At 40.2% G+C, this 144179-nt stretch overlaps 6 protein-coding genes, 2 long non-coding RNA genes and 1 other non-coding gene across 13 annotated transcripts; 8 read left to right on the top strand and 1 right to left on the bottom strand.

The window, feature by feature from the left end:
- Positions 1 to 38673: 38673 nt before the first annotated feature.
- On the bottom strand, positions 38674 to 39337 carry LOC149649097 (uncharacterized). The gene is made up of 2 exons (XM_089849436.1): positions 39157 to 39337; positions 38674 to 39101 (listed from the first exon to the last, which is right to left on the bottom strand). Exons 1-2 carry the CDS (start codon positions 39335 to 39337, stop codon positions 38674 to 38676), a joined length of 609 nt encoding a protein of 202 aa, XP_089705562.1.
- A 4959-nt stretch (positions 39338 to 44296) lies between these two features.
- Positions 44297 to 54537, top strand: LOC149649095 (uncharacterized). Of its 4 annotated transcripts, XM_089849520.1 has the most exons (7): positions 44297 to 44635; positions 47309 to 47528; positions 49576 to 49671; positions 49731 to 49796; positions 50321 to 50379; positions 50528 to 50737; positions 50799 to 51983. In XM_089849520.1, exons 2-7 carry the CDS (start codon positions 47514 to 47516, stop codon positions 50875 to 50877), a joined length of 525 nt encoding a protein of 174 aa, XP_089705646.1. In that variant the 5' UTR covers positions 44297 to 44635; positions 47309 to 47513; the 3' UTR covers positions 50878 to 51983. The 4 variants fall into 4 exon arrangements, with proteins under 4 accessions (XP_089705646.1, XP_089705645.1, XP_089705644.1 ...); XM_089849519.1 differs by lacking the exons at positions 47309 to 47528; positions 50799 to 51983 and adding an exon at positions 54341 to 54537; XM_089849518.1 differs by lacking the exon at positions 47309 to 47528.
- Positions 47925 to 47997, top strand: TRNAV-UAC (transfer RNA valine (anticodon UAC)). The gene has a single exon. It is a non-coding gene; the product is annotated as a tRNA-Val (tRNA).
- Positions 54538 to 54671: 134 nt separating the features above from the next.
- On the top strand, positions 54672 to 55891 carry LOC149649094 (uncharacterized). Its single transcript, XM_089849395.1, has 2 exons — positions 54672 to 54837; positions 54898 to 55891. Exons 1-2 carry the CDS (start codon positions 54744 to 54746, stop codon positions 55254 to 55256), a joined length of 453 nt encoding a protein of 150 aa, XP_089705521.1. The 5' UTR covers positions 54672 to 54743; the 3' UTR covers positions 55257 to 55891.
- A 163-nt stretch (positions 55892 to 56054) lies between these two features.
- On the top strand, positions 56055 to 57908 carry LOC149649093 (uncharacterized). The gene is made up of 2 exons (XM_089849435.1): positions 56055 to 57508; positions 57579 to 57908. Exons 1-2 carry the CDS (start codon positions 57251 to 57253, stop codon positions 57906 to 57908), a joined length of 588 nt encoding a protein of 195 aa, XP_089705561.1. The 5' UTR covers positions 56055 to 57250.
- An 8148-nt stretch (positions 57909 to 66056) lies between these two features.
- Positions 66057 to 88217, top strand: LOC149649091 (uncharacterized). Its single transcript, XM_089849434.1, has 6 exons — positions 66057 to 66625; positions 85947 to 86045; positions 86937 to 87122; positions 87164 to 87175; positions 87258 to 87399; positions 87997 to 88217. Exons 1-6 carry the CDS (start codon positions 66431 to 66433, stop codon positions 88215 to 88217), a joined length of 855 nt encoding a protein of 284 aa, XP_089705560.1. The 5' UTR covers positions 66057 to 66430.
- Positions 71166 to 74032, top strand: LOC149649092 (uncharacterized). Its single transcript, XR_016371669.1, has 2 exons — positions 71166 to 72364; positions 72444 to 74032. It is a non-coding gene; the product is annotated as an uncharacterized LOC149649092 (long non-coding RNA).
- On the top strand, positions 88212 to 90108 carry LOC149649090 (uncharacterized). The gene is made up of 2 exons (XM_089849393.1): positions 88212 to 88729; positions 88798 to 90108. The coding sequence occupies exons 1-2, from the start codon at positions 88593 to 88595 to the stop codon at positions 89039 to 89041; spliced, it is 381 nt and encodes a 126-aa protein (XP_089705519.1). The 5' UTR covers positions 88212 to 88592; the 3' UTR covers positions 89042 to 90108.
- Positions 90109 to 93873: 3765 nt separating this feature from the next.
- LOC149649089 (uncharacterized) lies at positions 93874 to 94443 on the top strand. 2 transcript variants are annotated; one of them, XR_016371667.1, is made up of 3 exons: positions 93874 to 93964; positions 94027 to 94235; positions 94420 to 94443. It is a non-coding gene; the product is annotated as an uncharacterized LOC149649089 (long non-coding RNA). The 2 variants fall into 2 exon arrangements; XR_016371668.1 differs by lacking the exon at positions 94420 to 94443 and adding an exon at positions 94298 to 94392.
- Positions 94444 to 144179: the final 49736 nt, after the last annotated feature.

Raw genomic sequence — 144179 nt, 5'->3', positions numbered from 1 at the left:
ACCTCATTTTTCATTTTACTGTTTTTAAACGTGACAATACCGACTAGCGGGAAGAAGTTGGTAATCAATTGGCAAAAATGGGTTACATGTTTAGGACGGTAGACAAGACTACTTCAAACCACCACAGTTCCAACTGTCGGATAAATGTCGGTTACTAAACGGCCTAAGAATAACTTTGCTTTTAAATTTACTCTTCTTAAACGTCACAATACCGACTAGCGCGAGGGAGTTGGTAATCAATTGGCAATAAATGTGTTGGAGATTTCAAGACGGTAGGCAAGCCTACTTTAAACCATCTCAGTTCCAACTGTCGGATAAATGTCGGTTACTAAACGGCCTAAGCATAACTTTGCTTTTAATTTTACTCTTCTTAAACGTCACAATACCGACTAGTGCGAGAGAGTCGGTAATCAATTGGCAAAAAATAAGTTGGAATTTTCTAGACGGTAGGCAAGCCTACATTAAACCATCTCAATTCCAACTGTCAGATAGATGTCGGCATTGCCAACTAAAAGAAGTAGTCGGCTTCATGAGTCGGAAAAGTGTCGGAATAAGCATGGTACAGCCGACTGGACCGTAAACCGACTATTCGACCTTTAGCCGACTGTTATGCGGAAGGCTTGTGCTACTGGGGAAGTACCTGCAAACACCCACAAGTACCCACAAGCACCAACAAGTCCCCACAAGCACGCAAAAGCACCCACAAGCACCCACAAGTACCCACAAGCACCAACAAGTACCCACAAATACCCACAATGACCTACAAGTGCCTACAAGCACCCACAAGTACCTATAAGTACCCACATATACCTACAAGCACCCACAAGTACCTACAAGCACCCACAAGTACCTATAAGTACCCACATATACCCACAAGCACCCACAAGTACCTACAAGCACCCACAAGTACATACAAGCACCCACAAGTACCCAAAAGTACCTACAAGCACCCACAAGTACCTACAAGCACCCACAAGTACCTATAAGTACCCACATATACCCACAAGCACCCACAAGTACCTACAAGCACCCACAAGTACCTACAAGCACCCACAAGTACCTACAAGCACCCACAAGTACCCAAAAGTACCTACAATCACCCACAAGTACTTATAAGTACCCACATATACCTACAAGCACCCACAAGTACCTACAAGCACCCACAAGTACCTACAAGTACCCACAAATACCCACAAGCACCCACAAGTACCTACAAGCACTCACAAGCACCCACAAGTACCCACAAGTACCTACAAGCACCCACAAGTACCCACAAGCACCCACAAGTACCCACAAGCACCCACAAGAACCTACAAGCACCCACAAGTACCTACAAGCACCCACAAATACCTACAAACACCCAGAAGTACCTACAAGCACCCAGAAGTACCTACAAGCACCCACAAGTACCTACAAGCACCCACAAGTACCTACAAGCACCCAGAACTACCTACAAGCACCCAGAAGTACCTACAAGCACCCAGAAGTACCTACAAGCACCCACAAGTACCTACAAGCACCCACAAGTACCTACAAACACCCACAAGAACCTACAAACACTCACAAGTACCTACAAGCACCCACAAGTACCTACAAACACCCACAAATACCTACAAACACCCACAAGAACCTACAAGCACCCACAAGAACCTACAAACACTCAAAAGTACCTGCAAACACCCACAAGTACCCACAAGCACCCACAAGTACCCACAAGCACCAACAAGTACCCACAAATACCCACAATGACCTACAAGTGCCTACAAGCACCCACAAGTACCCAAAAGTACCTACAAGTACCTACAAGCACCCACAAGTACCTACAAGCACCCACAAGTACCCAAAAGTACCTACAATCACCCACAAGTACCTACAAGCACCCACAAGTACCTACAAGCACCCACAAGTACCTACAAGTACCCACAAATACCCACAAGCACCCACAAGTACCCACAAGCACCAACAAGTACCCACAAGTACCCACAATGACCTACAAGTGCCTACAAGCACCCACAAGTACCCAAAAGTACCTACGAGTACCTACAAGCACCCACAAGTACCTACAAGCACCCACAAGTACCTATAAGTACCCACATATACCCACAAGCACCCACAAGTACCTACAAGCACCCACAAGTACCTACAAGCACCCACAAGTACCTACAAACACCCACAAATACCTACAAACACCCACAAGAACCTACAAACACCCACAAGAACCTACAAACACTCACAAGTACCTGCAAACACCCACAAGCACCTACAAGTCCCCACAAGCACGCAAAAGCACCCACAAGCACCCACAAGCACCCACAAGTACCCACAAGCACCAACAAGTACCCACAAATACCCACAATGACCTACAAGTGCCTACAAGCACCCACAAGTACCCAAAAGTACCTACAAGTACCTACAAGCACCCACAAGTACCTACAAGCACCCACAAGTACCTATAAGTACCCACATATACCCACAAGCACCCACAAGTACCTACAAGCACCCACAAGTACCTACAAGTACCCACAAATACCCACAAGCACCCACAAGTACCTACAAGCACTCACAAGCACCCACAAGTACCCACAAGTACCTACAAGCACCCACAAGTACCCACAAGCACCCACAAGTACCCACAAGCACCCACAAGAACCTACAAGCACCCACAAGTACCTACAAGCACCCAGAACTACCTACAAGCACCCAGAAGTACCTACAAGCACCCAGAAGTACCTACAAGCACCCACAAGTACCTACAAGCACCCACAAGTACCTACAAACACCCACAAGAACCTACAAACACTCACAAGTACCTACAAGCACCCACAAGTACCTACAAACACCCACAAATACCTACAAACACCCACAAGAACCTACAAGCACCCACAAGAACCTACAAACACTCACAAGTACCTGCAAACACCCACAAGTACCCACAAGCACCCACAAGTACCCACAAGCACCAACAAGTACCCACAAATACCCACAATGACCTACAAGTGCCTACAAGCACCCACAAGTACCCAAAAGTACCTACAAGTACCTACAAGCACCCACAAGTACCTACAAGCACCCACAAGTACCCAAAAGTACCTACAATCACCCACAAGTACCTACAAGCACCCACAAGTACCTACAAGCACCCACAAGTACCTACAAGTACCCACAAATACCCACAAGCACCCACAAGTACCCACAAGCACCAACAAGTACCCACAAGTACCCACAATGACCTACAAGTGCCTACAAGCACCCACAAGTACCCAAAAGTACCTACGAGTACCTACAAGCACCCACAAGTACCTACAAGCACCCACAAGTACCTATAAGTACCCACATATACCCACAAGCACCCACAAGTACCTACAAGCACCCACAAGTACCTACAAGCACCCACAAGTACCTACAAACACCCACAAATACCTACAAACACCCACAAGAACCTACAAACACCCACAAGAACCTACAAACACTCACAAGTACCTGCAAACACCCACAAGCACCTACAAGTCCCCACAAGCACGCAAAAGCACCCACAAGCACCCACAAGTACCCACAAGCACCAACAAGTACCCACAAATACCCACAATGACCTACAAGTGCCTACAAGCACCCACAAGTACCCAAAAGTACCTACAAGTACCTACAAGCACCCACAAGTACCTACAAGCACCCACAAGTACCTATAAGTACCCACATATACCCACAAGCACCCACAAGTACCTACAAGCACCCACAAGTACCTACAAGTACCCACAAATACCCACAAGCACCCACAAGTACCTACAAGCACTCACAAGCACCCACAAGTACCCACAAGTACCTACAAGCACCCACAAGTACCCACAAGCACCCACAAATACCCACAAGCACCCACTAGAACCTACAAGCACCCACAAGTACCTACAAGCACCCACAAATACCTACAAACACCCAGAAGTACCTACAAGCACCCAGAAGTACCTACAAGCACCCACAAGTACCTACAAGCACCCACAAGTACCTACAAGCACCCTTAAGTACCTACAAGCACCCAGAAGTACCTACAAGCACCCACAAGTACCTACAAGCACCCACAAGTACCTACAAACACCCACAAGAACCTACAAACACTCACAAGTACCTACAAACACCCACAAGAACCAACAAACACCCACAAGAACCTACAAACACTCACAAGTACCTGCAAACACCCACAAGTACCCACAAGCACCTACAAGTCCCCACAAGCACTTAAAAGCACCCACAAGCACCCACAAGCACCAACAAGTACCCACAAGCACCAACAAGTACCCACAAATACCCACAATGACCTACAAGTGCCTACAAGCACCCACAAGTACCTATAAGTACCCACATATACCCACAAGCACCCACAAGTACCTACAAGCACCCACAAGTACCTATAAGTACCCACATATACCCACAAGCACCCACAAGTACCTACAAGCACCCACAAGTACCTACAAGCACCCACAAGTACCCAAAAGTACCTACAAGCACACACAAGTACCTACAAGCACCCACAAGTACCTATAAGTACCCACATATACCCACAAGCACCCACAAGTACCTACAAGCACCCACAAGTACCTACAAGCACCCACAAGTACCCAAAAGTACCTACAATCACCCACAAGTACTTATAAGTACCCACATATACCTACAAGCACCCACAAGTACCTACAAGCACCCACAAGTACCTACAAGTACCCACAAATACCCACAAGCACCCACAAGTACCTACAAGCACTCACAAGCACCCACAAGTACCCACAAGTACCTACAAGCACCCACAAGTACCCACAAGCACCCACAAGTACCCACAAGCACCCACAAGAACCTACAAGCACCCACAAGTACCTACAAGCACCCACAAATACCTACAAACACCCAGAAGTACCTACAAGCACCCAGAAGTACCTACAAGCACCCACAAGTACCTACAAGCACCCACAAGTACCTACAAGCACCCAGAACTACCTACAAGCACCCAGAAGTACCTACAAGCACCCAGAAGTACCTACAAGCACCCACAAGTACCTACAAGCACCCACAAGTACCTACAAACACCCACAAGAACCTACAAACACTCACAAGTACCTACAAGCACCCACAAGTACCTACAAACACCCACAAATACCTACAAACACCCACAAGAACCTACAAGCACCCACAAGAACCTACAAACACTCAAAAGTACCTGCAAACACCCACAAGTACCCACAAGCACCCACAAGTACCCACAAGCACCAACAAGTACCCACAAATACCCACAATGACCTACAAGTGCCTACAAGCACCCACAAGTACCCAAAAGTACCTACAAGTACCTACAAGCACCCACAAGTACCTACAAGCACCCACAAGTACCCAAAAGTACCTACAATCACCCACAAGTACCTACAAGCACCCACAAGTACCTACAAGCACCCACAAGTACCTACAAGTACCCACAAATACCCACAAGCACCCACAAGTACCCACAAGCACCAACAAGTACCCACAAGTACCCACAATGACCTACAAGTGCCTACAAGCACCCACAAGTACCCAAAAGTACCTACGAGTACCTACAAGCACCCACAAGTACCTACAAGCACCCACAAGTACCTATAAGTACCCACATATACCCACAAGCACCCACAAGTACCTACAAGCACCCACAAGTACCTACAAGCACCCACAAGTACCTACAAACACCCACAAATACCTACAAACACCCACAAGAACCTACAAACACCCACAAGAACCTACAAACACTCACAAGTACCTGCAAACACCCACAAGCACCTACAAGTCCCCACAAGCACGCAAAAGCACCCACAAGCACCCACAAGCACCCACAAGTACCCACAAGCACCAACAAGTACCCACAAATACCCACAATGACCTACAAGTGCCTACAAGCACCCACAAGTACCCAAAAGTACCTACAAGTACCTACAAGCACCCACAAGTACCTACAAGCACCCACAAGTACCTATAAGTACCCACATATACCCACAAGCACCCACAAGTACCTACAAGCACCCACAAGTACCTACAAGTACCCACAAATACCCACAAGCACCCACAAGTACCTACAAGCACTCACAAGCACCCACAAGTACCCACAAGTACCTACAAGCACCCACAAGTACCCACAAGCACCCACAAGTACCCACAAGCACCCACAAGAACCTACAAGCACCCACAAGTACCTACAAGCACCCAGAACTACCTACAAGCACCCAGAAGTACCTACAAGCACCCAGAAGTACCTACAAGCACCCACAAGTACCTACAAGCACCCACAAGTACCTACAAACACCCACAAGAACCTACAAACACTCACAAGTACCTACAAGCACCCACAAGTACCTACAAACACCCACAAATACCTACAAACACCCACAAGAACCTACAAGCACCCACAAGAACCTACAAACACTCACAAGTACCTGCAAACACCCACAAGTACCCACAAGCACCCACAAGTACCCACAAGCACCAACAAGTACCCACAAATACCCACAATGACCTACAAGTGCCTACAAGCACCCACAAGTACCCAAAAGTACCTACAAGTACCTACAAGCACCCACAAGTACCTACAAGCACCCACAAGTACCCAAAAGTACCTACAATCACCCACAAGTACCTACAAGCACCCACAAGTACCTACAAGCACCCACAAGTACCTACAAGTACCCACAAATACCCACAAGCACCCACAAGTACCCACAAGCACCAACAAGTACCCACAAGTACCCACAATGACCTACAAGTGCCTACAAGCACCCACAAGTACCCAAAAGTACCTACGAGTACCTACAAGCACCCACAAGTACCTACAAGCACCCACAAGTACCTATAAGTACCCACATATACCCACAAGCACCCACAAGTACCTACAAGCACCCACAAGTACCTACAAGCACCCACAAGTACCTACAAACACCCACAAATACCTACAAACACCCACAAGAACCTACAAACACCCACAAGAACCTACAAACACTCACAAGTACCTGCAAACACCCACAAGCACCTACAAGTCCCCACAAGCACGCAAAAGCACCCACAAGCACCCACAAGTACCCACAAGCACCAACAAGTACCCACAAATACCCACAATGACCTACAAGTGCCTACAAGCACCCACAAGTACCCAAAAGTACCTACAAGTACCTACAAGCACCCACAAGTACCTACAAGCACCCACAAGTACCTATAAGTACCCACATATACCCACAAGCACCCACAAGTACCTACAAGCACCCACAAGTACCTACAAGTACCCACAAATACCCACAAGCACCCACAAGTACCTACAAGCACTCACAAGCACCCACAAGTACCCACAAGTACCTACAAGCACCCACAAGTACCCACAAGCACCCACAAATACCCACAAGCACCCACTAGAACCTACAAGCACCCACAAGTACCTACAAGCACCCACAAATACCTACAAACACCCAGAAGTACCTACAAGCACCCAGAAGTACCTACAAGCACCCACAAGTACCTACAAGCACCCACAAGTACCTACAAGCACCCTTAAGTACCTACAAGCACCCAGAAGTACCTACAAGCACCCACAAGTACCTACAAGCACCCACAAGTACCTACAAACACCCACAAGAACCTACAAACACTCACAAGTACCTACAAACACCCACAAGAACCAACAAACACCCACAAGAACCTACAAACACTCACAAGTACCTGCAAACACCCACAAGTACCCACAAGCACCTACAAGTCCCCACAAGCACTTAAAAGCACCCACAAGCACCCACAAGCACCAACAAGTACCCACAAGCACCAACAAGTACCCACAAATACCCACAATGACCTACAAGTGCCTACAAGCACCCACAAGTACCTATAAGTACCCACATATACCCACAAGCACCCACAAGTACCTACAAGCACCCACAAGTACCTATAAGTACCCACATATACCCACAAGCACCCACAAGTACCTACAAGCACCCACAAGTACCTACAAGCACCCACAAGTACCCAAAAGTACCTACAAGCACACACAAGTACCTACAAGCACCCACAAGTACCTATAAGTACCCACATATACCCACAAGCACCCACAAGTACCTACAAGCACCCACAAGTACCTACAAGCACCCACAAGTACCCAAAAGTACCTACAATCACCCACAAGTACCTATAAGTACCCACATATACCTACAAGCACCCACAAGTACCTACAAGCACTCACAAGCACCCACAAGTACCCACAAGTACCTACAAGCACCGACAAGTACCCACAAGCACCCACAAGTACCCACAAGCACCTACAAGAACCTACAAGCACCCACAAGTACCTACAAGCACCCACAAATACCTACAAAGACCCAGAAGTACCTACAAGCACCCAGAAGTACCTACAAGCACCCACAAGTACCTACAAGCACCCACAAGTACCTACAAGCACCCACAAGTACCTATAAGTACCCACATATACCCACAAGCACCCACAAGTACCTACAAGCACCCACAAGTACCTACAAGCACCCACAAGTACCCAAAAGTACCTACAAGCACCCACAAGTACCTACAAGCACCCACAAGTACCTATAAGTACCCACATATACCCACAAGCACCCACAAGTACCTACAAGCACCCACAAGTACCTACAAGCACCCACAAGTACCTACAAGCACCCACAAGTACCCAAAAGTACCTACAATCACCCACAAGTACCTATAAGTACCCACATATATCTACAAGCACCCACAAGTACCTACAAGCACCCACAAGTACCTACAAGCACCCACAAGTACCTACAAGCACCCACAAGTACCCAAAAGTACCTACAATCACCCACAAGTACCTATAAGTACCCACATATACCTACAAGCACCCACAAGTACCTACAAGCACCCACAAGTACCTACAAGTACCCACAAATACCCACAAGCACCCACAAGTACCTACAAGCACTCACAAGCAACCACAAGTACCCACAAGTACCCACAAGTACCTACAAGCACCCACAAGTACCCACAAGCACCCACAAGCACCCACAAGAACCTACAAGCACCCACAAGTACCTACAAGCACCCACAAATACCTACAAACACCCAGAAGTACCTACAAGCACCCAGAAGTACCTACAAGCACCCACAAGTACCTACAAGCACCCACAAGTACCTACAAGCACCCACAAGTACCTACAAGCACCCACAAGTACCCACAAGCACCAACAAGTACCCACAAATACCCACAATGACCTACAAGTGCCTACAAGCACCCACAAGTACCCAAAAGTACCTACAAGTACCTACAAGCACCCACAAGTACCTACAAGCACCCACAAGTACCTATAAGTACCCACATATACCCACAAGCACCCACAAGTACCTACAAGCACCCACAAGTACCTACAAGTACCCACAAATACCCACAAGCACCCACAAGTACCTACAAGCACTCACAAGCACCCACAAGTACCCACAAGTACCTACAAGCACCCACAAGTACCCACAAGCACCCACAAATACCCACAAGCACCCACTAGAACCTACAAGCACCCACAAGTACCTACAAGCACCCACAAATACCTACAAACACCCAGAAGTACCTACAAGCACCCAGAAGTACCTACAAGCACCCACAAGTACCTACAAGCACCCACAAGTACCTACAAGCACCCTTAAGTACCTACAAGCACCCAGAAGTACCTACAAGCACCCACAAGTACCTACAAGCACCCACAAGTACCTACAAACACCCACAAGAACCTACAAACACTCACAAGTACCTACAAGCACCCACAAGTACCTACAAACACCCACAAATACCTACAAACACCCACAAGAACCAACAAACACCCACAAGAACCTACAAACACTCACAAGTACCTGCAAACACCCACAAGTACCCACAAGCACCTACAAGTCCCCACAAGCACTTAAAAGCACCCACAAGCACCCACAAGCACCCACAAGCACCAACAAGTACCCACAAGCACCAACAAGTACCCACAAATACCCACAATGACCTACAAGTGCCTACAAGCACCCACAAGTACCTATAAGTACCCACATATACCCACAAGCACCCACAAGTACCTACAAGCACCCACAAGTACCTATAAGTACCCACATATACCCACAAGCACCCACAAGTACCTACAAGCACCCACAAGTACCTACAAGCACCCACAAGTACCCAAAAGTACCTACAATCACCCACAAGTACCTATAAGTACCCACATATACCTACAAGCACCCACAAGTACCTACAAGCACCCACAAGTACCTACAAGTACCCACAAATACCCACAAGCACCCACAAGTACCTACAAGCACTCACAAGCACCCACAAGTACCCACAAGTACCTACAAGCACCCACAAGTACCTACAAGCACCCACAAGTACCTATAAGTACCCACATATACCCACAAGCACCCACAAGTACCTACAAGCACCCACAAGTACCTACAAGCACCCACAAGTACCCAAAAGTACCTACAAGCACCCACAAGTACCTACAAGCACCCACAAGTACCTATAAGTACCCACATATACCCACAAGCACCCACAAGTACCTACAAGCACCCACAAGTACCTACAAGCACCCACAAGTACCTACAAGCACCCACAAGTACCCAAAAGTACCTACAATCACCCACAAGTACCTATAAGTACCCACATATACCTACAAGCACCCACAAGTACCTACAAGCACCCACAAGTACCTACAAGCACCCACAAGTACCTACAAGCACCCACAAGTACCCAAAAGTACCTACAATCACCCACAAGTACCTATAAGTACCCACATATACCTACAAGCACCCACAAGTACCTACAAGCACCCACAAGTACCTACAAGTACCCACAAATACCCACAAGCACCCACAAGTACCTACAAGCACTCACAAGCACCCACAAGTACCCACAAGTACCCACAAGTACCTACAAGCACCCACAAGTACCCACAAGCACCCACAAGTACCCACAAGCACCCACAAGAACCTACAAGCACCCACAAGTACCTACAAGCACCCACAAATACCTACAAACACCCAGAAGTACCTACAAGCACCCAGAAGTACCTACAAGCACCCACAAGTACCTACAAGCAACCACAAGTACCTACAAGCACCCACAAGTACCTACAAGCACCCACAAGTACCTACAAGCACCCAGAAGTACCTACAAGCACCCACAAGTACCTACAAGCACCCACAAGTACCTACAAACACCCACAAGTACCTACAAGCACCCACAAGTACCTACAAACACCCACAAATACCTACAAACACCCACAAGAACCTACAAACACCCACAAGAACCTACAAACACTCACAAGTACCTGCAAACACCCACAAGTACCCACAAGCACCTACAAGTCCCCACAAGCACGCAAAAGCACCCACAAGCACCCACAAGCACCAACAAGTACCCACAAATACCCACAATGACCTACAAGTGCCTACAAGCACCCACAAGTACCCAAAAGTACCTACAAGTACCTACAAGCACCCACAAGTACCTACAAGCACCCACAAGTACCTACAAGCACCCACAAGTACCCAAAAGTACCTACAATCACCCACAAGTACCTACAAGCACCCACAAGTACCTACAAGCACCCACAAGTACCTACAAGTACCCACAAATACCCACAAGCACCCACAAGTACCCACAAGCACCAACAAGTACCCACAAGTACCCACAATGACCTACAAGTGCCTACAAGCACCCACAAGTACCCAAAAGTACCTACGAGTACCTACAAGCACCGACAAGTACCTACAAGCACCCACAAGTACCTATAAGTACCCACATATACCCAAGAGCACCCACAAGTACCTACAAGCACCCACAAGTACCTACAAGCACCCACAAGTACCTACAAACACCCACAAATACCTACAAACACCCACAAGAACCTACAAACACCCACAAGAACCTACAAACACTCACAAGTACCTGCAAACACCCACAGGTACCCACAAGCACCTACAAGTCCCCACAAGCACGCAAAAGCACCCACAAGCACCCACAAGTACCCACAAGCACCAACAAGTACCCACAAATACCCACAATGACCTACAAGTACCTACAAGCACCCACAAGTACCTACAAGCACCCACAAGTACCCAAAAGTACCTACAAGCACCCACAAGTACCTACAAGCACCCACAAGTACCTATAAGTACCCACATATACCCACAAGCACCCACAAGTACCTACAAGCACCCACAAGTACCCACAAGTACCTACAAGCACCCACAAGTACCCACAAGCACCCACAAGCACCCACAAGAACCTACAAGCACCCACAAGTACCTACAAGCACCCACAAATACCTACAAACACCCAGAAGTACCTACAAGCACCCACAAGTACCTACAAGCACCCACAAGTACCTACAAGCACCCACAAGTACCTACAAGCACCCACAAGTACCTACAAGCACCCAGAAGTACCTACAAGCACCCAGAAGTACCTACAAGCACCCACAAGTACCTACAAGCACCCACAAGTACCTACAAACACCCACAAGAACCTACAAACACTCACAAGTACCTACAAGCACCCACAAGTACCTACAAACACCCACAAATACCTACAAACACCCACAAGAACCTACAAACACCCACAAGAACCTACAAACACCCACAAGTACCCACAAGCACCTACAAGTCCCCACAAGAACGCAAAAGCACCCACAAGCACCCACAAGCACCAACAAGTACCCACAAATACCCACAATGACCTACAAGTGCCTACAAGCACCCACAAGTACCCAAAAGTACTCACAAGTACCTACAAGCACCCACAAGTACCTACAAACACCCACAAATACCTACAAACACCCACAAGAACCTACAAACACCCACAAGAACCTACAAACACTCACAAGTACCTGCAAACACCCACAAGTACCCACAAGCACCTACAAGTCCCCACAAGCACGCAAAAGCACCCACAAGCACCCACAAGTACCCATAAGCACCAACAAGTACCCACAAATACCCACAATGACCTACAAGTGCCTACAAGCACCCACAAGTACCCAAAAGTACCTACAAGTACCTACAAGCACCCACAAGTACCTACAAGCACCCACAAGTACCTACAAGCACCCACAAGTACCCAAAAGTACCTACAATCACCCACAAGTACCTACAAGCACCCACAAGTACCTACAAGCACCCAAAAGTACCTACAAGTACCCACAAATACCCACAAGCACCCACAAGTACCCACAAGCACCAACAAGTACCCACAAGTACCCACAATGACCTACAAGTGCCTACAAGCACCCACAAGTACCCAAAAGTACCTACGAGTACCTACAAGCACCCACAAGTACCTACAAGCACCCACAAGTACCTATAAGTACCCACATATACCCACAAGCACCCACAAGTACCTACAAGCACCCACAAGTACCTACAAACACCCACAAGAACCTACAAACACCCACAAGAACCTACAAACACTCACAAGTACCTGCAAACACCCACAAGTACCCACAAGCACCTACAAGTCCCCACAAGCACGCAAAAGCACCCACAAGCACCCACAAGTACCCACAAGCACCAACAAGTACCCACAAATACCCACAATGACCTACAAGTGCCTACAAGCACCCACAAGTACCCAAAAGTACCTACAAGTACCTACAAGCACCCACAAGTACCTACAAGCACCCACAAGTACCTATAAGTACCCACATATACCCACAAGCACCCACAAGTACCTACAAGCACCCACAAGTACCCACAAATACCCACAAGCACCCACAAGTACCTACAAGCACTCACAAGCACCCACAAGTACCCACAAGTACCTACAAGCACCCACAAGTACCCACAAGCACCCACAAGTACCCACAAGCACCCACAAGAACCTACAAGCACCCACAAGTACCTACAAGCACCCACAAATACCTACAAACACCCAGAAGTACCTACAAGCACCCAGAAGTACCTACAAGCACCCACAAGTACCTACAAGCACCCACAAGTACCTACAAGCACCCACAAGTACCTACAAGCACCCTGAAGTACCTACAAGCACCCACAAGTACCTACAAGCACCCACAAGTACCTACAAGCACCCACAAGTACCTACAAACACCCACAAGAACCTACAAACACTCACAAGTACCTACAAGCACCCACAAGTACCTACAAACACCCACAAATACCTACAAACACCCACAAGAACCAACAAACACCCACAAGAACCTACAAACACTCACAAGTACCTGCAAACACCCACAAGTACCCACAAGCACCTACAAGTCCCCACAAGCACTTAAAAGCACCCACAAGCACCCACAAGCACCCACAAGTACCCACAAGCACCAACAAGTACCCACAAATACCCACAATGACCTACAAGTGCCTACAAGCACCCACAAGTACCCAAAAGTACCTACAAGTACCTACAAGCACCCACAAGTACCTACAAGCACCCACAAGTACCTATAAGTACCCACATATACCCACAAGCACCCACAAGTACCTACAAGCACCCACAAGTACCTACAAGCACCCACAAGTACCCAAAAGTACCTACAAGCACAGACAAGTACCTACAAGCACCCACAAGTACCTATAAGTACTCACATATACCCACAAGCACCCACAAGTACCTACAAGCACCCACAAGTACCTACAAGCACCCACAAGTACCCAAAAGTACCTACAATCACCCACAAGTACCTACAAGCACCCAGAAGTACCTACAAGCACCCAGAAGTACCTACAAGCACCCACAAGTACCTACAAGCACCCACAAGTACCTACAAACACCCACAAGAACCTACAAACACTCACAAGTACCTACAAGCACCCACAAGTACCTACAAACACCCACAAATACCTACAAACACCCACAAGAACCTACAAACACCCACAAGAACCTACAAACACTCACAAGTACCTGCAAACACCCACAAGTACCCACAAGCACCCACAAGCACCCACAAGTACCCACAAGCACCAACAAGTACCCACAAATACCCACAATGACCTACAAGTGCCTACAAGCACCCACAAGTACCCAAAAGTACCTACAAGTACCTACAAGCACCCACAAGTACCCACAAGCACCCACAAGTACCTATAAGTACCCACATATACCCACAAGTACCTACAAGCACCCACAAGTACCTACAAGCACCCACAAGTACCCAAAAGTACCTACAATCACCCACAAGTACCTACAAGCACCCACAAGTACCTACAAGCACCCACAAGTACCTACAAGTACCCACAAATACCCACAAGCACCCACAAGTACCCACAAGCACCAACAAGTACCCACAAGTACCCACAAAGACCTACAAGTGCCTACAAGCACCCACAAGTACCCAAAAGTACCTACGAGTACCTACAAGCACGCACAAGTACCTACAAGCACCCACAAGTACCTATAAGTACTCACATATACCCACAAGCACCCACAAGTACCTACAAGCACCCACAAGTACCTACAAGCACCCACAAGTACCTATAAGTACCCACATATACTCACAAGCACCCAAAAGTACCTACAAGCACCCACAAGTACCCAAAAGTACCTACAATCACCCACAAGTACCTATAAGTACCCACATATACCTACAAGCACCCACAAGTACCTACAAGCACCCACAAGTACCTACAAGTACCCACAAATACCCACAAGCACCCACAAGTACCTACAAGCACTCACAAGCACCCACAAGTACCCACAAGTACCCACAAGTACCTACAAGCACCCACAAGTACCCACAAGCACCCACAAGTACCCACAAGCACCCACAAGAACCTACAAGCACCCACAAGTACCTACAAGCACCCACAAATACCTACAAACACCCAGAAGTACCTACAAGCACCCAGAAGTACCTACAAGCACCCACAAGTACCTACAAGCACCCACAAGTACCCACAATGACCTACAAGTGCCTACAAGCACCCACAAGTACCCAAAAGTACCTACGAGTACCTACAAGCACCGACAAGTACCTACAAGCACCCACAAGTACCTATAAGTACCCACATATACCCAAGAGCACCCACAAGTACCTACAAGCACCCACAAGTACCTACAAGCACCCACAAGTACCTACAAACACCCACAAATACCTACAAACACCCACAAGAACCTACAAACACCCACAAGAACCTACAAACACTCACAAGTACCTGCAAACACCCACAGGTACCCACAAGCACCTACAAGTCCCCACAAGCACGCAAAAGCACCCACAAGCACCCACAAGCACCCACAAGTACCCACAAGCACCAACAAGTACCCACAAATACCCACAATGACCTACAAGTACCTACAAGCACCCACAAGTACCTACAAGCACCCACAAGTACCCAAAAGTACCTACAAGCACCCACAAGTACCTACAAGCACCCACAAGTACCTATAAGTACCCACATATACCCACAAGCACCCACAAGTACCTACAAGCACCCACAAGTACCCACAAGTACCTACAAGCACCCACAAGTACCCACAAGCACCCACAAGCACCCACAAGAACCTACAAGCACCCACAAGTACCTACAAGCACCCACAAATACCTACAAACACCCAGAAGTACCTACAAGCACCCAGAAGTACCTACAAGCACCCACAAGTACCTACAAGCACCCACAAGTACCTACAAGCACCCACAAGTACCTACAAGCACCCAGAAGTACCTACAAGCACCCAGAAGTACCTACAAGCACCCACAAGTACCTACAAGCACCCACAAGTACCTACAAACACCCACAAGAACCTACAAACACTCACAAGTACCTACAAGCACCCACAAGTACCTACAAACACCCACAAATACCTACAAACACCCACAAGAACCTACAAACACCCACAAGAACCTACAAACACCCACAAGTACCCACAAGCACCTACAAGTCCCCACAAGAACGCAAAAGCACCCACAAGCACCCACAAGCACCAACAAGTACCCACAAATACCCACAATGACCTACAAGTGCCTACAAGCACCCACAAGTACCCAAAAGTACTCACAAGTACCTACAAGCACCCACAAGTACCTACAAACACCCACAAATACCTACAAACACCCACAAGAACCTACAAACACCCACAAGAACCTACAAACACTCACAAGTACCTGCAAACACCCACAAGTACCCACAAGCACCTACAAGTCCCCACAAGCACGCAAAAGCACCCACAAGCACCCACAAATACCCATAAGCACCAACAAGTACCCACAAATACCCACAATGACCTACAAGTGCCTACAAGCACCCACAAGTACCCAAAAGTACCTACAAGCACCCACAAGTACCTACAAGCACCCACAAGTACCTACAAGCACCCACAAGTACCCAAAAGTACCTACAATCACCCACAAGTACCTACAAGCACCCACAAGTACCTACAAGCACCCAAAAGTACCTACAAGTACCCACAAATACCCACAAGCACCCACAAGTACCCACAAGCACCAACAAGTACCCACAAGTACCCACAATGACCTACAAGTGCCTACAAGCACCCACAAGTACCCAAAAGTACCTACGAGTACCTACAAGCACCCACAAGTACCTACAAGCACCCACAAGTACCTATAAGTACCCACATATACCCACAAGCACCCACAAGTACCTACAAGCACCCACAAGTACCTACAAACACCCACAAGAACCTACAAACACCCACAAGAACCTACAAACACTCACAAGTACCTGCAAACACCCACAAGTACCCACAAGCACCTACAAGTCCCCACAAGCACGCAAAAGCACCCACAAGCACCCACAAGTACCCACAAGCACCAACAAGTACCCACAAATACCCACAATGACCTACAAGTGCCTACAAGCACCCACAAGTACCCAAAAGTACCTACAAGTACCTACAAGCACCCACAAGTACCTACAAGCACCCACAAGTACCTATAAGTACCCACATATACCCACAAGCACCCACAAGTACCTACAAGCACCCACAAGTACCCACAAATACCCACAAGCACCCACAAGTACCTACAAGCACTCACAAGCACCCACAAGTACCCACAAGTACCTACAAGCACCCACAAGTACCCACAAGCACCCACAAGTACCCACAAGCACCCACAAGAACCTACAAGCACCCACAAGTACCTACAAGCACCCACAAATACCTACAAACACCCAGAAGTACCTACAAGCACCCAAAAGTACCTACAAGCACCCACAAGTACCTACAAGCACCCACAAGTACCTACAAGCACTTACAAGTACCTACAAGCACCCTGAAGTACCTACAAGCACCCACAAGTACCTACAAGCACCCACAAGTACCTACAAGCACCCACAAGTACCTACAAACACCCACAAGAACCTACAAACACTCACAAGTACCTACAAGCACCCACAAGTACCTACAAACACCCACAAATACCTACAAACACCCACAAGAACCAACAAACACCCACAAGAACCTACAAACACTCACAAGTACCTGCAAACACCCACAAGTACCCACAAGCACCTACAAGTCCCCACAAGCACTTAAAAGCACCCACAAGCACCCACAAGCACCCACAAGTACCCACAAGCACCAACAAGTACCCACAAATACCCACAATGACCTACAAGTGCCTACAAGCACCCACAAGTACCCAAAAGTACCTACAAGTACCTACAAGCACCCACAAGTACCTACAAGCACCCACAAGTACCTATAAGTACCCACATATACCCACAAGCACCCACAAGTACCTACAAGCACCCACAAGTACCTACAAGCACCCACAAGTACCCAAAAGTACCTACAAGCACAGACAAGTACCTACAAGCACCCACAAGTACCTATAAGTACTCACATATACCCACAAGCACCCACAAGTACCTACAAGCACCCACAAGTACCTACAAGCACCCACAAGTACCCAAAAGTACCTACAATCACCCACAAGTACCTACAAGCACCCAGAAGTACCTACAAGCACCCAGAAGTACCTACAAGCACCCACAAGTACCTACAAGCACCCACAAGTACCTACAAACACCCACAAGAACCTACAAACACTCACAAGTACCTACAAGCACCCACAAGTACCTACAAACACCCACAAATACCTACAAACACCCACAAGAACCTACAAACACCCACAAGAACCTACAAACACTCACAAGTACCTGCAAACACCCACAAGTACCCACAAGCACCCACAAGCACCCACAAGTACCCACAAGCACCAACAAGTACCCACAAATACCCACAATGACCTACAAGTGCCTACAAGCACCCACAAGTACCCAAAAGTACCTACAAGTACCTACAAGCACCCACAAGTACCCACAAGCACCCACAAGTACCTATAAGTACCCACATATACCCACAAGTACCTACAAGCACCCACAAGTACCTACAAGCACCCACAAGTACCCAAAAGTACCTACAATCACCCACAAGTACCTACAAGCACCCACAAGTACCTACAAGCACCCACAAGTACCTACAAGTACCCACAAATACCCACAAGCACCCACAAGTACCCACAAGCACCAACAAGTACCCACAAGTACCCACAAAGACCTACAAGTGCCTACAAGCACCCACAAGTACCCAAAAGTACCTACGAGTACCTACAAGCACGCACAAGTACCTACAAGCACCCACAAGTACCTATAAGTACCCACATATACCCACAAGCACCCACAAGTACCTACAAGCACCCACAAGTACCTACAAGCACCCACAAGTACCTATAAGTACCCACATATACTCACAAGCACCCAAAAGTACCTACAAGCACCCACAAGTACCCAAAAGTACCTACAATCACCCACAAGTACCTGTAAGTACCCACATATACCTACAAGCACCCACAAGTACCTACAAGCACCCACAAGTACCTACAAGTACCCACAAATACCCACAAGCACCCACAAGTACCTACAAGCACTCACAAGCACCCACAAGTACCCACAAGTACCCACAAGTACCTACAAGCACCCACAAGTACCCACAAGCACCCACAAGTACCCACAAGCACCCACAAGAACCTACAAGCACCCACAAGTACCTACAAGCACCCACAAATACCTACAAACACCCAGAAGTACCTACAAGCACCCAGAAGTACCTACAAGCACCCACAAGTACCTACAAGCACCCACAAGTACCCACAAGCACCCACAAGTACCTACAAGCACCCACAAGTACCTATAAGTACCCACATATACCCACAAGCACCCACAAGTACCTACAAGCACCCACAAGTACCCAAAAGTACCTACAATCACCCACAAGTACCTACAAGCACCCACAAGTACCTACAAGCACCCACAAGTACCTACAAGTACCCACAAATACCCACAAGCACCCACAAGTACCCACAAGCACCAACAAGTACCCACAAGTACCCACAAAGACCTACAAGTGCCTACAAGCACCCACAAGTACCCAAAAGTACCTACGAGTACCTACAAGCACCCACAAGTACCTACAAGCACCCACAAGTACCTATAAGTACCCACATATACCCACAAGCACCCACAAGTACCTACAAGCACCCACAAGTACCTACAAGCACCCACAAGTACCTATAAGTACCCACATATACTCACAAGCACCCAAAAGTACCTACAAGCACCCACAAGTACCCAAAAGTACCTACAATCACCCACAAGTACCTATAAGTACCCACATATACCTACAAGCACCCACAAGTACCTACAAGCACCCACAAGTACCTACAAGTACCCACAAATACCCACGAGCACCCACAAGTACCTACAAGCACCCACAAGTACCTACAAGTACCCACAAATACCCACAAGCACCCACAAGTACCTACAAGCACTCACAAGCACCCACAAGTACCCAAAAGTACCCACAAGTACCTACAAGCACCCACAAGTACCCACAAGCACCCACAAGAACCTACAAGCACCCACAAATACCTACAAACACCCAGAAGTACCTACAAGCACCCAGAAGTACCTACAAGCACCCACAAGTACCTACAAGCACCCACAAGTACCCACAAGCACCCACAAGTACCTACAAGCACCCACAAGTACCTATAAGTACCCACATATACCCACAAGCACCCACAAGTACCTACAAGCACCCACAAGTACCCAAAAGTACCTACAATCACCCACAAGTACCTACAAGCACCCACAAGTCTCTACAAGCACCCACAAGTACCTACAAGTACCCACAAATACCCACAAGCACCCACAAGTACCCACAAGCACCAACAAGTACCCACAAGTACCCACAAAGACCTACAAGTGCCTACAAGCACCCACAAGTACCCAAAAGTACCTACGAGTACCTACAAGCACCCACAAGTACCTACAAGCACCCACAAGTACCTATATGTACCCACATATACCCACAAGCACCCACAAGTACCTACAAGCACCCACAAGTACCTATAAGTACCCACATATACTCACAAGCACCCAAAAGTACCTACAAGCACCCACAAGTACCGAAAAGTACCTACAATCACCCACAAGTACCTATAAGTACCCACATATACCTACAAGCACCCACAAGTACCTACAAGCACCCACAAGTACCTACAAGTACCCACAAATACCCACAAGCACCCACAAGTACCCACAAGCACCAACAAGTACCCACAAGTACCCACAAAGACCTACAAGTGCCTACAAGCACCCACAAGTACCCAAAAGTACCTACGAGTACCTACAAGCACCCACAAGTACCTACAAGCACCCACAAGTACCTATAAGTACCCACATATACCCACAAGCACCCACAAGTACCTACAAGCACCCACAAGTACCTACAAGCACCCACAAGTACCTATAAGTACCCACATATACTCACAAGCACCCAAAAGTACATACAAGCACCCACAAGTACCCAAAAGTACCTACAATCACCCACAAGTACCTATAAGTACCCACATATACCTACAAGCACCCACAAGTACCTACAAGCACCCACAAGTACCTACAAGTACCCACAAATACCCACAAGCACCCACAAGTACCTACAAGCACCCACAAGTACCTACAAGTACCCACAAATACCCACAAGCACCCACAAGTACCTACAAGCACTCACAAGCACCCACAAGTACCCAAAAGTACCCACAAGTACCTACAAGCACCCACAAGTACCCACAAGCACCCACAAGTACCCACAAGCACCCACAAGAACCTACAAGCACCCACAAGTACCTACAAGCACCCACAAATACCTACAAACACCCAGAAGTACCTACAAGCACCCAGAAGTACCTACAAGCACCCACAAGTACCTACAAGCACCCACAAGTACCCACAAGCACCCACAAGTACCTACAAGCACCCACAAGTACCTATAAGTACCCACATATACCCACAAGCACCCACAAGTACCTACAAGCACCCACAAGTACCCAAAAGTACCTACAATCACCCACAAGTACCTACAAACACCCACAAGTACCTACAAGCACCCACAAGTACCTACAAGTACCCACAAATACCCACAAGCACCCACAAGTACCCACAAGCACCAACAAGCACCCACAAGTACCTACAAGTACCCTCAAATACCCACAAGCACCCACAAGTACCTACAAGCACTCACAAGCACCCACAAGTACCCAAAAGTACCCACAACTACCTACAAGCACCCACAAGTACCCACAAGCACCCACAAGAACCTACAAGCACCCACAAATACCTACAAACACCCAGAAGTACCTACAAGCACCCAGAAGTACCTACAAGCACCCACAAGTACCTACAAGCACCCACAAGTACCCACAAGCACCCACAAGTACCTACAAGCACCCACAAGTACCTATAAGTACCCACATATACCCACAAGCACCCACAAGTACCTACAAGCACCCACAAGTACCCAAAAGTACCTACAATCACCCACAAGTACCTACAAGCACCCACAAGTCTCTACAAGCACCCACAAGTACCTACAAGTACCCACAAATACCCACAAGCACCCACAAGTACCCACAAGCACCAACAAGTACCCACAAGTACCCACAAAGACCTACAAGTGCCTACAAGCACCCACAAGTACCCAAAAGTACCTACGAGTACCTACAAGCACCCACAAGTACCTACAAGCACCCACAAGTACCTATATGTACCCACATATACCCACAAGCACCCACAAGTACCTACAAGCACCCACAAGTACCTACAAGCACCCACAAGTACCTATAAGTACCCACATATACTCACAAGCACCCAAAAGTACCTACAAGCACCCACAAGTACCGAAAAGTACCTACAATCACCCACAAGTACCTATAAGTACCCACATATACCTACAAGCACCCACAAGTACCTACAAGCACCCACAAGTACCTACAAGTACCCACAAATACCCACAAGCACCCACAAGTACCCACAAGCACCAACAAGTACCCACAAGTACCCACAAAGACCTACAAGTGCCTACAAGCACCCACAAGTACCCAAAAGTACCTACGAGTACCTACAAGCACCCACAAGTACCTACAAGCACCCACAAGTACCTATAAGTACCCACATATACCCACAAGCACCCACAAGTACCTACAAGCACCCACAAGTACCTACAAGCACCCACAAGTACCTATAAGTACCCACATATACTCACAAGCACCCAAAAGTACCTACAAGCACCCACAAGTACCCAAAAGTACCTACAATCACCCACAAGTACCTATAAGTACCCACATATACCTACAAGCACCCACAAGTACCTACAAGCACCCACAAGTACCTACAAGTACCCACAAATACCCACAAGCACCCACAAGTACCTACAAGCACCCACAAGTACCTACAAGTACCCACAAATACCCACAAGCACCCACAAGTACCTACAAGCACTCACAAGCACCCACAAGTACCCAAAAGTACCCACAAGTACCTACAAGCACCCACAAGTACCCACAAGCACCCACAAGTACCCACAAGCACCCACAAGAACCTACAAGCACCCACAAGTACCTACAAGCACCCACAAATACCTACAAACACCCAGAAGTACCTACAAGCACCCAGAAGTACCTACAAGCACCCACAAGTACCTACAAGCACCCACAAGTACCCACAAGCACCCACAAGTACCTACAAGCACCCACAAGTACCTATAAGTACCCACATATACCCACAAGCACCCACAAGTACCTACAAGCACCCACAAGTACCCAAAAGTACCTACAATCACCCACAAGTACCTACAAGCACCCACAAGTACCTACAAGCACCCACAAGTACCTACAAGTACCCACAAATACCCACGAGCACCCACAAGTACCTACAAGCACCCACAAGTACCTACAAGTACCCACAAATACCCACAAGCACCCACAAGTACCTACAAGCACTCACAAGCACCCACAAGTACCCAAAAGTACCCACAAGTACCTACAAGCACCCACAAGTACCCACAAGCACCCACAAGAACCTACAAGCACCCACAAATACCTACAAACACCCAGAAGTACCTACAAGCACCCAGAAGTACCTACAAGCACCCACAAGTACCTACAAGCACCCACAAGTACCCACAAGCACCCACAAGTACCTACAAGCACCCACAAGTACCTATAAGTACCCACATATACCCACAAGCACCCACAAGTACCTACAAGCACCCACAAGTACCCAAAAGTACCTACAATCACCCACAAGTACCTACAAGCACCCACAAGTCTCTACAAGCACCCACAAGTACCTACAAGTACCCACAAATACCCACAAGCACCCACAAGTACCCACAAGCACCAACAAGTACCCACAAGTACCCACAAAGACCTACAAGTGCCTACAAGCACCCACAAGTACCCAAAAGTACCTACGAGTACCTACAAGCACCCACAAGTACCTACAAGCACCCACAAGTACCTATATGTACCCACATATACCCACAAGCACCCACAAGTACCTACAAGCACCCACAAGTACCTATAAGTACCCACATATACTCACAAGCACCCAAAAGTACCTACAAGCACCCACAAGTACCGAAAAGTACCTACAATCACCCACAAGTACCTATAAGTACCCACATATACCTACAAGCACCCACAAGTACCTACAAGCACCCACAAGTACCTACAAGTACCCACAAATACCCACAAGCACCCACAAGTACCCACAAGCACCAACAAGTACCCACAAGTACCCACAAGTACCCACAAAGACCTACAAGTGCCTACAAGCACCCACAAGTACCCAAAAGTACCTACGAGTACCTACAAGCACCCACAAGTACCTACAAGCACCCACAAGTACCTATAAGTACCCACATATACTCACAAGCACCCAAAAGTACATACAAGCACCCACAAGTACCCAAAAGTACCTACAATCACCCACAAGTACCTATAAGTACCCACATATACCTACAAGCACCCACAAGTACCTACAAGCACCCACAAGTACCTACAAGTACCCACAAATACCCACAAGCACCCACAAGTACCTACAAGCACCCACAAGTACCTACAAGTACCCACAAGTACCTATAAGTACCCACATATACTCACAAGCACCCAAAAGTACATACAAGCACCCACAAGTACCCAAAAGTACCTACAATCACCCACAAGTACCTATAAGTACCCACATATACCTACAAGCACCCACAAGTACCTACAAGCACCCACAAGTACCTACAAGTACCCACAAATACCCACAAGCACCCACAAGTACCTACAAGCACCCACAAGTACCTACAAGTACCCACAAATACCCACAAGCACCCACAAGTACCTACAAGCACTCACAAGCACCCACAAGTACCCAAAAGTACCCACAAGTACCTACAAGCACCCACAAGTACCCACAAGCACCCACAAGTACCCACAAGCACCCACAAGAACCTACAAGCACCCACAAGTACCTACAAGCACCCACAAATACCTACAAACACCCAGAAGTACCTACAAGCACCCAGAAGTACCTACAAGCACCCACAAGTACCTACAAGCACCCACAAGTACCCACAAGCACCCACAAGTACCTACAAGCACCCACAAGTACCTATAAGTACCCACATATACCCACAAGCACCCACAAGTACCTACAAGCACCCACAAGTACCCAAAAGTACCTACAATCACCCACAAGTACCTACAAACACCCACAAGTACCTACAAGCACCCACAAGTACCTACAAGTACCCACAAATACCCACAAGCACCCACAAGTACCCACAAGCACCAACAAGCACCCACAAGTACCTACAAGTACCCACAAATACCCACAAGCACCCACAAGTACCTACAAGCACTCACAAGCACCCACAAGTACCCAAAAGTACCCACAACTACCTACAAGCACCCACAAGTACCCACAAGCACCCACAAGAACCTACAAGCACCCACAAATACCTACAAACACCCAGAAGTACCTACAAGCACCCAGAAGTACCTACAAGCACCCACAAGTACCTACAAGCACCCACAAGTACCCACAAGCACCCACAAGTACCTACAAGCACCCACAAGTACCTATAAGTACCCACATATACCCACAAGCACCCACAAGTACCTACAAGCACCCACAAGTACCCAAAAGTACCTACAATCACCCACAAGTACCTACAAGCACCCACAAGTCTCTACAAGCACCCACAAGTACCTACAAGTACCCACAAATACCCACAAGCACCCACAAGTACCCACAAGCACCAACAAGTACCCACAAGTACCCACAAAGACCTACAAGTGCCTACAAGCACCCACAAGTACCCAAAAGTACCTACGAGTACCTACAAGCACCCACAAGTACCTACAAGCACCCACAAGTACCTATATGTACCCACATATACCCACAAGCACCCACAAGTACCTACAAGCACCCACAAGTACCTACAAGCACCCACAAGTACCTATAAGTACCCACATATACTCACAAGCACCCAAAAGTACCTACAAGCACCCACAAGTACCGAAAAGTACCTACAATCACCCACAAGTACCTATAAGTACCCACATATACCTACAAGCACCCACAAGTACCTACAAGCACCCACAAGTACCTACAAGTACCCACAAATACCCACAAGCACCCACAAGTACCCACAAGCACCAACAAGTACCCACAAGTACCCACAAAGACCTACAAGTGCCTACAAGCACCCACAAGTACCCAAAAGTACCTACGAGTACCTACAAGCACCCACAAGTACCTACAAGCACCCACAAGTACCTATAAGTACCCACATATACCCACAAGCACCCACAAGTACCTACAAGCACCCACAAGTACCTACAAGCACCCACAAGTACCTATAAGTACCCACATATACTCACAAGCACCCAAAAGTACCTACAAGCACCCACAAGTACCCAAAAGTACCTACAATCACCCACAAGTACCTATAAGTACCCACATATACCTACAAGCACCCACAAGTACCTACAAGCACCCACAAGTACCTACAAGTACCCACAAATACCCACAAGCACCCACAAGTACCTACAAGCACCCACAAGTACCTACAAGTACCCACAAATACCCACAAGCACCCACAAGTACCTACAAGCACTCACAAGCACCCACAAGTACCCAAAAGTACCCACAAGTACCTACAAGCACCCACAAGTACCCACAAGCACCCACAAGTACCCACAAGCACCCACAAGAACCTACAAGCACCCACAAGTACCTACAAGCACCCACAAATACCTACAAACACCCAGAAGTACCTACAAGCACCCAGAAGTACCTACAAGCACCCACAAGTACCTACAAGCACCCACAAGTACCCACAAGCACCCACAAGTACCTACAAGCACCCACAAGTACCTATAAGTACCCACATATACCCACAAGCACCCACAAGTACCTACAAGCACCCACAAGTACCCAAAAGTACCTACAATCACCCACAAGTACCTACAAGCACCCACAAGTACCTACAAGCACCCACAAGTACCTACAAGTACCCACAAATACCCACAAGCACCCACAAGTACCCACAAGCACCAACAAGTACCCACAAGTACCCACAAAGACCTACAAGTTCCTACAAGCACCCACAAGTACCCAAAAGTACCTACGAGTACCTACAAGCACCCACAAGTACCTACAAGCACCCACAAGTACCTATATGTACCCACATATACCCACAAGCACCCACAAGTACCTACAAGCACCCACAAGTACCTATAAGTACCCACATATACTCACAAGCACCCAAAAGTACCTACAAGCACCCACAAGTACCCAAAAGTACCTACAATCACCCACAAGTACCTATAAGTACCCACATATACCTACAAGCACCCACAAGTACCTACAAGCACCCACAAGTACCTACAAGTACCCACAAATACCCACAAGCACCCACAAGTACCTACAAGCACTCACAAGCACCCACAAGTACCCACAAGTACCCACAAGTACCTACAAGCACCCACAAGTACCCACAAGCACCCACAAGTACCCACCAGCACCCACAAGAACCTACAAGCACCCACAAGTACCTACAAGCACCCACAAATACCTACAAACACCCAGAAGTACCTACAAGCACCCAGAAGTACCTACAAGCACCCACAAGTACCTACAAGCACCCACAAGTACCCAAAAGCACCCACAAGAACCTACAAGCACCCACAAGTACCTACAAGCACCCACAAATACCTACAAACACCCAGAAGTACCTACAAGCACCCACAAGTACCTACAAGCACCCACAAGTACCTACAAACACCCACAAGAACCTACAAACACTCACAAGTACCTACAAGCACCCACAAGTACCTACAAACACCCACAAATACCTACAAACACCCACAAGTACCTACAAGCACCCACGAATACCTACAAACACCCAGAAGTACCTACAATCACCCACAAGTACCTATAAGTACCCACATATACCTACAAGCACCCACAAGTACCTACAAGCACCCACAAGTACCTACAAGTACCCACAAATACCCACAAGCACCCACAAGTACCTACAAGCACCCACAAGTACCTATAAGTACCCACATATACCCACAAGCACCCACAAGTACCTACAAGCACCCACAAGTACCCAAAAGTACCTACAATCACCCACAAGTACCTACAAGCACCCACAAGTACCTACAAGCACCCACAAGTACCTACAAGCACCCACAAGTACCTACAAGCACCCACAAGTACCTATAAGTACCCACATATACTCACAAGCACCCAAAAGTACCTACAAGCACCCACAAGTACCCAAAAGTACCTACAATCACCCACAAGTACCTATAAGTACCCACATATACCTACAAGCACCCACAAGTACCTACAAGCACCCACAAGTACCTACAAGTACCCACAAATACCCACAAGCACCCACAAGTACCTACAAGCACTCACAAGCACCCACAAGTACCCACAAGTACCCACAAGTACCTACAAGCACCCACAAGTACCCACAAGCACCCACAAGTACCCACCAGCACCCACAAGAACCTACAAGCACCCACAAGTACCTACAAGCACCCACAAATACCTACAAACACCCAGAAGTACCTACAAGCACCCAGAAGTACCTACAAGCACCCACAAGTACCTACAAGCACCCACAAGTACCCAAAAGCACCCACAAGAACCCAAAAGTACCCACAAGTACCTACAAGCACCCACAAGTACCCACAAGCACCCACAAGTACCCACAAGCACCCACAAGAACCTACAAGCACCCACAAGTACCTACAAGCACCCACAAATACCTACAAACACCCAGAAGTACCTACAAGCACCCAGAAGTACCTACAAGCACCCACAAGTACCTACAAGCACCCACAAGTACCCACAAGCACCCACAAGTACCTACAAGCACCCACAAGTACCTATAAGTACCCACATATACCCACAAGCACCCACAAGTACCTACAAGCACCCACAAGTACCCAAAAGTACCTACAATCACCCACAAGTACCTACAAGCACCCACAAGTACCTACAAGCACCCACAAGTACCTACAAGTACCCACAAATACCCACAAGCACCCACAAGTACCCACAAGCACCAACAAGTACCCACAAGTACCCACAAAGACCTACAAGTTCCTACAAGCACCCACAAGTACCCAAAAGTACCTACGAGTACCTACAAGCACCCACAAGTACCTACAAGCACCCACAAGTACCTATATGTACCCACATATACCCACAAGCACCCACAAGTACCTACAAGCACCCACAAGTACCTATAAGTACCCACATATACTCACAAGCACCCAAAAGTACCTACAAGCACCCACAAGTACCCAAAAGTACCTACAATCACCCACAAGTACCTATAAGTACCCACATATACCTACAAGCACCCACAAGTACCTACAAGCACCCACAAGTACCTACAAGTACCCACAAATACCCACAAGCACCCACAAGTACCTACAAGCACTCACAAGCACCCACAAGTACCCACAAGTACCCACAAGTACCTACAAGCACCCACAAGTACCCACAAGCACCCACAAGTACCCACCAGCACCCACAAGAACCTACAAGCACCCACAAGTACCTACAAGCACCCACAAATACCTACAAACACCCAGAAGTACCTACAAGCACCCAGAAGTACCTACAAGCACCCACAAGTACCTACAAGCACCCACAAGTACCCAAAAGCACCCACAAGAACCTACAAGCACCCACAAGTACCTACAAGCACCCACAAATACCTACAAACACCCAGAAGTACCTACAAGCACCCACAAGTACCTACAAGCACCCACAAGTACCTACAAACACCCACAAGAACCTACAAACACTCACAAGTACCTACAAGCACCCACAAGTACCTACAAACACCCACAAATACCTACAAACACCCACAAGTACCTACAAGCACCCACGAATACCTACAAACACCCAGAAGTACCTACAATCACCCACAAGTACCTATAAGTACCCACATATACCTACAAGCACCCACAAGTACCTACAAGCACCCACAAGTACCTACAAGTACCCACAAATACCCACAAGCACCCACAAGTACCTACAAGCACCCACAAGTACCTATAAGTACCCACATATACCCACAAGCACCCACAAGTACCTACAAGCACCCACAAGTACCCAAAAGTACCTACAATCACCCACAAGTACCTACAAGCACCCACAAGTACCTACAAGCACCCACAAGTACCTACAAGCACCCACAAGTACCTACAAGCACCCACAAGTACCTATAAGTACCCACATATACTCACAAGCACCCAAAAGTACCTACAAGCACCCACAAGTACCTATAAGTACCCACATATACCTACAAGCACCCACAAGTACCTACAAGCACCCACAAGTACCTACAAGTACCCACAAATACCCACAAGCACCCACAAGTACCTACAAGCACTCACAAGCACCCACAAGTACCCACAAGTACCCACAAGTACCTACAAGCACCCACAAGTACCCACAAGCACCCACAAGTACCCACCAGCACCCACAAGAACCTACAAGCACCCACAAGTACCTACAAGCACCCACAAATACCTACAAACACCCAGAAGTACCTACAAGCACCCAGAAGTACCTACAAGCACCCACAAGTACCTACAAGCACCCACAAGTACCCAAAAGCACCCACAAGAACCTACAAGCACCCACAAGTACCTACAAGCACCCACAAATACCTACAAACACCCAGAAGTACCTACAAGCACCCACAAGTACCTACAAGCACCCACAAGTACCTACAAACACCCACAAGAACCTACAAACACTCACAAGTACCTACAAGCACCCACAAGTACCTACAAACACCCACAAATACCTACAAACACCCACAAGTACCTACAAGCACCCACGAATACCTACAAACACCCAGAAGTACCTACAATCACCCACAAGTACCTATAAGTACCCACATATACCTACAAGCACCCACAAGTACCTACAAGCACCCACAAGTACCTACAAGTACCCACAAATACCCACAAGCACCCACAAGTACCTACAAGCACCCACAAGTACCTATAAGTACCCACATATACCCACAAGCACCCACAAGTACCTACAAGCACCCACAAGTACCCAAAAGTACCTACAATCACCCACAAGTACCTACAAGCACCCACAAGTACCTACAAGCACCCACAAGTACCTACAAGCACCCACAAGTACCTACAAGTACCCACAAATACCCACAAGCACCCACAAGTACCCACAAGCACCAACAAGTACCCACAAGTACCCACAAAGACCTACAAGTGCCTACAAGCACCCACAAGTACCCAAAAGTACCTACGAGTACCTACAAGCACCCACAAGTACCTACAAGCACCCACAAGTACCTATATGTACCCACATATACCCACAAGCACCCACAAGTACCTACAAGCACCCACAAGTACCTATAAGTACCCACATATACTCACAAGCACCCAAAAGTACCTACAAGCACCCACAAGTACCCAAAAGTACCTACAATCACCCACAAGTACCTATAAGTACCCACATATACCTACAAGCACCCACAAGTACCTACAAGCACCCACAAGTACCTACAAGTACCCACAAATACCCACAAGCACCCACAAGTACCCACAAGCACCAACAAGTACCCACAAGTACCCACAAAGACCTACAAGTGCCTACAAGCACCCACAAGTACCCAAAAGTACCTACGAGTACCTAAAAGCACCCACAAGAACCTACAAGCACCCACAAGTACCTACAAGCACCCACAAATACCTACAAACACCCAGAAGTACCTACAAGCACCCAGAAGTACCTACAAGCACCCACAAGTACCTACAAGCACCCACAAGTACCCACAAGCACCCACAAGAACCTACAAGCACCCACAAGTACCTACAAGCACCCACAAATACCTACAAACACCCAGAAGTACCTACAAGCACCCAGAAGTACCTACAAGCACCCACAAGTACCTACAAGCACCCACAAGTACCTACAAGCACCCACAAGTACCTACAAGCACCCAGAAGTACCTACAAGCACCCAGAAGTACCTACAAGCACCCACAAGTACCTACAAGCACCCACAAGTACCTACAAACACCCACAAGAACCTACAAACACTCACAAGTACCTACAAGCACCCACAAGTACCTACAAACACCCACAAATACCTACAAACACCCACAAGAACCTACAAACACCCACAAGAACCTACAAACACTCACAAGTACCTGCAAACACCCACAAGTACCCACAAGCACCTACAAGTCCCCACAAGCACGCAAAAGCACCCACAAGCACCCACAAGCACCCACAAGTACCCACAAGTACCCACAAGCACCAACAAGTACCCACAAATACCCACAATGACCTACAAGTGCCTACAAGCACCCACAAGTACCCAAAAGTACCTACAAGTACCTACAAGCACCCACAAGTACCTACAAGCACCCACAAGTACCTATAAGTACCCACATATACCCACAAGCACCCACAAGTACCTACAAGCACCCACAAGTACCTACAAGCACCCACAAGTACCCAAAAGTACCTACAATCACCCACAAGTACCTACAAGCACCCACAAGTACCTACAAGCACCCACAAGTACCTACAAGTACCCACAAATACCCACAAGCACCCACAAGTACCTACAAGCACTCACAAGCACCCACAAGTACCCACAAGCACCCAAAAGTACCTACAAGCACCCGCAAGTACCTACAAGCACCCACAAGTACCCAAAAGTACCTACAATCACCCACAAGTACCTACAAGCACCCACAAGTACCTACAAGCACCCACAAGTACCTACAAGTACCCAGAAGTACCTACAAGCACCCAGAAGTACCTACAAGCACCCACAAGTACCTACAAGCACCCACAAGTACCCACAAGCACCCACAAGAACCTACAAGCACCCAAAAGTACCTACAAGCACCCACAAATACCTACAAACACCCAGAAGTACCTACAAGCACCCACAAGTACCTACAAGCACCCACAAGTACCTACAAACACCCACAAGAACCTACAAACACTCACAAGTACACACACACACACACAAGCACCCACAAGTACCTACAAACACCCACAAATACCTACAAACACCCACAAATACCTACAAACACCCACAAGTACCTACAAGCACCCACAAATACCTACAAACACCCAGAAGTACCTACAATCACCCACAAGTACCTATAAGTACCCACATATACCTACAAGCACCCACAAGTACCTACAAGCACCCACAAGTACCTACAAGTACCCACAAATACCCACAAGCACCCACAAGTACCTACAAGCACTCACAAGCACCCACAAGTACCCACAAGTACCCACAAGTACCTACAAGCATCCACAAGTACCCACAAGCACCCACAAGTACCCACCAGCACCCACAAGAACCTACAAGCACCCACAAGTACCTACAAGCACCCACAAATACCTACAAACACCCAGAAGTACCTACAAGCACCCAGAAGTACCTACAAGCACCCACAAGTACCTACAAGCACCCACAAGTACCCACAAGCACCCACAAGAACCTACAAGCACCCACAAGTACCTACAAGCACCCACAAATACCTACAAACACCCAGAAGTACCTACAAGCACCCACAAGTACCTACAAGCACCCACAAGTACCTACAAACACCCACAAGAACCTACAAACACTCACAAGTACCTACAAGCACCCACAAGTACCTACAAACACCCACAAATACCTACAAGCACCCACAAGTACCTACAAGTACCCACAAATACCCACAAGCACCCACAAGTACCTACAAGCACTCACAAGCACCCACAAGTACCCACAAGTACCTACAAGCATCCACAAGTACCCACAAGCACCCACAAGTACCCACCAGCACCCACAAGAACCTACAAGCACCCACAAGTACCTACAAGCACCCACAAATACCTACAAACACCCAGAAGTACCTACAAGCACCCAGAAGTACCTACAAGCACCCACAAGTACCCACAAGCACCCACAAGAATCTACAAGCACCCACAAGTACCTACAAGCATCCACAAATACCTACAAACACCCAGAAGTACCTACAAGCACCCACAAGTACCTACATCTGAAACGCGCCTGCAATGATCCTGCAAGAATCTGAAATGCACCTGCAATTATCCTACAAAGTATCTGAAATGCACCTGCAATGATCCTGCGAAGTATCTGAAATGCACCTGCAATGATCCTGCGAAGTATCTGAAACGCATCTGATATTATTCCACAAAGTATCTAAATCGCACCTGCAATGATCCTACAAAGAATCTGAAACGCGGCTGCAATGACCCTGCAAAGTATCTGAAACGCGCCTGCAATGATCCTACAAAGTATCTGAAACGCGCCTGCAATTATCCTACAAAGTATCTGAAACGCATCTGCAATTATCCTGCGAAGTATCTGAAACGCGGCTGCAATGATCCTACAAAGTTTCTGAAACGCACCTGCAATTATCCTACAAAGTATCCGAAATACGCCTGCAATGATCCTAAAAAGTATCTGAAACGCGCCTGCAATGATCCTGAAAAGTATATGAAAAGCGCCTGCAATTTTCCTACAAAGTATATGAAAAGCGCCTGCAATTATCCTACAAAGTATATGAAATGCTCCTGCAATTATCCTAAAAATATCTGAAAAGTACCTGCAATTATCCTACAAAGTATCTGAAACGCGCCTGTAATTATCCTACAAAGTATCTGAAATTCGGCTGCAATGATCCTACAAAGCATCTGAAACGCGCCAATAATGATCCTGAAAAGTATCTGAAATGCGACTGCAATTTGCCTACAAAGTATATGAAAAGCGCCTGCAATTATCCTAAAAAGTACCTGAAACGCGCCTGCAATGATCCTGAAAAGTACCTGAAACACGCCTGCAATTATCCTAAAAAGTATCTGAAACGCGCCTCCAATGATCCTGAAAAGTACCAGAAACACACCTGCAATTTGCCTACAAAGTATATGAAAAGCGCCTGCAATTATCCTACAAAGTATATGAAAAGCTCCTGCAATTATCCTAAAAATATCTGAAAAGTACCTGCAATTATCCTACAAAGTATCTGAAACGCGCCTGTAATTATCCTACAAAGTATCTGAAATTCGGCTGCAATGATCCTACAAAGCATCTGAAACGCGTTAATAATGATCCTGAAAAGTAACTGAAACGCGACTGCAATTTGCCTACAAAGTATATGAAAAGCGCCTGCAATTATCCTAAAAAGTACCTGAAACGCGCCTGCAATGATCATGAAAAGTACCTGAAACACGCCTGCAATTATCCTAAAAAGTATCTGAAACGCGCCTCCAATGATCCTGAAAAGTACCAGAAACACACCTGCAATTTGCCTACAAAGTATATGAAAAGCGCCTGCAATTATCCTAAAAAGTATCTGAAACGCGCCTGCAATGATCCTGAAAAGTACCAGAAACACACCTGCAATTTTCCTACAAAGTATATGAAGCACGCCTGCAATTTTCCTACAAAGTATATGAAACGCTCCAGAAAAGTATCTGAAATGCGCCTGCAATTATCCTAAAAATTATCTGAAAATCACCTGCAATTATCCTACAAAGTATCTGAAACGCGCCTGTAATTATCCTACAAAGTATCTGAAACGCGCCTGCAATTATCCTACAAAGTATCTGAAACGCGCCTGTAATTATCCTACAAAGTATCTGAAACGCGCCTGCAATTATCCTACAAAGTATCTGAAACGCGCCTGCAATTATCCTACAAAGTATCTGAAACGCGCCTGCAATTATCCTAAAAAGTATCTGAAAAGCACCTGCAATTATCGTACAAATTAAAGTATCTGTAACGCGCCTGTAATGGTCCTTAAAAGTGTCTGAAACGCGGCTGCAATGATCCCGCAAAGTATTTGAAACGCGGCTGCAATTACCCTACAAAGTATCTGAAACGCAGCTGCAATGACCCTGCAAAGTATCTGAAACGCGCCTGCAATTATCCTACAAAGTATCTGAAACGCATCTGCAATTATCCTACAAAGAATATGAAACGCACCTACAATGATCCTGCAAAGTATCTGAAACACACCTGCAATTATCCGACAAAGAATCGGAAATGCACCTGCTATTATCCTACAAAGTATCTGAAACGCGCCTGCAATGATCCAAAAAAGTATCTGAAACGCGCCTGCAATTTTCCTACAAAGTATATGAAACGCGCCTGCAATTATCCTAAAAAGTATCCGAAACCCGCCTGCCATTATCCTACAAACTTAGCAATTTCTGACTGTAACATGCATACAATATATCTGGAAGGTACAGTACCTGTAATGAGCCTACAAACATCCTGATTTCTTACGGTAGTTACTATTTCCCTTCTGTTTTCTAGCTGTAAGGTAGCTATTTTATGACTCTTGAGTAGCTAAATTTTGTATACTGCTGTACTGAGTTTTCCAACGGAAGATATTTTTCTGCAAAACGTCTAAAATGTTCTGCATTGCTCTCTGAAATGCATCTTAATTTTGTCTGAAGTTGAACCTTTTTCAGGTTTATTCCAGTATTTTTCCAGAATATTCCAGTTTATTTGCAATATATTGCAGATTCTAAAAAATCTAAATAACAGCAAAATGCAGCCGTAAATTTTTGTACGGGATGTCTCACAATGATTACGACCGTGTTAAAAATTTCCTAGCAGCGTGTATAGTTCCTTCGAGCATTTTCGAAGATTTTTGTAACTTGGTTCGTGACAAAAACTTCACGCGTAAACTACAATTATATAATTTATTCTACATTTGCTTAAATAACGACGCGTACATTCGCGAATTAATTGGAATTGATTGTGTTCATTAAAAGTTTTAGACTAAAATTCGATTCTTAATAATAATAAGCCTAGAATAACCTAGCATAAGCCTATGTTTTTCAGGATCTACCATAGCATAAGCCTAGCATAAGCCTATCCCTACAGGTACCAGCCACTTGACGTCATCAAAAATTAGCTGTGACGTCATACCACTACACTAAAAATAAATTCAAATTTCCCGCCAACACCATCACGTGACGTCATCAATTCCCCCCCCCCCCAATCTCATCCCCCCCTCCAACACTTTCACGTGACGTGTTGGGGGGAAGGAAGGGGGGTAAAACCTGTTCTATACCGTCATCCTTACTCTCTAATCCAGATGGATAAAACCGGACTGGATACCAGCGTGCCAACCCTGGTATTTGTTTTTATGCTAGGAGGCCCTACTTTGGATTTCTTGCTTTTCGATTTCCCGAATTTCAGATGTGCAACCCTAGATTTAGCTGTGACCAGTGCAGTCTCTATTTTATTTTCCTCAGTTATAAACCTAACATATATTGCGGTGGCGTAAGCCTTTGGGGAAGCGTCACAAAAGCAATGCAATTCTATATTTTTAACTTTGCCAGTTGCTTGACAAAAGTAATAGCGGTTTATTTTTATTTCATGCAGAGAGAGTAATTCTAGAACCCAGGCCTTAAGATTTTCATCCCACCCTACGTTGGACTCCCAAACTTTTTGCAAGAGCATCTTAGCGCGTATAGTGAACGCAGCCAAAAGGCCGATAGGATCAAAAATTTGCGAAACCAAGCTCAAGGCGTGGCGTTTTGTTTGCTTTAGGTCACCTGCCGCTTTTATTAAGTTTGTCAAGTCGTAAGAAAAAGTGTCAGACTTTGGATCCCATTTCTTACCGAGCACTTTTGACTCGCTATCACTTGATTGGGTTTCAAATTTTTCCGCTTCGTTGTGTTTTGAGTAATCCTCCCATAACTTTCTTAAATTCTCAGAGTTTGTATTCTATTTACGGAACTCCATGCCTGCTATTTTGAATGTGTTTGCCGCGCCCAGCGAGAGGTCAAAAGCCCCTTTTACGGTACCCTCCCCAGTTGTGAGATCATCGACGTACAAGTCGTTGTTCAATTTTTCTGCTACTAACTGGTTAACCTGACTATTAGTTTGCAAGTGGTGCTTTATTGTGCACGCTAAAAGGAAGGGGGAGCTTGTCACCCTAAAGGGTACTCTAGTCATTCTAAGTGTAACGTGTTCGCTTGGCTCTATAACCCCGTTCTTCTCTTTCACCCACAAGAATCTTACAGCGTCTTTGTCATTTTTGTTTAAGGAAACTTGCAAATATGCTTGCTTAATATCCGCGACAATCGCAATTTCATTTTTTCGAAATCTCAGTAGTAAGAGAAGAAGATCGGGATTGAGGTTTGGCCCGGGTGCTAGACAATCGTTTAACGAAGGGCAGTTTGTAGCATGGGAGGATCCATCTAGTACCACTCTTAGTTTGGTGGTAGAGACGTTTTCTCTGGGGCATGTGAAAGGTTCCAGGTTTCTTTAACTCTTTTTCTTTTTCTGGGACAATTTCTACAATATTGTTTTCTAATTGGTCGTTTATGACGTTTTTGTATTCCCTATAGTACACGGGATCTTTCTGAAATTTTCTTATCAGCCCCATTAATCTTTTTCGGGCAACGTTTTTGTTGTCATGGAGCCGTTCTTTATCCACCTTCCATTTTTGAACTCTATATCTTTCAGAAAAGTTTCTACAGTGGCGTCATCCAAATTTTCTGTGACTTCCTTACTTTTTATGCCTATTCCTTCTAGTTCCCAGAAATGTTGTACTGTCGCGTTTAATTCTTTTATCCCAGCGAACATTACTACCCCCGAAGTCACTTCGTTTTTTCCTAATTTCGTGGGTCCCTGCAATGCCCATCCAAACGTGGTTTCCATAGCGACCAAAGAGGGACTTAATCTTTCTAGGTTGGTGGTACAAATTGTCCAATACAAATCCCCTATATCAAAATGTCTATTTCTGAATTTTCATTTTTCCATCCCGTAGAATCATATGGAGACCTTTGCTTTTCATGGCTCTAATCAGCTCTTCGCTGTTAATTGTTGTAACCGAATTACATAAAGGGGATCTCGGTTAATATCACCTCTGATTTCTTGGTGTTGCATTTTTGATTTTCTAAAATAACCTTGACCCTACGGCATTTTTTCTCTACGAGCTTTTGATTTCCAAAACTCATCCACCACGGGTAACTCCAATTTTCTGGACAAGCTTTCATTTATGAAACTTTGTTGACTACCCCCATCAAGGAGGATTCTAGCTAAACCTTCATTTTTGTTGGACGGATTTTTTGTTATGGCCAATGCAGTTTGCAATAATACTACATTTCTCCCGTCATTAATTTGAGCAACATTAGTTAGGGTTTCCACTCCAATTTCCAATTTAAATGGAAACGAAAAAAATCGGTGGGTTCAAGAACACTCATAATTCAAACACCAGAGTTGCGAGGCACAGAGATAGGAGGGTGCTTTCGATAACCCGTGAAATGATTTATTGGTTATTGAACAGGCTCTATAACCCCGTTCTTCTCTTTCACCCACAAGAATCTTACAGCGTCTTTGTCATTTTTGTTTAAGGAAACTTGCAAATATGCTTGCTTAATATCCGCGACAATCGCAATTTCATTTTTTCGAAATCTCAGTAGTAAGAGAAGAAGATCGGGATTGAGGTTTGGCCCGGGTGCTAGACAATCGTTTAACGAAGGGCAGTTTGTAGCATGGGAGGATCCATCTAGTACCACTCTTAGTTTGGTGGTAGAGACGTTTTCTCTGGGGCATGTGAAAGGTTCCAGGTTTCTTTAACTCTTTTTCTTTTTCTGGGACAATTTCTACAATATTGTTTTCTAATTGGTCGTTTATGACGTTTTTGTATTCCCTATAGTACACGGGATCTTTCTGAAATTTTCTTATCAGCCCCATTAATCTTTTTCGGGCAACGTTTTTGTTGTCATGGAGCCGTTCTTTATCCACCTTCCATTTTTGAACTCTATATCTTTCAGAAAAGTTTCTACAGTGGCGTCATCCAAATTTTCTGTGACTTCCTTACTTTTTATGCCTATTCCTTCTAGTTCCCAGAAATGTTGTACTGTCGCGTTTAATTCTTTTATCCCAGCGAACATTACTACCCCCGAAGTCACTTCGTTTTTTCCTAATTTCGTGGGTCCCTGCAATGCCCATCCAAACGTGGTTTCCATAGCGACCAAAGAGGGACTTAATCTTTCTAGGTTGGTGGTACAAATTGTCCAATACAAATCCCCTATATCAAAATGTCTATTTCTGAATTTTCATTTTTCCATCCCGTAGAATCATATGGAGACCTTTGCTTTTCATGGCTCTAATCAGCTCTTCGCTGTTAATTGTTGTAACCGAATTACATAAAGGGGATCTCGGTTAATATCACCTCTGATTTCTTGGTGTTGCATTTTTGATTTTCTAAAATAACCTTGACCCTACGGCATTTTTTCTCTACGAGCTTTTGATTTCCAAAACTCATCCACCACGGGTAACTCCAATTTTCTGGACAAGCTTTCATTTATGAAACTTTGTTGACTACCCCCATCAAGGAGGATTCTAGCTAAACCTTCATTTTTGTTGGACGGATTTTTTGTTATGGCCAATGCAGTTTGCAATAATACTACATTTCTCCCGTCATTAATTTGAGCAACATTAGTTAGGGTTTCCACTCCAATTTCCAATTTAAATGGAAACGAAAAAAATCGGTGGGTTCAAGAACACTCATAATTCAAACACCAGAGTTGCGAGGCACAGAGATAGGAGGGTGCTTTCGATAACCCGTGAAATGATTTATTGGTTATTGAACAGGCCCAAGAATATTTTTTTTAAATTTATTTTGAAGCTGTAATATTACTCCATGGTCGAAAATTTGGTATATTCACGTTTTGTGTTCACTTCCTGGCAAATGATGAAAATCGCGTGACGTGTCTTGACGTCATTGTAGGAAAACAAGCGAGCACTGTACTTTTGATTGATTTGTCAATATAAAAACAATTTTAAGAATTTTTTTAAATTTATGATTAAAGTGTTGGTGACATAATTTTTGTCACCCACAAACTAAAAATGCGATACAGATCCATGAAAAATCTAGTTTATTATGATATGTTTACTTTTTTAATTGGTTTCGTAGCAATTTATAAAATTGCAATCAAAGTATACTGTTTGGAAAACACCTAGTTAAAATTTTGTTTCGTTTGATGACGTAGTAAGGAGAAATTTTCTCTCTAGATATCGCTCACGTGACGCCTGTTACACTCTAAGAAATAACGGAGTAGTGATGGAGTAAAGGCTTCGTTTTATTCCCGAAATGGTGTAAAATTCAAGTTCGAATGGTGTATATTTACTTTTCACACCTTTCAGATTCCCTAGATGGTGTTACAGAGGAGTAAATGTAATTTTATTCCTTTTTAGGATCTTTTAAAAGGGAATACGAATGAAGTAAATGCTCCATTTTATTCCAGAAATGGTGTAAAATGAAAGTCAGAATGGTGTATAATTTTGTTTCACACCATTTAGATTCCCTTAATGGTGTTACATAGGAGTAAATGCAATTTTATTCCTTTTTTTGGATCTTTAAAAAGGGAATGCGAATGGAGTAAATGCTTCATTTTATTCCCGAAATGGTGTAAAATGAAAGTCAGAATGGTGTATAATTTTGTTTCACACCATTTAGATTCCCTTAATGGTGTTACATAGGAGTAAATGAAATTTTATTCATTTTTAGTATGTAAGGTTAGGCAGGCTAGTTGGTGGTATCGATGTCTTTCCATTGTTCTTAGATCAACCTCAGACTCTGATAGTTTTTTGCCAATGTCTTCACTGTCAATCATGCAAAAACGGCAAATTCTACCAGAGTTAAAACAAGTATTGAAGCCAGCTAGTTTGTGCAAACCTAAATTATCGCCAGAAAAAATACTCGCGAATCCCCGGATATAGCTTTCTTGTCTTTTGGCATAAATTCCTTCTGTAGCTAATTTATCTAAATCAAAAATAAAGGGCGAAATACTTCGTGCCATCCGTATCGATCCACATCGACTGATTTAGCAAGAAATACCAGATGAATATCGCTTAATTTTGTCCGATATTGATTTTTGCGATTTAGAAGGGAAAAATAGCAACCAATCACCTTTTGCTTCCCCCTTTTGGACCCCAGGGGATTAACAGCTTCAAACTCATCTTCGTATAGTTGAAGTTGAACTGTTTCAGAATCTAAGTCATTATTCAAAATGATCTCAGTTGACATTTCACCTTGTTTTAAATGGGCAATTAATTCATTAGGGATACTGTTGGTGTTAATATGTCGTCGTATTTCATCACTTTGTTCATAGATGTTCTCCAATACTTTCAAAATAGGAATATAATGAAAATGACTAGGTTTAGCATTTTCTAGGCTCTCCGTGAATGTATACTGCAATGGTTGGACCATTTTTAATTCAGACGTGCAATACGATGATATTTTGTAGCTTGAATTAACGCTTAAAAAGGTGTCTCGAACATCTTTGTTTGATTTTAATAAATCATTTTCCGAGAGCTCAATATTGTTCGCACGCAGCACACTTTTATTTTTGAACTTTGCATCTCTAACAAATTATTATATAAATCGAAGAGATCATTAGTCAAATTCTCAATTACACTTCTCGGGAGCAAATGTTTTTCCCTGTACTTCAGTAGAAGTTTCACTATCCTTTCTCTTAACTCTAGGGGCTTCAAATTAAATTCAGGTTCATCATTCCTATCTTCTACTGATTGTTCTTGAATGTCCGTCTCCTCATAAAGCCAGTCATTTTGATCAGTAACAGATAAATCTGATTCGGCCGTTTCATCAATAACATTTCTATGGTGTCGATAAACGTGTTTTCGGTAACTTTCGGCGTTTTTGAAGCATTTACCACAATTATTTACACCACAAGTCACAGAAAAATTTGGTTCATGTTCATGTTTGCTTTTAAGATGAGAAATAACGAGGGTAAATTTTTTGGCAAAGAACACGCATTTCGCGCACTTATACAGCCTAACACAATTCATAATTAATCCAAAAATATTAAAGTTAGTTCATAATTTTAACCAAAAACTTGAGTCCGTCTCTAATAAAAAATAGCTCTGGGAAGTTTAGAGGACCGATTCATGTCTAAAGAATGCAAAAGTGCTCTTGTCCTTAACCATCTTCGGCGCTGCGTTTTCTAACATTAAAATATAGGATACTTCGCGTTCACTGACCACTGTAGAAGGGAAGGATATTAAGATATGTGTCTAATCTTTCAGAAATATTGAAATTAAAATTAGTGGTATTGGTCTAAAGTGCAAACGCAAATGATTTTCTGTAAATTTTCGGTTAATGATTTTTCAACTTGGTATGCCTGTCCGACTCCTCGAAAAATATCTTAGGAGTTTTCGCTACCAAGCCTAGCACGTTGTTGGGAAGGCGTACCTTCTACCTGTCAATGTCACTGTTGAGCGGTACGCACAACTAAAAGAGAAAGTCTTCGCGCCAAAATGTTACGCTCGTTATTGCAACACTATACAGACCGGCTCTTATGGGGGGGGGGGCTTAACCCCAAAATTCCTAGAACCCCTGGCCTTCGACGAACCCAGTCTTTCTTTTCTTTGCTAGAACTATTTTACTTTCTCAGTGACAGTGAAACGGTGTCGTACGGTAAATACTGTTTTCAAAGCGTATTAGGGAAAAATCGTCGGAATACGGTTTTCGCGTTTACAACGGTACATGTTTTGTGCGAATATGAGCTCAAATATTACATGTTCAATATGCTGTGGCGAGAGTAAAAGAAAGCTGAAAATAACGGGCAATAACCCAACGTTATTAAATTTAAAAGAGGCTTTGCTATTGGACTCTTCCTTCTCGCATATTAGAGATGAACATTTTATATTTCAGGTAAGGTTTCAAAAATATCGATTATTTCACATATTAACTCAAAATTTAACATCATCATTTTACATTTTTAATTGCATGCTTATTTACTGATATGTTCCATAAGTTTGTCAGTGGTTACTGAGAGCTTGTCATGAAGTGACGTAAGTGAAACGCCGTAGATTCTCTTAAAGCGACCCTTGGTGAGGCGCTGTCAAAGGCTTAGTACAGACTAAATAGTAAGATGGGGTGCAACGTTAGCCGAATGTAGTCAATTCTCGCGTCGTTCTCAAACTATCTCTCAGTAAGTTTCAAGCATTACGAAGTATAGGTAGCGTCATACTAATGGAAATTATCTGATGTACTTATGATGTATATATATTTGGGGACCTGGTATAAACCGGAATAGAGAGCTGCATTTCAATTTCAAATGTTTCCATTTCTATAGCACTTGTTTATATTTTTTTACCTATTCTCCCCATATATTTCATCATTTCCCCATCCGTTACCGATCAGTGGTTTCCAAATACCAATCATTCCCTTTTCTTAATTAAGAAACGTTGTTCCATTTTCAACGATTACTGAAATCAACAATAGAATTAAACCACTATCAAAATTAAATATTATAAATGAAATATGTAATTATTTCTATCCAGAAAGGGGTAAAAATTAAAAATTACCAGATTCTGGACATTTCTGGAAACTGGGGAAAGCCGATGCGTTAAGCCTCGTTTTCAATCAAGCAAAAAGTTTACGCTTTTTGCTTACGATTGAGGTGGCAAAAAAGGGTTATTTTCAATCAGCGCGCTACCGCATGAGAAAAAAACAAACTGCAAAACTACTAACCGTTTTCAAACTGGTCGCGCAAAGCTTTTAAAGCGTGCGGTTACCGATATCACGTGATAGCGGGCGGGTACCAAAGCATTTTCACCCCTAAAACTATAAACAAATATGGCGGTCACCTCGAAAAGACGGCGTATGCTAAGCCTCGGTCTTTATCTCTAACCAATTTTTAACAGCGCCACCTTTTTTAGCTGCCTATCTTTCTATCCGTAGCATTTCTTTATTATTTATTTTTTTTGCCATTTTCAATAATAGCATAATTGTTAAAAGTTATTCAATGTAAAATATAAAACTAAAAATCTCAGAGTCGAACGGTCAAAACAAACTCAGAGGCATGAAAAATGGAGAATTTCTATCGGACACTAAACTGTGACGTCATCCTCCATCGCGCTTGAAAGCAAAAAGTTAACGCAAATATCTACGGAGGATAGATATCTGCTTGAACAAACATTCAAGCAAAAGCGGCGCCTATCAAGCTTAAAGCTTCAGCCCAAGCGCGATTGAAAACGGCTAAATATTTTGCTTTTGCGTTTCGCTGTGATTTTTCAAGCAAAAGCTTGCGTTTTTGATCAAAAAAGCTTGATTGAAAACGGGCCTTTATGTTAGAAAAATATAACCCTTGAGCGTCTTGGTTTGGCCCAAAATTACCACTGCAATACTTGTTTTTGAACGGGAATAGTAGTAAAAACAAGGACGCTCAACAACTTTAGAAAACCGGCCTGCAGCCTGGACTGAAGGACCCCTAGTAGCTCTCTGTCCCCAAGTAGCATGACCATGAGTCACTACCCAAAATATATTTTCTGAGAATTTGGCACGAAAACTTACAGTAGACTGATTGACAGCTATAATAGCCGTGAATCTCGTGTGCTAAAGTAAGAGGTATGGGCTATAGAACTGCTAGCTACCTAGGCAAGAACGAAATATGTGAGATGAATAGTATTGGCACCGATGTTATCTTGCCATATAGAGTCAAGTACATTCAAAGGCAGAGAGCTGCCATTACTCTATGGTAAAGCCCATCAAAAATCTTTTTGGAATTTTAGGATCTTCCATAGAAAATAGGTTATATCCGTTTACTAACCATTTCTAAACTAATGTGTATATCAATTTAACCACTTCCATTCCATATTAGTTTTTACTCCGTGTGGTTACGTAACAACCAACGGAGTAATGCGCTCTTACCCAGTTGGATAGTTTGTTAGTATAATGCATGCGAAAAGGCAGTGCACGAGACTCCGTGGATATTGAAATCGTTTGAAATCGTAAAGCGGACCGGTAAAAGTAACAGCTTTGATTGATAGTTCATAAATCGTGGCACGAGGACGGTTTTGAAGTTCAGTATAAAGCTCGGGTTCTAAATGGAATTATGAAACATGACTTATAAGAGTTTGTAGAAGTAAAGGATCATTTTTAAGCTCGTTATAGAAAAAAATAATTTCGCATTTTTTATAGATCCGTATGAGTATATATTGTCCCTGTCTTCCATCGGTCGTACTACAGTGGCAGTTCGCGTTTACAGACATATATAGACAGCCTTCCCTCTGGAAGACCATTCGTGACGGTGGGGTTACTATACAAATTACATAGACATCGGGAACATCTTCAATAGACCAGAAAGTTCATGGATTTGGTTTTTGTGCAAACGAAATTCTGAAATTAGTTACTGTAAGGGTTTATTTCTGGTTGTGTTGATTTTCTACGATTTACGGAAAGAGGAAAAATGTATGCTAAACTATAAATGGCACCTTATAGTGTCGTGGTCACTGTATTTCGCGTGTATTGAATTGGGCAGAGAATTCTCAAGTTTATGTGGCACTCTTTGTAAATTTATAGTGTATACGATCCACTTTATAGACTAAGCCTTAGATCGTTGTTGGGTGATGTACAACCTTAGCACATTGGAAACCACAAGGAGTAGTGCAAAACTATTTTGCCCTTGTTTCCATCCATTCCCGATCCGAATATATTAGTAGGGAAACCATCCATTCTCGTTCTGGATGGTTACCACGGTAAATGATATTTACCGGTTCCATGCAGCTCTCTAGCCCGGAGGCATATAATGCTGTTAAGACGAGTATGCAGAAGCAGTTAACATCCTGAACTATAGAATCAGATTGGTTTATATCACAACTGAATTCTACAGGGCCGGTAGGCCCTTGTAGATATGACTTGATACTCTTTTGTAACGTTAAAGCAAAATTCACATGCTTTTACCAATTTTCCTATGGAGATTAACATGGGGTTTTTCGTGATATTTAACCACCTCTAACTGAAAAACTAGAGCGAAGTTACTTTTCGGAATACTCTTAATTTAACAATTAAGTATTCAGGGTGTGCGATCGGCTAGTCTAATCAGAAACAATTAAGTCTAAGTATGTTAATTTTAGTTAATTACAGAAGTACTTGTTTCGACCATCGTGATTGGACATAATAATAATGCTAGAGCTCTTCGAAAACTCAAAATATCCAAGTATCTATGGTGTAGTGGTTATCACGTCCGCTTTACACTCGGAAGGTCCCAGGTTCGAGCCCTGGTAGGTACATGACTTGACTATCGTTATTGGACACAATAATAAGCTAGATCTCTTCGAAAACTCAGAATAACCAAGTATTCATTGTGTAGTGGTTATCACGTCCGCTTTACATGCGGAAGGTCCCGGGTTCGAGCCCTGGTAGATACATGTTTTGACCATCGTGATTGGACATAATAATAAGCTAGATCTCTTAGGAATCTCAGTATTACCAGGTATGTGTAGTGTAGTGGTTATCTCGTCCGCCTAACACGCGGAAGGTGCAGCGTTCGGGCCCTGCTAGATGCATGTTTTGACCATCGTAATTGGACATAATAATAAGCGGTAAAGAAAACATAATTACTCAAAATTTAATTACATTAAGACTGAAGCGACAGATATTATATAAAAACGTCTTGGTTTGGACCAAGGCCGAAAAAACAAACGATATGTGTGAGGTTTATCAATTGACTGAAGTTCAGATATTGAAATTTTTTCTAGTTATTTTTATACACTCAATCCTTAATAATATTTAATTCAATCAACTGATTTTACTGTTAATCGACCTAGTCCCTCTAAATTAATTGAAAAAAATACATATCTACGCTTTTTCAAGAACAATTACATTTTCCGAAAACGTTTTATCATGAAATTAATTATTTTGAAGGGTTTCGTGTCGATGCTCACTAACTTGTGAGCATCTTGACCGACATAGTTTTAATTGTTGCTGGCTTGACAAATTTTCAAGTTTGCACCAAAAGAAGTTTAAATCTGTTTTAAGTTGTTGATAAGACTGTCGTTTAGAGTGAATGTCGTCTACTTAAAACAAAGCAACAAAGTTTATCCTGTGTGGTAAAGGGTAAAGATCACATAAACAGAAATACTTCTCAGACTTGTTATATTCATTTCCCGCGGAAATAATATGGTTAAACACATCATTCATTACTAGTTATGCCAAGAAGGTCACATTTAACTCCGACACCCCCTCCCTTCCTCTATTTTCAAAATATATGGCATTTTATAATCACCAGTGGTTTCAGTGTATGGGTCATCTGAGCCGTCGCAACACACTCAGCCAATATTACCATAGACTGAGTTATGACCAAGAAATTCTTAAGTACGGAAAAGGAAGTTCCAGTGCAACTTTACCATCAAAGAGGCGACAATAGAAATGTAGCATTTCGATATACGAAATTAAATGTATAAATTCGCGCAACACCCTTGTTTGGCATCCACGATCAAATATTTACATTTTCCATTCGAGTTATGCCAAAGTTCGCTTGCTTTTTTTAGACATCCAGTAGAACATTTCAAATATTCAATACTGTATCCTCAACATGATAAATTAATTTCACGATAAAATGTTTTCGGAAAATGTAATTGTTCTTGAAAAAGCGTAGATATGTAATTTTTTCAATTAATTTAGAGGGACTAGGTCGATTAACAGTAAAATCAGTTGATTGAATTTAATATTGATTTAGGATTGAGTGTATAAAAATAACTAGAAAAAATTTCAATATCTGATACTTCAGTCAATTGATAAACCTCACACATATCGTTTGTTTTTTCGGCCTTGGTCCAAACCAAGACGTTTTTATATATTTATTTAAGGCTTACGACGCTGAATTCGATCAAGATGTGGACTTGACTAATCTGTCAAAAATCGAAGATAAAATGATTGTTAAAGTCATTCCAAAAATAAACACGGTTTGAATTTTTGAGAAGATTAATCCCAGAGTCGAGTTTAAGAGCTAACTATTTTATAGACGCCATCAGAAGACAGCCCTTCAGCTGCTAAAAAAAATAGATCTGAAAATGATATTGATATTATGGTAAGAAGCCACTCTTCTTTTCAAAAGATATGCTCTCAGAAACTGGGAACTGATGGGCTTTTCCATTCAGTGATTCACTTTGGACATTTAGGAACAATATATCATATTTTATTATCGCGGTTTAAAAATTTAATACCTTTAGGAAATTACACGTTATGTTGAGGATATCCACTCAGCTATCCGTGAGGACTGCGCAGATTAGTTATGGGATATTCACGAAAACGAATTATACTATATATGTAATAGAACAACACTCGACTATTATACTTTAACATTGAGAATACTCGAGGGGCTACCCATTAGTGAAATCATGCAGCTTTACTAATTAATGAAAATGAAACTAATTCTTAAGTACAAACTACAAAGGGAGTCACTCCTTGGAAAATACGAACCTTTAGAGCCCTATCCCTACTTCTATAAGGTTTTTAAAAGGGGTACAGCCTTAAATTGTATGGTCCATCAAATTTCCTGAAGTTCCGACAGCGTCATAAAATGGATTATTAAAGGTCATGGATTTCTTATAGGATGAAACAGAAATGTCAGAAGTTACGGCTCTTCCTTTTACCGAAAAACAGGAGACAGGGTAAATCTTATCTCTAAATAATTTTGATTAATTAAACAGCTTTCGCAAGGCTTTTAAACTTCGATGTGGTGAAGAGCAATTATATTAATTACATAATGATGGTTTCACGAAAATTTAAAGAGAATGAAAAGATTGTTTTACTTGACAGTGTTGTGATGCATACTGAAATGTTCAACCTAGAGAACATTAATACTGTAAGCAGAACAAAATTTACGTTAGAATACAAGCTCCCCGCCATCCCTATGGTCTTAGTTCAGAAAGAGAAATATGTTTCCGCGACGGAAAAGGAGAAGCGACGTACTAATAGGGAAATTGTGAATATCCTTTACCATGATTTCATTAACAAGTATAACTCAGTGTAAGTACAAGACAGATAATATGGTTACAACGAAGTTGAAACGAGTATGTTTTATGTCTAGCTATCCACCATCTCACACTCACGTGGCAGCGAAGCTTGTTGATGAATTTTCATACTTAGGAAACGTGGTAAGGAGCTGACATAAAATTTAAAGTTTGAAACTTGGGTAATATGTTGTAAACTATTGAGTTGCACCAGAAATGTTTGAAACAATTCGAATGGAGGCATAATTGTAGTATTCTTTTAAAAATAAATCTTGGGTTAATCAATCTTCCAAGTAGTGGGGATGAACAATGAAAGACGGCACAAAATCTATTATGCCCATGTGGGCTTCAATTGCAATGGATATAGTGTAGTAGAAACTTAACTTTACCTTGTACATAGGTTCCGTAGCACTTGAACCCCCATTGGCCATCAAATGTATTTTTTTATTGCTCAAAAACAAACTGGTGCATGTAATGTAAACTAGAATCCTTACAATGTATTTAAAGGGAAAATGAAATGGTTAGACAACCATTTTTAATCGATTTATAGTGATAAATTACCTCAAATATTGTTGACAAAGTTACCTAATAATTTCTTTATTATGCTTAAACACTTTTGTAGACCTGATCGACTCTGGCTTTTAAATTACAATATTTAATTAATTAGTATTATAATTATTTCATCGTAAGGGTACCTAGACTGCATTAATAAGAAAGAAATTCAAAAATAGTAGAAAAATTATGCATGGAAATAAGAGTGTTCAAAAAGCCAAGGCACTTTACGGAAGAACGAGGGAGCAAATAGAATTGCAAAAATCTCAGCTTGAGAAAGATAAGAAAGCCAGAGAACAAGATGCAAAGAAGGGAGACACTAGCGAATCTGGTGATAAAACTCCTGATCCGTTTCTTCAAGATGAGCATGAAGATACTACTAATAACGAAGTGGAACTGGAAAATATCACCCAGAAGAGTCCGTCAAAGGAGATTGATGTAATCGAAGAGGAAATATCTGCTAGTACTTCAACTAGTGATAAGTTCCAGATAGTAAACAAGATATGCCCCAAGGCATATTAACGCTGTTTGCAGTGTGATATTGTCTTTAACAAAACCCCAAATTAGGGATACCAATAAGCAAGGCGTGGAAAAGTATAGGAAAAATATCGATAGCTTAACATCAATCGTAGTGGCTCAGACGTTGAGTCTCCGCATCCCACACCGTAGACCTCAGTTCGAAACCCGATACCTCCGAGAGACCGCATTTTCTCGTCGAAAATATGATCGAGTTTAGTTAGATGTCGCTAGTGCGGTGGATAATGAAATTCCGGCAAGATCTGCCGCGTAATTTAAATCTCACCAAAAACATCTCTGTAAAAATATGCCAAGTTGTTTGGCCGTAAAAAGAAGTGAGATCTAAAATTCGGCCAAGTTATTATCTCCAGGTGAACCAAAATTTTATGCGACTTAAAACTTCTCAAGAATGTTTTTCTGACTTGGCCATTTGCATATCAAGGATTCGTTTAATTCCAGATATGGATCGAAATTAAAATATTTAATCAAATTGGTTAAATATTCTTGATAAGCCTTTGTGGTTAAACTTGTAATTTCCGTTATTAACCTTCACGGGTGCAAAGAAGAAGGATGCAAGTTTGGAATGCTAATGGCCAAGTCAGAAAAACATTCTTGAGAAGTTTTAAGTCGAATAAAATTTTGGTTCACCTGGAGATAATAACTTGGCCGAATTTTAGATCTCAATTTTTTTACGGCCAAACAACTTGGCATATTTTTACAGATATTAAAAGGGTGTGACCCAAAATCCCCCCAGACTAAATCCCCCCGGACAAAATGTTTTTGGTGAGATTTCACTCCTTTTTGTACGTGCATGTTCTTGTAGATTTATAGAAGTAGGATTATGAAGTGAAATAAACATTTGTACTTTTAGATTTTTATTTGTTCTATCCAAGAGTTTTACTTGGCTTTGCCTTTTTCAACTTTTTGCATTCAACTTTCTTTTTTTTTCTCAGGCTGTGATAATTGTTAACCGTATTTCTATTCGAAGAACACAATATTGTGGCAAGTAACACTTTTAATCAACAGAATAGATTTAAGAAAAACTAAATGAATCAAAACACGCTTAGAACCATTTCAGACGAAATGAAAAGGAAATGAGTAAAAACTTTAATTACTAAAACATTATGTAAAAAACATAAATTTTGCAATAATACGAAAGAATCATATTAGTAAAAAATATTAATATTAAAAGACGAAAAAATTAAATTATAATGTCCTATTACGAGGGGATATACATTATAAAACCCCCATTTCAGGGGCTAATAGGGGAAAATTCCCGCTTTTGGGACTTTTTCCTTTCTTTGTATGCTAAGTCCTACTTGTATGCCAAATTTTATCATTCCCGCAACACCGGAAGTGCCCTAGAGGTTAAGATGATGACTCTAATTTTAAACCCCCATTTCAGGGGCTAACAGGGGGAAACTCCCGCTTTTGGGACTTTTCCCTTTGCTTGTATGCTTAGTGGTACAAGTATGCCAAATTTCATCATTCTAGCACCACCGGAAATGCCCTAGAGGTTTAGATGATGACTCTAATTTTAAACCCCCATTTCAGGGGCTAAAAGGGGGAAACTCCCGCTTTTGGGACTTTTCCCTTTGCTTGTATGCTTAGTGGTACAAGTATGCCAAATTTCATCATTCTAGCACCACCGGAAATGCCCTAGAGGTTTTGATGATGTGTCAGTCAGTCAGTCAGTCAGTCAGTCTCATAATGTGTCATTTTCACATAGGATTATCACAGAAACCAAATGAGTTAGAAAGCTGGAAGTTGGAGGACTTCCTAGGATTAACACTGTGCCCTTGAGGTGCAAATATGAGTGGTGTACTATTCCCCAGTACCGAGTTAAGAGGGGGTCAAAATGAGGCTGAAATGTTTCGGGTAAAGGATTGCTGGTAGTGCACGACAACTTGGCGGGTGTACTGCCGTGCACCCAGATTTACGAAAATGAACGCGAACGCGAAACAGCCAGCCTGCCTGCCTGCCAGCAAGCCAGCCTGCTTCCAGGGGTCGCCGTATAAAGCTGTTGCTATGGGCAAACAGCTTAAAAAAACCAGAGGCCAGACGTGTAACCCGTTTTAAGGTATTGTTCAGCAATGTTATTACTGGGGGCTCAAGGAAAATGTTGAAAATTAAATCGGCATTTCAAAAACTCGTTTAATGCCAACAATTGAACCATGGCGTAATTAGATCATCCGTCCGTTTAACGCGTATTTAAGGAAAAAACAATAACGACCCATTATGATGTAATGGTACTTTTTGTGAACACCTTTTTTGCTCTTTCTTTGATTAGAATTTTCTTCATACCAATGATAAGTTTTCATTAATTCATAAAAGAAAGAATAGTAAGGGTAATGCGAAGTCACTCATCTCCCATTCTTGCCATCATTTGACTGTCGATTCTTCTAAGTCAAAGAATGTAGCAAAAATCAGAATTAGTTATGATTTATTATGTCACGATGAGTAAAAACATTCTCCTTTATATTTTATCATTACGTAATTGAAGTGAAAAGTAATTGAAAATCACTGTAATTAAAGTATTTTTTGAATGCAGGTAAATACATCATTTGAGGATGAAAAGAGCCTAGAGCAGCATAAAAAGCACATGAAAGAAAAACTTTACAAAAGAATTATTGACTCCAACTAATTAATTCAAAAATGGCAAGAACATTCGAAGATCGTGCCTCAAAACTGCAACGGGGTATTCCGGTCATGGACATTATAGAAGAGTATCGTGCCTTATGCGACGTTAAACAAGTAATCGCACGTCATCATTAGGAATTAATTTATATCCCAAAGTTTAGACCCCTACCCTGAGAAATTTATTTTTGTGCTCATACTGGTTTAGATTTCAAAAATACAATTTGCGAATTTTCAGTTTTTTTCTGGAACTTCAACGAATTAAAAACATTGATGTTCGCAAAGAACTCCTTGAGTAGCACCAAAAGTATGGAGAGATGATTTGGAGGCTGGCACCAACTTCAACGAAAGAGTTTAAAAACACTATCAAAAACCAAATTAGCGAAGAAAGTGACTTAAGCGAGAAAAAACGTAAGCAACATTAAAATATTTTCAAAGATGAAAAAATTAACTCATGTTCAATTTATTTAGAAAAAAGAATAAGTGGATCACTTTTACTGATTCCAAGCTTGTATAATGAAAAGTACAACCGCACGTTTTTGAAGGCGGAAAATTCCGACGAAATTGACGTCGACCCAGTATTGGTATACGAAAACTCAATTTTAGGTAGTGAGACGTACGAGTTGCACGTTGATAGAGTAAAAGTACTGGTGGCAAACGAGTTGTCATCAGCAATTTTAGCGTGGTTTTCCTCTTTCTGTATATTTAATTTGAAGTATTTGGACGGTCTTTTGAAAACCTCAACTGTGTATGAATACTTGATGCTTAATGTTACCAAGCCAAGAACAAACGCAGTTAAGACAATTTTGTCAAAATTTACCATGAAGTAAAATTTCAATAAAGAAAACGATTTATTAAGCGGATGCTAGAAGTTTCACGAGAAACATTATTTACAGTAACTTATCACATAGTCTCAAAAATGATAGTAGTCTTGGGCCCTGTATATGCTACAGTCTAATTTTTATCCCCCTGTTTTTCATGCCTTTTGAATTCAAATTTTAGCGGGAAACTGGAAGAAAACTATACCTGCTCCAATGAAACCACAATCAAGTACAGGTATGATTCATAACCAAGGGTATTAGTTCACCTATATCGTGAAATGCGTCTCATCGATCTGTGGATAGCATTACACCGTATGGGGAGTAAATTAACTCAAGATGGGAAATAAATTAACTCCGCATGGGGAGCACAGCGACTCCGCTTAGGGAATACTGCGACTCCGCTCGGGGAATAATGCGACTCCGCTCGGGGAATAATGCGACTCCGCTCGGGGAATACTGCGACTCCGATTGGGGAATACTACGACTCCGATTGGGGAATACTACGACTCCGATTGGGGAATACAACGACTCCGATTCAGGAATACTGCGACTCCGCTTGGGGAATAGTGCGACTCCGTTTGGGGAATACTGCGAATCCGATTGGGGAATACTGCGACTCCGATTGGGGAATACTACGACTCCGATTCAGGAATACTGCGACTCCGCTTGAGGAATAGTGCGATTCCGATTGGGGAATACTACGACTCCGATTAGGGAATACTACGACTCCGATTCAGGAATACTGCGACTCCGCTTGGGGAATAGTGCGACTCCGCTTGGGGAATAGTGCGACTCCGTTTGGGGAATAGTGCGACTCCGTTTGGGGAATACTGCGATTCCGATTGGGGAATACTACGACTCCGATTGGGGAATACTACGACTCCGATTGGGGAATACTACGACTCCGCTTCGGGAATACTGCGACTCCGCTTGGGGAATAGTGCGACTCCGATTGGGGAATACAGAGACTCCGATTGGGCAATACAGAGACTCCGATTGGGCAATACAGATACTCCGCTTGGGGAATACAGAGACTCCGGTTGTTTGGGGAATACTGAGACTCCGTTTGGGGAATACAGAGACTCCGGTTGGGGAATACAGAGACTCCGCTTGTTGAATACAGAGACTCCGATTGGAGAATACAGAGACTCTGCTTGGGGAATACAGAGACTCCGATTGGAGAATACAGAGACTCCGCTTGGGGAATACAGTAACTATACTTAAGGGAGTACTGCTATACCAGAAATGGAGTAAAATAATACCGTAAGGAGAATAGTACAACACCGCATCTGGAGTAATATAACTTCGCATGGAGAGTAATAACATGCCCTAAAACGAATAATCGGTTTAGAACATTTATGTGATATATATTTGTTCCTTAAATGATTTAAAATGGGGTGTTTTTACTTATTTAAAGTGTTATTCCAACCACTTAAATGGAGTAAATGGAGAACGCCTAGCTAGGACATGAGAAAATTCAATATGGCCATGACTCCATTTTGGGAATAATTTTATTTCTCATGGGGAGTAAATACACTACGCTCGTTGTGTTAAATCTGGGACAAACTGAAACTCCATGAATGGAGTACTTCCATTCCCCTATAGTTTTAAGAGTGTAGTGTCTCCGCGCGCGCCGCGTTAAGCTTATTTTATTCAGATTCGCGCGGCCTTAGTACCGTGACCGTCAGTGGCTGAGCGATATAGTCTTATTAAATTTTGAACTAAAATGTCAGCATGGAAGAAGAAGCAAGGAATAGAATTGAGAATCGAAGTTCTACCCACAGTTTGATGCCAACTCGTGAATGGGGCGGGTAAAAATATGGGGGTCGCAGCGAGGTAAAATTGACACGTGACTACAAACTAGCTTCATAGCACCATGATGCGGCCATCTAGATAACTAAAATATTTGTGTTAAGCCTTTTCGGTTGCGCGCTTGCCACACAACCATGCCAGAACCAAGGCTTTAACTGTTTTTACTCTAATTAAGCTATAAAGTTTATAAAATGGGAAGGTATTGTGTTTATAAATCCTGCAAAAGCTATGATAACTCAAATAAATCGCTAGGTGACGGAATAAAATACTATCCTGTACCAAAACCTTTCAAAAACCTCGAACAGTGTTTGCTTATTACAGCTATAAATAGAGTAGATATAACAACACACTATGATGTTAAAGCACATCACTATGTGTGCTCGAAACATTTTGTTGGCGGGAAAGGGCCAACGGCAGAACATCCAAATCCCATGAAGGAAACTGAGCACGTAATATTTTATCCTAGCCCATATTTCAATTATTTATCAGAGATTTAATACACACTATATTACATAATAGATTGAACAACCCCAGGTATTTGGCTCACCACCGAACCCAAATGAAGTTACAACAGAACTACAAGCTTGCATATCACCATTCATTGTCAAGGAACATATTGTAAGACCGCAAAATACAGCCTCATCTAATGAAGTTTCTATCCAACTACAGTCTTCCGTATCACCACCCATCTATAATGGAATTATTGAAAAATCATCATTCAACATAAATGAAGATACTGAACCGGCTACAGCTACACCATTCATCGTTAATGAAAATATTAAAAGTACCGAGGCTAAAACTGATGTAGTTAACTACAGAACAACAGGCTCCAGTGCCACCAACCTTTAATGGAATTAGTAACACGCTCCGGGTTATAGCTTCAACTTCTGTCGTGACTGAAGAACTTCAAGATTTCAAATCACCATTCATCATAAACGAAAGTTCTGAAACTTTTAATACATCCCAAGCTTGTGCTGCAGTAGCCGTTACAAATGAGCATACCACAACCCATGCCACAACGTTATTACACCCTCTAAAAAAGTTGGTCAAAGAATTTTTAGAATATTGGCTCAATCATTTAGATCCATTCGAGTGGGTTGTCGAAATAATGAAACAATCTAAATCCCATGGGCTGGTTTTAAAATGTTTAAGATTTAAAAAAAGTGGAGATAATAATTTATATATCGAAATATCCCAGAGTCTACAACCAAGAATTTTTTTTTGTAATACAATAATTTCTCTGGATCATGAAATATTTTCTTCAAGTTCTGTGGATTTCAACAACCCCATTTTGTCTCTTAATAGTTTGATAAACATTTTCTTTGAGATTGAAAAATGGAAAACGTGCAATGGCATTCTTGGAGAATTATATTTACATTTTAAAGACAAATATTTAAAGTCTTCATACGTATGTTTCACCAGTCAATCGATTCGGTCGGTACAATGCCTAAAATTATTTGTTGGAAAATACACAAGGCTCTGCCATTTTTGCCAAACAAAGAAGAAAATCTTACAAAACAGAAAACGACGAGAGAAAATAGGTGTGCAAAAACAAATGAACATACTATACATGACTGAAGAACAGGCCAAAGAAAAAATTGTAGTCGTAAATAAAAAAATAAAGCCCTAATGAAAACGATTGAAATATTAAAATTAAAAATTAAACAGAGCTTCAAAAATAACGGAATTTTCATGACAGAAGAAGAAAGTACTGTGTTTGAAGATATAATTTTAAAAAATCCCTTTGAGAGTAATTCAGTGTTTAAAAAACTACTGATGCGGGAACAATTAAAATTAATTAAAACGAAAAAAACAAGGCCGAGGAAATGGCATCCAGCCATTATTCAGTGGTGTCTCTCGATTTAAGCTCGATCTTCTAGCACTTATGAGGCCATGCGCCAAGCTTTGGTATTGCCTACACAAAGAACTTTATATAACTACTCGATTGATTTAAACTCTAAAAGTGGATTTACCGATGACGTTCTCTTGGAAATGAGAAAGAAAATTGACATTGAAAACGTAGAAGAGCACCAGAAATACTTTAGTTTAATAATTGATGAAATTCAAATTAAACAAGATTTGGTGTTTCGACATAATACAGGGGAGCTAATTGGAGTCACGAATCTAAATGAATTTAGAAATAAAATATTTGAAATGGAAAAACAAATTGACGGCTCAGCTGATGGCCAACCATGTACTTCAGCTGATGGTCAGAGGAATAACATCAAATTTTAAGTACCCATACGCCTTTTTTCCTTGTGGAAATTTAAATGCAGATGATCTTTACTCCATAATTTGGGAAGCAGTGGAGAATTTACAAGGCGCGGGATTTAAAATTCTCGCATTGGTTTGTGACAAAGCCGCTTCAAATGAGAAATTGATTAAAATTTGTACGTCAGTGGATCAAAAACTAAACAATCACTCAACTGGATACCGTACAACAAATCCTTTCAGTAACAACGAGCCTCTATTTTTTGTCTCTGATGTATGCCACAATGTTAAGACAGCGAAAAATGGCCTAAACAATAGTGGAAAACTGAAGAAACAAAAAGATGGCTCCTTTAGACCAATTAGATATTTACAAAAAAATGGGAAATTTATTTTATGGAAACATATAAGTGACACCTACAAAATTGATTCGACTTCGCTCCTACGTTTAGCACCAAAGCTCACGTACAATCACATTTTCCCAAATGCATACAGTTGTATGAAAGTCAAGCCCGCTACCCAAATTCTAAGCTCTACCACAGCCAATGCAGTAGAGGAATTGGTGGGAGATGTAGCGTCTGAGACAGTAAAATTTCTGCGATATTTTGACCAGTTTTTTGATATCCTAAATGTTTCAAATACATTATCTTTCCATACAAAGAGGAAACCAGCTTTAGCACCGTTTAAGAGTTTAAATGATTGGAGGTTTGAGGTATATGAGAAAAATTATTCAAATATATAAATGGTGTTTGATTTAAATCTTAATATTATTAATTTCAGTGGCTCGTAACTGATTTCCTGGGCTATTTAGACGAATGGGAGCGAGAGGTAGATGAAATGGTTGTTGAAGAAGGTGTTGATAAGTCTAAAATGCTTCTGAGCAGAGAGACGCTAGAGGGCATAAGAATTACTGGTAAGAATATTTCAATATAACTAGTTAACATTGAATAACCTTTATATAATTTTCTCATTTAAGTATACTCTACTATTGAAATTGTCAAGTTTTTGCTCAAGAAAGGAGCTCCATTTGTTTTAACTGCGAAATTAAACCAAGATTTGCTCGAGAACTATTTTAGTAGGCAAAGAGGGTCTTGTGGCTCCGGTGAAAACCCGACCGTTCTTCAATATGGACAGTCAACAAAGAGGATAAAACTGATGAAGTCTTTAATGACAAAAACTAAAAATGGAAATTGTACAAAAGAAAAGCGAGTTAAAAGGAGAATAACTGTTCGTAATCAGTTAATTTCATCTTAAAATAAACATTTTTTAATTTTCTTTGGAATTTTTTGGTTTATTTTGAGTTAGAACTTTTAGTTCTTTTCTAATTCCACTACTAATTAAGCCGTTTTTCTTGGCAATTTGGAATTCATTTTTAATCTGTCTGGTTAGCCCCTTTAAATGACAATTAATTATTATGTTAAAACACTTCAGTTTGGCACTTTGAGAATTTTCATCTTCGGTTCCCCATAAATTGTCCCAAATTTCATTTAAAGAATCATTTTTTTTGAAGATCCCCGATAATCAAAGATTTCCTTAGTTCATTAGTTTTTAAATTGATGTCAGGATTTGCAAATGGCATAATAATATCACATGCTTTCTTAAAAAAGGAAAATGCTTCATTTGTCAGGAAAAGGGATCCACCCCTGTCTTGTTTCATTGTCCATTTGTGAAACTCTTTCTTGGCTTGGCTTTTATTTACAAGGCAGTTTGCCGAGAAAGTTGGGCACTCATAAAATCCAAATAATTTGTTTAAAGCGTAGCCAGCTATTTGATGGATGGATATCAACCGTTTCTTCGGATCCTCTTCTGGACTAAACTTGCTTGCCTTTTGTGAACCAATACTAGGTTTTTTTGTTTCTGCTTCCAAGTAGTTCGATTGAATTTCATTGAAGAGGCGCTGACAGAACACTGTTGTAACAACGTTTTGGTCATTTTGATTGAGTTCCTTAAACGTTGCTAAGGGTGTGAATGATTTGCTTATTTCTTGTTTAAACTCTTTGTTAAGTAAGAGTTCGTGTCTATTTTTATTAAAATCTTTCTTATCTAAAAGTCCAATTTCATCAGAAAAAACTGATAATTGGTCAATTGCATCTTCTGATATATCAGTAATTTTAAATTTCTTTATTTCTTCCAAAGTATCCTGTAATTTTGAAAAGTAACAAAATTAACGCCCAAACACTGTTATAATTTAATTATGTTAGACAAAACATAACCAACATGCCTGAAACTTAGAACAACCAGACCATAACTTGTTGATGTCCACAGATATGTTCCTTCAACTATATACTTACAATAACCAATTTCGGTCTTCCGATGTATGTTACCTTATGCAAGTTAGATGCATTAGCAAGTATTTCTCGTAAATTTGCTTTTAAAAATTGTTTATTAAAACCAATACCTAAAAAGTAAATCAATATATTAAGAAAAATAAGGCAAGGCTTAAGAGTAGATTTTACCTGTTTCAATAGCACGCCGCTTTGCCTTTGAAATTTTTGTTTTATTTTGTTTTTATAATAATTATGATCTTTTGAAATTAAACCCATAACGTAAGTTGATAACTTAAAGTAAAACTTTCGAAGATTTGGACAATTATCACGCAATCAGCTGTTCATGACGTAATTATGAAAATGGATTTCTTTTCCTAAGGAAAGAGGGCGCCATACAGTTCTTTTGCCATGCTGCGTCACAAATATTTTACCACGGTACCCCTTTTTTTCACCCCCACCTGGGTATGGCCGACTTCTCGCATGGGGTGTGAATCGCACACCTCATTTCTATTCCTTCTACTTCTTCTTCCATGATGTCAGACTCGGAAAACGATGAATATTTTTCATTGTCATCAGATTCTTATTCTGAAGACGGGCTTAATCTAAGCTTTGACTCGATGCCAGAAGAAGTTTTAAGGGAAAGGAGGCTTGCTGCAGCAGTAAATAACGAGAGAATTGAGAGACTTTTTAATAATGACTGGTACGTACGATAACACTTGATTTTCATAATTACGAGGATAGGTGAAAAGTGATTCAGGCTAGAATGATTCATACCTTTTACACAAGGAGATCGGACTACTTATGTAATTAGTATTAATCCTCATAGCCTGAAAACTATGTATGTAATTAGTATTAATCCTCATAGCCTGAAAACTATGTATTTTTGTAGGTGTATTTGTGGCTTTTGCCAAGTAATGGCTACCGCCGAAGAATGAACTTGCTGCAGGGAATATGAGCAAGTGGACAGAGGGTAGCTGTATTACACAGCGCCGTTTATTTGAGAGACGATGTCTCGATGTGGAAGAACTTAGGCAGTGGTATTTGGAATTTTGAAACCGGAGGCCTGGAAGAATCACTGAACCTCGACAAGGAGTAATTCACAGGTCAGATTTTAATTTCGATTACCTTACAGTAAGACTAAATGAGTATGATGGACTCACCAATTCTTACCAAGTGGTTTACGTTACCCAATTCCTAGTTGCGTCTTATTAAAAATTCGGGAAACATTTCCATCCGATGCTTATTGTGGATTTGTACGATTACAATTATAACTAATTTTAAAACCTCAATTATCCTCTTGTTAAGTCGATCTTGCGAAATAATTGCTAAACGTCTAATGGAAAAACATTTTAGTGCTACATGACTTGGATAAGGGGATGGACTGGGTGTCAAAATAAGTGCGAAATGTTGTATCTAGAGAAATTCGTATTCCCCATACACAGTTAATGGTGTCTAGCTTCATTCCACTCGCTGTATTCGGATCATTGGAGTTTTTATTGATGACAGACTAGCTTTTTACAACCACACTACAAAATCTTCCAACCGTGTATACTAAACTCCTATTATAATTCTTTAACACTGCTAAATATTGACTTTACGTCGGTAATATGGCGCCCTACTATTGGCACACAATCGCTCCACCAACACCAGGTTGGCAGTTATGTCTTTGGACATCTGTCACAAAGTGAACAACTTAGTTCCCGCTAGTGATTTCTAGGATCACTGCTGTGTCAGTTGGACGAGGGGGTTTTATATTTTGTACTTATCAGTTGTCTTTTTTTTCTTGATAATTTCACACACGGTAGGCTATGAAGTAGTCTTTTTAAACTAAGTAGTCCTAGACCTCAAATAAGAAATAAATAAATTGACTTTTGTTTAAAAATTTTTAGTTTTGCCATTGTCATAAACAAAGAACTATTTTTCTTCCTCAAAACGCCGTCGTTTACTGTAAGATTCGATAGCAAAATCTTTATCGGGATGTTCATGTTTGTGGCACAAGGTTTGTGGTTGTGGGCCTAACACGTTCGCAGTCCGATCCGTTCCTGTATCGTAGGTTTCGGCTCCGCTATACTCAATCACTTGAGCCATTAATCTTTCTACATAATCTAAAAATTCTTACGTTAATGCATTAAGCTACTAAGCAGCCACAAGCTTAGCTTACTGTAAGTTGATGCAGCCATAATAGGTCTAACTGAAAATTCACCGGCTTTCGCCTTGGGAATATAAATATTCTACCTACGAATACCGTCTTTAGTAGTGGCTTGTAGCTTCGAAGAATTTTCATTATAGTGAAGGGCCGCCAAAATTAACCTGAACAAAACCTTTTCAATTAAGCTCTTATTAAAACCTAGTAGCTCTCATTATTTACCGCGCTTCCATTCCATGAAACGAATAATGCGTATGCATAGGAGCAAAATGAATCACTACAGCGTGATAGGCTTCAACAGATGATGTCTGGCAAACTGTTGACATTTGTTTTTCATCTTCCTGCAGAGACTTCACAATTTTTTGCAAAATAAGGAAAGGTTTTTTCCCTGGAAAATACGGGTTATTAGCTAAGCGGTTTTCAAATGTAACGGGCGTAAGTAAAACTAAGACTATAGTTATCTTCAAAGATCATAGAAATAGTTCTTAGTAAATATGTCACGCACTGCATAAACTCTGCCTTAATTGTTGTGTTTCATCGAAATAACAAACCTAATTCCAACTAATATTTGGGTCTTTTCTCGTCTAACTCTCCGTGGGCGCACTCATTGTAAGGCATTCCATGATCCTTATGTTGGTTAGTGACATGACGTAACACAGATAACCATTTAGCTTTCATGAGTTCACCATCTCCACCACTGGAATTGGCCAACCAATACATATGATTTTGTATACTTCTACTCCAAAACTTAACATCTCGCATGTATGTTTTGGTCCCGCAAGCTTGAGCAATCTTAGATTTCAGGGCTAAAAGAAAGTTTTCACTTACTCGATTGAAAATTTGAGAATTAAACTAATTCTTACATTTCACTAAGTGCCAGCAGTCAAATAAATGCGTTATTCTAGGATAATTTTCATTGAGATAGCGCCTTACTTGCTTGTGTCTATCCGTAACTAAATACGCCACAGTCATACCTTTATCAAATAAATAACTTAGCCCCTTTTTTAGTCCTTCGAGTTCCATCGCTACACTGTTAGCTACTTGACTACTCTATAGGAAAAAAACAAGAATCATTATATATATAATTCTTCAGGTGTTGTCCAACAGGCGTGGCAATTGATTACCTGAATCAAAACCAAGTGAATTATTTTTTTTAATGGAACTCTCTAAGAAACAGTAGCTGCCATATTTAGCAGAAAATCCGGGACTGTCACATCTTCCATCCCCACCCAAGCAAAGAGGTTTCCCCTGCAAGGACTCAAGAAGACATCTTTGTTCGCTCTCCCAGACCTACAAGAAAATTTCTACCATTTTTAATCCTTTAAGCATTTATATAAGAAAGGTCACTTACAGTTTTTATAGCTCGCAAAAGGTAGGCTTTTTGAATTCGATAATAAGTTCTCTTATCAAACATTTGAATCCCTATCATTTGTAACATCCTAATGGCTTTAGTTGGGTTCACCCCAGAAAATAAAATAGCTGCGGCAGTAAGAATATTCCCAGCAGGTTTGCGGGATATTTCTGGTTGTCTTTGCTATTTCACTTTGTGATTGTTGCAACATGTAACCTGTACTATAACCACTGAGCCTTTTGTAGACATGACTGTAGTACATTTAGAGAGGCATATTGCGCAAAACGTGAAAAGTTGTAATAATGCGCTTTCAAACACCATAAATTTGCGATCTTTAAAGAGATCTTCCCCTTCTTTGAACTGACGTGAACTACACAAATGGTAAAATTCCATCAAGAACTTTTTTCGCCAGGCACTCGTTTCAAATAACTATAAACTCATACAGATTGACTTCATCTCTAGATAATTGGGAAGGAGTGGGATTTCCTCCTCTTCCTCTTCGTAGATAATTCAAATCTTCAGTTTGCGTAAATGCCTCTTTAGTGTTTGTGACAACGCAGTTTTAGTACACGTATATAAAATTATTAATCTTTTATGGATTGTTTAAAGTGAAGAGTTTGAGAAATTAATAAGAATAAAATTTGTTGAACCTTTAACCGATCAAAATACAACTGTAGTTAAGAGATGCTAAAAATGAGTGTTATAATTGACCTTCTATTTAAAAGTGTATGTTTGATGTCAAAAGATGTTAAAAAAAGAGTATAAAAAGAAAGTGAATGTATTAATAGGGCAAGAGCGAAATCAGGAAGAGCAAGGAGGCAGAGAAAAATCAGAGAGCTCTTTAAGAAAAAGAATGATTGAAATTGTAAAATGAACAGTTAATTTTTGAAATAAATGTTGTTACTTGATAAAGAAAGAGTTGGATTTATCTTACAGGTCCATACCAGAGTCCTAGTAATTAAGTTAGAGTTAAAATAGGGAAGTTTAAATTAAAGAAAAATTACTAAAGTATAGAGAGAGAGGAAACAGAGTTACTTCATAGTGCCGAAACCCGTGATCTGTGGATAAATGCAGAGAAGTTTAAACTACATCAAACAACAACAAGGCAGAGAATAATGAACCTGACAGAAACGTATTCAAGAGAGAAGTCTACAGGGAGATGACAGAAAAGATAATCACGGATGTTATGAACAATATAAATAGTGAGGAGATAAATGAGAGAGCATTACAAGATAAGTTACGAGAACTTAAGAATTGTAAAAAGACTTTGCGCGATGTAGACATGGAGATTGAATTCACTATACCATTGGCTCAATTAAGAGAAGAACTTTTACAAGTTGCCTAATATCAAAATAAAATAGAGAAAGTTATATGTATTGCTGAAGAAACCTTGGAAGTGATGTCTAAACCAGAGGAAAGGACCAACAACACAACACCAATAACTCAACAGAGCACTGCATCAGGTACAACAGTCCAGCATGCAAACATTAAGCTTCCAGAATTCAAAATCGCACAATATTATGGAGAATCAGAAAAATGGATGGAATTCTGGGGCCTATACGAAACAGCAGTCCACAATAAACCTTTATCTAAGGTAGCCAAATTTTCATACTTAAAAACCTTTTTAGGAGGTAAGGCAGCTAGTGCTATAAAAAATTTACCTCCAAGCGAAAACAATTATGAATGAAATGAATGAATGAAATTGTAGTTTAATGTGCATAAAAAAAGTTGCAAAACAACTCGCGAGATTATACACAGAGATTTAAATTATAAAAAATGTACATACACAAATTATACAAAATTACATAGATATATACACAAATTTAGACAGTATTATCCGAATTTATACAAAATGTACAAAGCCACGACATTAGTTGATTCTTGGAGAAACTTATACGGTTAGTATTGTTAAATGTGTTATTTAGTAATTGTGTAACGAATTTTGCGCTTGGCGTCTTGTAGGTTGTCAGAAAAAATGTCAATTATTTTAGCGAATTTATTGCATGTAATTTGCATGCGGACTATGAGATTTAAACTGGTACGACTGAGATAGAAGGTGTTTGGGGAACGTAAATTTTTACGGGTTGAAAACTTAAGGGCCATTAAAAGATCAGAGAGAGGAATTTTGTTATTGAACAATTTAAAGATAAAAGTAAAATCATTCATACGAATAAAATCGTCAATTTTTAGAATATCAAGAATGGTTAACAATAAGGTATATTTATAGGTAGATCGGGGTATAAAGAATCTGTGGCAAAACTCAAGCTATTAATAAATTAAAAGATAGGTTTGGAAAATTTGAAGTTGTAAAAGACGCCCACATGAATAGACTTCTAAATTTGCCAATAGTCACTGACTCCCGAGATTTAGAAGGGTTGTGAAATTTTTAAGATTACTGTGAAATAGAAATTAGAAGTTTAGAATCGCTAGGTGTAAAATCTGAATCATTTGTAAGCGCTAAAAGTCCCATAATATTGCAAAGAATTCCACGAGTATTCACAATTGAATTCAACAAAACCATTGGAAAAGTTGGAAATTATCACATCACTGAATTATTGAGCTTCATAATAGAGAAAGAACCTTCGAACAACTTAAACCCCAAGATAAAGTTAGCATCAAGCAGAATTACCAAAGGTCCTCAAACAGAGATAGCAGGGAAAGAGTCTTCAACAAAGATATTAGAGAGAGAGACGATAATAAAAATAAAAACCAGAGAAACAGGGGTCCCCAATCTACTACTTCTGCGTTGGGAGCAATTAACACACTTCAATATATTTTCTGCGAAAAAACTGACCACACACTAGATAGTTGCGACAAAAGCTTACCATTACAAGAGAAGAGAAATATTTTAGCAAAAAAGAGGTGTTTTCGGTGCTTAAAACGTAATCACAACTCACGATTATGCAAGAGCGAAGTAACTTGTACTGATTGCGGAAGACGACATCACACGGCTATGTGTGAAAATGTAAATAAAGAGACAGGTAGCACCAACACCCGCACAAAATAGATAGAGAATGAAGATAGCAAATATACACCCCAAGATACAGTAACAGCCACAACCTTAAACAACTTAGATGAGAAACAAACTTTTCTTCAAATCGCTAAAACGATCGGCGAAGGAAAAAGAAAAGAAAGAGTGATACGCTGCATTCTTGACGGTGGAAGTGATAATACATATGTAAGAGTAGACATGTCCAAATCGTTGGGCCTAAAAATAATTAGCCAAGAACATTTAAACGTTGGTGCATTTCTTCATGATCCCGTAAGCACTAGAGTCAATAAAGTGGAATTGAAATTAAAAAGCCTTATCGGAAACAAGTCCATCTTGATAGAAGCATTAGAAGTGCCTCGTATTTGCCCAACCGTTAAGCACAAGTCCCCAATGAAAAGATTAAGAGAAAACTGAAAAGCAAAAATATAAAGCTATCCGAAGACTTCACATCTGAAGATCCACTCATCGAAGAATTGACGGTGCTTATAGAGGCAGATTATTATTGAGCAATTATGACAGGCAAACTAGAGCGTTTAACGCCATCACTAATGGCAATGGAGAGCATGTTTGGAAGGGTTATTCACGGTCCAACAACAGAGATAACAACTGAAGAGATAATACCTTAAGAAACAAGTTGGGAAACCAAAATAAACCTCTCCGAGCCGAGACGAATTTACTTTCCAAACACAGGTCCGCAAGCCAATGAGACAAACCGGAAATACATAGTTCTAATCGGCGAGATATTGCCATGATCATTTAGTTTAAAGCGTTTTAATAATTTCCTGCGTATCCACAATAATTCTAATGAGGACCTAATATCTATCACTTAAATGTGTATTTAACTTTCGGCTCAATCTGAACCGTTAAGACCTCCTATAAGAGGACATGAAACAAGTTCAATTATGGTTAAGATCTAGGTTATCTTATCTCATAGACCCAGTCGTTTCAACACGTATGGAGAGATGAAGTATTAACATCCTTATTATTTAATGAAGCTAAAAGTTACGTTTACACTATATATAAATGTAGTAAAGATGAATTAAAAAGTAAACACCAAATTTTAAATGTTAATATCAAAAGATGTTCTTGGAATATTGAGATGAAACAGAGCTTTATAGCTACACAACTACTAAAAGAATCGTAATGCCGAAAAATATTTAAGTATTTCCATTCAATATTCTGCAAAAAGAAAATGTTATCGTTTTGTAAGAGATCTTTTCACCCTACTCGCTTTATATTAACTTTGATATGCGTGTAGTGTTTCGATTCAGATGCAATCTTCATTACTCGTTCTATGTAAACTCTCACTTGTGTCACTTCAAAGAAATAAGTTTATCTTAAATAATTAATTAAATATAAATGCTATTAATTATTTTAATCGCCAGTAAATAACTTTAAAAATAGTTAAATCGTTTAAAATAAAGTTGTTCCTATTTTCTTTCGAAACTTTGCTAATATTGACGTTTAAAGTGAAGGGTACCCCTCTTGCCCGCTTTCTTCAAATTTTGGGGTATATATACGATTCGTTTCCATTATAGTAATAGATAAAAACGCATTCGCGTGAACCGATGGTGGAAGCCCTGCCATTGGGAGGCTAGACGTTTCTCGTAACCCTAGCCGATCGCCGCGTATATCTTGAAACCAAACGATGACGAAGGAAAAGAAGCCAGAATGGACTGACTGGCGTCCATGTGGAATGGGCAAAGACCTGAAGATGGTGGTGCTTAGCAGCTGGTGTCAATGTGGGATTGACGAAGAACAGAAGATGGTGGTGCATAGAAGCTGGTGTCAATGTGGAATTGACGAAGAACAGAAGATGGTGGTGCAAAGAAGCTGGTGTCAATGTGGAATTGACGAAGAACAGAAGATGGTGGTGCATAGAAGCTGGTGTCAATGTGGAATTGACGAAGAACAGAAGATGGTGGTGCATAGAAGCTGGTGTCAAGGTGAAATTGACGAAGAACAGAAGATGGTTGTGCTTGGAAGCTAGCAAGTACAGACTAGTGTCCATGTCGAGTGGACAAAAACCAAAGCTGGTGGTGTTGGAACTCAAGTTGAATAGCCAGAGGAGACAAACCCAAATTTCCGTGAACTGTCAATGCAGTCCGGAAATTGGGAACACGTTTGCTCCGATACGCAAACTGCGAACGCGGTCACGTGGGGTCTGACAGACAGACACACCGACATACATGTCCTACATTGCTTATGAGGACCGAGTTTAAAAAGTCACTTACGGGGACATTTAGAAAACGCAATATCTCCTCCGCTTTTATCGTAAAATCGAAAATATATTTCACTTTTATGACTTGTTTCAAATTGCATCTTAAAATGAATTCCAAATATTTTTAAAGGAAACTTTTAGATAATTTTCTTTACATTCTCTATGGGGACCAAAATCTATGACGTATTTCCGGTTAACTTTGTCCCCGTAAGAATAGCAATACACTAATATTCTCTAAGCTTGAGTTATGGGTAACAAAATGTCTAAATTCAAATGGAAACGGAATTTAACACGTTAATACGATAAGCATAAGGCGTAGTCAAGCAGCTTATATCTTAAGAACTTTACTAATTCAAATTTACAAATCAAAAATTAGACACAAAATGGGGTAAATTAAAAATTTCAAGTAAAAGGTTTTTTTTTAAATAATTTTATACACGAAAACCTTCGAAGTTAACTTTTATTCATCTATATGAAAGATAATAAAAAATTGATGGGAATGGGGTCCCCATAGCGGATGTATTAATTCAAGCTTAAACACAAAATTTTATTTATTACAAATTTCTATTTAACAGAAAGACATCAAAAACACGAAGATATTTCTACTTCGTTATACGATATCTAGTTAAATCGCATTATTTTCACTAAAAGCAAAAAACATGAAAAACCGTTGGCTCAAATGTCCCCGTAAAGGGTTTAAAAATCCAAAATTAGACACAAAATGGAGTAAATTTTAAATTTCAAGTAAAAGTTTTTTTTGGAATAATAAAATACACGACAACCTTCGAAGTTAACTTAACTTTTATTCATCCATATGATAGATAATAAAACAACGTTGGGAATGGGGTCCCCACAGCGGATGTAGTAATTCAAATTTAAACACAAAATGTTATTTATTACAAATTTCAATTTAACAGAAAGACATCAAAAACACGAAGATATTTCTACTTCGTTATACGATATCTAAATAAATCGCATTATTTTCACTAGAAGCAAAAAACATGAAAAACCGTTGGCTCAAAGGTTTCATGTCATAGCCCACTCGATCACGCGCATCACGACGCAAGCTGCTGCCGCTATAAAAGCAAGCTCGTGGGCTATGCTCATGCTTATGCTTAAGGTCCGTTGGAATAAATAATATAAAAGTAAGGAATGGAAACTTTTCCTGATCCCTGCCTTCCGCAGTATAACAAAAACACCTGAAGACCCAAAAGGATTCAATAATTAAGGATTTTTGGAAACTTCCTTCCAGTAAACTGTGGTTGCTACATTCCTACTGCCTTGTTAGCGCCACGTTTTCTTACTGGAAGTTGTTATCCAAACCAAACCCTGACCTACCGACTCCATTCCTTTCTTTTAACTTCTTTGGTTGGAAACTACGTACTACCAGAAGGGGATAATAGGAGAAGGATGACACTCTGTAACCTCTTAATGCTTTAGGTTATGTAACGTCATTCTTCAGAGGCTCACCCTTTTAGTTTGCTTTCCCGCTCATCAAACTACAAATAGGCATCGCACCGTAAGGTGAATTCTATAGTTGTTTGGCACTAAATCCCCAGCAATCATCCCACAAACCTCGTCTTGACATGGGACAAAAATGCACAAGCGCGTCTTACCAAATATTTAAACGCTGATAAAGTAATGATGAGGGAACTATTTATCGTGTATGTGATACGGTTTAGTAACCTTGCTCTAAATGTTCCGATGTTGGGAAGAGTGACGTTACACTTACCCCGCTTTGTGGTACACTTCTCTCGAAGAGAAGTATTATATACTTCTGGTACTACATACACATCGTGGGAAATATTTCAGAACACAGTTATGCCGTTTTCCATTATAGATATAGGCTACGTTCAGTAACTGCTAGCGTACGCAGCGCTGCGCGCATCGGAGACCGATTTTTTTACTGTACGGTTTTTCGCACTTTCGGTTTCTACGTCACGCTACGCATCGATGTGACACCGATCGTAGCGGCTGGAAGAGCAGGTTTTTTCGATGCGAATCGGATTTATGACGTCATTAATTGAAGTTCAACACGGCGAGAAATCCAGTCCAAAGCCACTAGCGAAACGATAACACATTTTTCTTTTATAGATCTTTTCAAATGAACTGGAATTAAGGTTATTTCCGATTTATCATCGTTAGATAGTTCATTTAATAACAAAAATAACAGTTTTCTCCTCAATCCAAAATCTCTAGCAGACGCCATCATGGAAAGTATCATCAAACGCAACAGAGAGAGAAAAAAAAACGTTCAGTGACGTCTGACGTCACTCTGACGTAGCGTTCGGAAAAAAACACATCGGTAGCGGTAACGGCTTTTTCCGATTTCCAGTTACTGAACGTAGCCATACTAAAAACATAAAGCTCCAGATTCACAGTGCTGGAATTTGCTTAACGAAAAAATGCGGGACAAATAGCAGACACCCACTATTTTATGGTGAAGATCAGTATATATTATAATAAGTTTCAGATAATTTAATGACAATCGAAAACTGCATAAAGCCAATGCTACGGTACTTAACGAATATAGACCGATATCAAAAGGGGCGTCAAAGGGGCCGCAGTCCTCAGTAGAATGATGGAGAGATAGATCCGGTGAGAAAGGGGGTAATACGTCATCGGAAAGGGGTACACTCTGTCTGCTTAAACCCCCTTTTTAAATCGGTCTGTGGAAGATAAGTTTAAAACGTCGCGCTTGCGCAGAGAGAAACATAAACGAACTTCAGTCTCAACTCAGAAGGTCGGGACGGGGGGCGGAAGGGCTATAAACTCGTCTCGTTTGCTCACCGTAACGCGCGCCAGAGAAAAAATTAATTGTGGAAGCTAAAAATTGGGAGTTTTCTCAAGCAAAGAGAAATATCAATCCAGCTTGAATCCCTTTTCACTCCCGCATTCATATTTAGAATTTTTTTATAGCCAAAAATATAATTTTTGTGTATATTATATAACATAGCATAATGGATTGATATTCGAATCCAGAATCAAATTTGTACAGAACTATTTTTAAATGAAAGGTTTTTTATGCATTTCCACAATAAAATAGGTTAGAGCACAGGGATTTTCTATTTATGCTGAATCCGAAATCGTAATTTTAATCACTTTGAAGCTTAACATTACGAGGTGGATATTTTTTTGCGAGTTAGACGTTTTTTTTGTAAAATTTCGAATCATAGTGAATGCTTGAACTACGCAATTAAAACCAAATTTCTCGTATTGATTAAACTTATATTCAAATTGTAATACAGTAATAATTTCTAAATTCTGCGCCTTTGTGGGTTTGAAAAAGTGTCGCCAAGGATTGTCTATATGTACAGTTTTTTTAAGGACTACGAAGAAAAACTCGTTTTTGTATAATATATTTCAATATTTATAGTCTAATACACTCTAAAGAATGACAAAGGTTAGAAGGATATATTTACGAAAGGCATCGTTAATTAAACTTAAAATAGGGTTTTTAATAACTTCCTCTTATATTAAATTATTCAAAGAGCCCATTTCAATGCTAATGTTTTACTTCCTTAAGAAAGTGCAAAGTGTTCCAATGGTTTGTTTTTCATAATTTTTTATTTAGGATGTAGCTAGATATTATTTATTGCACTTAAAAAATCATAAATTTGATAAATACCTGTTTAATTGATATTTAGAGTAAATTCTATTTTGTGTTTCTTTGATTTATTACATCTACAATATTTTAATTCCAACAATTTTTGACATATCTTGACTTACACTTTTTGCATCTCCTTAATTTATTAGAATTAAAAATAAATCCAAATTTTCATACCCGAGATGGGCATTGTTCGTCTTTTTTTTTTAATGAATTTTAAAAACCTTCCGCAACTAAAGGCAAAAAAATTGATTAGATTTTTTGATATAAACCTGTTTAATAAAATCCCATATTTTGTCCAATTGTGACTATTTACACCTGTTTTACAGACCCTTCTTCCAATAGATTTTTATATTTTTGCTTTAGATAAAAATTGGATTTTTTTCGATGGTATCGAATAACACATTAAAAGAGCCTCGAATATCAAAACTTGCAGAGGTTATCGGTAATAGTTAGTATAGGACGCTGTAGGTTAGCTGTGGCGAAGGGGCTAGCCATCACCGCTCTATGCGTTGTAAAGGGATCCACCTGTAAATAAGCCACAGGCTTAGTGTGGAAATCCCTTCGTAGACAAAGCTTAGATTACTATTATTATTATCTACCTCTTTTATTAAAATGCATAATACATCTGATTTTTCTTTAACTTTAAACTTTTATTTATGTTTTCAAACGGTTTTTCATTATTTACTTACTGATGAATATTAGTAGTCAGGGCCGGATTAAGGGGGGGCAAGGGGGCACTGGCCCCCGGGCGCAAGGCTTGTTGGGAGCGCATTGAGTTTAACTATTCCCCCTTAGGGACATTTGCTGTTCCGTTTATACCGACTTAAGGGGGCGCACACTATCTCGGCCTCGGGTGCAAAATTGCTTAATCCGGCCCTTTTAGTAGTCTTTGTAAGTAAATAAAATCAATTTTCGATATATCGCTGTTGAATTGTAATTTTAATATCACCCATTTTACACTATTTTTCAGGCGAATAGTAAACTTCGTAAGGTGTCGTATCTAAAATTTCTAATATATACTTTTTTAATTGAAAAGTATAATTTGCACTATTTTGTGTCTAATTTTGGATTTTCACATCCTTTGTGGGGACCCTTGAACCAACGGTTTTTCATGTTTTTCGCTTTAGTTGGAAATAATACCATTCCTTAAATTTTCGTATAACGCAGTAGCAATAGCTTTGTATTTTTGATCTCTACCTGTTTAATTGAAATTTGTGATAAATAAAATTGGAGTTTAAATTTGACTTACTACATCCGCTGTGGGAACCCTTTTTAAAACGGTTCTTTATTATTTTCCTTGTGGATGAATAATAGTAAACTTCGTAAGGTATGGTGTCTAAAAGTTTTGATATATACCTTTTTAGTTGAATATTATAATTAATAATAATAATAATAATAATAATAAAGCTTTTATTTCGTGCAAATAAACAGTACAGCGTAAGTGTGACCTTCAAGTATTTGCACGCGGGGACAATCGGTATAATGATACGTCGTTTGTGTGGTTTTAAATTATTAGGGGGTTTAAAAGTTAAAACTATGCTCATTTTGGTTCATGTTAAGTAAGGTCTATTTTTTTCACATTTAACTTCTTATCATTGAAAATGTCTACATTGTTTCCATGAATATTAAAATTTCTCATTATCCGGCTCATGGGGTATATTGTAGACAATTGTGGTTTGAAAATTTGGTAATTTTTAATTCTTGTCTTCTGATTGGGGATATTTAGATTGATTTGACTTAAGAGTTCTTTACAGTCAATAGCGTTGTGAATTAATTTTTTTAGAAAAAGTATGTCTAGTTTTATTAAGGTGTCCCTTATTGAGTCCATTTTTAATGTCTTGATAACTGTTTCGTACTTAAACGGGGTTTTGATGCTAAAGTATTGATGGTAAAATTTAGCGAATTTCTTCTGGATACGCTCGAGCTTAGATATCTGGTATTGGCTACAGCTACTGTATACTAGGGCACCGAATAAGAGCTTCGGTTTCACTAAAGTTGAGTACAATCTTTTAAAACATGTGGGTGAGTTTATATCCTTAGCGATTTTGAGTGCTAAACAGAGAGTTCTTGAACAGCTTTTTGAGGTGTTTTCAACTTGGCTTATGAAATGTAATCGCTCATCAAACAAGACTCCTAAGTCGCGTATGTTCTTTTCTCTCTTAAGTGTTTTTCCGTTCAGTTTGTAGGGATAAATAATTTTATTTTTCTTGCGGGTGTAAGACACTACATACGTTTTATCCTCGTTTATAGGTATATTATTTATGGTAGACCATTTCTGAAGGTTCATTAGGTCAGTGTTTAGTTTTCCGCAGTGTTCTACGTTGCGAATGCAATTACATAATTTGTTATCGTCGGCAAACATGTAAATTCTGGAGTCCTGGATCTGCAAGGGTATATCGGAGGTGTATATGTTGAATAGTAACGGACCTAGGGAAGAACCTTGAGGAACGCCACAAGTAACTCCATAGCTTGTTTTCGATAGTTCTCCGTTGATTTTTAATGTGTTTTTCCTGTCCCTTAAGTAGCTTTCAATCCAGGCCAATAGTTTTCCCGTTAGGCCGTAAAAATTAAGTTTTTGAAGTAGAACACGGTGGGATACTCTATCAAACGCTTTTGATAGGTCTACATATAGGATGTCCACCTGTCCTCTATCATCTATTTCGGGAGCCATATATTCAAAAGTACTTAGGAGATTAGTTTCAACAGATCGACCCCTGACAAAGCCATGCTGATTTTCGGGTAAGTTAACCTTGAACCAGTTGTACAGTTTATTACTCATTAACATGTCAAATATCATTGGTAAGCTGTTCAAAAGGGAGATTGGTCTGTAGTTACTCGGATCGGCTTCCAAACCTTTTTTAAATATTGGGGAAACCAGAGCTTCTTTCCACATACTTGGGAATTGCCCAAGTTCTAGTGATAGGTTGAAAATATGCACTAATATTGGTGAGAGTAGGTCGCCGCAGCCTTTTACTACGAAGTTTGGAATTCCATCTATTCCAGATGATAGCTTGGGTTTGAGTTTCTTAATTGTATCTTTTACTTCCTGTTCTGATATTATATATTGATAAAATTCACATTGGATTTTGTTTTTTGGTGTGAAGGGTAGAAGTATAGAGTCATCATTCGATATATTCGAGAAAACCTTTTTGAATTCATTTGCAATTTCATCGTTATTTGTAAGGAGTTTATCTCCATTTTTAATCACGATTCTTTTCTTTTTTGACTTGGATTTACTGTTTATATACCGCCAAAATGTTTTTGGGTCGTTTTTAACACTATTACAAATTTCATTTGAGTATGTTCGTTGATCGCGTTGTAGAAGTTTTTTAACCGTTTTGCGAGCTATAATGTATTTTAAGTTATCATTTTCATTACCGATTCTCTTATTTTTTCTGTGATAGTAACGCTTATTTTTTAATGCCTTGATGAGCTCACGGGAATACCAGTGTGGATATTTATTTTTTGTAACATTTCTGGGTTTATTTGGATTACTACGGGGGATAGAGATTTCCATTGCTTCTTGAATATTTTTAGTTGTATAGTTTATGCAAAATTCTACGTCCCTAGATGAGTATACTGGACACCAGTTGATGTCTTTGATTGTTTTATACAGTTTCTGATAATCTCCCTTGATGAATATAAATCTACTAGATACACACTCTACATATTGAATTTTTTGGCTCGTGCAGAATTCTAACGTAAAAACTGGGTGATATTTATCAATAGGTACTAACGGGATTTCATTGTGGTATTCTATTGTACATTTGTCGCTGTTAACTAAACAGAGGTCTAGGATATTTCCACTGCTATTTCTTTTATAATTTAGTTGCTTGAGATTGTTTAGGTGGGAGAGCTCAAAGATATGTTCCGCCTTATGTTTTGCATAATAACTACATTCGTTAAGGTTCCAGTTGTCCCAATTGACGCCGGGGAGATTGAAATCCCCCAAAAGAATTATATCCCCTTTAAAGCTAAGTAATTGATTTTTAATATTATCGTTAAATTCTTCGTAATCTGATATTGAGGAATCCGGGGGGAAGTAAGTACAACCTAATAGTAAATTTTCTCGATTGTTTAGGCGCACTTCAACAAAAACAGATTCATGTTGGTGTTCTAAGTCTGATCGCCTTATGGTTTTAAAGGTGTCTTTAATGGCTATTAGGGTTCCTCCACCAAGACTTCGTTTAATTCGGTCGGTACGGAAAACATTATAATTTCTAGGGAAGTAGTCAGAGCTACTATAAGAGTGGTTTAACCAGGTTTCGGTTAGGCACAGAACATCAAAATTTGTTTCTATTACGTTATTTAAAAATATAGTGGCCTTGCTACGTAGACCCCGGGTGTTTTGGTAATATATAATTGGGTTTCTAGTCATCATCGTGTTGTGCCTTACCTCCCAAATTCTCTTCCCTAATGGTAGTCATTTGTAAAGTGGTTTTAAATTTCTGGTTTTCATAAAGAGGACCGCGAAAGTCTGTTATTAGTGAATTTTCTGGAAAATTTTGGGGATCGCGTAATTTTTTAAATTCTTCTTCGCTTGCTGTGACGTAGAAGGAAGAATACTTCCCTTTAATTCGGGGGTTGAGTTGTATACACTGCACTGTTTCTAACTCTGTTTCAAATTTAATTGAGTCCCTAAGTTGTTCTGCGGTGGTATCAACGGGCAGTCTTGAGATAAACAATTTACACCATTTTGTGTCTAATTTTGGATTTTAAGCCCTTTACGGGGACCTCTGACCCAACAGTTTTTCATGTTTTTTGCTTTAGGTGAAAATAATGCGATTTTTCGAGATATCGTATAACGAAGTTGAAATAGCTTCGTATTTTTGATATCTTCCCGTTTAATTGATATTTGTGATAAATAAAATTTTCTGTTTTAATTTGACTTACTACATCCGCTATGAGGATCTTTTTTAACGCTTTTTCATTATTTTTCTTTTGGTTGAATAATAGTAAACTTGGTTAGGTGTCGTAACTAAGATTTTTGATATATAATGCATTATATATAAGGGCAGTGCGAGCCTTGATTTTTTGGTTTTCGAGCTACATGTTCAAAATATGGTTTCGGGCTTTTATCGCGCCTTAAATTTCTATGGCGAGCCTTAACGACTTTCAATTTTAGCTCTTAATTTTCAATGCTACTGTTTTATACATTCAATTACTTTCCTTAGGAAAGAACACTTTTAAGTCGTAAATATAACAGATAGACTTTTTAGACTATAAATACACTTTAATCCTATTATCACTTACTAATAGTACTTACGTGAACTGACAATCGCATTGATAATTCAATTGAATCGTATTTTTCAATACCCAAAACGGGCCAAAAGTAAAAGTAAAAATAAAACTCCAATTATTTTATATTTTTTTCTATGCACAAAAGTGGAAGTAATATTTACACCAGTCAAATGTGGGCTTGCTAAAAGGATACGAGCCTTACCAAAAAAAACCAGAATAATTTTCTTCTTCGCTGCGCTTGGGCTATCAGGCAGTAATTGTGCAGCAATGAATCCAATATATAAAAAAAACTGCAACTCGGTAACCAGCTGGCTCAAATATAGCAGAATCGGGGTCAGCGCTGCCTCTGCTACAGAAATGTACCGATTTTAAACTATATCTCGTTAATTTTCCGTCTTTAAACCATATTCTGTTAATGTTCTAATAATAGAGGTAAAGTTTAAATATTCTAGAATGAGAATGAAAAATTTACTATTCTGATATCAGAATTAAAGTTTAAACGTTCAAACAGCACCTATGATAGCTTTCTATTAAGGTGTAACACCCCTAAGCTCTTTCTACTGCCAGTTCACTTAAGGAGAATAATCCTTACTATAAACCCAGTGCCCGGATGAATGAATGTAATGAAAACTTGTCTGTTCTGTAGGATTCTTAGGGCACTGCAGTATTCCATGTAACAATGAATTACATTAAGTAATACACGTTGGTACAAGTGCACTTAAACATGCAATAAACCAAAGCGGCTGAAGACCACTGACATGTATCTCCACCCAAACTGCAGTCTACTTACAGCCCTTTTGCAACTCACTTACAGCTAATCACTGAAGCCCCATTGGAAGCACCGTTATAGTTATTCTATCCCTTTCAGGGCCCTCATGCAAACGAAAAGACGCAAGATCACATAGAAGTGTCTTTATAGTGATAAGCTTTAATTTAAAAACTTTACGTAATTTAACCTATTTTTGCCCCTATTCCGATCATTTTAATTGGCTGACAGATATTACGTGCAGAAATTTAGCACAGCTTCATAAAGTCTGTTTTTAAGATACAGCATCTTATTTTAAGGGCTGCTTACAGATGTATTTGATGTTATATTCCAGTCGATGAGATTTGCAAACTCCTTCCTACTAAGCCTGAGTGCATCTTTATTAAGGCATATCACATGGGCTACCATTACAGTTTGATTTCAGTCATGTTGTAGTATCATCAATTTGACTTATTTGCAAAGCTTTTCCAACCATCTAACAGAGATAACTTGAAAATGGTCCAAAGAAACATTCAATTTACAGAATTTTAACACCTGCAGCAATATGGCTATTTTTGCAGCTAGATTTAAGTCAGTTAAGCTGGACTAGCAGCTGTAGTGCAGCTCTTAATCAACTTTAGCAGAAAAATGCAGATCGATTTTTAGCTAAATAATTTGCGGGATGAGTCTGCTGTCAAATGTTCAGAGAAGGGCCTGACAACTACCACCTTTTCTGGGAAGAGAACTAGGACAGAGGACTCTGATCCCTCGCCTAGCTCACAAGCGGCGGCGCCAAAGAAGACTAAGTCTTACTGCGACGTCGCCAGCATTGTCAAGATGGCCATCGTTAAAGATGGCTATCCTACTAATGCGGTCACGGATGCGGACGTTGTTCCCATCCAGGCCGCTATACTCGACGCACTGGAAGCTCCTTGGGAAGCTCGCTGCCGCGTCCCCTAAATTTCCACATCATGGCTGGGGCCATGATCTATTCATGTGGAGATTCTGCGACCGGTGAATGGCTCGTGAAGGTGCTGCACCAGAATGAGCGTGCCATAGGGGGAACACGGCTTTCAGTGATGAAAGCCTGTGAACTCCCGAAGCCGTTCAAGGTGTCCTTCCGTACCAAGGACCGTCGCACCACTGATCCGGCGGCTCTTCTCCGGCGACTAAAGGCCTACAACGGAAGGTTTCTGACCGACTGTTGGCGGTGCCTGAAGTCGTTCGATGAGAAGAGCACCAGACGCTGGATATTCCTAATTGATGGCTCCTCCATGGAGGCCATCAAGGAGGCCGGCTTTGAGGGTCTCACTGGTGTTGACGTCGGGACTTTCAAGGTCCTGAACGCACCACAGGACCCTCTTCAGAAGGTCTCTGAAGCTTCTGATGATGAAGGCAATACCGCAGCCAGCGTGAGTGGGGAGCTGGCAGCAAATATTGCTGGAATTAACTTAGAGCCATCCTTTCCAGATGGCTCGGACATAGACCTCGGGACAGAGTCCGACTTTTTGAAGGACTCTGATACCGAGAGGACTTCCGCTCCTGACACTTGGATGGAGATGGAGGCCGGGGCTGCTGCTGGCGGTGGCGAAGGAGATACCGGTCCTGGATCGGGACTCCAAGCTGCTGCCAAGTAGCGGCTAAGTCCGTCTCTCTTTCTGTGGCATGAGCATTAAGGTGATCCAGATCAACCTGCATCACTGCAAAGCAGCCTCGGCAGTCCTTTGTCGGAGGTTTGCCTTAGAGGGCCTGGATGTGGCCCTCATTCAGGAACCTTGGATCCATAATGGTAAAATCCTTGGTTTAAAGAATGTAGGTAACATTACTTATGATTTTACCTCACTCAACCACAGGGCGTGTGTTCTGACAAGGAAGGGTCTCGATACCCTTCCGCTTCCGAACTACCTCACTAGGGATACTGCTGCTACTAGGGCGGACTGGGGAATTGCCAATAAGATAGTTACATACTCCAGACTTAAGTGGGCTGTCAACTCGTTTCAGCCCTATAAGTCCCCTGGCCCAGATGGCGTCTTTCCTGCCCTCCTTCAGGAAGGTATAGACGCCATTGGCCCCTATCTGTGCAGGATATTCAGGGCCTGCATTGCTCTGGCGCATATTCCGGATATCTGGAAGCGCTCGAAGGTTATCTTTATTCCCAAACCTGGGAAGGCGAGCTATCTTGAGGCCAAGGCATTTAGACCCATCTGTCTTACCTCTTTCTTCCTAAAGATTTTAGAGAAATTGGTGGACAGGTATTTGCGGGATGGAATTCTCTCTCATACTCCCCTGTCCACTGCTCAGTTTGCCTATCAGAAAGGCAAATCTACGGAGACGGCGCTCCATGGCATTTTGAACTGCCTTGATAGGGCCATCGAGTTCAAGGAGATGTCTTTAGCCATCTTCCTTGATATTGAGGGAGCCTTTGATAGGGTCTCTAGTGAAGTTATTCTTCGCGCTGCGGAGCAGTTTGGTATTGACGACACTCTGTGTCGTTGGATACACTCCATGCTCACGAATCGCAGGATGACGGCGTCTCTTCTCGGGGAATCCCTGGAGATCTTCACCGACCGTGGCTGTCCACAGGGAGGGGTTCTGTCCCCTCTTCTTTGGTGCCTGGTGGTGGATGAGCTGCTGGGTCGACTCGGGGAGGGGGGGTGTCACTGCTTTGGCTATGCGGATGACATAGCAGTGATTGTTAGGGGAAGTTCCCTGCAACGATCGCTGCACTGATGAAAACTGCCTTGCATGTTGTTGAGGAATGGTGTAGGGATGTTAACCTCACCGTCAATCCCAACAAGACTGTCCTTATACCGTTTACTCGGAAGAGGACCAATGACCTCTTCAATGATATTTCCTTCCACCGAGGTCAAATACCTTGGCGTGACCTTTGATGCCAAGCTTACTTGGAAATCCCATCTTGACCTTAGCATCAAGAAAGCCAAAATTCTATTCTGGCGTATAAGAAGTTCAGTCAGCAAATCCTGGGGCTTAAGCCCCAGTGCCGTGAACTGGATTTATACTAGAATCATCAGGCCAGTGGTCTCCTATGGAGCTCTTGTCTGGTGGTCCAGGGTTCGCCTTAAAGCAGCCCAAGATGAACTACGCAAGCTTCAAAGGCTGGCGTGCATCGGCATCACGGGGTCCATGAGGACTACCCCCACAGCCTCTCTGGAGATCCTTCTGAATATGCTTCCTCTCCACCTCTTTATTGAGGAGGAAGCTATTATGGGAGCCTGTAGGCTCAACAACCACGGCTGGTGGAAGCCCAAGCACTGGGACTTAAGTCACACCAAGCTCTTCAGTGAGTACAGCAGTCTCGAGCCATCACTTGCGATGGTCTCAGACAAGTCTGTTGTATCATATCATTTTGACGAGCCCTTCAGCGTGCACTTTCCTAGTCGCACTGATTGGGAGACCAACCCAGTCCTTGGTACTGGGGGGGAGACCGTCTGGTTCATAGACGGCTCGAAGACGGACTCTGGAGCTGGTGCCGGGGTCTACTGCTTGACCAAGAAGTTTGGTTTTTACGAGAGCCTCGGCAACTTTGCCAGTGTTTTCCAAGCGGAAATAATGGCCATTTGTTTATGTGCGGATTTCTGCATCAAGAAAAATTACCTCGGACGGACGATTCAGATTTATTCGGATAGTCAGGCCGCCCTCATGGTACTGAATCAGTGCCTTGTTGACTCAAGACTGGTCCTCAGTTGTCTGGATTTGCTGTGTTCTCTGGCTGCCCGCAACAAGGTTCAATTGCTGTGGGTGCCAGGACACTGCGGATATCTGGGCAATGAAAGGGCTGATATGTATGCCAAAAGGGGGGCTGAGGCGAAGTTCTTCGGACCTGAGCCTGCGGTTCCCATCCCCCATGGCATCATTCCTCATAGGATTCACTGCCGGATGTCTGCACTTCAACTGCAGCTCTGGCTTGACATGGATGGGCAGAGACAAGAAAAGGAGTTTGTCCCGGGTCCTTCTATCACTAGGGCAAAGGAACTGCTTGCCCTCACCAAAAGCAAAATTAGGCTGGTCACCAGTCTCCTCACTGGACACTGCCGGCTGAATAGACACCTGCACTTATTGGGCATCGTTGATGACCCACTCTGTAGGTTCTGCCGGGAGGTAGAAGAAACCTCCTCCCATATCCTCTGCAGCTGCGACTACCTCGCGGCCATGAGGTTTGAGCATTTTGACATGCATACTATGGAACCTCACCAGTTTTCTACTGTCTCGGCCAATCGGATTCTCCGATTCATCGAGGCAACAGGACTCTTCGCAGTCTAATCAGCTCGGGGCGCACAATATACCCTTGGTATCGGTGCTCGACGCGGCGACGCGTCACCCCTTTCAACAATACAACAATACAACAATACAAGTGAGCTTGTTATTTCAAGCAAAATCTTTAAAAGTGGTGTCGATCCACTGTCATGGCAATCGTTGAAAAGGTCATTTTGTGCGTCAACGTGACTATCAGTCTCGTTGCTGGTAATTATAGAGCGAGCGTGCAACCAAACGTATATTTCACAAAGGATCTCATTTCCCAGTTTTAATTGGATACAACACTTTTCTAGATTCATAATATTAGAAACACATTTAAATTCGGATTTTCAAACTAGGCGATGAATAAGGGCAACTACACCACGAATATAGATTTCAAAAGCTGCTTTTTCCACTGACAAGCAACGTAAAACTACATTTCGCCAAGAGCTTCAACTCAATATTCGTTGTACTTAAGGATTTATATGAATTCTCCGTTTGCGAAGTTTTCGAAACCGATTTATGTTTTGAACTATATTCTCATGCCGTTTAATTACAACGTTAATTAAACTATATCGACTGTTTATGTTTCAAATAAACCGTTTCCAGACAAGGAATCAGAAACTCTTCGCCAGCATTCGTTTTCGGCGAACTCCCCTATTAGTACAGTTTAAAGGAAAAAGATTTTGCAGTATCTGAGACCATCTTACTTATGGGCAGGCAAACTAAAAGCGACTTAGTTAGAAATTCCGGCTCGTCAAATTATACTGATTCATGTTTAAACAATCCGCCGAAGCAATATTATAAATGATATAATAATTCTACCTCAAGTTCTCTAACACTGTTTACTTCACCATTAGCACTAGCAATGACAGCTTAGAATAAATCTCTATTGGAATATTATATAAACTTAAAGAATGTGTAGCGTTCCGCGGACACAGCCTTGTTGAATTCCACGAAACCATTTCTAAAAACCTTCCCATGTTGTTAAAGATGTGACTTTGTTTAAAGAAGAAACAAACAAGTAAACAACTTACTGAAATATATATAAGGTTAAGTTTAAATTTATGCACGTAAAATTCTATGATTTTTGTTTTCTTAGTAACGATTTTTCGACTTCTTTCTCGGACAAAAATGAAGGGTTTTGATTATAACGTAACAATTATGAATTTTGAAGATACAGTAAGTTCAGATTACAAACATTTCAAACTCAAATTGAATCTTGCTAAACGCAACTGAAAAAATGAAATATCAAAAAAGTATTTTCTATTGATAACTTTCTATTTATTAAAATGTCCCGATAAATTCGATAATTCAAAAAATGAAGCTTCAATATACCTATTTATTTCAAATTGCAATTTTGTCATATTGCCGAAAATATTAATTTTATTCAATAACGCTCAGAATATTTGGGTATCCAACTGCTACTATAATAAAAAGCTATCGGAAAAACAGTATGTTATTTTCCAAAACCTGAACTGTAAATGGGTGGTAATTTACTCGAATTTAAAGTTTACAATAATTTAACATTTTTAACCATTTACCATCATAAATAGATAAATACGTTCGACCTGCGCGCCTCACTTTTAGCGTGACGTTACACTCTTTTTAAATAGCGGCTGCAATTTTGAGATAATAATAATATAATAGAATAGAATATAAGTTTATTGTGCATTTCAGGTATGGTAAGGTTGAGCTTAGGTTCAATCGCGTAGTTAGGTTAGTTTTCCTGTAACCAATGGGAGCAGAGATAAACCAAACATGAAAATTGCCGAAACATACACTATCGCCCGTATTATTAGCTCCAACGGGTTTTTCAACTAGTACTTAAATATTCCAATGTCATTTCTAGGATCCAGGGTTGCTACCCTACGATTCATTTGACAAAATGATGTATTACATTTTCGAAAACAACAAACGTCTCAAGTATATACATACTAGCGAATATAAGGTAAATAATGATACTCGCACATGCCTAATACCATAAGCATATCAAACCTCCCGTAAGCGTGAATCAGAGGGAAATTAGCCATAGGCATTGTCTTGGCAAAACTCGTGACACGGGTCTTTCTGGTGGCACAATAAGGAAACATTTTTCAAATCGCGCAAGGGATGCTACCGGGAGCTTGGACATAAATACAAGGATTAGTATATATCTTATTCTTACCTATTATATGCTCTACCTAAATTAATACTTGTAATAATAACAAACAATTTAAACCTTGGGTTTTGATGTTCGCGTCTTTGGTAATGATCAGGGAGGGGGAGGCGTGCAAAGTTAATGTTTATTTTAATTTTATTTATTCATCTATTTATTCGGATGGGAGAGTACACTGAATTTTTTTAACAGTTAAAGTGGCGAATACAAAACTTGCGGTAACTTACTCTTTCATCTTTGGTTATTATAATATTAATTTTAAACCATATGTATTGTGTAAACTAATCACTATTAGTTTTTCTATTTTGAACAAAAATTCGAGATAATTTACGCTTAATAAACTTAAAATAACAACTGAGGTAATTGGCGGCGGTAATCGTAGTATAGAAGCAGACGACTGCTGAAATTTCCGAGTTAAAAGGTAGTAGGGGGATACGGGGAAGGAGAGAATTGCTTCGATTCCCCTCGAGGTGGCGCAGGACCTCAAATCTCTCTCTGGCGCTATTGTACAATGGTGATTACCCGTGGTCGTATTGTGAATTCATGCTTACTGGTGGTATGATATGCTTATGCTAATACCTAGAGTGAAGGTTAAGAAATATGGATTTAAAATATTTTAATAGAAAATATCTAAAATCTCTTACATTATTAATATCGAAAATTAATTTTAGAACATATTTTCAGAAAGTAATGGTGATACTTCAGCCAGTAATTTATGACAAACCACCATACAACAAGTGGCTATTTGTAAAAAGAATACCAACTGTAGAATTCTTGCATTCTTGTCATAGATTTATCTCGGCAAAAAACACCACGTATAACACGGGTTCAACAGGAACTTTCAACGACATAAACGCTTTCTCTCAAGGAGTAAGAAACGTTTACTAAACTCCACATTCTTTACTTCTTAGCATTGCACTTTGGTAATTCGGTTTAAAATGATCTATAGCTTCATTTGGAAATTAACTATCGTAGAGATGATTTTCGAACTTTTTTTCTTACCAGGTTTGGATCGGGTTGGTTTGCTCGTTCGCTCTCTTAGCTCTTGTTGAGATCATTCAACGGAGAATAAATGGAATTCGAAACTCAGTCGTAACTTTCGTTTTTAAGAAAGTGTTTTTGTACTACGGAGCTACATTAGGAAAAGGTAAACGTCTCCTTTAATGGCTGCTTTTCACTTGACCGCAATAACGCTCGGCAGCTGACCGAAAGCGCCGGAGTGAAGTTGGATACCGCCAATGTCGGCCGGAAGGCTATTCGGAAATAACTCCCTCTTTTGTGGTGAAGGAGCATTACAATATCCTGCCAAAAGTTCTAAACTAAACACTACGCAATTTCATGACTCCGTGTACAAACTCCTAATTCAAGGGATTGCGAAATCGTATTCAACGCGCGACATTCCCTGGGTCAGGTGACCAACGATTAGTTAGTTGCTGGCGTCTACGCCGCGGTAGACCGAGAAATGAAAATTACCCTACAAGACCGAAATTCCGTTGTCAAGTTGTCTTACGCCGACGATGACATTTTATCGTCCTGAATTTTCGTCCTAATTTCGCCAAGTGAAAACCAGCCCTTAGACTCCGATTGAAACGTGGAGAATATTTCAATGAACACTTCAATGCATGGTCACACGCATCCTAACCACACAGTGTCTCACTGCCTTTCTCTCTTAGACTTTTCTAGCGTAACATTTGTGTAAGGATCGTTGGTTCTGTTGTGAAAGGACTTTAATTTGTTCCCCTAGGATTTGACATTCCCGCGTCTCAGGCAGTTCGAATCAGCGTTGGGCTTTTTCTCTTGATAACTGTGATTCTCATCAACTTGTTCAGCAGTTTCTTGAAAGCCAATTACTCCACTCAAAAAATTGAAAACGTCAACACAGTGGCGGATTTCATGAGAGTTCCAAACGTTATGGGGGGTCCTGATCGAAGAGGATCGGCCAGCACCTTCTTTGTCGAACGGTAACGTCTATTTAATTTACTTAAACCAAAGTTATGGTATCGAAAAGATATTTTTATGCAACTTTGGTAACTGTAAACAAAGGTAAACACAATATTTTTTTCTTTCATGTTATACTTTCTGGAAATATTGCGCATCACTCAGTAGCCAAATACATTTTAAATGATCCAAAAAATGCTTAAATTAAGACATTTCAAAGACAATCACTCCACTTCTATTAATAAAAAACACCTCTAACCTCGGAGCTTACCGTAACGTTTGTTTCAGAACAACACTGACATAATCACTCTCTGCGAGTTTGTTGATAAAAATGTACCACGACAATATGAATTCAATCTTCTCAAGGATCCATATGTGGGGTTTTGGGATCTGGAAATCATAATGCGTTCAATGAAGAATGAAGGCCCAATGTTTAAAAACCGGCTTCACCTTGGCTCGGCAGAGTACTTATGCGAACCGAAAGTGTTTATGACGTTTCCCTCTCTACCACCAGAAGCCCTCAAGATCATCAACAGAAGGTTAGTTCCATGAAACTATGCCTTAAATCATGATTCTGTCCAATAAAACTATAAATTATCTTCAACAGGCTGCGCTCTTTCGTGGAAACAAGTCAAGAAACTCCCTGGCGTCGCTCTGCTGAAAGACACTTCGGTCGAAAAGAACAAGGACCTGAAAATGAAGTTCAGGTAATTACCTGGAAAGAAATTCGAATGGCCTTTGCAATCTGGGCAGTCATGCTTACAGTCGCTTCTGTCGTGGCCGCAATCGAGCTACTGACAATGATCCCTTGTCAATCGCAGAGAACCCGCGGAAAAATATTTCCAATGTAATTTTTTGAGGAATATAAGATTTGGTCGTTTGGCACATGTTAGTTGAAACATAAACAGTTGGCAATATAACAAGCTATTTTTATTGGAATACGTTTTAAAGAGCATTTTTTGTACCCCAAACTATGTTTTTAATTTACAAAAAAAAATAATCTTGGAAGTAACCAATGAACGTAAAATAAAAACGTTCGATCTAGTTGATGTTTACTTTTGATCATTGGAAATATGTTCACAGCGTAACTAAGTAGTACATCCAGTTATATATTTCAATGACCCCTATTTGACTAAACAAATGATGTTTAAAATGTTTCATGAAAGCAAATTCAATGAGCACATATTAGACTCAATCAGAAATATTTGTTTCGTAAAAAAGATTTACTTTGAACTCAATATAAAATAATTTACATGTAACATAGATGTATTTTGGCTGTTTATAATAATATCGTGAAAAAAGATTCAATGAGCACGTTAGACTAAATGAAAAATATTTTTGTCGCAACCAAGATGTATTTTGGGAAAATTAATCGCAGTAAGCATGTATTTAACTCAATGGAAAATAATTTACATGTAACAAAGATATATTTAGCCTTTTTATATATATATCAATAAGCACCTATTGGAATTAAATATTAATATTTCTAACGTAACAAGGATATATTTTGAAGAAATATGTTTCATTGAGTACCTACTAATGATAAACACTATGTATAATCGTTAATAATTTCATTATTCACCAGCTTGGATCCAAATGTTTACTGATTAAAATGAAACTTGATGAATTTGGAGGAAAGTTTCAATGATTAAATTCTGGATTTAATCTAAATATTTACATTGTAACTAAGATAAATTTTACAGTATTAATTACAATTACCACGTATTACACGCAATGAAAAACCATTTCAATGTATCAAAAATGTATAAAATAATTTTCATGTAACATGGCTGTTTTTATATCAATGAACACCTATTGGAACCAAAGATTAATATTGATAATGTAACAAGGATATATTTTGGACTAATATACTAATATATTTAATTTAAACACAATCAAGAATTTGCAATATATTTCAATATGCACCTAATTGGAACCAAATGTTAAATGATTAAAATGAAATTTGATGAATTTTGAGGAAAGTTTCTATGATTAAATGTTGGATCCAAATAAAATATTTACATTATAACTAAGACATATTTTACGGTATTAATAACCATTAGCACCTATTACCCAATGAAAAACAATTTCAATTTATCTAAAATGTATTTAAAAAAAATAAATTGTGTTACTTGTCAAAAAGAATTTCAGCATAACTTTAACCATGAGAAAATAATATATAGCTCCCTATAAGTATGAAACTCTCCATTTAAGCCATGTAAACAGCATTTTCTTCCATTGAAATTTGTAGAAAGTTTCTAATGCCACCTATTAAGAGTTTTTGGCGTTAAAAAGATGAAATATTTGTTTAGAAAATTTTCAAATTTTATATTGTAATTAAATAGTTAAAGGTCTAGAAGTTATTATTATGATAATTATAACTGATTAAGTAGATGTCATTATCATAATAAATTAATAGATGGCGCGAGATTTTGACGAACGAGGCTAGCGCCTACACTGGTACGAAGCAATGTGTATCTTGAGTCTCTACGGGCGCGGCGATATTTCCCTGGCCCATCGTGCCTTACGCGGACACCTTAGGTGGCGGCGGTGGTTTCGCCCTTCTTTTACTCGTAGTACCGAAACTTCTCTCACGGGGCATAAAAGCGTATGCGCGCCAAATTTGGGAGCAAATGCTGTAGTATGAAAATGTTCTACGTTTCATACTTATAGGGAGCTATATATTATTTTCTTATGTTAACACGTATTACGCACAGTGAAAAACAATATCAATGTATCTAAAATGTATTTAAAGACAATAAATTATGTTCCTTGTGAAAAAAAAATTCAGTATAACTAAAGCGCGTTTCGGAGGAACAGGTTTGAATGAGCACCTATAATTTAAATTAAATTTAAAAGGGAATTTATTTCAATAGACCCAAAAGAAAAATGTCTATCGGTAATGAATCACGAGCCTCGTTTTGATCTTATTTAGAGGGAGCACCTAACCCTACAATTTTAAGTTTACAGGGACATCCATACTCTATCCCGACATGGAACCAATTAAGATATATTTTGCCCCAGGGGGTACGAGTCATATATGAAGATCAATTGAATCTTATGACACCAAAAATAAAATTTTGGTATCTTTTGTTATCCTATAAAAATTAAGCGACCATGACTTCATGTGAATTTCAGCAGTCAGTTCGGTTTAATTTTCGTACCATAATTAGTTAGATGTCAAAAATTACCAAAAATAAACATGATCAAATAAAGCGTTAGCATCAGTATCATTTATGAATTTAATATTTATTTAAATATGAAGGAAAACGTTCGGTAAGTTACGTTAGTAATTCGATACAATTTCTCAATCTAAATAGATTAAAATATTGTTGTCAGGTCACTATATTGCACTTTTAATAGCGGTGATATATAAGCCCAGTTGTTTGATTGCAATATAAAAATGGAAGTATATCGACCATTTGGATATCTTAAATAAACAGTTTAATTGCAAGGAATGACCTTATAATAATTTGAAGGAAAAAAATTAGTTCAGCGTATGGATCAGCATCATTTTTTAATTTAATATTTACGTTAATAATTTCAAACCATTTCTCAATCTAAATAGATAAAAATATTGTTCTCTGGTCGCTATATGGCACCATTAAGTGAGCTTGTTGGCTCTCGAAGTTGGGGACGCAAGCTGGATGGCGCGCTTTCTTCCCCCCCTTGCTTTGCTGCTCCGTCATTCTTTTCGCCTGCGCGGCCGCCAGCTTGGGTCCTCAACAGTGCGTTGTATCACAACTCCTCGGTGGTGAGAGCTGGCTAACCACTGCGTTTTGTGGGCTGAGTTGATACGCGCCCTTCCCAAGCCATCGTGCTGAGGGCTGTGTGGTACCGGGGAAGTTAAACTACAGTATCTCGAACGATCCCCTCGGGGTACCAGGCGAAACCCCGTTGTAATTAGCCTTCCACCCGGGATGAGGACTACCGGGTGGTGACCTCTTACTTGCCTCATTACTCGTGGGACCTTTATGGAAACTACAATTAAAACTAAAACTAAAAACAAACCTGGGCATGGAGCCGGCTCTGCCGGCACCCAGCCTTCTCTCAGGGAAGGAGGCAACTCCCAACCTGCTTCTGGGCGAGCTGCTGCCTCCGGCAGCACCCACCCTCAATCGGCGGAAAGCCAAAAATCGCTTCCTGCCCCTCCACTGGGTTCTACCAAGTTGAGTGAGGTTAATAGGAGGAGAAAGGCCAACCGCCGAAGAAAACAAGCCTTACAAGGTGGCCAGAACTCTGCACTGGGTGCAAGAGATACGGGCCGTGATGGGACTCCTGTACCTTCGGGTGCTGGGAGTAACGTCTCGGGTACGGACTCTACGCCTGGTGCAAGAGAAGCTACCACCTTTTCTGGGAAGAGAACTAGGACAGAGGACTCTGATCCCTCGCCTAGCTCACAAGCGGCGGCGCCAAAGAAGACTAAGTCTTACTGCGACGTCGCCAGCATTGTCAAGATGGCCATCGTTAAAGATGGCTATCCTACTAATGCGGTCACGGATGCGGACGTTGTTCCCATCCAGGCCGCTATACTCGACGCACTGGAAGCTCCTTGGGAAGCTCGCTGCCGCGTCCCCTAAATTTCCACATCATGGCTGGGGCCATGATCTATTCATGTGGAGATTCTGCGACCGGTGAATGGCTCGTGAAGGTGCTGCACCAGAATGAGCGTGCCATAGGGGGAACACGGCTTTCAGTGATGAAAGCCTGTGAACTCCCGAAGCCGTTCAAGGTGTCCTTCCGTACCAAGGACCGTCGCACCACTGATCCGGCGGCTCTTCTCCGGCGACTAAAGGCCTACAACGGAAGGTTTCTGACCGACTGTTGGCGGTGCCTGAAGTCGTTCGATGAGAAGAGCACCAGACGCTGGATATTCCTAATTGATGGCTCCTCCATGGAGGCCATCAAGGAGGCCGGCTTTGAGGGTCTCACTGGTGTTGACGTCGGGACTTTCAAGGTCCTGAACGCACCACAGGACCCTCTTCAGAAGGTCTCTGAAGCTTCTGATGATGAAGGCAATACCGCAGCCAGCGTGAGTGGGGAGCTGGCAGCAAATATTGCTGGAATTAACTTAGAGCCATCCTTTCCAGATGGCTCGGACATAGACCTCGGGACAGAGTCCGACTTTTTGAAGGACTCTGATACCGAGAGGACTTCCGCTCCTGACACTTGGATGGAGATGGAGGCCGGGGCTGCTGCTGGCGGTGGCGAAGGAGATACCGGTCCTGGATCGGGACTCCAAGCTGCTGCCAAGTAGCGGCTAAGTCCGTCTCTCTTTCTGTGGCATGAGCATTAAGGTGATCCAGATCAACCTGCATCACTGCAAAGCAGCCTCGGCAGTCCTTTGTCGGAGGTTTGCCTTAGAGGGCCTGGATGTGGCCCTCATTCAGGAACCTTGGATCCATAATGGTAAAATCCTTGGTTTAAAGAATGTAGGTAACATTACTTATGATTTTACCTCACTCAACCACAGGGCGTGTGTTCTGACAAGGAAGGGTCTCGATACCCTTCCGCTTCCGAACTACCTCACTAGGGCTACTGCTGTGATTAGGGTATTGCCCTCCTCTTTTGGAGAGGCAACTGGCCTTGTCATAGCGTCTGCTTACTTTGCACATGATGCCACGGACTCCCCACCACAGGAGGTTGCCGCTCTTGTCGACCACTGTGAGCAGCAGGGGGACAGGCTCATTCTAGGCTGTGATGCCAATGCTCATCATGTCACGTGGGGCAGCAGCGACTGCAACAAACGTGGTGATGACCTGCTTGAATATCTGGTCGGTACGAACCTGCATATTCTCAACAGGCACAATGTACCAACCTTCGTTACCTCTAACAGAAAGGAGGTCATTGATGTCACCCTTGCCACAGATAATATCAGTCTGTCGGTATCTAACTGGCATGTGTCTGATGAACCATCTCTCTCAGACCATAGGCACATCTGCTTCTCGGTCGCAGTCAAGTCAACTTCGGTTAAGACGGAACTGCGCAACCCTCGTCGGACCGATTGGTCCGGCTACAGGGAGGAACTTTGCCTCCTACTCAGAGGTAATGCTCCTAAACTTACCTCGGTGCTGGAATTTGATTTGGCTGTTGATCTCATGCAACAGGCCATTATCAATTCCTACCACCATAACTGTCCAGCGAAGCCTGCCAGCCGGCCAAGGCTCGTTCCTTGGTGGAATTCGGAACTTGGCAGGCTCCGCAAGCTCACTCGTAAACTCTTTAATAGAGCCAAGAGGACTGGGGACTGGACTAATTATAGACAGACCCTTAACAAGTACAATAAAGCCATCCGGAAGGCTAAGAGGAACTCCTGGAGGGACTTTTGCGGTAGTATTTCCGATGCCCCCGCTACTGCCAAGATCATGAAGATCCTGGCTCATGATAACACTCACCAGCTCAGCACCATTAAGGTGGCAGAAGGTGAGTTTACCAAGTCAGGGACTGATACCCTAAAGTATATGCTTAAGGTACACTTTCCGGACTCCAAGGTTTTTGTCCCCACATGCACCGATGCTCTCCCCGTGTACTTTCGGAGAGCACACAGGGCGGACTGGGGAATTGCCAATAAGATAGTTACATACTCCAGACTTAAGTGGGCTGTCAACTCGTTTCAGCCCTATAAGTCCCCTGGCCCAGATGGCGTCTTTCCTGCCCTCCTTCAGGAAGGTATAGACGCCATTGGCCCCTATCTGTGCAGGATATTCAGGGCCTGCATTGCTCTGGCGCATATTCCGGATATCTGGAAGCGCTCGAAGGTTATCTTTATTCCCAAACCTGGGAAGGCGAGCTATCTTGAGGCCAAGGCATTTAGACCCATCTGTCTTACCTCTTTCTTCCTAAAGATTTTAGAGAAATTGGTGGACAGGTATTTGCGGGATGGAATTCTCTCCCATACTCCCCAGTCCACTGCTCAGTTTGCCTATCAGAAAGGCAAATCTACGGAGACGGCGCTCCATGGCATTTTGAACTGCCTTGATAGGGCCATCGAGTTCAAGGAGATGTCTTTAGCCATCTTCCTTGATATTGAGGGAGCCTTTGATAGGGTCTCTAGTGAAGTTATTCTTCGCGCTGCGGAGCAGTTTGGTATTGACGACACTCTGTGTCGTTGGATACACTCCATGCTCACGAATCGCAGGATGACGGCGTCTCTTCTCGGGGAATCCCTGGAGATCTCCACCGACCGTGGCTGTCCACAGTTAGGGGTTCTGTCCCCTCTTCTTTGGTGCCTGGTGGTGGATGAGCTGCTGGGTCGACTCGGGGAGGGGGGGTGTCACTGCTTTGGCTATGCGGATGACATAGCAGTGATTGTTAGGGGAAGTTCCCTGCAACGATCGCTGCACTGATGAAAACTGCCTTGCATGTTGTTGAGGAATGGTGTAGGGATGTTAACCTCACCGTCAATCCCAACAAGACTGTCCTTATACCGTTTACTCGGAAGAGGACCAATGACCTCTTCAATGATATTTCCTTCCACCGAGGTCAAATACCTTGGCGTGACCTTTGATGCCAAGCTTACTTGGAAATCCCATCTTGACCTTAGCATCAAGAAAGCCAAAATTCTATTCTGGCGTATAAGAAGTTCAGTCAGCAAATCCTGGGGCTTAAGCCCCAGTGCCGTGAACTGGATTTATACTAGAATCATCAGGCCAGTGGTCTCCTATGGAGCTCTTGTCTGGTGGTCCAGGGTTCGCCTTAAAACAGCCCAAGATGAACTACGCAAGCTTCAAAGGCTGGCGTGCATCGGCATCACGGGGTCCATGAGGACTACCCCCACAGCCTCTCTGGAGATCCTTCTGAATATGCTTCCTCTCCACCTCTTTATTGAGGAGGAAGCTATTATGGGAGCCTGTAGGCTCAACAACCACGGCTGGTGGAAGCCCAAGCACTGGGACTTAAGTCACACCAAGCTCTTCAGTGAGTACAGCAGTCTCGAGCCATCACTTGCGATGGTCTCAGACAAGTCTGTTGTATCATATCATTTTGACGAGCCCTTCAGCGTGCACTTTCCTAGTCGCACTGATTGGGAGACCAACCCAGTCCTTGGTACTGGGGGGAGACCGTCTGGTTCACAGACGGCTCGAAGACGGACTCTGGAGCTGGTGCCGGGGTCTACTGCTTGACCAAGAAGTTTGGTTTTTACGAGAGCCTCGGCAACTTTGCCAGTGTTTTCCAAGCGGAAATAATGGCCATTTGTTTATGTGCGGATTTCTGCATCAAGAAAAATTACCGCGGACGGACGATTCAGATTTATTCGGATAGTCAGGCCGCCCTCATGGTACTGAATCAGTGCCTTGTTGACTCAAGACTGGTCCTCAGTTGTCTGGATTTGCTGTGTTCTCTGGCTGCCCGCAACAAGGTTCAATTGCTGTGGGTGCCAGGACACTGCGGATATCTGGGCAATGAAAGGGCTGATATGTATGCCAAAAGGGGGGCTGAGGCGAAGTTCTTCGGACCTGAGCCTGCGGTTCCCATCCCCCATGGCATCATTCCTCATAGGATTCACTGCCGGATGTCTGCACTTCAACTGCAGCTCTGGCTTGACATGGATGGGCAGAGACAAGAAAAGGAGTTTGTCCCGGGTCCTTCTATCACTAGGGCAAAGGAACTGCTTGCCCTCACCAAAAGCAAAATTAGGCTGGTCACCAGTCTCCTCACTGGACACTGCCGGCTGAATAGACACCTGCACTTATTGGGCATCGTTGATGACCCACTCTGTAGGTTCTGCCGGGAGGTAGAAGAAACCTCCTCCCATATCCTCTGCAGCTGCGACTACCTCGCGGCCATGAGGTTTGAGCATTTTGACATGCATACTATGGAACCTCACCAGTTCTCTACTGTCTCGGCCAATCGGATTCTCCGATTCATCGAGGCAACAGGACTCTTCGCAGTCTAATCAGCTCGGGGCGCACAATATACCCTTGGTATCGGTGCTCGACGCGGCGACGCGTCACCCCTTTCAACAATACAACAATACAACAATACAAGTGAGCTTGTTATTTCAAGCAAAATCTTTAAAAGTGGTGTCGATCCACTGTCATGGCAATCGTTGAAAAGGTCATTTTGTGCGTCAACGTGACTATCAGTCTCGTTGCTGGTAATTATAGAGCGAGCGTGCAACCAAACGTATATTTCACAAAGGATCTCATTTCCCAGTTTTAATTGGATACAACACTTTTCTAGATTCATAATATTAGAAACACATTTAAATTCGGATTTTCAAACTAGGCGATGAATAAGGGCAACTACACCACGAATATAGATTTCAAAAGCTGCTTTTTCCACTGACAAGCAACGTAAAACTACATTTCGCCAAGAGCTTCAACTCAATATTCGTTGTACTTAAGGATTTATATGAATTCTCCGTTTGCGAAGTTTTCGAAACCGATTTATGTTTTGAACTATATTCTCATGCCGTTTAATTACAACGTTAATTAAACTATATCGACTGTTTATGTTTCAAATAAACCGTTTCCAGACAAGGAATCAGAAACTCTTCGCCAGCATTCGTTTTCGGCGAACTCCCCTATTAGTACAGTTTAAAGGAAAAAGATTTTGCAGTATCTGAGACCATCTTACTTATGGGCAGGCATACTAAAAGCGACTTAGTTAGAAATTCCGGCTCGTCAAATTATACTGATTCATGTTTAAACAATCCGCCGAAGCAATATTATAAATGATATAATAATTCTACCTCAAGTTCTCTAACACTGTTTACTTCACCATTAGCACTAGCAATGACAGCTTAGAATAAATCTCTATTGGAATATTATATAAACTTAAAGAATGTGTAGCGTTCCGCGGACACAGCCTTGTTGAATTCCACGAAACCATTTCTAAAAACCTTCCCATGTTGTTAAAGATGTGACTTTGTTTAAAGAAGAAACAAACAAGTAAACAACTTACTGAAATATATATAAGGTTAAGTTTAAATTTATGCACGTAAAATTCTATGATTTTTGTTTTCTTAGTAACGATTTTTCGACTTCTTTCTCGGACAAAAATGAAGGGTTTTGATTATAACGTAACAATTATGAATTTTGAAGATACAGTAAGTTCAGATTACAAACATTTCAAACTCAAATTGAATCTTGCTAAACGCAACTGAAAAAATGAAATATCAAAAAAGTATTTTCTATTGATAACTTTCTATTTATTAAAATGTCCCGATAAATTCGATAATTCAAAAAATGAAGCTTCAATATACCTATTTATTTCAAATTGCAATTTTGTCATATTGCCGAAAATATTAATTTTATTCAATAACGCTCAGAATATTTGGGTATCCAACTGCTACTATAATAAAAAGCTATCGGAAAAACAGTATGTTATTTTCCAAAACCTGAACTGTAAATGGGTGGTAATTTACTCGAATTTAAAGTTTACAATAATTTAACATTTTTAACCATTTACCATCATAAATAGATAAATACGTTCGACCTGCGCGCCTCACTTTTAGCGTGACGTTACACTCTTTTTAAATAGCGGCTGCAATTTTGAGATAATAATAATAGAATAGAATAGAATATAAGTTTATTGTGCATTTCAGGTATGGTAAGGTTGAGCTTAGGTTCAATCGCGTAGTTAGGTTAGTTTTCCTGTAACCAATGGGAGCAGAGATAAACCAAACATGAAAATTGCCGAAACATACACTATCGCCCGTATTATTAGCTCCAACGGGTTTTTCAACTAGTACTTAAATATTCCAATGTCATTTCTAGGATCCAGGGTTGCTACCCTACGATTCATTTGACAAAATGATGTATTACATTTTCGAAAACAACAAACGTCTCAAGTATATACATACTAGCGAATATAAGGTAAATAATGATACTCGCACATGCCTAATACCATAAGCATATCAAACCTCCCGTAAGCGTGAATCAGAGGGAAATTAGCCATAGGCATTGTCTTGGCAAAACTCGTGACACGGGTCTTTCTGGTGGCACAATAAGGAAACATTTTTCAAATCGCGCAAGGGATGCTACCGGGAGCTTGGACATAAATACAAGGATTAGTATATATCTTATTCTTACCTATTATATGCTCTACCTAAATTAATACTTGTAATAATAACAAACAATTTAAACCTTGGGTTTTGATGTTCGCGTCTTTGGTAATGATCAGGGAGGGGGAGGCGTGCAAAGTTAATGTTTATTTTAATTTTATTTATTCATCTATTTATTCGGATGGGAGAGTACACTGAATTTTTTTAACAGTTAAAGTGGCGAATACAAAACTTGCGGTAACTTACTCTTTCATCTTTGGTTATTATAATATTAATTTTAAACCATATGTATTGTGTAAACTAATCACTATTAGTTTTTCTATTTTGAACAAAAATTCGAGATAATTTACGCTTAATAAACTTAAAATAACAACTGAGGTAATTGGCGGCGGTAATCGTAGTATAGAAGCAGACGACTGCTGAAATTTCCGAGTTAAAAGGTAGTAGGGGGATACGGGGAAGGAGAGAATTGCTTCGATTCCCCTCGAGGTGGCGCAGGACCTCAAATCTCTCTCTGGCGCTATTGTACAATGGTGATTACCCGTGGTCGTATTGTGAATTCATGCTTACTGGTGGTATGATATGCTTATGCTAATACCTAGAGTGAAGGTTAAGAAATATGGATTTAAAATATTTTAATAGAAAATATCTAAAATCTCTTACATTATTAATATCGAAAATTAATTTTAGAACATATTTTCAGAAAGTAATGGTGATACTTCAGCCAGTAATTTATGACAAACCACCATACAACAAGTGGCTATTTGTAAAAAGAATACCAACTGTAGAATTCTTGCATTCTTGTCATAGATTTATCTCGGCAAAAAACACCACGTATAACACGGGTTCAACAGGAACTTTCAACGACATAAACGCTTTCTCTCAAGGAGTAAGAAACGTTTACTAAACTCCACATTCTTTACTTCTTAGCATTGCACTTTGGTAATTCGGTTTAAAATGATCCATAGCTTCATTTGGAAATTAACTATCGTAGAGATGATTTTCGAACTTTTTTTCTTACCAGGTTTGGATCGGGTTGGTTTGCTCGTTCGCTCTCTTAGCTCTTGTTGAGATCATTCAACGGAGAATAAATGGAATTCGAAACTCAGTCGTAACTTTCGTTTTTAAGAAAGTGTTTTTGTACTACGGAGCTACATTAGGAAAAGGTAAACGTCTCCTTTAATGGCTGCTTTTCACTTGACCGCAATAACGCTCGGCAGCTGACCGAAAGCGCCGGAGTGAAGTTGGATACCGCCAATGTCGGCCGGAAGGCTATTCGGAAATAACTCCCTCTTTTGTGGTGAAGGAGCATTACAATATCCTGCCAAAAGTTCTAAACTAAACACTACGCAATTTCATGACTCCGTGTACAAACTCCTAATTCAAGGGATTGCGAAATCGTATTCAACGCGCGACATTCCCTGGGTCAGGTGACCAACGATTAGTTAGTTGCTGGCGTCTACGCCGCGGTAGACCGAGAAATGAAAATTACCCTACAAGACCGAAATTCCGTTGTCAAGTTGTCTTACGCCGACGATGACATTTTATCGTCCTGAATTTTCGTCCTAATTTCGCCAAGTGAAAACCAGCCCTTAGACTCCGATTGAAACGTGGAGAATATTTCAATGAACACTTCAATGCATGGTCACACGCATCCTAACCACACAGTGTCTCACTGCCTTTCTCTCTTAAGGTACGTCCGCACTAGGCGTAAATTTTCGCTCGCCACGCTACGTACGCTACGCTCGCCACGCGCGCCGAGAAAAACGACTGTCCGCACTTGGCAAATTTTCGCGCCAACCGCGCTGGGCGAACGAGGCGTAGAGAGAAAAAATGTTCGCCAAGCTGAACTTTTTACGTCGGTCTCGCCGGCGTTGGTGGCGTACATCCAATCAGCGAGCGTCTCTGGCTCACGTGCGAATGTCGTCTGCTTGAAAAAATATATACGGTGTTTATTGTGAATATTCTATCGTCGTGAACATGTCGTTAATTACTCTCGAGATTAATGACGAAAATTTAATAAATGAAGTACACTCGAGACCGGAACTGTGGAACATCTCTTTACAAAGCTACAGAATGGCAAAATTGAAGGAAGCTTCGTGGAAAAAAATTGCTGAACGATTAGGTTGCTCTTGTAAGTAAAGTGTACAGTACCTAATGTGTTTCTTATGTATTTATTGTTACTAACTTGTGTGACTAGTGAATGATGCTAAAAGTCGTTGGAAATCTATTCGGGATAAGTATACAAGAGAAAAAAAAGCGGACAAGAAAATCAAAACAAGCGGATCTGGGAGGTCAAACAAGAAATCATGGGAATTCATGGAAACATTATCGTTTTTAAACGACACTTTACAGCACAGACCGTAAATAAATATTGAATTTTAATAGTATCCAAGGCATGACCTACCCATGTAGCCTTTTAAGCAACCATTAGCATAAACAATAGGGACACAGCTATCTGGACTCGTAAACTTATGGAATCTACTGATTTTAAACGACAAATTCTTATAGCACCACAAGTAATATGGGACAAGGCATTCCAAACAATACTCAGGAACAAGAGGCGACAACAACAGAACAAAACCAAGAAATTACCGTAACAACTGAGGCTGGTGATTTTGTAATTAATGCCGAGGATCTGTTATCAGCGTCTACATCAAATCCGTCAGATAGTAATCCCGAAGTTAATGATTCAACAACTTCACGAGAAGAGGGTCCAATTAATGTGGGCGAGGATACTTCGAAACCAGAGGATAAAAGACAACCAAAGTCAAATGGAATTCCTTTTAATAATAAAAAAAGAGGAAGAAAAGATGGAACAGAAGCTGCTCTTCTGGAAATGATGAAGAACAACAATGAAATCATAAAAAATGGTTCATGTTGTAGCCAAAAAGAAACACGAGATTCTGATGAACATTTTTTATTGAGTTTGCTAGACGACTTTAAAAGTTTGCCACCACAAAAAAAGCGTTTCGCTAAAATCCGTTTTATAACGATTTTAGATGAGTTAAACAATGAAGCCGGGCCAGTCAGTACTACCGATGCTTGTGATAATAATTAAAATAATAATAAATGCATATATGAATTCATTGGTTATATCTGTCTTGCCATTCAACCTTGCCATCAGTCATGAAAAACGTTTTCAAGTCATCCCTTGTTGCCGATGCATTTCTTTGTAGGTATTCGTTCCTTGGTGATTGAGTTGAGGCAAAACATTTCCTGGGTCAGTTCGCCAACGTCCACCATGCAACTTTCCTTCTGAATCCACAAAATCACCAAAATCTTTCGGACAATAAAGTCGTTCATCCAGGTTTCCATCTTTGATCATTAAAAAATTATGAAGGGAAACACAAGCTTTCACCACGTCTTCAGCATTTGCAGGCATGAGAGGGATGCTGTTACGAAGCACCCTGAATCGTGCGCATAAAATTCCAAAAGCATTCTCTATACACCTTCTAGCCCGGGATAGCCTATAGTTAAATATACATTTATCCTCCGGAAGGTTTCTTCCTGAGTACGGTCGCATGAGGTTGGGCTTCAACGGAAATGCTTCATCGCCGACAAAGGTAAAAGGGAATTCTATTTGGCTGTTATCCACTTTCCGCGGCGGAGGAAAATACTCTGGCTTTTCAATTGCCATACCTAGCTCTGATGATCCAAAAACTCCACCGTCACTTATTCTACCAAAATTCCCAATGTCAACGAAAGTGAACACATAATTAGCATCACAAGCTGCCATTAGAACGATACTGTGGTGCCCTTTGTAGTTAAAGTATTTCGAACCACTGTTTGGGGGTGCGACAAGATTTATATGTTTCCCATCGATGGCTCCTACGCAGTTAGGAAAATTCCATTGGGTATAAAAATCATCTGCAATGGTAGCCATGCTTGACTTTGTTAAGGGTCGCATGTAGAGAGGCAATAACGCATTCCAAATAGCTTTGCACGTTTCGGGGATGATTTCAGCGACAGTAGATTTTCCTAATCGAAATGCTAGTGACAAAGATCTATAGCTGTTGCCTGTTGCAAGGTATCTAAAAACAAGCAATGATGCAAATTCTATCTAATAAATATTACTTTCATTACCTTACCTCAGGGTTAAGTACAGTCGCTCAGCTGGCGAAATGCACTCGCGAAATTGGGTAGATTGTTTGTTTAATTCTGATGAAACGAGATTCAACAAATAGTCAAATTGGGTTGGTGTATGTCGACAGTATTCAACATAAAGATTATCCCCGTATCTTAGGAAACAGTAACGCATTTTGGGAATAAGGTTTTTAAAATCACCATCAATTTCCCTATCCTGAAAAACTTCTCTGATCCATATTCTACGTTTATTTACGTTTTGTTTTCGCTTCCGAATTAAAAGCAGTGAAATTATTAAATTATTTGCGTGAGCTAATCGCTTTGCTTTGCTACAAACAGGCGCCATTTTAATATAGGAGGCAGACGACATTCGCACGTGAGCCAGAGACGCTCGCTGATTGGATGTACGCCACCAACGCCGGCGAGACCGACGTAAAAAGTTCAGCTTGGCGAACATTTTTTCTCTCTACGCCTCGTTCGCCCAGCGCGGTTGGCGCGAAAATTTGCCAAGTGCGGACAGTCGTTTTTCTCGGCGCGCGTGGCGAGCGTAGCGTACGTAGCGTGGCGAGCGAAAATTTACGCCTAGTGCGGACGTACCTTTAGACCCAAGGTTTCGCGACCAAGGGGGTGCACTTTTTTCACAGCCTAACTTTACAGCACTAGCAAAGGCTGAAAAGGTATAGTATCTCATTTCTCGTAGTGTAAGGTTAACTTGGCCTTTTTGTATAGGTTTCAAATAAAATATTTTTAAACCACGCGCTAGCTCACGCGCCAGGACGCGCTGCATCTCGCGCTTAATTTCAATATTTTGATTCTCTAATTAAGTTCACGTGATTTTTTTAAAACTTTTTGGGCCTATTTTTTGCCTTTCTGAGCCTAAGGTTAAATGATTACAAAGAAATAGTTGGAGAATTTTTATAATTTTCACATGGTTTCAACGAATATTAAGCATGGTGTGTTTTTATACAGTGTATTGTATTATCCGACCATTCCAATTTCCAAATGTAAGTTACGATTTAGTGAAATACTATATAATTAGTCTTAAAAAATGGGACAATTGAGTTTGACTATTCCAGAACTAATCTACTCCCAAATAACGTTTGTCCCCAAAAAGGAACAGATATTATACAAAAACGAGTTTTGCTTCGCAGTCCTTAAAAAACTGCATTTATACACAATCCTTGTCGAGAATTTTTTCAAACCCACAAAGGGCCAGAAACTAGAAATTATTATACTGTATGTATTGCAATTTGAAATGAAGTTTAATCGATATGAGAAATTTGGTTTTAATTGCGTAGTTCAAACATTTGTTATGATTAGAAATTTTACAACAAAAACGGATATAAATGCGGCGTTTCGGAACAAAGACCTAAATCAAGGATGATTATGACTCGAGTTCGAATTGAAGTTTAAAACTTATACAAGATGTAACAACACAAATCAGAATGAGGGAACTCATTTTAGGAGTAGTAAAGCGACATTTTAATCGAAATAAGTGTTCTTTTCTCTTCCACCCTGAAAAATTAAAATGCTAAAAGCTCATTTTGTATTTTTTCGCCTTAACTATTTGACAGGGATAAGTTTTTACGGAAACAGATTCTATATAATTTCATACGTGAAAATCTTAGCCCCCTTTATCTCGAAACGCCGCATTTATACCCGTGTTTGTTGTAAAATTTCTAATCATAACAAGTGTTTGAACTACGCAATTAAAACCAAATTTCTCATATCGATTAAACTTCATTTCAAATTACAATACATACAGTATAATAATTTCTAGTTTCTGGCCCTTTGTGGGTTTGGAAAAGTGTCGCGGATTGTGTATAAATGCAGTTTTTTAAGGACTGCGAAGCAAAACTCGTTTTTGTATAATTTATAAATATTCACTAACAATATTGCCCTAGGTTGTGCCTTCAAACGTCATTTCTAGTTACTTACTTTTTACAACTATCTGCATACTTAAATTTGTTTCTATGTCAAGAAACACATATTTAATCTAAGCTAGTTTAGAAAGGAGGGTAGTAAAGAAGCTTTTGTTTAGACGTTACTTTTTCATAGGGCTATACGTCAAATTAGGAATTAAAGGTAGCAAGCTAATTATCTGCATTAATATAACGAAAGTTCAGATCATTCACTATCTCTACTCTCGACGTGTCCTTACAGCGCAGCGTTCGAAGAAATAATCGAATATTTTATTCCTACTTGTCTAAGACACTTGTAGCGAGCCATATCATATTATTGACTCATGATTAATTTGAAAGATATTATTTAAGCTCACGGCCGATGGCAATTAAAGAAAGGGATTTTAACATTATTTCTAGTTCACAATGCTTAATAGTCTTAGGCTTCACACACTTTACTTTGAAAATTGAAATTTTTTAAAACTTTAAAAAAAATAACATGTTATAAAATTGGTGTGCAACAGTTTTTAGAACTTTTTTTTAGAAACATGGAAACCAATGACTGGGGTACGTAAATATATAATTTTACAGTTTAAAATTCTACATTTTTAGATTCAATTAAATTGTTCAGTTTATTTAAATTTTATTAGACTACTTCAGATATTATAGATCAAGTTTGCATTGATCAAATCGGGTGTCGGCAATATTCCGGTCAGACAAAATCTCCGCAACAATGGTCATAAGAAAAAATCGAGGGGCCGGTCACTCAGTGCAATCGGTGTTCACGTCAGTACCTTTGACAGTATTAAAGTGATTATGAGAAATCTTTAAAAGCCCTGCCCTTGACAGTGCTAAAATTATCACACGTAATCTATAATCGGTGTACAGTGAGTCTGACAGTGATTAGCCCCTCGCAAAAAATCCCCACTTGCACATATTTTCCACCCAAATTGTAAAAAAGTTGGGAAAACCAAAATTTTACCTCTCCGTGTCGAGATGATTATATAAACATAAGTATCCAATGAAAACGTCGACCTTTTTGCCCTCATCCTTTCCCACGCTTTGCGCTTCCGCATTTCATCCTTACTCTCAACATTATCTTTCTCCATTTTACATACAAAAATCGAACACTCACTAAAAGAAGCGGCAAAAACCTGCTGGCTACTTACAACCAGTTAATATGAATTAATATCCAACTTCCAAATACAAATATTTTCTGGTAGATAAATTAACAACCTACAAGCAAAGAAAAATTCTCAAGAATGGCTCCCGCAAATTTAATAGGTCTATTTTCAACTAGGTGGGCGTATCTGATTAGATTTAAAATATATATTTTTAAATTTTTGGTCTGGCTGTTATCTACACCTAGATAGTTTTCAGTGAAACAAACAAGGAGCATAAACACAATAGTGGAAGATTTAGTCTTATTTAAAACATGTAAAACAATTATCATCTCTGCAAATAGCTTACACATGTCTTTTTTACCAATGCCTAACCGTTTGGATTTTTCTAAAGCAATCTCAGCACCAAAAAATATTTTTTGATACAAAATAAATGTTTTATATTCTTATTAAGAATAAAACAAGAGGATAAAAAAGGTGTGTACTCTCGTAATTTTTTAAGCTTTTATCATGATTACTCTATACAACTGTAACAAGGAGTATAAACCCATTAGTGGAAGCAGTATGTTTTTTTCGAAACAATCTCGCTTATGTTTATCCTCTCTAGACTTCGCTAAAAACGTATTACTCCTACGTAAAATATTACTAGACAGGCAAGGATTCAAACCATTAAAGAAGGAGCGCAATATTATCCATACAGAGAAAAGAAATTATTATGTTTGTTAGAGGAGCTTCCCAATTTGGTTGTTGTTGTGAAAAGTATATCGCAATGCACGGGCCTTGATAGATATAGGAGGGAATGAATGAAATATATCACAATGCACGGGCCTTGATAGATATAGGAGGCAATGAAGGAAATATATCTCATGCACGGGCCTTGGTAGATATAGGAGGCGATGATAATCTCTCTCAATAATTAACATTAATAATAGTTAAATCGTTTAATATTAAGTTATACCTATTATCATCTCAAACTTTGCTAATATTGACGTTTAAAGTGAAGGGTACCCCTCTTGCCCGCTTTCTTCAAACTTTGGGGTATATATACGATTCGTTTCCATTATAATAGTAAGAAAAAGCGCAATTGCGAAAACCTTTGGTGGCCGATCCCACCTTAGGGAGGCTAGACGTTTCTCGTAACCCTAGCTGATCGCCGCGTATATCCTAAAACCAAACGATGATAATGGAGTAGAAGCCAATGATACAGATTGGTGTCTATGTGGAATAGACGGAAGACCAGTGAGTGGTGGTGTTAGAAGCCAATGATACAGATTGGTGTCTATGTGGAATAGACGGAAGACCAGTGGATGGTGGTGTTAGAAGCCAGTAAGAACAGACTGGTGTCCGTGTGAGATGGACAAAGACCAGAAGATGGTGGTGTGAGAACTCAAGTAGAGGAGCCATTTCCGTGACTGTGAAAGTAGTTCGGAAATGGCGAACACGTTTGCTCCGATACGCAAACTGCGAACGCGGTCACGTGGGTGTAACAACGGACAGACAGACAGACAGACACGTCCGTTACAGAACCTCTCCTGGACTACGTCACACGGAGAGGTAACAACGGACAGACAGACAGACAGACACGTCCGTTACAGAACCTCTCCTGGACTACGTCACACGGAGAGGTAACAAAACCACCCGAAACTAACAACGGAGAAAATCCCTCCACAGCTTTGGCTCGGTTTTTTAGGAGAGGACAGCTAAGGTTAGGTCTGGTTGGGTTTTATTTGGATATTCTCTGAGGAATTTATTTGAGTTGATTTTCTCTTAGAATATGCCAGAACCATGTAGTATACGCGAATCATTAACAGAGTGGAGTTGATGGTGTTTTCACTATTTTCTTGGCCTTTTCTAAGAGTGTAAAGGATTTTATCGGGATTTTTCTCATAGATGTCTATGAGGGGGGACTAAGGGAAGATATGCGACTACCGATGATTATGATCGTGTTCAAACTGTGATTAACCCGACTTAATGATTTTTCAATCAGGATAATGTGGTCATTGTTATACTTTAAGCATCCTCTTCGTCATTGTTCAGTCGAGACAACGGTATATTAAAATTTTTCAACATTGTTTATGCACGTTGTATATTACATTGTATATTTTACGGAGTAGACCTGTACACATTTTTCCCACAAATCAAGTACACACTTTCCATTATTTATAGGAAAAATTATGGATTACGAACGTCATAGAAGTAAGTTATATTACATTCACTTATATTTTGGGCAAATACAAGGTGGCCAATAACGGGTTACGTTTCTTCGATAAATACAAATTAAGGCGTAAGACAAAATAATACGAGCAGAAATATCACTTTTATCATGAGTTAATAATATGTAAGCTCCCTATAAGTTACTCAGGCTCCATAGGCGTAATGTATCCAGCGATTTCTTCTCATTTCGCCCGCGCGGGAAAAAAATCCGAACGTTGCGCTCTCCCTTGTGGAAAAAATTATCCCGCGCGTACGCCTCCTCGACCTTTAGTCGTCGGCTGATTTTTCCATAAAGGGAGTGTTTTAGTCGTGAATGTTTATGTTTTAAGAATTTAACATTAAATCATGGAGTTTGTGTCAGTACCGAGACAAAAAAAATGCAGGAACTCAGTGCAATTTGCCGATATTGATAAAGAATGCTAAATATAAGAGTTGTTATTGTGACTTGAAACCAATTATACAACTGAGCTAAATCCGATCCATTGATCTCTTAACCGAGCGAAATATTCGGTTGCTTAAATAGCTCCGATATCATTGGCTAGCTTCCACGACACGCGCTTCCGGGGAAAAACCCGAAAGAAGAGTAAATAAGATTTTCGTTCACGTGGCGGCCGCAGAGTGTCGCATATAATTGGGAAGCCGGCGGCGCGGGAGAAAACGTTGGAGTATAAAAATGAATTGCCTGAGTAACTTATAGGGAGCTAACATATTATTAACTCATGCTTTTATTTCACATAATTTCCTACTTTTTATGCCTGGCGAAAATAAATGACGGATACAATAGTTTATTTCTCACTTGAGGCCCTTACTAATAGTAGAGACCCTATTTATCTGGAAAATGTATAACACAAAATTCAATTACACAATAACGGACTACTACAATAAATTTAGAAGTAATGAAACTCTTCTGTGTGAAGAAATTTTCAAATATTCCATCTACATATTTAATATATTCAAATGAATATCATAATAGAAGCATTCAAATCATTATCATAATATAACCTATGTTTAAATTTATACTTTATTTGTAACTATATACAATCAAAAGTTTGTTAGATCGATGTAGGTCAAGACACTCAAGATGGAGAAACGTTTATTGGTATCCTAAATGAAAACTTGATACACAATTTTTAAATATAACCTTTATTTTTAGAAGAACGTTCAAGATCGAGATCGGGGATGGACCACACTCGTGAAACTAAAAGTAAACCGATAGTACCAAGCTATAAATAACCAAATGTCTTGAACCAAATTGGTGTTGGAGATATAGTTAAAAGTGCTTTTAAGCTACGAAATATCTCCTTAATATAACGTGTTTCAATTAATAGAATTGATGCGCTGTCGAGTAGTTCCAAAACTTGGCCACGGAATGGCCATTTGTGGCGATGGCCTGATGTGCCAAGTTGGTAAAGTTTTTAGATAAGAAATTTATTAAAGGTGAAAACCAATTCTCCATACATCCAATAAGTATAAATTTTCTCTGAGAGAATTTTTTATTGTAATAGGCAATCAAATTAAAATGTACAATAGTACATGTTCTGTGAAAAGCACGTTAAAAAAGTTTGTTCAAAACATTAAAAATATTGAAGAGGATAGGAAATAGTGATATACATCATTTGGTAAGCGTTTAAAGTAAATATAATAGTCCTATATTGTAACCAAGAAGTTTAGGAACCCTGTCCATTTTAAATTTATTTCCGTGTAACACAACCAAGTTCAAAAACGAAAATACTAACTCTCCGAGTCCAGATGATTGCCTCCAAAGGCTAACCTAAGATTGTATGCACCATGACTGGGAAAGTGTATACTTTAAAAGTACTGGTTATTATATTAATGAATTGTTTCACCTTCACAATCATATGAAAAAAGGATCACAGGCTACGATATACCAAGTTTTCAGTGCCGGGTTACTGACTAGCCACTAAAGGCATTAGCTTAAGGGCCCCGGGACCCATGGAGCCCCGAGAGTCCAGCTTTTGCCCCCAAAACGCCTAGGGCCTAGGGCTTAGGGCTCTAAGGGTGTTATCTGGCACCGCGAGCCTTCAGCCTATGGTCACCAGGGTTGAGAAAAGCGTCAGCGAACAAAATTTAAATGATATGGGCACTGCCATAATTTAAAATGGGATAAGCAAGAGCAGAAGCCCATTAAATTAGCCCAGGAAGTGAACAATTACAATGGCTGGTATAGCGTACGTCTCTGCTGGGATAAAAACTCCTTCTAGCTCCATGGATAGGGGGTTAAATTTTTCCCCCTTTCCTAACACAGTTAGAAATCTCGAGCTCCTCTCTAGAAAGTCTTTCTTGACGTGGGCGGGGTGTGACCAAAGAGAATTTATAATAGGGAGTGGAAGCTCTTGCCCTTGACAGTGCTAAATACAAATGTAGCTCAAACAAGTAGGCTGCGACGCTAAAACTGGCCAGGTAAATTTCCGGTCACATGACTCTGCTTTAATTTTAAAGTTTGCCCTCAATCACTATTGGTTGTACAATTACCCAATAAGGGTTCGAGATTTCGAGTGCGACTGGTGCCATTTAGAGTTATTTTAAGTCGGACGTTTCACTTTCCCTAAAAAGGTAGTGTCCATCTCCTCTAGAGACCCTCCCGCAACATTCTAGAACCACCCTAGAGGGCGTGGCCACAAAAATTATACCGGAAATATACCTGGCCAGTTTTGTTGATGAAGTGATTTTTGAGCTACATAATATTCCTCAGTTTCCACTCCCTATTATAAATTCTCTCTGGTGTGACTTCTTCAGCCCATGAACGCTGCATCTCTAAAGGGTAGATTGTTTGCTTTATAAAAAATTGAAAAAAGAACGGCCACGGTTGTTAAAGGGAGGGTGAAGTAGAAAATCAAGTGGTTTTTTTTAATCGATTCTTCTACTAAGTATAAAAAGGCAGGGGGTTACGCGATTGGTCGGACGTCGTTATTTAAAATTATCTTTTAAATCTGAACCTAATTTGAATTTTGAAATCATTCGGAGCTAGTATTTCCAGAATGTTTGACTATGCAGACTGGTCTTGTAAATAGTAGGGGAATCGATAGAAAAACCACTTGATTTTCTACTTCACCCTCCCTTTAAATAGTTTTTTTTCCAATAGGTTTATGAAGAGTCATAAAAAACTGAATGACCTCTACTGTTCCAAAATTCACACCCCCATCCCTTCTCCTATTTTTAAGCGAGCTCGGTTTAACAGTGGAAGGGGGCGTTTTCGGCCAATAGTTTTTTCTCTCTCGATAGGGCTAATTTTGGCGTACGAGTCGCACCTAAGCCGGAGATCTGAGAAAAATTATCGCGAGGTGGCGAAGGTGTCGCCCTTCTTCAGTATTGCTACACAAGAGAGGGGAGTCCCAAACCCCGCTTTTGGTTACTTCCTAGGCTAATTTAATGGACTTCTGGCAAGAGTAATGTATGAGTTGACAGAGAACATTTAAGGCACGCATTAGCAGGTGGCGATAATAGAAGCGTGCACAATTTTTTTTAAATTGGTTTCGCTTCAAACTGGCAGTGAAGAGGGCCGTTCAAATTTAGACATATCAGTTCCATGAATTACCGAGGAGAGGTAAAAATCAAAACCGTTACATTTGGCCTATCACTAAAGACATACATCATCTTCAATGGAACCATGGTCAACGGAGCGTTCGACAAAACTAACATTACAAGTACGATCAGGATTGCTAGCTCAATTTCATAAATTAGTTAAATACAATAATAGTTTTACAGTGAAACTATTTACCTTCCTCTATAACTTTCAAAGCATCCGTATCGAAAAGAAAAGTATTAATTTGGCGAAAATGCAAAATAGTATGAAAACTACTTTTAGATGTACATCTATTATATTTCCAAGTGAGACGAGGGTAGCAATGGCAATGTAGGTGTTTCGCTCGTGTTTTTGCCATACGACTGTAGGGGGGGGGCAGTGATCGGAGCGGCGCCGAAAACTAATACTCTTGAAACCTAATTAAAAATACTTCAGTTTTTAAAACTATCTAACTAACTAACTAACTATATATATATATATATATTTATTTGAAAACGTAATTTTAGCTTCTATCCGATTTAAAAAAAATGAAAGCTTTTCATTAGTAGTCAAAAGATTGACTCTATCGCTTTACGGCCATATTAATTTCCCGTTAACCTTCACATCTGGTCCCTTGTTTTTTGTGTCAGAAATATATTTTAAGTTTGTGTTGTAACGGCCATATCGCAAACGCGAAATGGCGTTACCCCTGGTAGGCCGTTGCTCCTCATAACGTTAAAATTAGCGAGCTTGGGGTGGCAGCGGAACGAGCATACGCTTGTAAAACTATCAGGGGGGTCTAAGAAAGTTCTATTGCACCGCGCAACTGTCATCGTCGGAGTCCCGACAGAGACTTAACCCCTTGACCAAAAGTCAAGGGGGAAGGAACTCTTAGACCCGACTCGAGACCCTGTGTCTGTAAAAGGAGGGGCTGGGGACCAGGAGGTGATCTTTTGGCTGCTCACCGAAGAGAGAGCTCTTCCATTTTTATTTTGTTAAAATGTATACTTTAGTTTTTAAGTTAAAAAGATGACTGGGTGAGTGAGAATAAATTATTGTATTGAAAAACAGTGCTGTATTACTCTTAAGGTAAGCCTACCAGTTTTGTGGGGCTTACAAACTGGCGCCCAACGTGGGGCTTTGAGATAATAGAGTAATACATGTACTTAGTTTAATTTTTCTTTAAGTTTAAATCGAAAGAGTGCTTGGGTTGCGAGCCGATTTAGTTGATTGATAGTTAGTTAGTAGAGTTAAGTAAAATTAGATAAAGCGATTTCGCTATTATTTAGTTATGCCGGAAACTAGATCCGGGGGTTCCTCTAATAATGACGAAGGAGCAGTGTCCGGAGACCCGGCGCTGCAAATGAGTCAAATTATTAGTGATGCCCTGCGTCAAGCCTTCCAAGGTTTTGGCTCAGGTAGTGGGCAGCTAGCGTTGGAAATCCAACACAAACTCCCCAGGTAAGGTTGCGAGTAGACGCAGATGAGAAATCTCCGATGGAGGCTCTTCTGCGATATCAATCAGCGACCGGCTATAGTGATAAGGATATCCTTTTTCACGTGATCCCTTTGTCTTTACAAGGGCCGGCCGATCGCTGGTTTAAATTTGTGGGGGGTTCAGCCGCTTTCAAAAACCTTTCGGAATTCCGAGAGTGTTTTAGAAAAGAGTATCAGGCAACTGATTACTCTAGGCACATTCAAATTGAGTTGGATAACCGAACTCAAGGACAAAATGAACCGTTGACTCAGTACATCCATTGTTTATCGGAGTATTCTCACCGATTAGAAACACCGGAATCGGAGTCGGTACAAATTCAGCGCGTCCTACGGCAGTGTCATCCGACATACCGTAGAATGCTAAGGGGGAAAGCTTTCGCTACCCTAACTGAATTGGCTGAGGAGGCTAAGATTCTTCAATCTGATCTCCTAGCCGAGGAAATGTACAGACCCGCACCGTCAATGGCGGAATCCTTAGAACCTGGTTTGGCATATGAGGCAAGCGCTACGATTGAGCAATCGCATCAATCGGTTAGTAAAGCCGTCAGTATGCCGGTTTCTGCGGATGCAAATGCATTTGCGGGAAACCAGGTGGGAGTAGGATTGGCAGCCTTAGATCCGTACTCTTACTTTAGAGTACAGAGACAGGCGTTGAGCGGAGTAAACATTCGCTCAGCTAAAAGGGCAGATGATACTTTTAATGTGGATTCCAATGGCGGAAATCCAGACCAAAGGAAAGGTAACCGTAGTATTGGGCGCTGTTACAAGTGCAAGCAACACGGCCATTTCAAAAGGGATTGTACTAATCCGGGAAATGGGCAAACGAGACAACTAAGATAATCGGAAAACGAATTATTCTTGGAAGGGGCCTCGTTATAAAATTGAATCCAAAATAACGAGGGCCAAAAACCAGGCAAGAAATTCGAAAACTCGAATTTTCGCGCCATCGGTTAATCATCGTCTACATTCACAGTTCTTTATACAAAATGTTCTGTAGACTGCAGGTACAAATAATGAGCGTTATAAGTTCATCTGATGCCGGTAGGACAATGGTGTGAATGGGTCTTCGACTTTCGCGATCGCGAACCAATCCCCACTGGTCGGGATTAAATCGTTTCGTAGCTATTGTTGGACTTGAAGATAAGCTCGCAAAAAATGTAGTTTTGCGGCGTCGGTTGTTGGATGAAGCTTAGCGAGATCAAATGAGGACTTGACAGTAAGTGTGGCAACGGTTCCAATATACGTGTACTATCAACATAGTTGAAGCGTGTCGTGTCCATTATCACCCTATAAAGCGACAAGAAATCTCTCTACGGTAGCAGCTATGGCTTTCTTAGATGCAATATGGTCATTAAAAAATCGCAACGAATTTGTAAGATGTTGTTTATCTGTCATTACTTTAAACCACGCCTTATCATAACCACAACCAGTTACAGCACGTAAATGAAAGAAGTGTTCTTTAAAATTTTTTATCTCAAAGGACTTGTCGTGGCGGAGGGTGCCTGAGTTCAGTGTTAGGGTTAGGGAGTTCCTTGGGTTCGCCCTTGGTTCGGACCGTTACTTGCCCCGTTCCGTGAAGGTTTTGCTGGGCCGCTTCGTCCCCGCCCAGGTGTTGCCTTGGCTCGCCCCCGCTATTGGCAACCCTCTAGGGGTCGCGGGTACACTATTTGTTTGGACCGTATGGCACTGTTGTGCTTGGAGGGAACTCTTCCGTCCACTCGAGCCTTCTGCTTCCTTAATCCTTCCCTGTCACCGACCACCTCCTGACTGGGCTTGCCCCTGATGGTGTCCAGCTTCTGTCTTCTGCTCAAATGGCGTTTGTCGGGCCCGCTGGCTGATACCGTGTGCCATAACGGCGGTTCCGCAATTTCAATTTGGAATATGATGGGGAGGGGCGCTGATAAGGCCCATAGCTAGGTCTAGCGCCTAATCCAGGCCTCTGACATGCAGTTATTATGAAATAATCTTCAGGGTGACGATGAATATGAATGAAATGTTAGACATTTGTCTAAAATATTATCTTAAACAACACTAAAATGTACAAACCCCATATTGAATTATATTCTCTAATCAACATGTTGAGAATATTAGCTTTGAATAACTTTTCTTTCTTTCTGATTTTAGGGCAATAATATACGTATGGCCATTTTTAAAAATGGCGTCGATAATTTCAACTTCGAGATGGCCATTTTTTGTTGTTTATTACGCTAATGAAAATCATCTATTCAAAATAGGAATTTCGAAAAGATTTATATATTTGAAATATATTTAGTATTTCTAGCAGTCATTTTCGAAGATGGCGCCTAAACTATCAGTAGCACGTCTTTAATATTCAAGTATGATGTTTAGACGGTCTTCACCAAATTATTACCAATTTTCATAATTTTTTAACCATATTCTGTCTCTAAATGACATTGATGGCGGCCAAATTATCAGATTAATGGCTTCAATATTTTACTATGAGGTTCACACAGCTCTGATTATAATGCCTATCAATTTTCATAATTTTCCAACAACATGGTGAAATATACTGTACCTTGCATTCACGGCGGTCATTTTCCAATATGGCGACCAAACTATTAAACACAGAGCTCTAAAATTTTGCCATGATGTTCATGTGGTTCCAATCATAATGTGTACCAATTTTCATAATTTTTGAAGAAGAACGTGGAATACATTGTAACTGGCATTCCCGGCGGCCATTTTCCAAGATGGCGGCGAAAGCTCGCGCTCTACAGCAGGGGACTTTTAGTATATTTTTTGTTGGGTCAAAAACAACACATGTACCAACTTTCATCTTTATGTTCAAATGTTCTAGGTCAAACCCTAAAAGTCCTGGGCTATATTAGCAAAGAGTAAAACCTAGTATCAAACCAGTGTCCCTTAAAAAAACTTGAAGGTACCATTTTTTCTGGAATTACTATATAGAACAAAATACTTGTGTAAATAATGTTGAAAAATATTTTGAGCTTAATGAAAATTTGGTGGGAAAAACTAAGATAAGAACTTTTTCAAATGATCAATGTTTTATGATCATGTCTTCAAAAGTGACAATTTTAATATCTGTACTTCAGGCTATTTATTTTGTACACTTATCTTTTACACTTTCCCGTCTTTGTCTACAATGACAGTTTTTATTAATTATTAACTTGTGATTGCAGACTTCACATTTGAAGCAAAGACCTGATCTCGGAACGTTCAACGGGGTCCTCATCTAATAGCTAACCCACCTGTTAATGTTTTGGTCCTGAATTTTATCCTTCAGAAATATGAACTAGGCCTACTCATTTTTTTTTTCAAAATGTTAACTTCGTTAATTTAAAGGGATAGTGACAGAACATTAAACAGAAAGCTTAAATAAAATGAGGAATTTGTGGAATGGAAATTGCGTATAAAATCGCGAATGAAATTTAAATGAAAGTACTTTAAATTAAGACAGTATATTTTGTTTGATGAAGTGTTAAAAAAATTAAGCAACACAAGTAGTTTCGCGTCTGGAAAGAAGCGTCGACGTTTCATTTTTGGAAAAATAATTTTAATGTGTAATTAAAGTAGCTTAATTAAACTATAATCTTGTTAAACCGCATGAATGGTTACTGGCGTAGATTAATGGACAGTAACACGGTGACAAACGTGTAGATTCTTTACGTTAATATTTAAATATATTACGAATCGGTAATATTCAAGCACGCCTCGTGCTGCCATCTTTAAAAAGAAAAGTCCAACTTGTAATTATAGAAAATTCATTTGCCTCATAACTAGAGTTCGAAAATTACAGTAATTTTGAAAAATGGAAAATTACGCCGTAAGTTACCGCGTAAATTACCATTCTTGGTAATTTACGAAAAATTCAAAAATTAATTATATTGATCGTTTAAAAGCTAAACAATGAAAAAATCAATTGAACACAGCTATACTTTTGATAGAATAGTATTTTACATTATTTAATCACCGAGTTTTGATGTTTGCAGCTCAAAAAACTTTTGAATAGCAATATCCACTTTCTTCTTTTTACCCATTTTGCGAATATGGAGCTTTTACACCCTTTTGCAAGAGAAATAAATGAGAATTTGGTGGTAAATTACCACGGTAATGACAAGGGTAATTACCGTTTTCGTAATTTACCTGAGAAAATCGTAAATTACAGTTACCCAAATTATATCCTGTTTTCCATTCATTTCCTCTTCCCTTTAAATAGGGCGATTTGTTATGTTTCATTTTATTTAAAATAAGATCTATGTTTCTAAAAGAGAGTGCTTATACACTTTCTTGACAACTTTGACAAGAAAAACGCGACAGACGTGAACATCAAAAGGCAACAGCCATTATTTAAAGAGAGTACCAAGCAAATCGATGAACAATTCTTCAACTTCAATAATGGCTTGTAAGAATGGTTGGGTTCAACTTACCAATCTAACATGTGAATTTGTGACATCAGAATTCTGGTGAAATAATTAAGAGTTGATTTAAAGTTGTGATAGCCTGACTTCTCTTTTTTCCTCTCTGTGACGATGACGTCACGGAGAGGTATTACACTGGACGGGTGTGTGTCTGTCTGTCACCACTTTCGCAGTTGGCAAATCGGAGCTAACGTGTTCGCAGAAAGAAATTTTTGGCTTCTACTCCTTTCGTTAGGATTAACAAGTTGGGAAAATAAATTAAACCTCTCCGAGTCGAGACGTTTTTCTTAAATAATTGATTAAATATAATTAATTTTAATTATTTTTATTGCCAGTAATTTACCTAAATATTAGTTAAGACGTTTTAAGAAACGTGTTTCCTAAAATCATTTCAAATATAGTTATTTTTGACGTTTGAATTCAAGCGTATGCCTCTTTAACAACTTTTGTAAAAGGGTATATAAGGCGATTGGTTCACAGTAAATGAGAAGAAAATCCGCAGCCATTGTGCGGCTCGACGTTTCTGGTACCCTAACCGCTCGCCTCGTAAATCTTAGATAGACAAGAGTTATAATTCAAATTGGCTTACTGCGAAACACATTGGTTTTATCAAGGACGTTTATCAAAACGTGACAGCGCCATCTGTGAGCCTCTAACGGAACCAATTACAACGTTTACTCGCTTATTTGCAATCAGAAACATAGTTATGATTTTTATTTCATCTATTTATTATATTAAAAAGGACTAGAGTTTTTACCTCTCCGTGTGACGTAGTCCAGGAGAGGTTCTGTAACGGCCGTGTGTGTCTGTCTGTCTGTCCGTTGTTACACCCACGTGACCGCGTTCGCAGTTTGCGTATCGGAGCAAACGTGTTCGCCATTTCCGAACTGCTTTCACAGTCACGGAAATGGCTCCTCTACTTGAGTTCTCACACCACCATCTTCTGGTCTTTGTCCATTCCACACGGACACCAAACTGTACATACTGGCTTCTAATCACCACCATCTTCTGGTCTTCGTCCATTCGATCTGGACACCAGTCTGTACATACTGGCTTCCAATCACCACCATCTTCTGTTCTTTGTCAATCCCACATTGACACCAGTCTGCACTTACACTGGCTTCTAACACCACCATCCACTGGTCTTCCGTCTATTCCACATAGACACCAATCTGTATCATTGGCTTCTACTCCATTATCATCGTTTGGTTTTAGGATATACGCGGCGATCAGCTAGGGTTACGAGAAACGTCTAGCCACCAAAGGTTTTCGCAATTGCGCTTTTTCCTTACTATTATAATGGAAACGAATCGTATATATACCCCAAAATTTGAAGAAAGCGGGCAAGAGGGGAACCCTTCACTTTAAACGTCAATATTAGCAAAGTTTGAGATGATAATAGGTATAACTTTATTTTAAACGATTTAACTATTATAAATGTTAATTATAGAAGATTAAAATAATTAAAAATAATTATATTTATTTAAATAATAAAGATAAACCTCTCGTGCAAAGAGAGATTATCATTGCCTCCTATATCTACCAAGGCCTGTGCATGCGATATATTTCCTTCATTGCCTCCTATATCTATCAAGGCCCGTGCATTGTGATATATTTCATTCATTGCCTCCTATATCTATCAAGGCCCGTGCATTGCGATATATTTTTCAAAACAACAACAAAAATGGGAAGCTCCTCTCAGAAACATAATAATTTCTTTTCTCTGTATATGAAATGAAAATATGGATAATATTGCTCTTCTTCTTTAATGGTATGAATCCTTGCCTGTCTATTAACATTTTACGTAGGAGTAATACGTTTTTAGCGAAGTCTAGAGAGATTGTTTCGGAAAAAAAATTACTGCTTCCACTAATGGGTTTATACTCCTTGTTACTGTTGTATAGAGTAATCATGATAAAAGCTTAAAAAATTACGAGAGGACAGACCTTTTTTATCCTCTTGTTTTATTCTTAATAAGAATATAAAACATTTATTTTGTATCAAAAAATATTTTTTGGTGCTAAGATTGCTTTAAAAAAATCCAAACGGTTAGGCATTGGTAAAAAAGACAAATGATATTTTTCAAATCTAATGAGATAACGCCCACCTATTTGAAAATTGCCCTTTTTTATCCGCGGGAGCCATTCTTAATGAGAATTTCGATGCTAGTAGGTTGTCAATTAAACTAACGGTATATTATTGTTGTTGGAAATTGGATATTAAGTCATATTAAGTGGTTGTAAAGAGCCAGCAGGTTTTTGCCGCTTCTTTTTGTGAGTATTTGATTTTTGTATGTAAAATGGAGGAAGATAATTTTGAAAGTAAGGATGAAATGCGGAAGCGCAAAGCGCGGGAAAGGATGAGGGCAAAAAGGTCGACGTGTTTATTGGATACTTAAGTTCAGAGCTGTGCTAATTAGCTGACAACTAATTGAATTAGAATTAGCAATTAGGGAAATATTTTTGAACTAATTAATTAGCCAATTAGCAATAAGGGAAATATTTTTGAACTAATTAATTAGCGAATTAGCAATTAGGGAAATATTTATGAACTAATTAAATAGCCAATTAGCAATTAGACATAGAAACTAATTCAATTCACTTAGAAATTAGACATTTATCTATCAAACTAATTAATTAGAATTACTATTTTCTAATTAAGGTAAAAAAGAAACCATAAGTAAACATAAAAGTTTAAAAGTGCCCATGGATTTAGTACTTTGGTAATGGAAAGTTTAATCTTTCAATGCCATTGAAAAAAGGGTACGGAAGCCAAGAATTTTTCTCGAAAAATGAGACAAGCCTTGAGCCTTCCGTCATGTTAAAATTTGTCTCATTTCTTCATTTTCTTGCCACAATTCCTATAATGGACTCCTGAGAAGTAAATACATGCGCACTGCTATAAATTCGAGTAGGAAAAACAGTCAAAATTTCGAAACGGCGCAGTTGCGAATTACGAAATATTCTACTAGTACTAGTATTCTCTCATATTTGAGGAGCTGAAAAATTTAGAGGAGCACTAAGGCTTCCTCATTGATATAATAAGGCTTTTTCTTATTCAAATAGATGAATCATGAGTTAATTCCTCGATTTTTTTACAACAAATTGGCGTAAAAGATTAATTGAAAATCCAATTGGCTAATTAGTTAATCCTAAATCTAATTAAATTTTAATTAGATAATTACCTTTCCGATTCATACTAATTAATTAGAATTACTTCTCAATTAGCACTAAGGTAATTAAAATTCAATTACCATTTTCAATTAGTAAATGTTGCTAATTAATTAGAAATTCAATTAGCTAACTAATTAATTAGCACAGCTCTGCTTAAGTTTATATAATCTTCTCGACACGGAGAGGTAATATTTTGGTTTTCCCAACTTGTCCATAATATAAAGTGAATATGTGGAAGTACGTTTCGTAATTATGATACCTTTAGTAGTTTTGTAGCTTGAAAGCTCTGTTTCATTTTGATATTCCAAGGACATTTTTTAATATTATTATTTGAACTGGCTGTTTATATATTACTTAAGCTATACTTCATCTGTATATTTTTAATATTATAATTATTATTATTTTCATTTCTAAAATATTTTACATTTTATTTAAGTCTGGTTGTTTTTGTTTGGAATTGCGTCGTCCGCTTAAGATATACTTGCGCGCGGACGACCTTTCAATGGTAATGTTGTGAGCAGTTATTCAGTTTTTTGTTTTTTTTTCTCTCTGAGAGCTATTTTTTAAATCATATTTTTTGTCCAATTTTTAATGGCTATTTTAAACTTTTTATAATTATTTATACATTTGATAGGTGGGTCCAATTTATTGTAATACTTAATGGCTATATACGAGGCGTGACTTTGACCTAGTGACGTTAACATTTTGGGAAGTGCTAGGTTACCAAGATTCACAGATCGGGTGTTTTTCTCATGACATATTATAGCTTCTTGGAACCTTTTACTAAACCCGTCTAATAAGATTAAATATACATAAATTTGTTCGACCGACATGACGTTAAGTTCTTTATAAAGGAATTTACTTGGAGAATCATAAGGTTTATGGAGGCAAATACGCAATATTCTATTAACCAGTACAACTAATGGTCGTATAACTGTTTGGGAAGCATTACCCCATGCTATTATTCCACACTATTTAATTCAAATCGAACTTTGTTTAGCCCCAACGTTGCCTTTGCGTACACTATATTCCACGATTGGCCCACAAAAATTAGTACCGTGTCATCAGCAAAAGATATTTGCCAACCTGTCAAATCGGAGTCGCAAAAATGGTTTATGTATAATGTATACAAGAAACAGGATGGGGGCCAAGTATGGTACCTTGGGGTACGCCATACTTTACCACTTGGGCGTCACTGTTGGTATTTCCAATTCGAACCATTTGTTGCCTATCGGCCAGATAACTTTCAAACAGTTCGAGTGTGGTACCCCTTTACGCCGTAATTCTTTAGTTTCTGCAATAATATTACGTGCGAAATCGAATCAAATGCCTTGGCCAGATCTAGGAATACTGCCAGGACTTTTTACCTTTATCTAAGGAATTTATAGTATTCTTTGTAAAGTGATGTATCGCATCATTTGTGCTCAGATTCTTCTGAAAACCAAATTGATTTTTTGAGATAATACTATTTTTTTCCAGATATCCAACCAAACGAGTCTTTAGACAGCTCTCAAAAATTTTTGAGAGCTGACTAAGAACTGAGATTGGTCGATAGTTAGTAACGTTTAGTCTGCTGCCCGATTTCGGTATTGGGGTTACAATCGCGGTTTTAAAGCTGTTTGGGCACATTCCGCTAGTGATACTAAGATTGATTATATATTAATCAAAAATGTCTTGATTAGAATCAAGACTTAAAAAAGTATCGATAAGACTGAGGTTATCACTTGACTTAAGGTTCAGATATTAATTTTTCTTTTTAATTGAAACTTAAAGGCATGCTTAAGAAAAAACAACGTTCCATTACCGTTTTTCGTTGGAATAACTTATTTTACAGGTAATCAATTTCAAAAATTTACTTATCTCGGGTTTTCGGGCACAATTCCATTCCCCCAAAACATTTTATCATTACATTAATTACTTTTGAGAGAGTACGTGTATGACTTTGAGTTTTAAAAGGTTCCCCCATTTGTGCCCGGCATGCTTCGCAGTGGAACAGTTGAAAACAATGGCGGAAAATTAAGTAGGGACTGTTAGATTTTTACTCGTGGTTATGCAAAATGATGTAATGTCTAGTGTACTTCAGTCAACAGTCATACTGTTCATTCTCATAGCTCAGGACATGATTAATGCTACTCACCTATTTCTCTCTCTAGTTTCTTACAATGGTTAGAGACTATTCAGTGCCGCTGGTCGCACATGATGATATTTCAACTACAGTTTACATCAATTCTCCGTGGTCGCACTATTTGCGGGTTAAGCACTAATTTGTTCTGGACATGTCTCGAACGGGTGCTTGTTGTAACTTTTTAAAGCAGTGTTGCCAATGTGTGGGTAATCTCTCACATCGTGGGAAATTTAGGTTTGGTGTAGGCTCTGTGGGGAAAAGGTAATATTTTTCCCAAATCGAACAAATGTCGGAATTTTCCTGTTAAAGGGTTAATAGTGCAGACTGTGCAGTTAAAATTAGTGTATTTTCCAAAATTTTGTCCGGTTTAATAATTTCAAGCGACATTTTGAAATAAATTCGGGGATTTTAAGTTTGGCACTGAAAAATAAAGAAAGCATATTTTGAGAATTTTTAAGTTTTATAGCATTTTGGAGCATTTGTACATATTGTCAAAGCCATGCGGAGTGATATTCCATATTAAGCTTAGTAGGATAAAATAGTCCAGATAAATATGACTGTAAAAAAGGGGGTGCGGGAAAAGAGTGAAATTTTAAAATCCACTTTCTAACATTGGCAACACTGATTTGAAAGTTTTGGTCATGGCTAAACAGACCGCTCATTCAGTTTTCTATGGTTTTAAAGCTTATTTTGACACGTTATCTCTCAAAAGTAATTAATGTAATGATAAAATGTTTTGGGGGATTGGAATTGTGGTCGAAAAGCCGAGATAAGTAAATTTTTGAAATTGATTACCTGTAAAATAAGTTATTCCAACGGAAAACGGTAATGGAACGTTGTTTTTTCTTAAGCATGCCTTTAAGTTTCAATTAAAAAGAAAAATTAATATCTGAACCTTAAGTCAAGTGATAACCTCAGTCTTATCGATACTTTTTTAAGTCTTGATTCTAATCAAGACATTTTTGATTAATATCTGCAACTTCAGTCTTAATTGTTTATTAATTTGTTTTAATGTTGAAACCGGGGTTGATTTTAGCCATTATTTCATCGCGTATTCCCTCATACCATAGAATCGGCATTATTATTTAATTTCCGATTCCCTCATACCATAGAATCGGCATTATTAATTAATTCCCGATGGCGGTTGACCAGAAATATACCAGATGTTCCAACGCAGATCATTCTTAAAGACTGTTTTAAGGCCATTGTTCCAACAACATTTAAATACTTTCATGTTCAACATGAATGACTTTAAAATATGTCTTATTCTGGCAGTTGGTGAAATAAGCAATTTGTGGTAAACGTGACTATAAATAAACCAACTACCTATAATTTGGGAAAGGTAGCAATATTTTGGTGGAAAAACATCCAATTTAGTAATATCGTTCTAAATGGGGCAATTTGATAATAATTTGAAAGCAATAACAGGCGCAAGTTAAGTAAAACATCGCTACTTTGGTACTGTTAGAGATTTTATTTTTTGTGTATTTTTGAAAAAGCTGGCATAAGCTACTTTAAGGTCCGCCCTCGTATTGACTTCTAGTTGGTTTCTGACTTTGGTATTGAAAAATTGTAGGGTAGAATAATAGGCACCGTGTTAGGGCAGGCAATGGAACTGTTTAGCTTTAGCATTAAGCATTGGAAATAAATATTTATTTATACTTATGAAATGAATGGTGAAATAACGTGTTGTCAGCTATTTAGGTCTTGAGTACAGTAATTTAATAACTATAAAAATTATGGTCAATAATTTTATTCAAGAAAAGAGTTCTTTAATTAATAATTATAACATTATCTGGAATTTTGAAGTTAACTTTTGTTTAATAATTCCTCGTGAATCATTAAAGAATTAAATAACATTGCGAATATTTAGTTTTTTGAGTATTTTAAAAGCTTTAAACACGTATTATGATGTTCTGTTAATGCACAAAAGATTTATTTTATGTACACTTTTGGTTTGGTATAGCTGCATTTATTTACAGCATTTAATTTGGGCTTAAATTCCCATAATTAATTTGTTATTATAAATTGTATTATAAAATTTTTTTTAATAATATTTTTTGTTTTCCATGTTTAAGCTAATAGTTGCGTATTTTATAAAGTTTTATTCCTAGCTTCCGAAGGAAAATTTAATTTTTGTCTCCAGAATGGTTTTTAAAATAATTAGTGATTTGTTCTCGTAAAATTTTCAATTCAGTGGTAAATGTAAGTTTCACAATGTAATCATTGAAGAGATTAATGAAATTTTCAAAGACAATCATACTTAAAAGTCCAACATTAATGTTGAATGCCTATAATAATTTTGATAATCACTCAAGTGAAAGATTCCATTTTTAATAAGTGTTTATATACATTTAATCCTAGGACTTTCAAATTGGGAATTTATTATAGCCTAGTTGCCAGAAAAACAGTAATTTTTCTGTCTCCTATAAAGGAGGGAGGGGTGTCTTTGTTAAATCACCTTTAACATTTTTAAAGATGCTTTTTAAAAGCGTACTGATATGTTGATGTAAAATATGAGTTGTTCAGATGCCCTTTAATTGTTAGTGATAATTCTAATTCATTTCACAAACATTTTTCGTATTCATTATTATTGCATGATAGTGGTTAATGAGTGAGTGTCATTAATTGACATCTTTAATTAACGATTTCATCGAGGTTCTTTTGTTTGTCAAACCTTCATTGCGATGGTTTTAATTACGAAGTTTCAATGCAAATTGAATTGCGATGTTTTTAATTATGAAGTTTCAATGCAAATTGAATTGCGATGGTTTTAATTATGAAGTTTCAATGCAAATTGAATTGCGATGGTTTTAATTATGAAGTTTCAATGCAAATTGAATTGCGATGGTTTGAATTACGAAGTTTGAATGCAAATTGAATTGATAGTCCACGGTGATGAAAGATTAACGAGGGAAGTAATTGAGGTTTAATCGGGTGGTGAAGGAAGGGGGATTTGGGGTGTTTCACCACCCTCGGACACGGGGTAGTCAGTTCCTGTAGGGTAGGCATTCTGACAAGTCCCTTATTCCCTCAAAACTTTGTCGCCCAGAAGCTAGGCTTACAGAAGTGAGCTAAACTTCCGACAGTACATATACAGCCGTTATTAGGCAACCCTTGTTTGAAGAAGTTATTTTGGGAATCCTTTTTCGAGCTTCTATTTTGTTTGTGGACCAATTGCCAAGTCGTAAAGGAGTTATGTAGCGAAGTTGAAGCATTGGGATATATTTTTTGGAATTGGTATAGTTGAAGCCAACACAAAGGTTGTTCCTTTGTACATCTTTGTTGTTCTTAATCCAAAGTCACTTTCACTCTTTGAACGTGCCAATCCAAAGCGTCTGAATATCAGTAGAGAAATTGAATATGGATATTTCTTGATATGCTGTGTCTGTCGTAGGACTTGTTGGGGGTTTTTTTTTCAAAATGATAGTTCGGGAAGTTCTATTGGTCATCGTATTTTAACATTTTAAGTATTTTATATTACTCGTGTTGGCTATGATGAAATATCTTTCTTGTTGGCGCATGTTGATACGATAGGAAATTACTGATTTGTCGAAAGAATGTTGTACTTGGTTATATTAGTTGTGTAAATGGCGGGGGGGGGGGCGGGTTGAAGTAAAACTTTACCATTTACTGGCTATTATATGTTCATTTAAATATAAAATTTTAGGCTATGTTTTTAAAATTTTGTCACGCAACTATTAGCTTAAACTTAAAGAACACTGCTGTTTTATAATCATTATTTTGTGCATGGGTTACCAAAAAGACAATGAAATGGTTATTAAACTTTAAATGTATTTTAAAAATTTTCCAGAAAATTTTTGCAAATTCTACCCCTGTTGATTTATAGGAAACGTCACCTGTCACGCAGATAGATAACCGTAGCTGTTTAGAAACACTAAGAGAATATGCAAAACTTCCTGGAATATTTTGATTGAAAAAAATAGTTTAGTTATTTTTTATTTATGGGGGCAATGTCTATATTTTTTTTGGTGACGACAATAGTGAAAAGTTCTATTACACTTTAAAATCAATTTCTACACAAAGTGTAGTGTTAGTTAATCAGACAATTAAATTAGTTCATATATTTCTTAGCCAAAATACTATTACTGGTATATTATACAAAAACTATACAAGGAAAAGGATATAATAAAATATATTATTTAAATATAAAATTTAAGCTATTTGGCTGTTCTGGTTGTAATTACTTAAAATTAGTTTAGATTTTTTAACTTTTTAAAATGAGTAATGTATATATTTAAAGAGTGTCTTAACGTTAAAAAATGTAGAGCGTTGGTAATGAAGTTGTGAAACTGATATTTAGTGAACCCTTTGAAAAAATAAATTGGAATTGATATTGGTTTAAAATTTGGATACTAGTGTCTAAATTTCAGTTCAACAAGTCTGTTCAGTTTTAAGTAGCATTTTTACGAGCTTATTTAGAAATTAAATTTCATTGCAACGCTTTACTAACAGGGGTTACGCATTTAGTTTTTTTACCTCTTGAAAATTCTATAATTAAAGCAAGATTCGTGGTTTTTTTTCTCTCGTAGCAATAGCTAGGCCCTACAACCCTCCCTCTGCTCCCTTTTAACAGCTATTGCCAAGACAACTCCGAAATGAACCTTGAACCAACGTAAAACCTTAAACTTTCTTGAGGGCCGATAATTTTACCTAGTCATGAATTACTCTAAGGTAATACCAGAAGAAAATAGGGGAAGTGGGTAGCTTGGGCAACTTCGCGAGGCGTCCCGTTTACGGATTTTTCGCGCCATTTCCCTCCCCGTGGGGGTGAAGAGAGATAGGATTTTTACGCGCATTAACACACGAGTGACGTGATTCTGTGGACAGTACGGTCCTACGCCTTCCAACTGACTAGAGGCGTCTGCTAGAGGCAGTGAGGCACTCAGGCAGAATGGCAGAGGCCGGAATCGAGTGGTAAGTACTAAATTCATAACTTATTTTAAAATATGTCTTTATTTTTAAATACAATGGTATTTCTAAGTTCCAGGGAAAAAATTAACTTGTCCGAAGTTTTAAACTGTGATAGGGAAGAGTTCAAAGTAATAAAGTTGTATCCAAGTTGTTGTAGTTTGATTTTTAACATTGGGATTGGTTTGGGTAGTTCTTACTTTTCCTTTCAACACAGCCTGAGTTTTCTTATCGGTAGTTTCCTTGTACGTTAAATCACACTGCGTACTCTTAACGACATTCATTTTATTAAATAACCGAATTTTCGTCCTTTAATTAAACCAATATCCGCATTAACCCGTTGCCTGACGTAACCCTAACTCAAACTGACGCACAGCAGAAATATAAGCAGACTACACAAGTTAGTTCCACAGTTCGCTACATGGTGGCGTTCGCAATGAAATCTGGTACTATTTTATGCTTCGCGCCGATTGGCCAGATTCAAATTTTAAGGGTGGTAGGGGAATCGACCATTGTAAGTGAGAAACACTGGACGACTTGTATGGCTCAAGGCTACGGCTACCCACTTCCCCTATTTTCTTCTGGTAATACGAAACTATTCGTACATCTCTGGCAGGATGTATCGTAAAGATATCCAATATAACGGTTCACACAGAACACTTTGGAATCACAAAGATATCCAAGAGAGTGGTTCACAAAGAACACTTAAGATTCAAAATAAATGGGTACACGCTTCACACCCAGAACTGTGAATCCAAAGTACACTCAGATTTAGATGATGTACTACAAAACTTGAAAAAAAATTACGTTTAATTTCGAGGCGAACGATAATCTTTCTTAAAAAAAGTAACATTTTTATCTTTTCTTCTGTATAACACTGGCCCAACACAGTTCCCTTTTCACAGCTATTGCCAAGACAACTCCGAAATGAACCTTGAACCAACGTAAACCTTAAACTTTCTCGAGGGCCGATAATTTTACCTAGTCATGAATTAATCTTAAGGTAATATGAAACTATTCATATTACTCTATTCATATATCTCTTTCAGGACGTGAAACCATCTGATACGTAACATTAATTTTAGAGTTTACTACGGGTTCATTTTTTTAGGAATCCGGGCGCTTAACATTCCCTTTAAAATGTCTATACTCTTTCCAAAAGCAGAACAGTGACGTCAGTCAAGTTACTGACGAATCTCTCTCTTTTTCTAATCATAGTATCGCTGACCTCGTACCAGCCGTTGTCTTTTCTCACAAAGTTCACATAATGTCCCTCGGCTAACGATTCACCTTTATGAATAATCACCCCTTTAGTTTTAAAAAGCATCTTGTTCATTGTGACTTTTTGATTTTCGAAACTCGATATTTTGGTCGAAATCTTAATTGGTCGACCATCTTTGTAATCGCCACGTAGAAGACACAGAAATACGTACTTTCCGCTGGATATCAATACATCACGCTCTTGTATTGTAGGATTATCACAAAATACGCATCGCATTTCTGTTAATCTCATCCCTTTTTCTAAAGATTTCCAATAAATTTTATCTCGGTTTTCTAGTGGAAGATTGAAAATGTTGCTTTGAACAATGTTTTCCGAATTTTGTTCAACTTGACATTTGGGGCATTTGGTAACGTTTCGAGACTTTGACCAAAAAAGATCTTTTAGAGTCTTAGAGTAATCGGCTTCCATTTCTTGGCTTAGTGTCGTCAAGAGCACCATCAAAAACTCACTGGCGTCTTGTTGCTCATTTAGCGAAAAGTGATTACCAACAGCTATTCTCAGTTCCAACCCTTTACGGCTAAAACTACCTTGAGAACTCTCGATGTCGTTTATTGCGTTATGGAGGCAGCGTAAAACTGGTTTTTCTACGAATGATCCGTTGTAAGATTTGACCAATTCTCTTAATTCGGGCACTAATAACAGTAGTTGCAAAACGCTATTTGAATAGCATGTTACTTGATCATCGTTATTTAAACCTTTGACGGGAAAACTATCCAAACTCTGTTGGTCCCTCCTTTTCTTCTTTGGCATTTCCTGCACCGTATCGTCACATCTCTCTTCCTCGCCTTCTAAAAGGCTTTTAGATAGAGTAGGTGCATTTTTTTTTCTACATCGGCTTTGTTTTGACTCCGTTATTTTCGCTAGAGGCAGATCTGGCCTATGTTTTTTGCGAAGCCTGTTATATTCCATAATGGCTCGTCCATCCGCCTTAATTTTAGTCGGATCGAACTGTAATAGATGGAGTCCGGCTAAAGACGTCACTCTTGATAAAGCAACGTACGCCATGCCGGTTCCGAATAAATTCGGACCTAAATCCATAATGGCGCATTTTAAACTCATGCCTTGGCTTTTGTGGATCGTAACTGCGTACGCCAGGATGACGGGAAACTGGGACCGCTTAATGTAAATTTTTGCCATGAGCAAAAATTTAACGCTAATTTTCTCAACTAAAAAATCGGAGATATCGTCGTCGTTATTCGGTTCGCGATCTACTCTGAGAAAAATACCAGTAACGTTTCCTTGTTCGTCCTTCTTGAATCCATTTACGAAACCGATCGTACCATTTACAACGCCTTTTTCAAAACTGATATTCCTTCTGACCATTATTCGGCAGCCAACGCAAAGAAGTAACTTGCTCTCCAAACCGCCCGTTTTGGACGGTTCGTTTTGTAGCCTTTGCAGCCTCCCGAGAATGTTTTTATTCATTTTTTTTGTCACAGTCTGCCATTCTATCCTGACAAGGAATGCTTTCAACTTTCTCGCCGCTTTTTCGCAGCATTTCAAAGTTGAATTTTTCGCACATGGCTAATTTAGGCATCAAACAAGTTGGTTGAAACCCTTCATTGGACAGCTTAATGAAAAGCTCCATAGCCACCTCGATGTTTTTTCCTCCCTCAACCAATCTAGTTTCTAAGGTTGCTACATCAGCTTCGGAAATATTTCCAATTCTAACTCTGCTTAGAATGTCGCCGTAACTTTGGTCGTTGGCTTGTCTAACATTTTGCGTTAGTTCATCGTATTTAAAAAACTTCCAAAGATCACTTCCTCCGATGCAATTGAATCTAAGTCTGGCTTCTTCGGAAGTGATTTTGATAAACGCGGGATTTCCTTGAACCGGAGGCAATTGGAAAAAGTCTCCCAAAACAAGGATAAATACAACTCCACCAAATGGTTGGTTCATTTCCCAAAAATTCGTTCAGCCTCAAGTGAACGTGAGTCAGTAACACCGACGAGACCATGGAAGTTTCATCAATAATTAACAGTTTTAAATTTCCCAAAGTTTCTTTCATAATGCTCATATTGTCAGAACTCAGTGAATGGTATTCGGCGATACGCCCATGATCTACCGGCAACATTAGTAATCTGTGTAATGTTACGCCATTAACATTCAATGCTGCCAAACCCGTTGGCGCGGCAATGGCCACGCTAGCAGGATTTTGAAAGCGTCGCCTTACGGCGTTGGCGAGAGTGTCTATAAGAAACGATTTGCCAGTGCCACCAGGTCCCGACACAAAAAGGCACTTGTTTCCAGATTTTTCTCCCTCTTGGGAGAAGTGATCCATGATGTAATCATAAATTCTCCTTTGATCCGAGTTTAGTAACGCCACATTGTCAACAACAGTCTCGAAATTCATTTCCATGGCAGCTTCCACATCAGCCATCGCATGTTCGGTTTCGATAACGATTTCCTTCCCTTGCAGTGCATTTTCATCGTCGTCACTTTCAATCTCCGAGACTATGGTTTCTGGCTCTTGCGCCTTTTTAGAAGCCTTCCGTTTCTTTTCAACTTCTTTGGAAACCGAGAGTTTCTCGTGATATTCTCTCATGTCTTTCAACACTGAAAGCGAGTTTTCGAAAGCATCCGCGAAGGTTTCAAACTCGCCCAATAGCTTATTTTCGTCACGCCACGGTTTGAAGAGGATCAGTAGAGCGTGACAATACTTTTCTTTCTCCTCTATCGGGTCGTGAATGTAGTGCTCTACTATGTAGGGCTTAATTCTCTTTCTCATGAAACCCAGATTGTTTTTCAACTCGATTACATTCGCATTTTTCTCGACACCATCAGAGTGCTTCGCATAATCGTAAAACCGTCCAAATTCCCGCAAACTAAGATTTTCCAAGCTGTCGGGACGATTTGGATACTTGTCGTCGACGAACCCTTTTAGGCAAGTGTCCTTGCTTTCGGGGTCAGTTTCCCTCAAACGTTCGAGTTCCTTGTAACCTTTCAAAATTCTCGATCGGTTTTCTTTCAAGTTAGTGTTTATAAATTTAGTGCTGTCGGATTTGTTGTAAAGATCTTGGCCCAACATAAGATCCATAGCTTCGTATATGCCTACTGACTTAGAAGTCAGTGATTTCAATCTATAGGCAAATAATCTTTTGGACAAACTTTCGTGCCCTAACTCGGCAAAAGTTTGGTCCATGTCAGCCCGGTCTCCCTTTGTACGTAAGCCGTGACATAGTTTGCCACTATTTCCGATTTGTCAGCGACAAATTGCAAATCCATGTTGGCTTTGGAAGCCAAAAGTAGCGTGGTATTGTAATAATTGATTAAAACTTCGTGCTGTTTTCTCGGCAAATCGTACAGTCGTTTCTGCACCTTTTTCATTTTACGGTGACGAGTAACTGATCTAAAAGAATTCATAGTAGCAATGTTTGTTACGTTTCGAGGGAAACCGTAACGACACACTTTCAATCCTTTTTTAGAATTTTTCACCTTATAACAACTGGAGGTGCATTTGTGAGTTTCGAATTTTTTACCAGCCGTTGCAGTTCCGGACTTACCTATGCTCTAGGCATCGAACACGTGACGTGTTTTTGCACGTCATCCAAAAAAGTCTCGGTCGATGAAGTTCCAATCTTTGGAGCGTCGTTGGCCCACAAAAGCATATGGTAGTGAGGTAAACCTCGAGATTGGTATTCAACCCTCCAAAAGCGATGTTCTATCATGCCAAGAACTGGATTTTGCTTACACAAAACAAAGTTGTTTAGCAGCGTACGAACTTTGTTGTGAAAGTGCAAATTAACGCTAAGTGGGTCGAAATTCAACAATTCAGCAACCGTCATCGACTCTACTCCTGGAACGTCTGAATTCACTTTTCTCAAGTGATCGTGCAGTTCCATATCATCGTACTCGGCTGGATTAAAAGTTAGAAGCCAGGTGGGAGGACCAAATTCCCGAATCATCGCTAAAACGTTTCTAAGAACTTTATACCAGTAGTCCTTCGTTCCTCGAATATGGCCCAAGAAAGTGGCTAAATTACTCTCAAGTTCTTTATCGCCAGATTCAACGCGACTGAGCAAGTTTTCAACCCCAATTGCCATGGGTTTTTTAACACGAAGAACGTAGTTCAAACTGCTAGAGATCGCCTTCATTTCGCATTCTTGATAAGAATGAAACATATAGGCGTAATCTCGTCTGAAAATTGGACTTTTGTTCAAAAGACGAGATAAACGATACTCTGTTTCAGTTAATTTCCCAAATGGTCTATCATCGTGCTTGCCGTAGCGACCCTTGGGGAACAAATGAACGAAGCTCAAGTACTCCAAGTTTTTGTCCCAAGTATTAATCGGCGCGGCTTCGACGCGCTTCATTTGGTAAGCGGCCAATAAATCTTTCGGTGGTTGGACGTTCACCGGATGAATAGAGTAGTGATCGTACAGAAAGTTTTCGCAACAAAGCCTCGGGCTGTGTTAAAATTTTGTAGACGTTGCCTGGTGCAAGGCTAGACTGATTTTCATCCTGCTCCTGCATGTTAGAAGCGTTTTGGTCACCTTCACCGTCGTGAGGACTATCCGGTGGTCCTTCTGTTGGAACCGCAGCGGAAGCGCGTGTCACCGCATCAGATCCATCGTTAAGCAACGCAAGTGGATCTGTTACGCTCAGTAAGTCATGGGGAGTCAATGAATTTTCATTTCCATCAATATCTTGCGTTCCACAAATATATTCCTCGCTCATTGAAGAAATATCAATGTCCTTATACAAAGGATTAATTTTTTCAGCACAGTGAACGCTTTCAACACTTTTTCGAGGCAAACAACCTGTTGCCAAACCTTTTTGTCCGCAGTCGGAACGCCATTCACTAGGATATGCAATTCGTGATTTTTGGGCAATGTCTTGGGAATCATCTTCAAATTTTTCTCCACTGGTATTGGAAGATAAATTACTCTTCCCTTTAAAGCTTTAACCGTACCGAACTGCATGTTGGAATTGGTTTTAGTACCTAACCGCACCACAGTGTGGAAGGGCTTCACAAGCTGAATTAAAACTTTCTCAAACATGTTTAAATCAGTGACATCTGTCGGAGGATTGTCAACCAACAAGTTGTTCAGGAAGCATCTGATGGGAACTTTCCCCTTTCGTAAATCCGTAGAGCAGTAACGACATAGAAGCTTGTCTGCCTCTCTTGTTTCTGAATTGTTTATTATCCAGCCAGCTCTTAAAATCAGATAGGCCTCGTTATCGAAAACAGCACTGTCTACCATTTTTTCTATTGATCTCAAATACGATTTTTTGTACAATCTTAAGCAGCAGTCACAGGGAGTGTCGTGAAATTCTTTATTATTTAGCGCCGCTCGAACGAATTGAGTTTCGTAAAGATTCAAGATTTCGCTTTCATCGAGACTCGGTCTTGGAGCGTTTTCGCTCCCTGTGGACGCGTTGTTTTGCTCGTTATTTAAATTTTTTCCTCGTGAGGCAAGGATTTTTCTCAATTCCCCCATGATTTTGGTGAGAGAATCGTAATCACCACTTTCAATTTCATTCGAAATCTTTGTTAACGCGTTAAGCAACGCCTTCACGTGATAAATATTATTCAAAATATTTCTAATTCCCGAATAATGAGGAGCCAGTTCAGCAAAAGAACGTAAATAGCTTTGGCAATCTTCACTATCAGCGCAATAAGCCGTGTGTCCCAGGAAAGGAACTATTCTCACCACGATCTCAGCACCATCTGGTGTTATAGACACGTTGGATTTAGAGCAAAATTTATTTCTAAAATCACAAAGGTCCAAACCCGACTCAAAAATTTTAGTCACTGATTTTTCATTCGCATTTGCAACCGTGTTTATGAAAGTTAGCACTTTCGCAATGGCTCGAACTCGAACATTACAAATATCCCTGCACTCCCAATAAACGGTTTTGGGTTTAGTTTCAATAAGACCACTTTCATTGATCACGAAATTTCTTTTCGGATTCTTCTCCTCAGTTTCAACAATGTTGAAAAGATTCGTAACCACTCCTGAATTATTTACTTGAAAGACTCTCTCAACATCATCAGATTTGTTGTTATTTTTAATGTCAACGAGATTGCCCATATCGTCAACGAACAATTCTTTATTGCCATAGATAACGTGGTCTCTCAGCACTTTACGTACATGACCATCAGCATCCAATTGGATAACTTTGGCATAGCGTAATTCGTGATCATTTTTCAATATTTTTCCATTATTTCCAATTGGGTAATAGGTGGTTTCATGGAAATAGGCCTCTTTGAGACTACTGTGAAGCCTTTTACCACCCACAACATCCGTTAAATTGTCTTGATTAACAGACCCAATTTCTTGGACTTTCTCGGCAATATCTTTAAATTCACTAATAGTCCTTGTAAGATGGTAATTGTATGCGAATATAAATGCCTTTTCAAATGCAAAATTCTACCCGCTAACAATTGGCATTTTAGGTTTCGAGAGAGTAACTTTGAATTCCCCTCTCTAGTCAAGCTGTCCAAAGATTTTGTCGCAGACAATCTTTCAGTGAGCCTTGTCACTAAAAATCGTTTGAAACTTTCAGCTATGACTTTCTTGTTTTTTGTCTTAAAAATTCCTTTATTGAGTTTCTTTTTCGCCAAACCCATTTTGCCCACCAGAAAAGGTTTCTTACTGGTTTTTTTGTTTTTTGTCAGAACATTTGTGGCGCCACTTGGTGGCATAGTTCTCTTATTTCTCTTAGCTTTCTCAATTGGAGATTTGCGGGTCTGATTGGTTTTTGAATTTCTTTTATGATAATACTCCTTGTTTTTCAAGTAGTAATTCTTATCCACAAGTTGTTTAGCTTGCTTTTTTTTAGAAGCTTTATTCTGTTTTAACCAACCTTGTAGGTTTTTTTGTCTCTTAGCTCTTTCTCGAGAAACCATTTTAAATATTGAAACTAATTAAATAGTTCACACAAAAGACTTTGGTATCGTAATGATCCAATTAATTTGTTTACACAGAAGGCTTTGGTATCGTAAAGATATCCAATATAACGGTTCACACAGAACACTTTGGAATCACAAGTATATCCAATAAAGTGTTTGACACAAAACACTTTGGAATCACAAATATATCCAATGGAGTGATTCACACAGAACACTTTGGAATCACAAAGATATCCAATGGAGTGATTCACACAGAACACTTTGGAATCACAAAGATATCCAATAGAGTGGTTCACAAAGAACACTTTGGAATCACAAAGATAACCAATAGAGTGGTTCACAAAGAACACTTTGGAATCACAAAGATATCCAATAGAGTGGTTCACAAAGAACACTTTGTACCTGCAAAAGATTCAAAATAAATGGGTACACGCTTCACACCCAGAACTGTGAATGCAAAGTACACTTAGATTTAGATGATGTACTACAAAACATAAAAAAATTACGTATTGATATCGTAATACAATGTAAAAAACTTGATAAATAGAATACACTTGAGTGCAATGATAAACACTCGAATGAAATACTCAAATGGAAGAACAACACTTGAGTTAAAGTCAATTTAATTAGTACAATTAATGTACCAAAAAAAGATAACGAAAGCCTAAATACGTTTCTAAAGTTTAAACAAAAGATTATTTAAACTTACTGTGAGAATGCCTTTTAACAACGCAAACCCCTTGACGAAACATACGGCACAAAAATAGGCTTAAAAGTTGGGTGAACCACGCGGCCACATGTTTCAGCCTCATTCAGGGCCAATCTTGTCTCGCGCAAATTTTTCTGCGGTATTTGGTTTTTTTGACTTGGATCCGGGGAAAATGATATCTGAACTGAACTGATTGGCCATCAACATTCGCCGAATCGCCTCTGAATATAGGGGCGTCGCCATAGACAGACATACACCAGCCGCAGTGTTTTCAAAATGGCCGCTACAACGGGGTACGATGTTGTGAAGAAATAAGAATTTTAAATGTTGACAAGTTTATGGTAACACAGTTTGGAATTTATAATACGCGGATTACAACTAAGAAGACCGAAAACGATGTCTAATAGAAGGAGAACAGGTTTACAAGTGTAAGGACGTCATATTTTACGGCATACAAAGTAGAGACTACAAAGGCTTAACATTCATAGAGATAGCTTCAGTAATGCTAAACCAAAATTGCTCTCCTAAGCAGACTTGTAAATAGGGGGTACCAGGGAGCCTGTGACACCCAAAAAAATTCACAGGACACCCTGAAAAAATATTTTATGGGGGGATCGGGTACCACCGGGTACCCTGAAAAATTCGGTGCGATGAGAACTCTCCCCCAGAACAGACCAAAACAGCTCTCAAAAAAGGGAAAAAATAAATTGGCATATATTTCCCCTCAAATTTGTAGCCGGAATGCATTTTTCCCTCCCTCACATTTTGTTTTGGGCTTGCTTCCTTACTCCCTAGCCTCTGTTCCCTTCCCTAGGCGAGTGTGACGCAGTTTCTAGGATCAAGAGTTCAAGGCTCAGTTGTCCACTAGGGAGCCCCGGATACCCAAGAAAATTGGGCTTTGGGGAGGTCGGAAGCCCTCAGGGCTCCCGAAGAAATGATCACTATTTACAAGTCTGCTCCTAAGCTTGATAATGAAACTAGAGAGCTGCACGGAACGGAATTTTTTCCGTTTTCCGCGGAGTCCGTTCCGTTCCGTCGGCTTAAAACGGAATCGGAAGGAAGAAAGATCTTTATAACGGAAACGGATCGGAAATGGAAGAGCTAATGAAGGAGTTGTGGAAACGGAACGGAAACGGAAAAGCTAATGAACGATTTTATGGAAACGGAACGGAAACGGAAAAGCTAATGAACGATTTTATGGAAACGGAACGGAAGCGGAAAAGCTAATGAACGATTTTGTGGAAACGGAACGGAAACGGAAGAGCTAATGAAGGATTTGTGGAAACGGAACGGAAACGGAAGAGCTAATGAGCGATTTTATGGAAACGGAACGGAAACAGGATAAAAATGTGTTATGGTTAAGGCATGGATAAAGAATACCCGCGAGGAGTTTTCACTCTACAGGATAGGCAACTCCCTATCTCGAACGACAGCTCATTCTGTATATACTCTATTACAGCATCGGTTTTCAGCACGCGCTTAGCTAGGTCTCTATGTAACTTAACTTTGTACGTGATGTCACGAGACGAAAAATTTCTGGATTTAATGTATCCGCGAGTTTTTTTAGCTCGAGTGTAAGGACCTCAAAGTCTTAGTTTCAGATGCGTGGGAAATTGCCTACAGCCTGCTGCACGTATTTGAATCTAAGGCCTGAGGTTTTTCGTCTCTTGTCAGCACGCACAAAGCTAGGTTACATAGAGACCTAGCAATGCGCACGCTGACAACCGATCTTGCAACAGCGTATGTGCAGAATAAGCTGTCCTTCGAGATAGGAAGTTGCCTATCCTATAGCGTGAAAAGAAAATTCCTCACGCGCATTTTTTATCCACGGTGAAGGAATTGAATAGGATCGGACACAGATCTTTTGTTCTCTGTAGCTCTCTAGTGAGCTGCACTGAAAGGAATTTTTTCCGTTTTCCGCGGAGTCCGTTCCGTTCCGCCGGATTAAAACGGAAACAGAACGTAAACGGAAGAGCTAATGAAGGAGTTGTGGAAACGGAACGGAAACGGAAAAGCTAATGAACGATTTTATGGAAACGGAACGGAAACGGAAAAGCTAATAAACGATTTTATGGAAACGGAACGGAAACGGAAAAGCTAATAAACGATTTTATGGAAACGGAACGGAAACGGAAAAGCTAATGAATTATTTAATGGAAACGGAACGGAAACGGAAAAGCTAATGAACGATTTTGTGGAAACGGAACGGAAACGGAATAGCTAATGAAGGAGGTTTGGAAACGGAACGGAAAAAGGAAAAAAATATCTTATGGCAACGGAATTGAAACGGATCGGACACAGATATTTTGTTCTCTGCAGCTCTCTAAATGAAACCAAAGTCCTCCAAACCCAAAGCACCCCTCGTAAACATATTAACATTTTTCTTGTTATGCAGAAATTTACAACTGTCTAACCACTACACTGAAAACAATGATGAACTAAAATTTTTTACTGATTTCTCCAATAACATAAAGGGGGGAATCCACATTTCTGTGACAAAAGAACTTGCCAAGAGTCTATGCTCTGAAAGAATTAAGCAAGGGAAAGAAGGAAAAGATCATAAGAAGATGCTCGAGAGACGGGAAAGGTTCTCCGGGTCAATGTGCTATGCAATATATACATGCACTACAATGTTATGGAAATAAGGTGTCCCATGAAAGGAGCCACCCTTTCAATCGCAGGGTTAAACAAAAAGTGGAAGGAGAAAATTATGATTTGAAGAAAAAACAAATATTAGGGACAGATTCAGCCAGAAATGGCAGTTTTAAATTTTGAACAATGTCACTTGGCCACTTTTACAAAAAAAAACCCGACATACTAGTCACTGTAGTAAAAAAGGACAAAGATTTTGTTTTGAAATTAGTTAAAACAATTTTATTTTATTTTATTATATTGATACCGAAATTAGTGGGATAAAATTGTAAAACTGTTCACAATTAAAATTATTTTTTAAAAGCCAAATGTCCATTTTATTAAAATCTAACTTCATCAAATATTTGTGATGACAAGTTTACAATGCCAGCTGCGATTAAAAACATAGGGTTGATGAAAGACATCATCTCCCAATCCAGTTTTTCATTAAAGATTGAAAAAAGTTTTAATCTTTGTATTGCTCTCTCTACGTCTACTCTTGGTTTTGCTATTTTCAAGTTTTCGAGTGATTTTGTTTCCGTAAACAGTTTAGATTTTTTCAAAAATGTTGGGATAAAAATTTCGATTCCTTTTTCCAAACATTCGGTCTCTATTCTGAATCCATCCATTGGGATTTTAGGCCAGGACAGATAGGCCAAAAAAGGGCTTGACCTAGAACATTTGAACATAAAGATGAAAATTGGTAGATATGTTATTTTTGACCAAACAAAAAATATACTAAAAGTCCCCTGCTGTAGAGCGCGAGCTTTCGCCGCCATCTTGGAAAATGGCCGCCGGGAATTACAGCTACAATGTATTCCACGTTCTTCTTCAAAAATTATGAAAATTGGTACACCTTATGATTGGAACCACATAAACATCATGGCAAAATTTTACAGCTCTGTGTTCAATAGTTTGGTCGCCATATTGGAAAATGGCCGCCGTGAATGCTAGGTACAGTATATTTCACCATGTTGTTGGAAAATTATGAAAATTAATAGGTATTGTAATCAGAGCTGTGTGAATCTCATAGTAAAATATTGAAGCCATTACTCAGATAGTTTGGCCGCCATGTTGCAAAATGGCCGCCATCAATGCCATTTAGATACAGTATATAATTCAAAATTTATGAAAATTGGTAATTATTATGTTGAAGACCGTCTAAAGTCTAAACATCATACTTGAATATTGAAGACGTGCTACTGAAAGTTTGGGCGCCATCTTCGAAAATGACCGCTCCAAGTGCCAAATATATTACCGATATAAAAAATTTTTCGATATTTTTTTATTGAGTTGATGATTTTCATGAACGTATAAAACGGCATAAAAATAACTAATTTCGAGTCCAAATTATCGACTTATCTTCAAAATTGGTCCCTGAAATATTTCTATCCTAAAATCTCGAAAAATGAAAAGGAAAGCCATATAACTCAGATTTTGGTTAGGAAAAACCGTTTTATATGGGGTATATACATTTTAGTGTCGTTAAGGATTAGATTTAAGACAAATTTTTAATATTTCGTTCATCTTTCGTTCATATTTCTCGTCATCCTGAAGATTTTTTATTACGGCTAAGACCTTGAAAATGACCACACATTGCCCAGCAAGCTAAACCAGATCGTCGACATTCACAGTTCTTTATGCAAAATGTTCTGCAGACTGCAGGTACAAATAATGAGTGTTACAAAATCATCTGATGCCGGAAGGAGAATGGTGTGAATGGGATTAAATCGTTTCCTAGCTATTTTGGGCTTGAAGATACGCTTGGAAAAAATGTGGTTTTGCGTTGTCGGTTGTTGGATGAAGCTTAGCGAGATCAAATGAGGACTTGACAGTATATGTGGCAACGGTTCCATTATACGTGTAGTATCTACATAGTTGAAGCGTGAAGTGTCAATTATCACCCTATAAAAAACGAAAAGAAATCTCTCTTTGGCAGCAGCTATGCCTTCCTTAGATGCAATATGGTCATTAAAAAAACGCAACGTATTTGTAAGATGTTGATTATCTGTCATTACTTTAAACCACGCCTTATCATAACCACACCCAGTTACAGCACGTAAATGAAAGAAATGTACTCTTAACCTTTTTAACTTAAAGGACTTATCGTGGCGGAGGGGGCAAGAGTTCGGTGTGACGGTTCGGGAGTTCCTTGGGTTTGCCCATGGTTCAGACCGTTCCTTGCCCCATTCCATGAAGGTTATGCTGGGCCGCTTCGCTCCCGCCCAGGTGTTGCCACGGCTCGCCCCCGCTATTGGCAACCCTCTAGGGGTCGCGGATACACTATTTGTTTAGGCCGTATGGCACTGTTGTGCTTGGAGAGAACTCCCCTGTCCCCTCGAGTCTTCTGCTGCCTTAATCCTTCCCTGTCACCGACCACCTCCTGACTGGGCTCGCCGCTGACGGTGTCCAGCTTCTGTCACCTGCTCAAGTGGCGTTTGTCGGGCCCGCTGGCCGAGCCCGTGTGTCATGACGGCGGTTCCGCTGGTTCAATTTGGAATATGATGGGGAGGGGCGCTGATAAGGCCCCCAGCTAGGTGTAGCGCCTAATCAAGGGTTCTGACATGCAATTATTATGAAAAATCTTCAGGATGACGATGAATATGTATGAAATGCTAGAGATTTGTCTAAATTCTAATCTTAAACAACACTAGGATGTATAAACCCCATATGAAATCATATTTTCTAATCAACATGTTGAGAAAAACAGCTTAGAATAACTTTTCTTCCTTTCAGAATTTAGGGCAATGATTTTCATGTGGCCATTTTTAAAGATGGCGTCGATAATTTCGACTTCGAGATATCCCTTTTTTGTTGTTTATTACGTTAATGAAAATCATCTATTCAAAAAAGGAATTTCAAAAAGATTTATATATTTGAAATATATTTAGCATTTCCAGCAGTCATTTTCGAAAATGACGCCCAAGCTATCAAGAGCACGTCTTCAATATTCAAGTATGATGATTAGACGGTCTTCAACATAGTTATTACCAATTTTCATAATTTTTGAACCATATACTGTATCTATATGACCTTGATGGCAGCCATTTTCCAACATGGCGGCCAAACTATCTGATTAATGGCTTCAATATTTTACTATGAGGTTTACACAGCTCTGATTGTAATGCCTATCAATTTTCATAATTTTCCAACAACATGGTGAAATATACTGTACCTAACATTAACGGCGGCCATTTTCCAACATGGCGACCAAACTATTGAACACAGAGCTGTAAAATCTGGCCATGATGTTCATGTGGTTTCATTCATAATGTGTACCAGTTTTCATAATTTTTGAAGAAGAACGTGGAATACATTGTAGCTGTAATTCATGGCGGCCATTTTCCAAGATGGCGGCGAAAGCTCGCACTCTACAGCAGGGGACTTTTAGTATATTTTTTGTTGGGTCAAAAAGAACACATGTACCAATTTTCATCTTTATGTTCAAATGTTCTAGGTCAAACCCTAAAAGTCCTGGGCTATTTGAGCTTTGAAATTTATTAACATTGTCATAGATTCCACAACGGAGTGAAATAATTTGAAAGTGGAGATACCAGTCATACGGCTAAAATCCTTCTCAGTTTCAACTGAATTCATAATAATGAAGGATTCATAAAAGTAGATGTTTCCTTGCACTGAAACATCTCTTCTTTCTTGATGTAAGCGCTCACAGACCTCAGTTTCGGGAGCATTCAAACCAAATTCAATATTTGCATGTTTGACAGTGGATTCTGGGGCACCTTCTATTTCTCTTTCTGAACTCGACTCCCTATAAGTTGAAGGTTCTGCATCATTTTTAAATTGTATTTGTCGATTATCAGCCCTTATCTTTCTTCCATTAACTTTCTTTCTGGTATCTTCGGAAATAATTTCGTCATCGGTCAATATAGGCAAACATTGTGAAGGGTAAGTTCCAAGCTTTAGTTTCCTTTTCCCTGTTGGCAAATCTGAAGTAACAAGTACATTAAATCCTGGTCTTAAATTCTTATTACTTAAAAAACCAAATTACCTGGAAAAAAGTAATCAGTCTTCTTGAAATGAAAACTGCATACAACCATGTGATTTGAAATATCTTTTCCAACTTTTAGGACGCGTTGTCATTCTTTACGCCACTTGATTTCTTTTGGGAAACTATGCATACTTAGGCAAAATTAGCCCATACTTAACATTGGGATATTTAGTTTTAACCTAGAATTACGTTGTGGGACACAACAATACTTTTTGATAGGCGCCATGTTATGATCCTCCTATGATAACTTAAGCCTCGCCCAGGAGCCTGAGGAAAACTTACTCCGTTAGAACAGTTACCAAAATTACCACTAGGTGGCGCGTCACTTTTTCGCGATAGCCAATAGGATCTCATTGGCGATAGCCAATAGCTAAAGGTCATTTTAAGCCTAATTTTCAAACTTGAAGTCTCTTCAACTGTTCAACGGCTGTGGTTCAACTGAAAGTAAGTTCTTAAATATAATAATTAAATATGTCATAATTTGCTATTTTTTTAAGCTTTGGCGTAAAATTAGAATTTGC

Source organism: Phalangium opilio, unplaced genomic scaffold (genome assembly GCF_054372755.1).
Source record: "Phalangium opilio isolate 3A_F unplaced genomic scaffold, DU_Popi_V2 ptg000088l_1, whole genome shotgun sequence".
NCBI classification, from domain to species: Eukaryota; Metazoa; Arthropoda; class Arachnida; order Opiliones; family Phalangiidae; genus Phalangium; species Phalangium opilio.
This window is presented reverse-complemented; position numbering and strand designations above follow the sequence as displayed.

What these genes read in the sequence shown, in the direction of transcription:
- LOC149649097 (XM_089849436.1), bottom strand. Translation starts at nt 39,337, where the DNA reads ATGGGGCTGATAAGAAAATTTCAGAAAGATCCCGTGTACTATAGGGAA. An exon ending in CTACCACCAAACTAAGAGTG is followed by an intron (nt 39,102 to 39,156) that starts GTACTAGATGGA and finishes ACGATTGTCTAG; the next exon opens with CACCCGGGCCAAACCTCAAT.
- LOC149649095 (XM_089849518.1), top strand. Translation starts at nt 44,468, where the DNA reads ATGTTTTGTGCGAATATGAGCTCAAATATTACATGTTCAATATGCTGT. An exon ending in TCATTCCAAAAATAAACACG is followed by an intron (nt 49,672 to 49,730) that starts GTTTGAATTTTT and finishes ACTATTTTATAG; the next exon opens with ACGCCATCAGAAGACAGCCC. An exon ending in AAAATGATATTGATATTATG is followed by an intron (nt 49,797 to 50,320) that starts GTAAGAAGCCAC and finishes GATTTCTTATAG; the next exon opens with GATGAAACAGAAATGTCAGA.
- LOC149649094 (XM_089849395.1), top strand. Translation starts at nt 54,744, where the DNA reads ATGATTTGGAGGCTGGCACCAACTTCAACGAAAGAGTTTAAAAACACT. An exon ending in TGACTTAAGCGAGAAAAAAC is followed by an intron (nt 54,838 to 54,897) that starts GTAAGCAACATT and finishes CAATTTATTTAG; the next exon opens with AAAAAAGAATAAGTGGATCA.
- LOC149649093 (XM_089849435.1), top strand. Translation starts at nt 57,251, where the DNA reads ATGGGAAGGTATTGTGTTTATAAATCCTGCAAAAGCTATGATAACTCA. An exon ending in CCATGAAGGAAACTGAGCAC is followed by an intron (nt 57,509 to 57,578) that starts GTAATATTTTAT and finishes ATTACATAATAG; the next exon opens with ATTGAACAACCCCAGGTATT.
- LOC149649091 (XM_089849434.1), top strand. Translation starts at nt 66,431, where the DNA reads ATGTCTAAACCAGAGGAAAGGACCAACAACACAACACCAATAACTCAA. An exon ending in ACAATAAACCTTTATCTAAG is followed by an intron (nt 66,626 to 85,946) that starts GTAGCCAAATTT and finishes TGTCATTTCTAG; the next exon opens with GATCCAGGGTTGCTACCCTA. An exon ending in CGGAGCTACATTAGGAAAAG is followed by an intron (nt 87,400 to 87,996) that starts GTAAACGTCTCC and finishes TTGTTCCCCTAG; the next exon opens with GATTTGACATTCCCGCGTCT.
- LOC149649090 (XM_089849393.1), top strand. Translation starts at nt 88,593, where the DNA reads ATGCGTTCAATGAAGAATGAAGGCCCAATGTTTAAAAACCGGCTTCAC. An exon ending in CTCAAGATCATCAACAGAAG is followed by an intron (nt 88,730 to 88,797) that starts GTTAGTTCCATG and finishes TATCTTCAACAG; the next exon opens with GCTGCGCTCTTTCGTGGAAA.